Here is a 131,150-nt window from a genome sequence, read left to right as displayed (position 1 = left end):
AGGTAAAGGTTTAATGATCCTCCCCACCTTCCTTTGATGAGGGAAGGTTAACAGGTCTGATAATTTGACTGTCTCATTCGGGTTGCCATAGTCTTTCTGATTATTGTGGTAATGGCTAGGTTGAGAGGATAGTGTTCCACAATATCTCGCCCCTTATTCCATCTCGTATATTCTTTCCACTTCCTGTACTGTTGTGTTTCTCGAGCCTCAGAGGAGGATATATATATATATATATATATAAAATATATATATCTATATATATATTTATATATTTATAAATTTATATATTTATTATAAATATATTTATATATATAAAATATATATATATATATATATATATATTTTATTCCATTTGCGGATGGGTATTAGGCCCCCATGCCCATACAGTAACTGTCTCTTTATTCTCAGCAGCCTGATCAATTCCATCTCTGCAGGAACCACTACCTACTATAAAAAGAAAGTTTCTCTGGTTAAGACCCAAAATAGCAATGACATATGGGTATAAACCTAAACGTTGAGAAAGTGGTTTGGCAGGAATCTATTCGTTTAACCACAGTAGTATCTTTCCCACTAGGCCCATGACCTTCTCTATCACAAGTTTTTGCGTTATGGTACCAAATGTGGATTCCTTCCTGTGAAGCATTTGGTTGTGCCCATAACAGTTTTTCCACTGTTGTCCCAGTAAAGCGCAGCTTTCGGGAGCGTGTTTGCAGCATGGCGAACCCAAGCAGGAATGTCAGAGACAGTTCCTTCAGCTACCTGTATGGTGTCTTCCAGCACTAGGAATGCTTCAGCAGGGAAGTCTCTAGTTTAGTTCCAGCTTGAGTCTCTGTATCTTGCAACCAGAGCCTGTAGAGTATTCAGCAATAGGGTCTTACTGTGCAGTTCAAGCATGGAGCTGGCAACAGTGGCAATAACCTATATCGAAGGGGGTGGGTGCTTCAGACAACTCTTAGAAAATCAGCCTATGGGGATTTAGCATAGGGATTTCTGTTCCATAACTTGCTTTAGTTGCTTTTCCTTTGCTGTGATAACTACGTTTTTTTTTTGTTTTTTTTTTTTTTTTGGATTTTCGAGACAGGGTTTCTCTGTAGCTTTTGGTTCCTGTCCTGGAACTAGCTCTTGTAGTCCAGGCTGGCCTCGAACTCACAGAGATCCTCCTGCCTCTGCCTCCCGAGTGCTGGGATTAAAGGTGTGCGCCACCACCGCCTGGCTGCTGTGATAACTACTATGACCCAAAGCAACTTAAGGAAGAAAGGGTTTTAGAGGGATACGAGTCCATTTTGGTGGGAAAGCTAAGCAACAAGCAGCAGACGTGGTAGCAGAAGCAGGAAGCTGAGCGATCACATCCTCAATTGTGAACACGAGCCAGAGAGAGTGAACCGAGAGCAGGACAAGGCTATGAAGTCTCAAACCCCACCTCTCATGATGTACCTCCTCCAGCAAGGCTGCAAGCATGGCCTCTCCAAACACGACCCTGAGCTTCAAATACCTGAGCCAGTGGGGGAGGCATTTCTCATTCAAACCACCACAATAATCATGTTTTCTGGGAATGTCTTTTTCTACCCATGCAGAATACCTACACTCAAACTCTTTAACCATTGTTTTTCATTTATTTATTATTTTTAACTTTATTTTAAAAACTATCTTTTCTCATTTTACATACCAAGTCCATTTCCCACTCCCTCCCCTCCTCCTTCTTCCTCCACCTTCCCCCCATCCACTCCTCAGAGAGGGTAAGGCTTCTCATAGGAAGTCAACAAAGTCTAGCTAGCACATTGCTTTTGAGGCAGGACCAAGGCCCTCCCCACTATATCTAGGCTAAGCAAGGTATCCGTACAGGGAGAATGGATTAAAAAAACCCAGAATAAGCAGTAAGGATAAATCCTGGTCTCACTGCCAGTGGCCCCACAGTCTGCCTCAGCCATACAACTGTCACCCACATTCAGAGGGCCTAGTTTGCACCTATGCTGATTCCCTCGCTGTCAGACTGGAGTTGGAAGGCTTCTATTAGCTCAGGTAAGCTCTTTCAGTGGGTGTCCTCATCATGGTCTTGACCTCTGCTCATATTCTCACTTCTCTCTTTGACTGGACTTTGGGAGCTCAGTCCAATGCTCTGCTGTGGTTCTCTGCATCTGCTTCCATCAGTTGCTGGATGTATGTTCTATGATGACATTTAAGAGAGCTATCAGTCTGACTACTGGGCTAGGCCAGTTCAGGCACCCTCTTCTCTATTGCTTAGGGTCTTAGCTGGGGTCATCCTTGTGGATTCCTGGGAATTTCTCTAGTGCTAGGTTTCTTCCTAGCCCCATGATGGCTCCCTCAATCAAGATATCTCTTTCCTTGTTCTCCTTCTCTGTCCTTCCCCCATCTTGACCATCCTGTTCCCTCTAGTTATTCTTCCCCTCCCCTCAATGTTGAAAGGCAAAGACTATTTTAGAATTTAAAAAGAATGAACCTTGTATCAGTTGCCCCCACAAAAGAAAAATATTAGCTATGGTGGTATGGATTGGAGGCACTACTGTATTTAAATTTCTACAATCCACAGTCCTCTGTAATCTGCCCTGACTTCTCATCCTTGGGTACTGCCATGGGGTTGACATGCACATTCCCACACTGGATGGCCCCAGGGGAGCCAGGTGACTTTTCTCTGTTCATCCTAGGGCTAAGAGCTATCAGAGCCATATTTTCCACTCTTGCACCTGCTGCATGGCTCTACCTGGTTCCTTGTGTCTGATAGACTCTTGGCCACCTCTATAATGGGACACTTCCTCTTCACTGACCACACCTAACTGCGGAAAGAGCCCCTGGCTGGTTGAATCATCTCTGGCCTCATAGTAGAGACGAATGTACACTGTGTACATTTGTCCACTCCTGGGGAAGCTCGAACCATTTACCAGCAAAGCTCAATTTTCATATCCATCCATTGATGCCCTTTGTCCCTGATGCTCCTGGAGGGCCACCAGAAACCAAGACACAGTTGGCTCCAGCACCTACTCCAAACCAAGTATGCTGTATGTTAAGAGGGGGCCAAGTAATTTACAATTCAGGAGATGTCTCTGGTTGCTCTGAATGATCCTCACCTGCAGACAACTGTGGCTACCCCATGAGGGAAGCTGCTAAGGTGGTTCCTCCTTCACAAAAATCTTCTACAGTTACTGGTATCTCCCTGTTGCCTACTCCTTTGGTGAACTGTTACGCAGGTATCAAGGCATTCTAGAGCTCAGAAGCTCATCATTTGGTATTCTATAAATTATTTTCCTACAAACCTGACTTGACACAGATATTGCTACATTTGCTGTCAAGTGACCTAGGCCAGCCCCATTGTTTGCCTTCTCTTCTCTCTTTTTGAATGATTTAGTACATTATGCACCAAATTTACATACTGGGTTAAGCCACTCAAATCTCCTAGACCCTCCCCTACCTCAAAAATAACCATGATCCGCAATGAAGCTTCTCGAAGCCACAGAAGACCCATACCAACCCTGAAGTCCCTTCTGAGTTGAGCTTCTTTCTGCCCCCTCCTGTGAGCACAGCCCTCACTAGCCAGGGACCATGGCATCACATGCCACCTCTTTTGTGCCTAGTTCCCTCACTATTATTTCTACTGTATTTTCCCCCTCTTCATTATTCCACTGTTCTCTTGAGTTGGTAGTTACTGTACCCCGGGAGGGGCTATGTAGCATAAATCTAATTTGTACTCTGTTCCATATGACTCCCCATCCAGAGAGAAGAAATAGCAAGCCAGTACCGCTGTCTCATCCTCTCCTTCAACCAATTTACCTAACAAGTCAGAAAATAGCATTCAGAATACCACTGGCATGCCTTTTATGTGTAATTCTTGCCTGCTGTGCACACTCTTTCTGGGCAGTCAGCTGAACTTCAATCTTACCACTCTCAGCAGTGGCAATACAGCTTCTGCCACAATTTCTTTACAATCATGTTCTGTATGTACTTATCTTAGGCAGTGTTCTACTGCTGTGAAGAAACTCAATAACTATGGTAACTCTTAGAATGAAAGCATTTAGTTGGGGCTGGCTTACAGTTTCGGAGGTTTAGTCCATTATCATGGTGAGGAGCATGGCAGCATGCAGGCAGACATGGTGCTGGAGAAGTAGCTGAGAGTCCCACATCTGGCAGCAGGAAGAGATCATGACACTGGGTCTGGCTTGAGCACTTGAAACCTCAAAGGCCACTCTCAGTGGCACGCTTTGTCCAACAAGGCCACAGCTCCTACTCGTTTCAAATAATCCCACCCCGTAAGCATTTGAATCTATGAGTCTATGGGGACCATTCTTACTCTAACCACTCCAGTGCTACTAGAAGGCATTGCAGCATATTCTGTGACACGTCTGCCAACTTCAGGATGTCCCCATGTCATTTGACAAATCATATTCATCAAGGAAGTATATCCCCATAAAAAAGAAAAATGATATATAAGAAGATGGTTTCACTGGGGTTTCTCTTACGATTTTCTATTTTGGATTTCCCTCTGGGCAGACAAGTTGATCTTAGCTGTAACAATGATCAGGGCCCTGCTTGTTGTTGGTTTTTTTTTTCCCTTCTGGTACCCCACAGCCAGCAAGCCCCAAAGAAAACCACACAGAGATCTCTAAAGTTATAAAGCTGATTGGCCCATTAGCTCTAGCCTCTCACTGGCTAACTCTCACATCTTGATTAACCCATTTTTCTGATCTATGTTAGCCATGTGGCTCAGTACCTTTTTTCAGTAGGGCAGATCACATCCTGCTGCTTTGGTGATCAGGGCAGGAGTGGGAGGAATCAACTTCCTCCTTCCCAGAATTCTCCTGTTCTCATTACATCATTTCTACTTCCTGCCTGGTTTTTCCGCCTATACTTCCTGCCTGGCCAATCAGCATTTATTTAAAATATGATTGACAGAATACAGACAATTCTCCCGCACCACTTATCGGCATGCCTTCACCCACTGTAGGAACAATACACCTACTGTAGCAAAGAGACATACCCTTCCAATACTACAGGGAGAAGGGCAGGCATATCATTCCAATATGACAGGGAGGACAGACATATTGGGATTGCCTCCATGGTTTACTTCCAGTTGCACATCTTCTCACCACCAGCAGAAATGGTGCAACTTCCTCCAAACTCAGCTTTGGTTTTGCTTTGTTCCTATTTGGAAACTGAATGTTGCATGACTTTTCCTGGGGATAGGTGAAAAGCTCTCAAGAATGATATACCAGAAGTTTTCTGCCTCACCCCCTAAATTGAGGGGTTTCCAGGTATTCTAACCTGAAAGTTATCCTTTGTGTTGGTTTAAGGGCTAATTGGACCCAAATAGAAAGTTAGCAGCTGTGTGTACAACTCTGAGGCCAAGTTTCCTCTCTGGAGAGTGAGACTATTACATGTAATCATAGGGTTGGTAGGACCAAAAGCAGGAATGCATTTCTTATGCCAAGATCAGTTACTTGTTTGAAGATGGTATCAAATTATATGCATTGTTTTATAACTTACTATTTGGGCAAAAATCAGTTTTGTACATCTAATCTTAGATAACTGGTCCTTTATATTCTCTAACATAGATTCATTCCCCTTTTCACTTACAAAGTTGAGCATCTTTCCCCATTTATATTGTCTTAGTTAGGATTTCTGTTGCTGTGAAGAGACAGCATGAGCACAGCAACTCTTTTTTTTTTTTTTTTGGTTTTTTGAGACAGGGTTTCTCTGTGGCTTTGGAGCCTGTCCTGGAACTAGCTCTTGTAGACCAGGCTGGTCTCGAACTCACAGAGATCCGCCTGCCTCTGCCTCCCAAGTGCTGGGATTAAAGGCATGTGCCACCACTGCCCGGCCACAGCAACTCTTATAAAGGAAAACATTTAATTGTGGTGCCTGGCTTACAGTTCAGAGGTTTAGTCCATTATCATCATGGCAGGAAACAAGGCAGCTTGCAGGTATACTCTGTGCTAGAGAAGGAGCTGAGAGCTCTTACATCTTTACTCACAGGCAGCAGGAAGTGGTCTGTCTCACTGGGCGTGGCTTGAACATATGTGAGACCTCAAAGTCCACCTCCACAGTGGCACACTTCCTCTAACAAGGTCATACCTACTCCAACAAGGCCACACCTTGCATTAGTGCCATGCCCTTTGGAGGCCATTTTCTTTCAAAGTACCACATCTACTAATTCATATGTCTTCTTTGTGAGTTGCTTTCCCTTTTTCTAATCTTTTGAGTCTTTGTTTTTTTTTTTTTAATAAATTTGTTAGTTTTGATCACGAGGAGTGACCATTATCGGGTTCAGATGGGTTCAAATTCTCTTTTGGGGGAGTGCGAGTGTTTTTAGATTGGATTATAATGTGTTTGAGTGTGTCCCCTAGGTGTTCATGTGTAAGATGTATGGTTAGTTGGTGATATGCAAGGTGGTAGAATCTTTAAGAGGCAGGGCTTGGTGGGAGGTTCTTTCCTGATTTTATTTGTGTCGTATTTAATTATGAGGATGTACATGGGTCTCTGTGGGGATATGTGCATATGTGTGCAAGTGCCCATGGAAGTCAGTGGCATTGGATTACCCTGGTACTGGAGTCACACACAGTTGCAGCCTGCTCATTGGGTGCTCGGAAATGAAGTCAGGTTTCCTGGCAAAGCAGAAAGTCCTCTTAACCACTGGGCCATTTGTCCATCTCCCTTGTAGGAGGTTATTGGATCAAGGTCGTTCTTTCGAGACCCTGAGTTAGTTGTAACTGTAGGCATGTTATATAAGCAGTAAGCCTGATCCCATCCAGGTCCCTGGTTTCCTGTTTAAAGATGTGGTCTCCTCCATACATGTACACTCCTCTCATTGTGATATGGTTCTTTGTTAGGTCCTTGCTAGGTTTCAAATCAATCGTGCTGTCTACTTTTGGACATTTAGCCTCCAAATCCTTTTGAGCTACAAAATACACTTTTTGTCACAAGAAGCCTGCCTCATTACAGTGCAGAATCAACCAACACGTCGGGATAGTTCTCTGATGCTGAAAAGGCATGAATAATCTTTTGGAGTTTTACAGCTTAAAAAAAAACTTTATGGGATGTAAGTAAGTTATATCCCAGGGAACCCCCAAATATAAAACAGCAGCAACAACAAAAACAAACAAATAAAACTCTTGTAAAGTGATTCTTGATGTCTGCATAAAATTCCCTTTTGCGGACTGTCATATTTTATGGAATCCTCCCAATTGTTTCTAATTATTACCATTTTTTTTCTCTTTGAAAAACAGAACAAATAGGGCCTCGGGATATAGCTCAGTGGCTTCGAGCACTGGCTGCTCTTCCAGGGGTGCCAGGTTTGATTCCCAGCAACCACATGGCAGCTCACAACTGTCTGTAACTCCTGTTCCAGGGATCTGATTCCCTCTTGTGGCTTCTGTGGACACCAGGTACACATGTCTATCGACATACATCAGGCAATACACATTTAGACATAAAAAATAATAGTAAATAACTATTTCCCGGGTGGTAGTGGCACATGCTTTTAATCATGGCTCAGGGAGGCAGAGGCAGATGGATCTGTGAGCTTGAGGCCAGCCTGGTCTACAGAGTGAGTTCCAGGACAGCCAGGGCTATATAGAGAGTCCCCGTGTCAAAAAAAGTGACAAATAGTTTGGCCATGATTTTCTGCCTTTTTAGAGGAAGATTTCTTACGCTGAAAATGACTGAAAAATACCGAGCATTTTATAGTTAGGTGGTATAATAGCTAATAAAAATATGAAGATAGTTGACAGAGATTCCACATCAATCTGAATATTTGGGGACTTTTATGTTTAGTTCAGAATATCACGCTTAGCACTGAAAAACTCTTTCTGACCTGCTCCTTCTGCCTCTGATGACATCAAGTGCCACCATAGGTGATGGCAGAGACCACTTTTTGGTATCATCACAGAGACACACAAAGTGCTTTCTCTTTGTCACCAACTGTTTAATGGTTACCTACTGATTGCTAGAAAAACAAGACGAGAACTTAAATTGCTTTCGCTGACTCAAATCCTTGGGGAACAGGGCTAATTTTAGTGCAGTTTTTTTTTTTTTTTGTCAAAAGCAGGAAGCAGTGCCTATATGGTTCCATCTGCTACAATTTGTGACACCTTCCCTTCTTGCTAACATATGCTAGAATAGTACAATTATAAAGGTGATGCTAAGGACATGCACTATTGACTGCCAACCTGAAGTCCTTCTAAGGATAGAAAGGAACCTATCTTCTTGGTTAATTGTGCTAAAATCTAAGAAATAAATGTAGAGGAAAGAGTTCATGTTTCCTAGCTGACATCTAGACTCACTTTCAAGCCAAGGCCACATCCCGTTCTCAGGTGTAGCTGGGTAAATTGATTGATGGATGTTGATTGACTGATCTCCAGGACACCAGTAGCACTTGAGAGCAGAGGCTCTGTAATTGTGTATATGTGTGCGTGTGTATGTGTTTGTGTGTGTGATTGGCTTTAGACATGTGTGGTGGCTCTTGTCTATACTCTCAGCATTCTGGGGGTCCAAGGCAGAAGAATTGCTATGAATTCTAGGCCAATCAACCTAGGCTATGGAGTGGGGGCCCTTTTCAAAACAACAAGGACAAAAGGAGAAGAAAGCTTTCATGCAAGTCTTAAAGGGGCTCTTAGAAGTCAGCTAGAGGTGAGGAACCAATTGAGCTAGGGCATACGACCTATACAATTTGTGCAAGCTATAAAACAGATGAATGGCAGAGGCAGAGGTAAGTCCCAGGATTATTTATTTTTGTTTATGTTTTCCAGGATTATTTATATTTTTTTGTGGAAGGGTCTCATTAACTAGTTCAGACTGGCCTTGAACTCCTGATTCTCCTGCTTACACCTTCCAAATGCTAGATTACAGTTATGTGCCACCAACCCTGGCTCAGGCTATTATGGTTCTAGAGACTCTAGAATACGTCCATTAGTGAGTAGAGTATGGAATACTTTGAAATTGAGATCAGAGGAGAGAAGCTGAGTGGTGTCAGAGATATATTATGAGTTCAGATATTTGAATATTTTAAATTACATTCTTAAGATCAACACAAGCACATACATTTGAGCTTGCATAGCTTTTTCATTTACTGTAAATCACAGAACCCTACCTAGTGGATTTTGTGGTGTGTAGAGTATGCCTTGATAAAACCATTAAAATATACACCTGGCTATTAGCCTGTCTCCAAATACTCATGATTTGACTATATAAAATTATGTGCATTGAGAATCTGATGATGTATACTCATACATTAAGGTGAGAACAAATACACATGTTCATCTCGGGAGCTTTGTTGGCTCAGAGAAGCCACTGGACTCTGGGGAGATTGATGGAGCTAAAATGTCATTGTCACAAGGGAGGCAACTATTGATTTCACTGACAAACCCTGTAATTATGGGAACACAATGCCTAGTTACATTAATTAGAAGGGAGTGAGAGTGGAGCTGGATGCTCTGCTGCCAGGGAGAGAGAGAAAGAAGAGCTTGATCTTCTGGAAGGTGTGGCAGGGGCTTGCAGGGAGTGGGGAGGCAGAGTGAGTCAAAAAGGAGATTGGAGGTTGGAAGGAGTTTGATGATCTCCTTAAAAAATGGCATAAGATGTACCAGCTTGGGTTGCATGTATGTTTCATAAATGCTTATGTGGCGTGCATCTTCTAAAGACTGCCAAGCGCTCTGCAACTGAAATATTGTAGCAGAAAATACCGGCACATTGAAATTCAGAGGCTGTCAAGAAGTGATGAGAAAGAGTAGTTGGCGGAAAGTAACTCTCCTTCTCACCTTTGCCATCCACTTGTCCACAGAAGCATCCACTATTTCAGTGTTTTGTGTATCCCCCCCCCGACACACTCCACTACCCTATGCAATACAAACATTAATGCAATTGTGCATATATGTGTGCTTTTCACGAATGATAGATACTGCTCACAGTGCTCCTCAAATCTCTATTTGCATTTTGGTTGTTGTTGTTTTTCAAGACAGGGTTTCTCTGTGGTTTTGGAGCCTGTCCTGGAACTAGCTCTTGTAGACCAGGCTGGCCTCGAACTCACAGAGATCCGCCTGCCTCTGCCTCCCTAGTGCTGGGATTAAAGGCGTGTGCCACCATCGCCTGGCTTCTATTTGTGTTTTTTTAACAATATTGCTTAGAAGATGTTCATCAGCATGTATTGAGCTGCTTCGTGTCTTTAAAAATGAACACATATTTTGTTTACTAGTACTGCAATTTATTTAAGCAATCCTTTTTGAAGCGCATTTAATTTGTTTCCATGGTATCTAGTTTATCTTTTTAGAGGTCAGCAAACAGGAAACTCATCAGTCAAAACAGTGCTACTGTAAAGATCGCAGATATGATATTTTCTTTCCATGAGCATGCTAGTTTCTTTTCATTTTTATCCTAGTGAGCATGCTTGGCTTTGTATTTTTTCCCAGACATTTTTTTTAAAGACTGGATTTTGGTGACACAATAAAGAGCTGTATGGAAATATAAGTGCAAACCACTCTTAAAGAGCTGGCTAGGTCTGGACAAAGATAGCCTGCCAGGCAGACTTGGACAGAGGTTTCTCCGCATTACCCTAAGGGACAGAAACAAAAGGCCAGAGTGCTCAGAGCAGAGCGGCAGGTGGAGTAAACACACTCTCAAGCACAGATTGTAACTTGCAAACTAGATGACGGGCTGAGAAACAGCGAGCTCCTTCTAGGTCAGGTTCTTAGTGATCCAGACTGCCACACAGGGCACGAGAACTCTTTTTTGAAAAGAATTCCTGTAGTTGCACAATTAAAACATTCATCACAAACTCTTTGATAGCACATTGATGATGGGCGTTGCTGAACAAATACCCCCTTTCCCTTTTAATAAAAATATTTATTTTTGTTTATTTTATTTAATGTGCATTGGTATTTTGCCTGCATGTATGTCTGTGTGAGGATGCTGGATATCCTGGAACTGGATTTACAGACAGTTGTGAGCTACCATATAGATGTTGGGAATTGAACCTGGGTCATCTGGAAGAACAGCCAGTGCTCTTAACTGCTGAGCTATCTCTCCAGTCCTGCCCCTTTCCTTTCTATACTGCTCTATATTACAATTTCCAGACCAAGAATATAAACTCTATAACTATCAGTGAATATGTAAGATATTTGCATTTTAAGGGAGGGAATGTTCCTTATTTAGATATATTAATAAAGCTCAGAAAGTATGTTTTAGAAAGGTATGACATTTCCTTTGGAATAGACCTAGGAACAATACGAGAAAGGAAAACCCATCAGTTCCCTAGAGAGAAGACAATGGGAGGGTCAGAGTCACTAGTGTTAACAGCTGTTAAGGTCCTCAGAGAGTCTTATATATCACACATATCAAATCTCAAAGCACACACACCCTGCCAATGCCCCATTCTTTCTTGGGCAATTCAGTCCTAAAGCCATTGTGTGAGGGGAGAGCAAGTAAGCTATCTGCAGTGGACGGTGGTGGGAGCAGGGAGAGGCAGCTGGATTAGAATGTCAGAGACCAAGCAGAGAGAAGGGGGTTTCTGCCAGGAGGAGTTAGAGTCAAGCTGGTGGACGAAGGCATCCCTGTGCAGTGACTGTCTAGTGAGGAGACTGGCAAAGACAGCCCATGGCCTGGGTTCTCAGAGCCGAAGGTGGGATGGGGAGGGCATTCATATGTGGGAGTGGTGATGTTGGGGGTTAAAGTCCGAGTAGGCTGCGGAGGGAAACCATGTAGAGGAGCCGTTGTTATATAGAATCGGAGACTTCAAGCAGGATGAAGTGGTAATGGAGATGGAAGATTGGCTGCTGGACTAGTTATTTATACCTCAAAATTTGGCATCTTTAAACAAGACATTACCTCACGTGTGTGTGTGTGTGTGTGCGCGCGCGCGCGCGCGCGCACGCACTCAGGCATGCACTTGTTTGCTTGCTTGCTTGCTTATGTGTGTGAAGAACCCGTGTACAGTTTGTCAAAGGGTCTCATGAAGTTACAGTCTGAAAGTTCAACTGAGGGAGGGAGACTTTTTTTGGGGGGGGGGAGACTCTTTTTTTAAAGTGTCTTTCTACAGAAAGTAAGATTTAAAGATTAAATAGAAAAGAGCTATTGTTGGAAGTCCTCAGTTCCTCAGTGGCTATTGGCTAGAACCCTAATGCAGATCTTTACATATGGGTAGCGAAGGGGGTGAGGAAGTGAGGGAATCTAGAGAGGGAAGAAGAGGAAGAAAGAGTAGGAAGAGTAGAGGAAGGAGAAAGACCAACAGTCTTCCAACCTAGTTTTGAAAGGAATGGCCCACATGATTTTCCTGCGTTCTATGACTGAAATTGGGTCCATAGATTCTGCTCGCACTTAGAAGGAGGTGTGACAAGTGGACAAATAGTAGGAACCAGAGATCACGGCGGCCATCTTTTCAAAATTAGTTCTTCATGAGTTTTGTACTATGTATTTTGATATTTTTATGTTCACCTCTTCCCCACCTCTTCCCATATAAATCTCTTCCCTATCTATAGAACTTTGTGTTCCTTAAAAAAAATCTTTCCACATCAATTAATTTTCTTGGATGTATAATTTTCCACTGGAGCATTGTTGATTTACCAGGGGCTATACGCTTAGAGAAATCTGTTTCTCTCTTGAGCAGCTAAGAACTGTTAATAGCTCCACAGCTAGGGATGGGTTGTATACCCAGCTTCCCCTCTTTATGCTGGAATTTGGTCTGGTTTGGGCTTGTAAAGGTTTTGTACGTGCTCTTGCAAATGCTGTAAGATCATATGTGCAACTGCCGTAGCTGTGTCCAGGAGACACTGTTTCCTTGGTCATCCACCACCTCTGGCTCTTACACTCTTTCTGCCTCTCTTCCACAAGGATTCCTGAACCTTGGTGTGTGGGGTATTGTATACATAGTTTTTTTAGGGCTGAACATTCTGCAATCTCTTTTTTATACTCTGCACCTTGGTTAGTTACAGGTCTTTGTGATCATCCTTATCTACTGCAAATAGAAACTTCTCTGATGAGGGTTGAGAGATGATAAGTTATTAGAAGTCAGTTTAATATTATGTTAATTTAGCAGCATAATAGTGGTAGATTCTCCCCACTTATCACTTGTTTAGCCATAATTACTTGGCCCAATAATGGTGCTAGCTGTGTATTTTATCTTGTGGAGTAGGACTTAAACCCAATTAGAAATTGGATTTATAGTGGTTGGTTTCTTCCATGGTGCTCATGCCATTATTGCACCAGTGGGCATGCATTGCCAGGCTATCCTTTAGTGTATTTGAAGGGCTCACAGCTGGATATAACTGATAATTACTTTTCTCCTGCAGTTGCTTGCATAGCACCTATAGCATTATAAAAGCTCACCAGTAAGAATGAAGCTTCCAGGTCTGTACCGCCTTGGTTTCTGCATGTTCTATGACTCAGGTATGTGATGCCTTCAGCAATAGGGTCTTACTGTCATGTTCTGGAGTGTAACCAGAAGCAGTGGCAATAGTCGTGATGTTTGGGGACCACTCTACTTCATTTCCCTAAATACAAATACACATTTACTTAGTATTTTAAATAAAGATATATCAATATAAACATGATATATGTGTGTGTTCTGATTATTAAAACATGCCCATTACTTTTTTGTTTTACTTATCTGCTTATTAGTGACCAGGATTTTTTGGTTTTGCTCAGGCTGGCCTTCAATCCCTCTCCTCACTTGATTCTCCCATCTCAGCTTCTTGAGTAACTGGAACCACAGGTGCTCACCACTAGTTTCCATTAAAGTATTTCAAATACTAAAGTGAAAGGGGGAAGTCTAATACCTAGACACTAGCACTGTTGACATTTTGGTCTATAGTTATTGCATTTTTGGTATATTGTATTTTTAGCTTCCTTTAAATTGCATATTTTTTTTCTACCCAATATAATGTAATTTTCTTAAAAAACTACCTTTCCAGTCCTCTAAATAGTCATAGTGTTCTGTGGCTGGTAGTGAGGATCTCTGACCCATTTTAGGGAAGAGACATATTAATGATATTCCTGGAAAACAAAAGCACAGCAAAGATGGATGGGAATGAGGAAGTGTGGACCTGCAATGATAGGCAGTGTCTTCTATTTACTTGATGATGAACGTAAGTCTAGACGCCATGTTTTCCCTTCTCTTCGTATCTTCACGACACTGTGTTCTGTTCTCTGTAATTTTTGAGGGATGGGGATGAGAATAGTGTTAGTATCTTCTTGAGACTCATCCTTGCTGTGTAGCTCAAACTGGAATCAAACACTTGATCCTCTTGTCTCAGCCTCCTGAGTGTTACCACCACACCCAACTTGTCCTTTGTACTCGGTTCTCAATTTGACAGTTTTGCTGAGGTCAGTATGTTCAACTGACTGTGTCTAGAGATGACACAAGACATTTTGGAAAAATTTTCAGGAATCCCAGTTTGGGGTACTAGAAAAGATTCTTGCAGTTTTCAGCTGCTGAAAAGTATATGATGGTGGTGAGTTCCAGAGTATTAGAATGCTAGGCTCAAAAATAAAGACCCAATTCTCCCGCATTTTAAAATTGGAGAAACCAAGCCCAGAGAAGTTAAATGAATCACTGTAGGTCACACAGTTCTGTTGGCAGAACCTGGCTAAAACTTGAGTCTCTAGGTTTCTAAGGCTATTGTCATAGAAGACTTGTAAAACCTTTAATATTAATTAAGCAATTCTTATAAAAACTCAGTGAAGTAGGTTAGTGTTATTTGTTCTGACTTTAGAGCCACTTACTGCAAAGTGATTAAATGTGTATAAGCCAGAACTGATTCCACTATAATTAAACATGTTTTTAATCACTCTCAAAAGAACAGACTAGTAAGTAGGGTTATTATTTTAGGAATTAGCTTTCAGTTTCTGGTCCAACCAGTTTGAAAATCACTTCTCACCTGGTATCATGGATTTCTTTTATATTCAGCAGAAAGCCTGTATTTTCTTAGTAAGATTAAGCAGATATGTTGTGTTTATGTAGTTGCATCTTAAGGCTCCTACAACCTTCTTAGTAAATGAACGAATGTGGAGGAGGAAGTGCCTATCACCTGGCCACTTACATAAAATGACATTGACCTGCTGATATTCCTTCCAAATGAAGACTTTAGGGCACAGTGTCATTTTTTTAAAAAAACTTTTTCTTGTGTGTGTGTGTGTGTGTGTGTGTGTGTGTGCACGCAAGTCAAATGACAACTTGTGGAAGTCAGTTCTGTCCTTCCACCCTTCCACCCTTCCTGTAATGGGACTCGGGTATTCAGGCTTGAGGCCACAGACATCTTTACCCACTGAGCCATCTCACCAGCCCCTTAGACTTTGATTTCTTATCCGTCCTCATTGCTACACAGAATAAGCAGGGGATGCTCAATAGATAGCTAAATATAATTTATTTTGATTTCTATTGTCTGGAGAGGATCAGAGAGTTTGCCAAAGCACTCTTTAACTCAATTTTGTTTAGAAGCTTCTTAGGCCAGTACAGCAAAGGAGTTGTATTTTTGGATCAGATCTGAGGTGGGACAGGTGGGTTTTGAGTTCAGAGCTTCTTGTCTGAGATCCCTATTTCTCTCCTTCTGGTTTTCAATGCTTCTGTGATGTTTGTATTGGCATTCTACCAGTGCATGTCCTGTCTAGAAGTACCGCTGATACCAGAATAACTTCCTGTCCCATTGAAGTGTCTAATCATCCCCACGTGACACTGTCTCTAGCTTAGTAAGTGGGAGGGAACAGATTATAGACAAACCTGAAATGATTCTTGGAGAGGCATTGAATCCTAGAATAGCATGGTCACGTTTCCCAAGGTTAATGGCAGAACAATAGTTCAAATACCCTAAATAATGGTAGCCTTTCCCCCTGTGAAATGAAAAGCAAGATATTTATCTAGGTTATTATGTAGATAAAATATGCTAAAAGAAGTGAAAACACCTTGAAAGCTGTGATTCAGTACAAGTACCTTGAAAAATTTCCCATAAAGTCTTGTTCCTTTCTGTATGCAAATGTTAATAATTAGCTAATGTTACTATGTGATTCTTATAAGTGGCATTTGAATTTGGGAAATAGACATTCCGACCTATGAAGAAGAAAAGAATGGACAGAAGAATGTAGATGGATGCTATAAAGGGGGTCAAGTATAAAAAATAGAATTACAACCTGCATAAACATTATCAAGTAAGAAACATATGCTAAAAGTTTTAATAATTATCCTATCCTAAGGAGTTTAAGTCTTGTATTAGAAATGGCTTAGCTAAGTCATGAGAGGAATGTAAATATGACTATCTAGTCTTCAACCCCATCGAAGACCTGAGAATGGAAGTAATGTTACTTGAGTAAACAGGAAGTGCAATCAAGCAACTTCTAAAATATGCAATAAATAGTAGAGACAACTGGTTACCTGGGCAATCACCCGATTCTCATTTGCAATGTTGGGGGAACCAACTTTGGCTAAGGCCTAGAGTAACTGACAGACCATTTTCAGAGGCAGAAAAAATTTTCAAAACCATCTTACCCTGTCTTGGCAAGGTTTGGCAGGCTTTCTTCTTGTATCCTGCTTGTCCTGTCAGGACACCATGCATTTTGTCAGTGGTCGAGGCATGGGCAGTTCTTTGCCTAAAGGCCAGTTTTGCCAAGATGAAAACAAGCTCTAAGTGGAGTGTCTTTAGTGCCCAACATTGTTTAGGGAATAGATCAGTGCTGCTAGGAGCAACCGTGTCTCACATCAACAGATCCATAAGTTATTTAAATGCCATATTTTATAGTTCTTTGAAGTGATTGAAGATTATCTATCTATGCGGAATACAATCTCTATGTATCTAAAGAACCTGATTAGTCTAACATCTGAACTGTAAGCCACCCAATTAAATGTTTTCCTTTATAAGAAAAAAATAAGACCGCATATTAGACTATTAAACAATCTTTAAACAACTGTGCAACAAATGAGGACAACGACCTCAAAATGTAAACAATGTATAAGTATCTTGATCAGAGGTAGAAATGTATAGCACAATATGATAAATATATTCTAAAATTATATCAATATATAAAATGTCTTAAGCAGAGGTAGAAGCATGCATCTATATAATATGACAAAATATCTTTGCATAGGTGTACAAATATTGTAAACAGAAATAGGAGCATATTCAATATAACAAATATAATTTGAATTTGTATCAATACACAAGAATCTATACCATGTAAATTGTCTATAAATAATAGCTCACAAGTATTCACTCTATTATTCACTATTAGTATTAGTGTGAGTAAGCTCATACTAATTTACCTATTATCCCTTCCAATTTTCCTTTTTATTCAAAGAGATCCCTGAGCCTACATATTTTCCACCCCAATCCCCAACCCTATACCAGTTATAATTAACCCCTAATTGATGTCCCTAACCCTGAGGACAAACTTTGTTGGGAGAGGAGACGTCATCTTCTAGAATTACTTCCAGCTGTCATGAGGGCAATGTTCTTTCTATGAGATCCTGTAAAACTAAAATGATGGTTAGATTTCAAGATTATTGTCTGCTATAATTGCAAATTGTCTCTGAGTAGCCTATAGGGTTTTTCTGAAGTTCTTATTTGAAGTACTGGCCAGAGCATTGTAAGAAGGTGCACCATTTCCAGCTAAACAAGTTGGAATAATTTTGAGCAGCTGGTACCCAAAACCAATCTTAAAGTAGCGCTATCAACATCATGATGTCATATCAACCAGGTGGAATCATTGTTGTGGAGCCCCTTCTTCTTCCTGGAAACTTAAAAGATTACTGCAGTAAAATTTATTGATCATTGTGGAAAACTTAAACATTATTCATATAGACATATATTCAATGAAAGGTACGATAGAGACAACAAAAAAGGTATGGAGAGAAGTAAAATTTTTCCTAAATTCTTTCTTCTTTCTGTGCCATACCAGATGGCTCCTGATAGGAGACATAAGCACTGAATTTTTCTAGTAACAACATACTTAGATTTAGAGAAGAATAGCCATTGTCCAAGTCCAAAGCCAGCTTTAATTTTTAAGTGGAGATATACACATGTTCAGGTAATGAAATGTTTACCCTGAAGATGACCTGTCCTCATAAGTCAGATTTCTGTTTGCTTGGTGATTCTTTCTGGATCTTTTTTCCTTTAGGCATCTAGATACCACGGTCTCTCGATATTTTGAAGATGAGTATTTTCCTGCAAAGACAAGAACAGAACCCTGCCCAACCCTTATGAGGTTTCCTTACCACCTGTATGATTGTCATCTCTGTGGATGAGCTGTCATTTCTGTCTCAAGAGGTTCCTCCTTTTCAAACTTAATCTTTATTAATTTTGATGGTATCCATAGCATCTGGGGCAATCCACAAACTACCCCAGATGTCGTAAACTCAGCTGTGTAGACTCTATTTGTTTTAACAGTAACAATAAAGCATGCTTTTAGAGGCCAAAGAACTAAGAACTTTGTAAGGAAAATGAAAATCTACCACACAGTGGTAGTTCAAGCACCTGAGTTTTGATAAAATTAATGTTAAAATCCTATTTAATAGCAAAGCTCTGTAATTTCAAGATTGCAATGGTTCATTTTGTCAACATACACTCCTGTTCATGTGCTTCTTATTTGGACTATTAACAGCTACAGCATGCTATCAATTTCTTATTTGATATGATACACAAAAAGAGGAAAAAAGCAACACACAGCCTTTTAATAAGTTGAGTTTTAAAATTTAAACTGAGAGAGAGAGAACCTTCATCTGGTGATGGATGGAGATAGAGACAGAGACCCACATCGGAGCATTGGGCTGAGCTCCCAAGGTCCAGTTGAAGAGCAGAAGGAGGGAGAATATGAGCAAGGAAGTCAGGACTGCGAGGGGTTAGTCCACCCCCTGAGACACTGTGCCTGAAGTAATGGAAGCTCACCAAATCCAGCTGGACTGGGACTGAATGAGCATGGGATCAAACTGGACCCTCAGAATGTGGCTGACAATTGGGACAGACTGAGAAGCCAATGATAATGGCACTGGGATTTGTCTGTACTGCATGTACTGACTTTTTGGAATCCTATTCTCTTTGGATGCAAACTTTCCCAAGCCTGGATGAAGGGGGGAGGGCCTTGGACTTCCCACAGGGCAGGTTACCCTGCCCTCTCTCAGGACAGGGAGGGAAGAGGGTGAGTGGGGAGCAGGAGGGAAATGGGAGGAGGAGAGGAAGTGGAAATTTTGATTGGTATTATTTATAAAGTAATAAAAATAATAAAACAGCGATATCAAACAGAAAAAAAATAAAATTTAAACTGATTATAAAAGAAAAAGGCCATAATCTCTATCTAACCTTCAAATTGCCAAACTTAGTGAGTTGAGTTTAAATATCATTCAGTGGCATTCAACAAGGGAGACAGAAAAGCTGTTTCGTTTTACTCATCCTTTCATCCATTTGGGCACATCTGAAGTTCAAAGGAACTGGCTGTGTGTGTGTGTGTGTGTGTGTGTGTGTGTGTGTGTGTGTGTGTGTGTGTGTGTTGCTGTGTGGTTAGCAGACATATTGAAGTCCTGAGTTTAATTTCCAGCCCCCAACAACCAAAGCTAATCAGCAGCCTTGATGTCTGCTTGCCAATGCTAAGGAAGCAGGGTTATTACTCCCAGCCTACTCAGTAGCTCCCGGTGGAAGTCTCCACTCCTACACATTTGTATTTGTATAAGAAAAGCTATGCACACAATGTAATACATGCCTAACACATGGGGATAGTCAACTCTAAATCTTACGTGTTATTTTAATCTTACACATTTTATACCCCTGAGTATTTGACACATGGTGAGTGTGCATGGCATATTTGTACAGTGAATAAAACATTAGATCCATGAGTTGTAGGTCAGGCAGAGGAGGATGGGGATCAAGTTCGTCTAGATTTCGTATAAAAGACACAACAGGAATTTCGGTTTAGCCGAAGTATACAGTGTTCTGAGATGGCAGTAGAATGGGTAGGGATGAAGTTTGGGCACGTGAGCCCAGGTTACCCAGGCTTTTACTTGCAGCGCAGTGGGTTGGCACCTCAGAGAGTGGGGGCAAGAGGGGAGTGGGGAAACATTAGCAACTGTGGTGGGCTGTAATGATATTTTGGTTTGTTTGTTCGTTTGTTTGTTTTAATTTTTTGAGAGACAGGGTTTCTCTCTGTAGTTTTGGAGCCTGTCCTAGAACTCACTCTGTAGATCAGGCTGGCCTTGAACACACAGTGATCTGCTAGCCTCTTCCTCCCAGAGAGCTGGGATTAAGGGGTGCGCCACCACTGCCCAGCCTGATATTTTGTTTATAATTTAACAAATAAAGCTTACATGAAGATCAGAGTGCAGAGATAAGCCACTAGTTAGCCACAGAGGCCAAGCTATGGTGGCACACACCTTTAATCCCAGCAATCAGTAGACAGGCAGACGGATCTCTGTGAATTCAGTGCCACCCTGGGCTACACAAGATTGAATCTGTCTAAAAGAGAAACAGTTCACACAAAGGTGATCCCAGAATTTAGGATTACATCCTTTTAATCCCAGCACTAGGGAGGTGAAGACAGGAGGGATATGGCTGGGCAGAGAGAGAGGAATATAAGGTAGGAGGAGACAGGAGCTGAGATGCAGTCTGAGGATTCAGTCTGAGCATGCAGTCTGAGGTTTTGTAAAGACAGCATTCAGTCTGAGGCTTCATAGAGACAGGATTGTCCCTTCGGTCTGAGCATTGGAAGAGGTATAAACTCTTTAGTGGCTGGCTGCTTCTCTGACCCTTCAGCTTTCACCTCCTGATAGCTGACTCTGAGTTTTTATTATTAAGACCAATTAGAAATCACACAACATTAGGATTGCCTTCCATCTGAGTGATTAGGATTACATTACAGTGGGCCTTTAAGTTGGGATGCAGTGGGGGACCCTATTATATTTTAGAATCATAGGTGTGGCATCTTCTGTGAAACAGACAAGGAAAAGGAGGTGTTGGGAGCCTTCCCAGCTGAAAGCATACAAGTTTAGAGGCAAATCGGCTAGTTCAGGGGCTCTGTGGTAATTGTGCAGAGAGGAAGGGGGTCTGAACATCAAGCAGAGGTGAAGATTTATTTAGGACAGAATGAGCATCAGGGGTCTTGACAGAAGACAGTAAAATTAACATCACCCCACCCCCCCCCAAACCAGATAATCAAGCAGAAAACTGTCCGGTAACAGCTGCGGCAGCGAGAACCTCCCCTAGGGAAGGAGCTGACAGGAAATCTACTAAGTGTCAGCTTTGTGACTTGTCACTCGCGAAAGTGAATGTCAACTTGGAGAACTCGAAGAAAGGCCCTCTAGGCAAGGGTTGTGACCACCCTGGCCTTCTCTGGGTATGGAGCTAAGGAGGGAGGGCACATCAGCTCTTGGTGTCTACTTTCCAAAGATTTACAGCAATTGGCTTATGTTCAGAGAAGACCCTTAATTTGTGCCTTTGAGCAACAGAGCCTGGAATTGTGGGCCAGGAGAGCAGTCTTCAAATTGTTAGATCACCGTGGAGAAGGACAGGCAAGGCCGCCATTGTTTGTCCTTAAGCCAGAAGGCCAGAGACCCAACTGGCCATCACAGAGCCACAGACCGAGTCTTGGTGACTGGTCCTTGAAAAGTTTCCCAGCGTATAAGGGCTGAACTCCTGTACTAGGACAGTGGGCAACAAGAGGAAGATAAACACACAACCAGTATGTGTTCTTTCAGGTCCTTGCTGACTTGGATGGGGACGATCTGGTCAAGTGAGTGGCTGATTCTCGGTTATGATGTTGGGTAACACTCTCTTCAGCCCTCCCTCCCTCCCTCCCTCCCTCCCTCCCTCCCTCCCCTCCCTCCCTCCCTCCCTCCCCTCCCTCTCCTCTCTCTCTCTCTCTCTCTCTCTCTCTCTCTCTCTCTCTCTCTCTCTCTCTCTCTCTCTCTCTCTCTCATTGTGTGTACGTGTGCAAGTGTGTGGAGGCCAGAGGTCAGTGTTGGTGTCTTCCTCATTGCTTTGCACCTTATTTTGTGAGCCAAGGTCTCTGGCTGAACCTGAAAGTCACCAATTGGCTACACTGGCTGGCCAGCAAGGTCCGGGAAGCCACCTATCTCCACCTCCTGCCCTATGCCTATTTCCCTGGCTTTCCCTGGCGAAGGGCTCACGGGTTCACCTTGCCACATCCCAGCTTTTACAACTGTGCCAGGGATCTGAGGTGGTGGTGGTTACAGTCTCTAAATCCCGTCATGGAGGGAGGTGAGTAAACCTGGACAAAACTTTGGGCTGGTCAGACCCTCGCAAAGGTATTAACTTTGGTCCCAGCTTTGCTGCCCCGGAGGGGCGGGGTTACTAGAATGTTTGCTTAGGAGAAGGCGATTGGCCCTGGGGAAATCCAAGGGGCGGATCTAGTCTGTGGTTGCTATTGGTTCTGCCGGCAAGTTGAGGGATGGCAGCGAAGGGGGCGGAGCTCACGAGGAGAGGTTCAGCACAAGAGCCCACCGAGGGGAGCGAGCTTGCAGGCTTGTGAGCCCGCATCCCGGCAGCCCCCCGCTAGGATCCAGGAAGCATCCACCAGGAAGCTCCCGGGGCTTGCAGCGGGGCGTTGGCACGGGCACGCGCACTTGCTTCGCCTGCTCGGATGCGGCGAGGACGCCTTGGTGTCCCGCCCTGAGCCATTCAACAGCTGGCCTCGTCCGCAGCAGTCCCAGAGAGCGACCAGGAGCGTTGATGGTTGACACTGCGGCGGCTGGAGGGAGGCGGCGACAGGAGCTGTGGCGGCTCCGCTATCCCAGCGGAGCCAAGCGTGGAGGTAGAGCGGCTGCCCAGGCGCCCGGTAAATGCCCCCAGTTCTGCTTACCGACTAGGCGGCCGCGTCCTTCTGCGTCCCGGTTGGCCGGCCGCCCTGGCCTACAAGAGTCGTGGGTGCCTGGCGGGCTGGCTCCGCGCGGGACTCTGAATGAGCACTGGGGAGGGGCTTCTGAGAGGACCGGGTAGCCAGGCCAGCGCTAGCTGGAGTCTGGTTTTCTAGGGACACCCCTAGGCTTTCCCCCTTGGATTCGTCAAGCTGCTCTCTTGGGGCTCGGTGTCGCACTAGGGGGCGCTGTGGCCGTTGCTGCAGCCGAGGTCACTGGAAGCTTTCCCATAGGGTGCACTAGATTGCTTAAGGAAAGCCAAAGGATGTCCTCCCTTAATGGACGCCTGAGCCAAGTGCTCCGGTTCCTCAACCTGTTCCCCTGACATTCATCATTTAGTTAACCACTAGCAAGGGTCCGTTGCCTCTGCCCTCTGTTGACGACTAGGACCTTGACTTCGGGGACTTGAATCTAAGCTTGAGGTTCCTAGTGTGGGTGGAATTAAACTACTTCTAATTTGATCAAGAAAGCAGGGTCACCCTCAAAAGCCTTTGGAGTGCAGTCTTGAGCTTGGGTCGAAGGGCAGGAGGGTCAGGGGTCACTCATACTGTGGGTACTGGTATGCCTGAGCGTGTTGGTCACTGGGACTGGTGCCTTCTTTACGTTTATCAGCTGCTTGTTGAGATTTTAGTTGAAGCCAATTACTCCCTGAGTACTTTTTGAATGTCACTAACTCTAAGGGGTGACTTGTGTTGATTGGAACCCTGGAATCCAGCATGGGGGCCACCGGGGCCTTATTATTTGCCACAGGGTCTCAAAGATGGTACCCATTTTGCCCGGGGTTCCTCCTGCCTCAGCCCTGATTTTGAAACCTCATACTGTTGAAAGAATGTAAGGTTGTGCAGTATAATTGGTAGGGATGACTTTTTCATTTGCGAAAATGTAGTTGTGGTCTCTCAGATTCGGTACTTTTAAAAGAAGAAATTTTAAGCATGTGAGATACTAGTAGCCACATTTTTCTGTGCTCTGTTTTTTGTATTCCTGTGTGTGGAATGTGTCCTCTCAAAAGGATGGAGTAACTTGAAGCATCCGGTAACTCACATGAAAGTATTTCTTACTTCAGTTCTTGTGCAGCACACAGAACAGTGGAATAAGCCTCCAGGCACCGGTGCCCAGGGAATGCCAGCTGCTACCCGCAGGAGAGGATGCTTGGGGCTGACTTGACGAGGAATCATAAGGTAGAGGATAGGGCATGCAGAGACCCTCTTCTGCAGTAGGTGGACCCCAGGATCACACCTGGAGTGTGCCCCTTTTGTCTAGTTTTTGCTATCACACATTCAGGTAAAGTGTAGCCTTTTACTGGCTTCGTGTGTCATCTCCAGTATTAGAAAAATGGCGAGGCTTGGAGCTTAGGAAATGTGGATTTGAAGATCAGGCAATACAAAATGGTGGTGTTGGGGGAGAGAGAGAGAGAGAGAGAGAGAGAGAGAGAGAGAGAGAGAGAGAGAGAGAGAGAGAGAGAGAGAGAGAGATTGAAGCACTGTGCTGCTAAGACTAGCTATGCATTTGTTTTCCCAGTAAGTACCCCTGCTTTTGCCAGAAAAAAAGGAACTTTTGTTTTTCAGGATGGAAAAACAATCTTACTTTAAGTATAATTATAGAATTCTTTAAAATAAACAACATTTTTGTTAATCCTTTGGGAATTTCATACATACACGCAAAGTGTTTTAATCTTATTTACCCCTGTTCTTCCCCTAATTCTTCTCAGATCTTCCCAATATCAAGTCCTTTAAACAAACACCCCATACAGTGTTGCCTGTATATTCATGGTGGGGAATCATCCACTGGAGCAGGGTAGGCCTGTAAAGAAAACGACACTTCTTCCCCCCCGAAGCCGTGAACTGTCAGCAGCGGAGAGAAGAGTCTTTGCTGACTTTTTTCCGAGGTAGTAGTCTAAGAATTCTGATTCACTGTCCATTCAGGTCGACAGAAGTTTTTTGTTGTGGCTTCCAGCATACTCATGGCCTTTCAAGAAGCTTTGAAGCTCACTTGCAGATGGAGGCAGCCTAATACCTGGGCCCCAGTGGGAGCCATCATGGACTGTGTGAAATCCAGGGGCTTATTTTTCAGAAGAGGCAGTGTAAGAACTGGGGAATATAAAGAAAGAAAGCCAGTGACTTATTGAGTCGCTGTAATAATAATAAGGCTCATATTAATCGAGTGCTTGGGGTTAAGTACCTGATTTGCATCATTTCGTGTGATTCTTCAAAACTCATATATACGCATGCGTGTGTGTACGTATGTGTGTATATGAGGAAAGAGTGGGCATGGCAGCTTATTATTCTAGCACTCAGAAGGTGGAAACAGAAGAATTAAGGTCATCCTTAGCTAGATAGAGAGTTGGAGGCTACCCTGAGGCACATGACAGCCTGCCTTATACACATGTAAAAGATAAAAAGAAGGAAAATCCTTGTAAGGTAAGCGCTAGTCACTATTAGGGATTTGAGTAACTTGAATCCAAAACTCGGAAATTTCAAACGTTCCAAAATCTGTAACTTTTTGCATATTGTCATGATGCCACAAGTGGAAAAGTCCACGTATGCTGTCATATGATAGGGCGGCTGTAAAGCAAAGCTTCAGTAAATAAAATGACCTGGAGGCTACACAGCAAACCTGCACGGTAAGCATAAATGAGCTCTGTGTGTCCACCCTCAAGATGTCTCCTTATATATAGATCCTTGCGATCGCCACCATTCTGGATAAGGGATACTCCACAGGGATCTTCTACAGTTCACAGAATTTAGGTAACAAACCCAAGAAAACCGCCTAGCTTTTTGGCGCCAGAGGTGGGATTTAAAACCAGGACTACTTGCTTTTGAAGGTAGTTTTGGCTGCTGTTTTGTTTTTGTTTTTGTTTTTTTTTTTTCTATCATAGTTTTGTGAAGAGGACTTTGAAGGCTGGGGAAAATTTGTATTGGGAGGGGATAACTGGTGAGAAGCTCTGCATCTTTTAAAGACCTCAAGGAAGACTGGCTCATCTAAAATGGGCCAGTGCACCTAGGGGTAGGATGCAGGCTAGGGGTGCTGAGGTGGGGAGGGTCTTGTTTTTAGTGTCTTGAGGGGAGTTTGCGATTTGATACAGTAATAAATCGAGGATGCTGAGAAATTCTTTATGTTGTGTGTGAGCATGTGTGCACGTCACAGAAAAAGTGTAAAGCTCAGAAGGCAGCCCCAGTTACCCTCCCTTACGTCTGCTTTGTTTTAGAGTGTTTTTTGTTGTTCAGACCTGGGCATGGCAGGCTAGCTATCCTGGGAGCTTCCAGGGATTGGCTCACTACAGGGACACTGGCACTACCGACATGTCGGCCACGCCTATCTTTAGTAGGTTCTGGAGATCTGAACACAGGCCCTCCACTCTTGCACGATAAATGTTTTGCCCACTCACTGAGCCATCTCTCCTCAGCCTGGCATGTTGAGACTGTTTGAACAAGGAAGACTGTGACAAAAGTAGTCCCAGTTATCTGGTGTGACCTACCTGGGTCCCTGAACCTATTTCTCTCTCCTTTTTTTTGAGAGTCTTGTTCAGGTGTGAGTATATTTAATAATTGTCTTTGTTATTCCTAAATTCTTAGGGAGTACCAAATGTATACAGTTGAGCAGATTCTTGCCTTAATGTATAGGCTCTAATCTATACTACTTGATTTTTGTTTTGTTTCATTTTTGATACAGGGCATTAACTTGTAGTCCAGGCTGGACTTGAACTCACGGATATCCACCTGCCTCTGCCTTCTAAGTGCTGGGATTAAGGGTGCATGTGAGCCACCATGCTCAATAGCCTATACTGCTTGAAAAAACAATTAAATCTGGGGATGGCCCACATTGAAAAGCTGCAGATCTCAGTAGAAATCAAGATCTTTAGCTTATCTTGAAATTCTAGAAGGTCTGGGTTGTTTCACCCAGAAAAGTCAGAGCTTTCCAGATTGGACTCCTGTAGCTGGGGGGAGCTGAGTGATGTCCTGTCCTGTCTCTGCATTTCATTTCTGGTAGCCCTGTAGTCCCTGGACTTCTGCCCAAGGGAAAGAAGCCCCACCTAGAAAGATTCCGATTGAAGATTATCTTCTTGCCTTACCATGTAATCAGGAAATTGTCAGCCGACCTCCCACAGCACTGTCTATGTGAAGTGAACATAATCGTAGCATGCAGGGATGATGCAGGCATCGTTGATAGAAACTGAGCATCATCCGTGGGCAGCTTCTTTTCCTCAGGCCCGGTTATATTATGATACTTTCCGCTGAATCTTTATTTTCTATTCTTTTCTTAGACTCCGGTTTTCTTTCTATTGCATACTGAATGAATATAGGATCTGGGTCAAAATGTTATATATAAAAAAAAAACAGTTCAGGGTAAAAACAGAAGAAAAACAATTAAAAATAGCATGCTAGTTTGGAGGGAGGAAAGGGAAGGGGGAACGATGTAGTTATATTATTACCTCAAAAATCAAGAAGTGTTTGAAAGAATAGCATGCTAAATTTATTCATCTCGATCTCTGAAAGATTTAAATCTTCTGTGTAGATATTTGTAGGATGTATGTGTTTGTTCATGGGTGAGAGGAGAGTACATGCATGCTGCGACATGCGTGGCCGCCAAAAGGCAACCTTGGATATCAGTCCTTAATTTCTACCTTGTTTTTAAGACAGAGTCTCATGCTGTTTCCTATTTCCTTTGTCAGCCTAGCTGCTCCTTGAGCTTCTGAGGAGTCTCTTGCCTCTATCTCCCATCTTACCAGAGCAACATCGGGGTTACAGACACATGGTACTTGTCCAGATATGCAGGAATTATGGGCATCTGAACGCACATCCTCACACTTGTGTGGTCGCTGCTTGTATACTTTACCCACTCAACTATTTTGCCAGCCCTGAAAGTACTCTATGTTCTAGAAAGGGATAAGCCATTTTGTGTTGGCACTAGACAACATTATGCCAGTCTGCCCAGGAACTGCAGGGCATTTAGCATTAGTGGCCCCTCTGCTTACCAAATAGTGAAGATGCACCTTCCTGGGACAATTGTTATGACAACTAAAATTGTTCTTTTTTTAAAAAAATTATTAGATTTTTAAAAAAATGTTTTTTAAGAGCCATGCATAGTGGTGCACCTATTACTTTTTGTTTGTTTGTTTGTTTGTTTTTTTTTTTTTTTTTTTTTTGGTTTCTCGAGACAGGGTTTTTTTTGTGTAGCAGTCCTAACTGTCCTGGAACTAGCTCTTGTAGACCACGCTGGCCTTGAACTTACAGTGATCCACCTGCATCTGCCTCCTGCGTGCTGGGATTAAAGGTGTGCGCCACCACCACTGGCAATCTAAAATTGTTCTCATGCACATATCATTCCTCTTGAAGGGAGCAATTGTGGCACATTTAAAACCTACAAAGCACATTCTAGAGTCTGACATTCATTTCTTTTTTTAAAAACTTTATTTATTTATTAAAGATTTCTGTCTCTTCCCCGCCACTGCCTCCCATTTCCCTCCCCCTCCCCCAATCAAGTCCCCCTCCCTCGTCAGCCCAAAGAGCTATCAGGGTTCCCTGCCCTGTGGGAAGTCCAAGGACCACTCACCTCCATCCAGGTCTAGTAAGGTGAGCATCCAAACTGCCTAGGCTCCCACAAAGCCAGTGCGTGCAGTAGGATCAAAAACCCATTGCCATTGTTCTTGACTACTCAGTCCTCATTGTCCGCTATGTTCAGCGAGTCCGGTTTTATCCTAGGCTTTTTCAGACCCAGGCCAGCTGGCCTTGGTGAGTTCCCGATAGAACATCCCCATTGTCTCAGTGTGTGGTCCTGAGTTCCTTGCTTGTGCTCTCTCTCCTTCTGCTCCTAATTTGGACCTTGAGATTGACATTCATTTCTTATGAACAAATGTTAATAGTATCCTTGCTGTTCTGTGGCACGAAGTGTTCTAGTCCTCTTCTGGCATTTTGTGCATCAGATTCCAGTCATCTGTCCTAATCTCTCTCTCTTTTTAGACTCAGGTCTTTGAGAGTGAACTCAATACGACTCATCACTACAGCTCCCAATGTGTCTGAGTAGGTGATTGGTAGGTACACCTCAGTTACTCTCAGTGTCCATTAGTGTTAACAGCTCTAGTCTAAAAGGGCATGCTAGCCTGCATTACCATTGCACCCTTGGCTTTGAGATACTGGTATCCGCATTCTAAATACAGAAGTAATACCTTTGAAAAGGAGCTGTCGGGCAAAGTTTCTGTTTAACTCAGCTTTAGCCTTATTGAGTTTCTCCTCTCTTCTAATTGTCCCAGGCTCTGAGGTGATATTAGGGAAGCAGACATGTGATTCTTGCTCTCACGAAACTTACAGTTGAGGGAAGGAAGGAAAGGAGATGCAAACCCAAACACATTATGATCGGGTAGCACTGATGTTGTGAGATCAGTGCTCTTTTGGTTGTCCAGGGATAGCATCTCTGAGGAGACTAGACTTTTGAGTCAAATCCTTCTCCCCCCAAAAAGGAATCGGGCATGAACAGATCTCGGTTGGGGCAAACATGTTCCATAGAAGAGACACAGTGCGAAAGCCTTAAGTGTTATAGCTAATGAATTTGTGTCCAGTAAAGATGCCAATAGAACTAAGATGGAGAATTCGGGAGGGGACAAGGAGGTGAAATGAGTAGAAGGAAGGAGGCTGAGGCCATATTTCAAAGGCGAGAAATTGAGATTTCCTTTAAAGCCACTGGAGGGTTTCGAGCAGATGTCTGACATGGTTTGGCTTAGGGTGTTTAAAGTCAGGCATGGTGGCACACACACAAGACACATTACTGTGAGCAGGAGGATTGCTGTGAGGTCAGCCTGGGTTACATTTTGAACTTTAGGCCAGTCTGGGCTACAGAGGGCATGCCTGTCTCCAAAATTATGCAAAAGTTTTGATTTTAAATCATGTCGGCTCTTATCTAGGGATGGAAGCAGAAAGGCTAGTTAGGAAGTTGCCAACATGATTTGGGTTAGGGCAACGAGGCATTAGACCTAGGAGGTAGCAGCAATGGGGAAATGGGTTTGGAACATGTGTTGGTGGTGAAGGGATTGAAGTGGAGAGGAAGGGAGGGTAACTCCCGGGTTTTCAGCCCGATCCTCTGGGTGGAGGTGCCTATACTCAGGAAAGTGCTAATTACTGGGTGGGAGGGAGCTAGTGGGAAGTGGAGGGCAGGTTTGGGGCTGGGAATTAAGAGTTCGGGTGCACTTGTTTGGCTGAGATACCAAGGAAAAATTCCACTGGAGACAATGAATAGGCAGTTGAATATGAATCTCAGGTTGGCAGAGCTTCAGCCCACATAAAATTAAATGCAAATTAAAGGTGCTTCGGGGTGCCAAAATATACTAGCCTAGGCCTCATACCTAAAATGATAATGATCCAGTGTGAGCAGGGCTGGAAAGGAATCAGGCTCAGTGATTCTGCTGATGGCCTGATTCTTTGGCTTGATGTTCCAGGAGAGCAATTTGACAATAGGTGATGTAGTTGTGTACGATTATTCCTGACCTTTGTCATAGTGTATTTTGAAGAAACAATTTAAAAAAGCTTTGTACAGAGCTTTTTATGCTAAGTGTTCATTCTTATAATAATAGTCTAGAGTAATGCTCTTTCAGGGGAATTTAAAAAAAGGAGCCAGGCATGATGACTCCGGCCTGTAATTCTAATAGTAAGAGGGCAAGGCAGGAAGATGGTGAGCTCAAAGCCGGCCTGGGCTGCACAGTTAATTCCAGGCTAACCAGGGCTACATCGGGAAACTCTCTCAGGGGAAAAGAAAAACATAGATCCCTAAATGGGAAGGGAGAGCTAACTGTTCTGGTTTCATTCTGTGACTGTGATAAGACACTATGACAGAAAGCAATTTTGGGGAGGAAGGGGCTTATTTGGCTTCCTGCCGAGTCCCAATCTATTCTTGAGAGAAGTTAAGGTAGGATCCCCAGACCGGAATCGGAAGCAGAGACCATGGAGGAGGATAGCTTGCTAGCTCACTCACAAGCCCATGCTCAGCTAGCTTTCTTCCAGAACCCAAGACCCATTGCCTAGGGGTGGTGTTGCCTGCAGTGGGCTGGACCCTCCTACCTTCATTACTAAGCAAAACAAGCCCCCACAGACATACCCCATAGGTCATTCTGATCTAGGAAACTCCTCAACTGAGGGTTTCCTCTCAGGCGACTGTAGATTATAACAAGTAGGCAGTCAAAGCTAAGCGGGGCACTAACTAAAGCCCTAGTCACCCCATATAGAATCTCTCTGTATGTAATGTTTGCATAGCAATCTCTGGAATTGTTAGTCAAGCGGGCGCAAAGCTCAGAGAGTGGCAGTGTGTGGGGGCAACAGCATAAACCTCACAAGCTGTCCGTGGTGAGCATGATAAACAGTTGGGTTACTTAAATTTGTGAATTACTTTATTCACTTTTGACTTTGTACCTGTTTCTCTCTGACAGTGTCCCCGCCTTAGGATGCCACAGCACGGTGCTCGTCATGAAGAGTTCCCATGAAGCGTGGCCTTTGTGATATTCCCTTCTTTGACACATTTCCCACAGAAGGTATTGGGTAATATATCCTATTTCATGGGACTTGGATTCAAAGAATTTCACCTTGGGGTTTTAGAAAGGTTGGGAGCCATGCGCTCAGAAACCCGAGTACACTCTGGTGTAAAGGTTGCTTTCGCCCCCTAGGTGGCGACTGATAGGCAGGAATTTTGCTGGTAATTTCAGACTGACGCTCGAAGCTGCAAAACACTGGCAGTGTCGTGATAAGCATTTCCCACAAATAATACTCAGATTATTCAAGGAGTGAAGCAGGAGCCAGGCAGATACTTAGCCACATTTCTTTCAGTCCCCTCTGGCCTCCTTTTTTTTTTTTTTTCCGTGTGAATAAGAGAAAGCAGTAAGTCTTCAGGCAGCGTCGTGGTAAATTAATCCAGGTGCAGGTGAAAAGCAGCTTGCTTGGCTGGAGGCGTTTGGGAAAAGGTGTTTCCCAATAAAGAAGGGGAAAGGACGAAAGGACTTGTCAGACAGGTCTGCTAGCTGCCTTGTGCATATAGTTTTTAACTAGCTTCCTCCTTTGCTATCGTGGGCTCACTCATAACACAGCAGGACACAGGATCATGTAAATACAGAATTTATGTTTTCTTTGCTTGCTTATTTATTTACATATTTGTTGGTTGGTTTTTGAGACACGGTGTCGTGTATCCCAGGCTGGCCTCAAATGACCTCAGAGTCCCTACATATTCAAGGAGGTCCTTGAACTTCTGGACCCTCCTGTCTCTATCTCCCGAGTGCGGATTACAGGTTTATGGCCATGATGCCTGGTATATGTGATGCTGGGAATGGGGCCCACGGCTTTGCACATCAGGAAATTAATTTGCACTGAAACAAATTAACGAGTCTGATTTTCTCCTTTTCTGGGTTCCCTCCCTTCTCCTTCACATCCCCTCCTTTGGTTTGGGTTTTTGTTCTGAGACAGAATCTTATATATCCTAGGCTGGTCTTGAACTAGAGATCCTTCTGTGTCTACCTCCAGATCACTGAGATGACAAGGCCTGTACCACCATGCCTGGCCCGTTTTCTTTGTTCAAAGATTCTAGTGCTGGGCGGTGGTGGCGCACGCCTTTAATCCCAGCACTCGGGAGGCAGAGGCAGGTGGATCTCTGTGAGTTTGAGGCCAGCCTGGTCTACAGAGCTAGTTCCAGGGCAGGAACCAAAAAAAAAGCTACGGAGAAACCCTGTCTCGAAAATCCAAAAAAAAAAAAAAAAAAGATTCTAATTCCCCACAATAAACTCTGCCTTGTAGCTGGATGTGAGTCGTGGTAGAAGAGAAACAATTCTTAGAATTTCACTGTTGCAAATCTGTCATTCCTGAATGCTACAGGTCTCAAAAATCCCCTTCTTTTTTTCCCAGAAAGTCCCATTGTCTTATATGAGTTCTTTGAAGCCACCAGAGTCTGGGAATTCCACAGAAGGACATAAATTTGCTATGATTCCAGTACTGAGTGCTGCTCAGTTTAATGATGTGATCTTGACATTGTTCAAAGATCAGAGCACATGGTCAGTCTCAGTGTTTGAAATGATGTTTAGGTTAATGATGTGTCTGGATATGGGAGCGTCTTGACTAAAGAGCTGTGGGATATTTGTATTTGATCAAGGTTTTCTGGGGATTTTGTATTTGCCAGAAGAGTGGAGATGGAGTTAGGCTGCCTTGACCCAAATAAATGTTGGGTATCCTGCTGATTTCCATAATGCGTTTGTAGAATTTTGCATGTCTTAGATGCTTTCAAAATGACATCCTTAAGGTTCAAATGCCTGAAGAATAAAGGGAACAAAGAACTACTTTGAGAGAGAATTTGAGTTGTGTACATTGTCCCTTTTTTTCCCTGCTGCTACTTTTTGCATGTCCTTTATTCAAATGGCCTTGCTGATATTCTGACTGCAAATGACGGAGAATGGGGAAAAAAAAAACAAGGAGTGGCTTTTGACGTATATTTTTCCTATGACACAAATGCTTTCAATCAAAGCCAATTTCACTAAAAATTATATATAAATATATATTTATACATGAAATTATATATATAATTTATACATATATAATTATAATATGTATATATGTATATATCCAATGAAGTATCAGATAAATTGCTCTAGTCTGTCCTGAAATGAAAGTGCTGGAGGGGCTTTGGATGCTGACTCCAGAATTTGTGGAGTTGGCCTTGTGCTGTGAGCATCTCTAGTCTTGTACGCTCATCCCTAAACTCACAGTCGGCTGTTACCTAGCCAGCTTTGCTACTATAAAGAAGCAGGGAAGAGCAGATGGTGGAGGATCAGATGGCTTGATGAGTCGAGAAAGCAGTCGTGTTTCCTGGGACTCTCCCAGAAATGTTCTGTTTTTGGAAGCATGCGTGTGAAATATTCTAATAAAGCTCTGGATGCAAGATAATACTGGTAAAACTGGGCGGTGGTGGCACATGCCTTTAATGCCAGCACTCAGGAGGCAGAGGCAGGCGCATCTCTGTGATTTATGAGGCCAGCCTGGTCTACAGAGCGAGTTCCAGGATAGCCAAGGACACACAGAGAAACCCTGTCTTGAAAAGCCAAAAACAGGGGGCTGGATAGATGTCTCAGTGGTTAAGAGCATTGCCTGCTCTTCCAAAGGTCCTGAGTTCAATTCCCGGCAACCACATGGTGGCTCACAACCATCTGTAATGGGGTCTGGTGCCCTCTTCTGGCCTGCAGGCATACACATGGACAGAATATTGTATACATAATAAATAAATATTTTTTGAAAAAAGCCCAGACAAACAAATAACAACAAAAAGATACTGGTGTAAGCATTGTTGCACAGCTGGAACGTTTTTATTTTAATAAATGAAGTCACTACATTTTAATTAGCTCACAGTTTCTGCCCCGACTTTGCTCAATGATGGATCGTGACCTGGAAGTGGAAGCTGGAAGGAGAGCCGTTCCTCCACAAGTTGGTTTTAGTTTTTGGTCAGTGTTTCACGACAGCAAGAGAAATACAAGCTAGACCATATGTTGCCACCAGGAGTGGTGTTGCAGCTATTACGGACCTGACCGTACGGCTTTTTTTATGCCTTTTGACTATTTTGTTGGAGGATTGCGGAGGATTTTGGCACTTTAAACTGAAAAAACAAAAAACCATTGAGTGCTCAGAGCTTAATGGACTTGGTCTAGTGGGAGCTCGGAAGATAAGGCCACGAGAGACGTTTAGACAATGGAGGCTTGCATTGTGAGGTTTCAGAAGGAGGCAAAGACTATTGAGGCCATTTGTGTGATATTTTGGATAAAGAATCTGGGATTGCTGGTCGGCTGAGGCTGAGGAATCAGTTGTGATTAACAAGAGACCGGCATCACTAAGGTGAAACCTGTTGCACAGAGACAATGGACGCTAGTCAGCTGGGGTTGAGACTCAGTCATGATTAATACGAGATCAGCGTAACTGACGTGCAGTCTTCTGGCAAGTATTTTCTCACAGTCAGAACACAAAAGCTGTGATTCAGGGGATCCAAGTTGGCATCGCAGGGTGACAGCTGAACTTGTCAGAGTGCAAGAGTCGCCTGTATGGTACTGGTTTGAAGGCATGAATGGGGCCTGTCGAGCAGCTGAGGCTCGGTGCCTTCTGGCAGGTTTGGAGTTACTCCAGGAAGGCTCTGAGAGGCGGCTGGTGAAGGTTAAGCCGCAGATGCAGGGGAGACCCCAGAATGTTAACGATTCCAGGGTTCTGGACAGGCTACCAAGGGCAGTAGAAAGTGTGAAGTGGAACCTGGCTAAGCCTACCGGACAAGGTGTGCGTTCTACAGAGAGCAGAGATTAAGAGGGTTTTGACCCAAGCCCTTTGAAGCTCAGGAGATCGTAAGTGAGTTTCAGATGTCAGACTTTGAACTCTGCTGTGGATTTTGGTCTTGCTTAAGTATGATTGCTCCTATGCTCTGGTTCTTCCTTTTCAGAATAAGTTGTCAAACTTGTTTTTGATTTTATAAGAGCCCACTGAAAAGTGACCTTGAATTTTTAAAGCATTGAAAACTTTAGAGACTAGAGGATTTTTTAAAGTTCTACGGTGTTTTCTGTTATGATATTAACATGAGATCTTGGAGACAAGAAAGAAAATGTTATGATGTAACAGGGATGTGTTCATGTGCCAAGTTGATAAGGACTAGAGTGTCCTGGGTAATTATGATTGCCAAATCAACCCCAACCTAGAGTCACCCAGGAAGACGGAACAGCCATTAAGGAATTGGCTTGATCAGACTGGCTGTGGACATGTATTTGGGGCATTGTCTTGATGAATGTAGGAGGGCCCGGCCATCTGTGCACCATCCCAATCCCCAGGCAGGTAGTCCTGAGCTTTGTAGAAAAACAAAACTCCTGGCTGGGTGTGAGCAATGAGCAAACCAGTGAGCAGCATTATTCCGTGGTTTCTGCTTGAGTTTCTCCTACAGTTTCGGCCCCGACTTAACTCAGTGATGGACTATGACGTGGAAGTGAGGCCCAAACAAACTCTTCCCACCTGGTCATCGTATCTTATCCTAACAGAAAAACACATTAGAACCATGAGAATAGTTTAATTTTTTTTAAAAAAATTTCAACCTTTGAGAATTCATGGAGATGCTAATCATGACATTGTGTGCGTGAGGATGTGGTTTATACTAGACTGTTAAACCTCTTATGAGTAACTGGTCTATGAGTATCTACAGCGACTGAGGAAACGGATGAGAAAGAGTTCATTAATTCTACTGTTACTGTCAATTGAAGTAAGGCTTCTTTTCTGTTCAAAAAATTTGTTTTTAAATTTCATTTTTATGTCTTAAAAAAAACAAATCATCAAATTCACCCCATTCCTTCCCCCACCAATACTCCTTCCCAACTGAGTCTGCTTAGAGCTGTCAGTATGTGCGTGGACCATCTACTGGAGCATGCGTAGCCTCTCAGGGGCCACACCCCTTAAGGAAATGGACTCGCCATCTCCCAGCAGCTCTCAGTTGCTTTTAGCTCCTCAGCTAAGGGAGCTAACGATGGCTTACTGACTGCCTGCCTCTGCACTCCAAAGTGGGATTTTTGTCTGGCTTGATCTTATGCAGATTTTGTGTGTGTTGTCACAGTGGCTGTGACTTCATGTATGCAATAGAGCTGTCATGTTCAGAACATAATTTCATTGCAGATAGCCATGATGTCTAGCTCTTACAATCTCTCCACTCCTTTTCTATGATGGTCTCTGAGTCGTGGGAGAAGAGGGCATAATACAGATATACCCTTTAGAGCTGAGCACACCATTCTCTTCCCTGCATGTCAACTACTTGTAGGTCTCTGCAGTAATGCCCATCTACTGCAATAAGAAGCTTCTCTGCTGAAGGCTGAGAAGTGAATTCATCTATGGGCATAAAGATAAGAACTTAGGAGGCAGTTTATTGTTATTGACTTAGCAACAGTAGTAAGTTCTCCCCCAGCTACAGTTTCTTGCCCCAGTTAACAGTACCAAGCATGGATTTAATCTTACTGAGCCGACTTAAATGCAATTGGGAAGTGGTGGGTTAATCCTATAATATTCAAAATCACAAGCTTCTTTAAACAGAAAACTGGAACGCAAACTTTCCTTTTGGAGTCAGTTTTAAGTATTATAAAGTTTTAAGTATTGTAAGTAGCCTAAAACTTGATTAAAGACATTCCACTTGTTTTGGTATCTGTTTTTGATTAATATATAACCAACTCTCTGTGTACATATATATGTGTGTGTATTTATAATGCTTAGATATGTGTATTTGATTTAAACAGGGTTAAAAATAAAGAACATTAAGATGGACGCTTGCTGACATTTGATCTCAGCACTCAGGAGGCAAACACAGGCAGATCTCTGAGTTCAAGGCCAGCCTAGTCTACAGGGTGAGTTCTAGGATAGCCAGGGCTGCACAGAGAAACCCTGTCCACACACACACACACACACACACACACACACACACACACACACACACAACTAGAGATCATTAAAAAGACAGAGTATGTGGGGAGAAAATTAAAAATATTTTTAGACCAGTTTTCAAGAACCAAGTAGGATTCTCTAACAGATTTGATTAAATAAGGGTTAGCACATTGGCCTCAGAACTGAGAAAGTACTCTGATTTAGAGAAAAGCACCTGCTAGCGTCTTAATATAAAAGTATTTTAAAAGAAATATCTATTTTTGTTATTTTACAAATTAAATAGGTTGTGGACTAAATGCTTTGCAGGTAGATGAATGATTGCCAAAGACAGAAGGAGGGTTACTAAAAGGCACGAGAAAAAAATTGTGAAAATAATGGTTGTTTCCACTATCTTGATCATGGTGATAGTTTTTCTGCAGGTGTGTATACATGTGTCAAAACTTATTAAAATGTGCACTGTTGACGTTTGTTCAGTTTATGTTAAAAATGGGTTGTTACAGATCAATCATGTCTCAATGAAGCAGTCTTTATGTGTTCGTGGTACTGGGGATGGAACCCAGGGCTGCCTGCAGGCCAGGCAAGCTTTGTCCCACTGTGCCACATTCCTAGCCCAAAGCAATAAAGCAGTTTTCAAAAAATGACCTCTGAAACCTATGATAAGCTAGCACCACAGTTGCTGAGCGATCCTTTTTTGATTCGAATCCTACCCTAATCTCCTGGGCTTCATTCATGACTCATATAACCTTCGGTGATGGAGTCAGATGCTAGTAACAGCACAATAGAGGACTGCATCGGTATGGGAGGGGACTTTATTGTATTAATTTCTTGGGGCCCTTTCCTAGGCAGAATATCTTTTCAGGCTTTCTGTATGTGTATGTTTGTTGGCATACTTACCTTTTTGCATTATTTTATGTTTATTATATTGCTTTTATGAGAATCCCATGAGTTATTCTGCAGCATTTTTTCCTCTAAAAGCTATCACTGGTACTCCATCTTACCAGCAAGTATTCCTCTCTCCCTTCTTTCTCCCTTACTTCTTTTTTATTCCATCTGCCCCTTGTTCTCTTCCCCTCCCTCTTTATTCTTACTTATTTTTAATTAAAAATTCTTCCCTGCAATATATTTTGATTTTGTTTGCCCTCCCCTAACTCCTCCAAGATCCTCCCCTTGTCCCTGCAACCCAGCTTTTTGATCTCTCTCTGTGTGTGTGTTCTTCTGTGTCTCTTTCTGTCTCTCTGCCTCTGTTTCTCTTTGTGTGTCTCTGCCTCTTTCTCCCTCTCTTTTTCCCCCGTCCCTTAAGGAACAGGTGCCACACTGGACTTGATTGTTTGCAGCTGTGTGCCAGGTGCTACACTAATTGCCCAAGGCGTTGCTATAGCACTGCAACTATGATATATGCAAATATCTGACTGCAATTGAAAATTAGCCCTCTCATTCTGGAAAGTAGTTTAAGATAAAATGTCCACGTGCATTTTATTTTAGTATCGAAAGAACTATATATCTAAACTAACTGGAGAAGGTATAGGAACAGCTGTTTTTGTTATAGCTGTCACAGGAAAATTGGAATTTGAGAATCTGAGTTGTGACAGTTTGAAAGGGGGCCATTTAAAAGTTAAAAATTTTAATTGTCACATAGTTTTAATACTCAAAACTAATTATATATATTCACGGGACATACATTGACATTGCAGTATATGTATGCAATGCATAGTGATCACATCAGAGTATTGATGATATCTCCACCTCCTCAACATGCATCGTGTCTTTGGGTGGATAATTTTTAAAGCCTGACCTACTGGGTATTTTGAAATACACAATTATTTTTCTGATCTCCAGTTACCCTCCTGTTTTGTCGGAGAGTAGCAATTGCCTTGGCTAGCCAACTGTTCTGTATGCACACTAACCGGACTCTCCAGTCCCTTTTCCTCCATTCTTCTTACCTTGTACTAACTACTATCCTCCTCTCAATTTCTATGAAAGCCAAGTATTTAGCTTCCTTGTGTAAGGCACTGTAATATTTGCCACTGCATTCCTGGCTTAGTTAGCAAAATATTTCCTAGCTCTAGGATGTTGTGGAAATGACAGGATTTCGTTCTTTTTAGGGGTTGGTAATATTCCATTGTGCTGCTAATACTACATTTTCTTTATCCATCCACTCAAGTTGCTTCCATACCTTGACTATTGTGAATAAGACTGCAGTAAGCATGGGGGCATTGATGCATTTTTTTTTTTACATACTGACTTCATTTCCTTTGGACATATGCCCAGTTAGGAGGCTTCTGGGTCACATTCTAGTTCTGGTTCTGTTTCTGGTGTTTTGAGGAGCTTCCATGCTGTTTTGCCTAAGCCAGTACCCGGAAGTACTTTCCCCTATGATTTTCCAAGTAGTTTCATGCCTTACATGTAAGTCTTTGGTCTATTTAAAGTTGAGTTTTGTATGTGGTTTAGTTTCATATATAATAGATAAGGTACAGAGAAACCCTGTCTCGAAAAACCAAAAAAAAAAATAGATAAGGTAATGTTAATATATCATACAATGTGTGTGTGTGTAGTTCTCCAAGGATCATTTATTGGAGATACTTCGCCAAATGTATATTCTTGGTGCCTTTTAAAGAAATTAGTTATTTCTGGGTTCTTTATTCCATCGTGTTGGTCAAGCTGTCTGATTTCATGCTAGCACTGTGATGTTTTGGCCACAGCAGTTTCACATGGCATCTTTTGAAGTCAGATATTATTATGCCCCCAGCTTTGTTGTGTTAGCTTTTGCTCGGAATTACTTTGGCAGTCCAGGCTTTTTTGCAGTCCATGTAAGTTCTTTTAAGAGTGTTTTCTTTTGTTTCTGTGATGATGTCTCTAGTATTTTGAATGATGTTGCATTGAATTGATAGATTACATTGAATAGTATATGTCACAGTATGGATTCTTCCATCCCAGGATCATGAGGCATCATTCCAGGCTGCTGTTGTCTGCCCCCGTGTCTTCTGTCCCCACCCACTGTGTGTGTGTTTCAATTTCTTTTTATCAGTGCTTTATAGATTTTGTTGTAGGGTTCTTTAACCTCTGTGGTCAAATGGATTTCTAGGTATCTCTACAGGCATTCCAAATGGCATCATCCTCTTGATTTCTTTTTCGTTGTATAGAAATGTAAGCTAGATGGATTGTTACACATCTTCAATCCCAGAACTCAGGAGGCAGGGGCAGGTGGATTTCGCTGAGGTCAAGGAATTCAAGGCCAGTCTGGTCCGCATACTGAGTTCTAGGCCAGTCTGACCTACATAGTGAGCCCTTATCTCAAAAATTCTAAAGAAAAAAGATTTATTTATTTATTTTTATTTTATGTGTGCAAATGTTTTGCATGCATGTCTGTCTGGGCACCATGTGCATGACTGGTGTCTATGGAGACCAGAAAATGCGCAGGAACCCCTGTTTCTGGAGTTGCAGATGGTTGTGAGCTTCCATGTCGAGTGCTGAGAACCAAACTCCTGGTCCTCTACAAGAGCAGCCAGTGTGCTGAATTGCTGAGCCATCTCTCCAGCCCCCAGTACTAACTTTTGTATACGATTTTGTATTTTGTAACTTGTATATCAGTTCTAACATATTTTTGGTAGAGTCTTGTAGAATCTTTAGGCGTTTCTTTTTTTTTTTTTTTTTTTTTTTTTTTTTTGGTTTTTCGAGACAGGGTTTCTCTGTGGCTTTGGAGCCTGTCCTGGAACTCGCTCTGTAGACCAGGCTGGTCTCGAACTCACAGAGATCCGCCTGCCTCTGCCTCCCGAGTGCTGGGATTAAAGGCGTCTTTAGGCGTTTCTATGTGTAAAGTAGTGTTATCTGTAAATGGGAGATTTGACTTCCTCCTTTCCTACTGGATATTTATCTCTTTCTCTTGATTAAATTGTTTTAACTGAGAGTTTTAGAGGCCATATAAGAAATGATCGCCAGCCGGGCGGTGGTGGCGCACGCCTTTAATCCCAGCACTTGGGAGGCAGAGGCACGCGGATCTCTGTGAGTTCGAGACCAGCCTGGTCTACAGAGCTAGTTCCAGGACAGGAACCAAAACCACAGAGAAACCCTGTCTCGAAAAACCAAAAAAAAGGAAAAGAAGTGATCGGAGTGGGAGCTCACGGACTCTGGGGCTGACAGCTGGGAATCCTGCATGGAACCAAACTAAGCCCTCTGAATGTGGGTGGCAGTTATGTGGCTTGATCTGTTGAGGGACCCCTGGCAGTGGAACCAGGACATACCCTGGGTACATGAGCTGACTTTTGGAGCCTATTCCCTATGGTAGGATACTTTGCTTAGCCTTAATACAGAGGGGAGAGGCTTAGTCCTGCTTCAACTTGGTGTACCAGACTCCCCGGGAGGCCTCACTTCCTCTGAGGAGTGGATGGGGGATGGGATAGGGAAAGGTGGGAAATGGGATTAGGGGAGGGAGGGGGAACTGGGGCTAATATGTAAAATTTTAAAAATTTTAAATAAAAAAAAGTGATTGGCAGAGCTGGAGAAATGATTCCAATGAAGAGGATTGGCTGCACATAAAGTAATAAAATACAATTTAAAATATTCCTTGTCAATAGCTCTTCTTGGGAAGCTTCGGTTCTACTTCATAGTCATTCATTTCTTCCCAAAGCATTCTGGATTCGATTAAATCATGTTACTGATTTCTGAATATCGAAGTCAGGGGCTGGGATGTAGTTCAGTGGTAGAGTACTAGTCTAGCATATGTAAGGAACTGGGTTAATTTCCCAGCACCCCAGAAATGATCTCTACTAAAAGAATTTAGAAATTAATTTCCTTTAATGCTATTTAGAAAAATATAACCTAGACTTTGAAATTAATCTACGAGAGTCACTCTGTAAAATTCTTTTTGTCATCAGTATAATTTTGGGAGAGATGTCTGTTAAGGTATTTTGTCTATTTTTCTGTTGGTGTTGAGATCAAACTTAGGGCCATAAACATGGTAGGAAAATGCTCTATCTCTCAGCTACATCCCCAAACCTGTTCGGCTGGCCCATTTAAAATTTTTTGTTATTATATATATACATGTATGGGGATACCTATACAGGAGTCCAGTTGCCTGTGGAGGCCAGAGAGGGTGTCATATCCCCTGGAGTTGGAGTTACAGGCCATTTGTAGCCAACTGAACTGGGTGCTGGAAACCAAACCTGGGTCCTCTGCAAGAGCAGTGTGTACTCTTAACATCTGAACCCTCTTTCCAGCCCATTTTGGCACATACTTACAGTGTTTGAATGTCTGGTGTTCCAGCACTATTCATTGAAAAGATTAGTTCTTCCTATATCCATAGACCTTGTCAATTTATTTCTGAGTTTTCTGTCCTGTTCCCTAAATATATTTATCTTTCGTTTGAGTGCCATTTTATCCTAATGGCTGTGGCATTATATAACTTTTGAAGTAAGTTATAGTAGGTCATTGCCCTACTATTCTTCAATACTGAGTTAGTTATTTTAGGTTCTTGTACTTCCATATAAACTTTAGAAATTTATTGAAATTTTTGAGGTAGGGTCTCGTTATGCAGCTCTAGCTGGCCTAGAACTCTTTGTGTGAGCCAGGCTGTCATTGAACTCACAGAGATCTGTCTGCCTTTGCCTCTAAGTGCTAGGATTAGCACACTACCATGTGCTGGCCTTAGAATTCATATTTAATCTAGAAAATAACTTGTTGAGCTTTCTATTGGGATTATGTTTAATATACAGATCTAGTTGGACACCCATGTTGTTTTGTTGTTGTTGCTGTTGTTTGTTTTTCTGAGACAGGGTTTCTCTGTGGCTTTGGAGCCTGGCCGTGGAACTAACTCTGTAGACCAGGCTGGCCTCGAACTCACAGTTATCCGCCTGCCTCTGCCTCTCCAGTGTGTGCCACCATTGCCCTATAGATCTAGTTGGAAAGAACAGGCATATTGAGCCTTCTTACTGGCTTACTGGACATTCTTAGTTCTTAGTTCTTTTTCATCCGACATTTGTAGTTTCTTTTGTAAGATCTTATGCATATTTTTGTTAGATTGCTACCTATGAATTTCCAGGATTTGATGCTAACGTAAAGACATCATGGCTTTTGTTGTTGCCGTTGTTGGGGGAAGGGGGTAGGTAGTTAAGACAGGGTCTCATTCTGTAGTTCAGGCTGATCTGGAATTATCTAGGTCAAGGTGGTGCCTCTGTTTGCTGAGTACTGGGGTTGCAGTTGTGAGCCACCATACTTGGATTGGCATCATGTTTTACATCTCGAATTCAGCCTGTTTGTTGCTGCCCTATAGGCATGCTTATTGCCTGTTTTGGTTAACCTTCCATCCTCCAGCCCTACTGTAATGGCTTATTAGATTCAAGGGCTATAAGATACTATTTCAATTCTACTCATAGTCTATTTCCCTCTGTCAGTTGGCTATAAGTCTAAGAATACTAACACCGTTTCACAGTCCAAATCTGTTTCACTCCATCTATATTAAATTTCTCTCTTTTGTCCTCTAAGGTGGTGTGAGGACACCATGACAGTCACAGTGGTTTATGATAACTCTGAGGCAACAGAGCTCTGTGCTGCTCAGCACCTCTACCTCAAGCCTATAGCAAAATTAATGATCAACGTATTGCTCCCAGAATGTATAGAATCCGTGAGGCCCTTCTCTAATTGGGAAGTTCTTGACCAACTGAAAAGTTTGATTTGCCCTGACCAGTTCACCACAGTGCGACTCTCCAAGAGTACAAAAGACTTCATCCGATTTGAGGGTGAGGCTGAAACCCGAAGTTTGGTTCAGATCCTGAAAGCCAAGTTACATGGGAAGATCATCAAGCTAAATGGTTTGAAAACGGACTTGAAAGTAGTGGCTACAGATGCCCAGGGAGAGTGGGAACACTTCCCCAAAGAGAAAGAGGCCTCGGTGACTGCGGGAGCTGAAGAACAAGAGCATGCCAAGAGTCCAGATTCCATCTATTTTGAAGGCTTGCCCTGTAAGTGGTTCGCACCTAAGGGCTCCAGTGGAGAGAAGCCCTGTGAAGAGATCCTTCGCGTAGTCTTTGAGAGTTTTGGGAAGATCAAGAATGTGGATATCCCCATGCTCGACCCCTATAGAGAAGTCATGACAGGTGGGAGCTTTGGGGGTTTTAACTTTGGCTTGCAAACATTTGAGGCCTTTATCCAGTACCAGGAGTCAACTGACTTTATAAAAGCCATGGAATCCCTTCGAGGCATGAAGCTCATGCTTAAAGGAGACGACGGCAAGGCTCTGGCATGCAACATTAAGGTAAGAAGGATCCAGACCTCAGTTTCCATTGTTCAAGTGATCCTGAGCCTGAGCTGGGAAGAAGCATCTAAGTTACATGTCTTTAGATTCCACTAGGGTCTGAACAATCATTGCTGCACAGATGCATGCTCTCATTTATACATGTCTGTTTAGGAAGAAAACCAATCTTAATGTGAAGACCCAACTTGTGAAAGCAGGTAGCTCACCTGCTGGGGTTTTACAGTGATGGTTCTTATCACCTGGGTCTCTGCTCAAGCTTTGGGAGGGCAGTAAAAGATTGGTCGTGCCTCCCTCAGAACTGTTGCATATGAGTATTGTACTTGACCATTTGCTGTGAGAGGGAGTCCTGAAGTCTGAAAGCGCAAGGAGAGCGGTTCTCTCCCTCATTCCATTGAATCAAACTCCTGAAGGTCTGTGTGCTTTGCTTTGAAAACCAGCCTGTGTGTCTAGGCATGTCACTTCATTGATGTCTGGAATTGCTTTGGTCATCTTCCTATTTTATTTGCATTCATCAAGAATTATTTCAAGGCCTGAAAACATTTTGACCTATCAAAATGGAACTGCTATAATTTTTTATAATATATAAGCACGACATAAAAGCTTTAAAATATGCACAATTAGCTAACACCTAAATAATATACTATTTTTTTAGAAAGCAATGACTATTTAGCAAAATATAATGTGCCAAAAATATAAAAGCTGGAGCTGGAGAGCTGCCTCCCCATAATTAAAAGCACTGGATGCTCTTGCAGAGGATCCAGGACCCAGGTTTGGTCCCCAGGACCCACATGGTGGTTCACAAGCGTCTGTAATATAGTTCCAGGGGATCTGAAGCTCTCTTCTGGCCTCTATGATTACCAGGAATACAGGTGGTGCACAGAAATAGAGCAAGCAAAATAGTCACGCACATAAAATAACAAGTGTGACACCCTAAATGACAACATCGTTAGGAACAAACATAAAGCTGCTTTATCCATTCTGGGTTGACTTTTCAATTGTCACACAAAGCCACTAATAACCGAGCCTTCTTTTAGATAAGGGATTTATAGCACTAAACACTTTATTTTCAGCTAGATATGGAAGCCTGTGGCTTTTATCTCAGCACTTATGATATGGAAATAGAGGATCAGGAATTCAAAGGCAGCTTGGAGTCTGTGAGACTCAAGTCTCCAAGAAAACAGTAGCTGGTGCTGGGGATAGGAGTGGGCTGCTGGATGCTTACCTAGCATTCACAAGCCCTAGGTTCCGTGGAGAAATTTGGGTTCATTGCTAAACTTTTTGATGTGTGAACTTATGATAATGTAGTTTATTGCTTTTTCCACTTCTTTTGTATTTAAAATATGTAGATACAAAACCAAACATGTACTATATATATATATATATATATATATCCATAGTCAAAGTTTATTTTGTGTTTATGTATATATTATGTATATAAATGCACCAAGATTTCTCCATGACTTCATTCTTGTTCTCTGAGTTGTAATGTTCTTCTACAGATTTTATAAATGCTTACTTTCATCAATAATTATATTTTATTTGTGCATCTTAGAAGTGATTTATAATGTGGTATTTTTTAAAATTACCTTCTATATACTTCACTCTCTACCCTTCCATCTGTTGCTGAAATGAACTAGAATATAGGGAACTATCTGATGTGGCTCCTAAATATCCCAGGATTTCTGCCTATTTGTATAGCCAAAGAACCCAATTGGCTAAATGTTAATAGTTAGTAGGAGCAAAAACACAAGGTATTTTATAGCTCAACTTTATATCTCAAGCTGCAGAAAACTATCTAGTCTAGTATTAATTTATATTGGGAATATACAACTAGGATAGTTTAGGGATGCTGGAACATATAATCATATTAAAATAACTTTCTAATTGTTTCAGGGTTTAATTGGTTATTAATATTTCAAGGGGAGAAAGAACTAATTTGCATTAATGAACTGGCACACATAAATGGATGGCTGTTTTCGCTTATGCATTTATTTAATTTGTTTTGGGACGAGCAGGCCTGAAATTCACACTGGTACAGCTCAAGTCTAGCTTCAAGCTTGCAGCCCTCCTGCTGCAGTCTCCTGAATGCGGAGCTTTCAAGCACGCATCACCACACCTGGCCTGTGTGCTCACTTAAATCCTACAGACCCACAGAGTGCAGTGCAGGCCCACACTTAGTCACGATTCATACTGTGATAGAACAGAACAGTATAGACGTATTCTCTTCAATGTACAATTGCAGGCTATTCCTAATGGGAAAAACTGACAATCTTTTCAAACTAGAAAGAACCAAAGAGAAGAGCGGTATTGAAGGAAAAGAATATCTACCGTTTTGAAAAGGAGAAAGATGTATTACAAAATACAAAACAAGATCTGCAGAACAGAAAGACACCTGCCTTTGGCAAACAAACAAAACCCTCTGAGACAGGGAATCTAGGCCACTTGGAATTGAGGACGCACCACCCAGACACGGAGACAGTACAGTGAACTGCCCTCGCAAGAGAAATCACTAAAACAAAACCCACAAAAGTCCTCTTGCCTGTAGTTATGTACCAATGCACAAGATAGCAAAACTTCCAGTCTTGGTTTTCCTTCTTAGGCTTAGAGTGAATTATCAAGCACCTGTTGATGTATTTACTTTCCCAGCTCCCTCGGTTTCGCAGCGTATGCTATACAAGTACATCCATCCTGGTATTTCACCGTCATAATTTTGGTTCTTGTCTCAAATCATTGACTCGCTTTTTGTAAACATCATCTTTTTTTTCATTTTAATGCACTTACTGTATTTCTAGTGATTCATTTTAATCAACTTACTGCATTAAAAGCTTCTTAATTTGAAATGAGATTTTTGTACTGTAGTAGGATGCGTTAGACCAAGCAACTGAAGCCCAGTAGAGTAACTACATCCTATTGTTTAATTTGCAGCTAGAGGAAAATGCTTGCCTTTAAAAATACTATCAAGATGAGCCTACATAGTTTATCAACAGCGAAATACTAGGAAGCAGTGCATGAAGAAATAAGGTCATTTTTCATTCATGGCCATTCATGATTTTATTTTTAGAAACCTGGAAGAAATGTTCATCTTTGAGTTGTAAATATTCTGGTAAATCTAGTCATTTAGTTGTTTCTTCAATCTCAAAGTTCTTTTCTGGGCTGAGGTAGGCAACAGTGGATTGCCTCCTAAAAGTCCTCTTTGAAGGGATGCCCAATATGTGTTTCTAATGGACTTTGTCACGTTCTTGCGCTATGGGTTCCAGTTTTGTATTCACAACCATCTTATGGGCATTTCCACTTCCCACATCAGAGAAACAATAATAAGTGTCAGTCTACCAGATAAACTGGAAATTGGTTCTGGAAAAATTAGCTGTGGCAACATCCAGCTGCTTGGAGCTGCAGCAGAAGCCTGGCAGCACTTGGCCTAGGCAGAAGTATAGCGTCTTTTAGGCATTCAGCAGGTTTCCAGCGGGTTTATTGTGAACCATTCGCTGGGAGCAAGGACTGTGGCCTGATCCATACATCCCATGGAAGCAATAAACTCAAACAAGAACTCTGCATTTCCAGGTTGGTTGTATACTAGCCGGATTGCACCAGTAGCACAGGCATGAGCCCATGCTGACCCGAATAGCTATCCGTAAGAGGCCCGTCGATTATCACCCTGAAGTCCTAACCCAGCAATGGAAAAGACGCAGCTAGATTCTTCTCGAAACCAGTCTTTGGCATGAATTTGCACTTTCAGTTTCTAGTGCCTGTGTGTATGTCATTTGTATGTGTGTGTGTGTGTGTGTGTAGTCGCTTGTGTTAGGAGGAATCATGGCTATGAATATATTGTTTTCATGTATATTTGTTTATTTTTTGCAATAGTGGGCATACAACCCAGGATTTTGCTAAGGCGAAGCAAGTACTCTATCACTGGGCTACATCTCCAGTCCCTTTGTGTGCGTTACAATGACTAGCTCTCCTTCTCTCTCTCTCTCTCTCTCTCTCTCTCTCTCTCTCTCTCTCTCTCTCTCTCTTTTTTATTATTTGTGGTGGACATCAAACTAGAGGCCTCCTAAATATTGATGAGCTAACACAGCATCTGCTTCTGTGCTAGTCTATAAGCATATCTATATATCCCACTCATTATATTTCAAGCTATGAAATATAGGTTGATAATCTGATCTCATTAGGTTAGTTTTCTTGTCTCTTTCCTGCCTACCCCATTCCTTGCCATGCTCATTTTTATTTCTACTGACTTAAAATCAACCACAACAAATCGATCCAGTTGGTGTTTTGGGTTTACTAGAGGTAATAGATTTCTGACCTGTCCCTAGACTGCCCTGTGACACTGCCCGTGGTCATCTGTGAAGTAAGTTGCTACCTAAAAAATTTAAGACAGGAAAGTAGGAGGGGGCTAGTTGGGAAGGAGGTGGTATTTGTTGAAGTGGAAGGGTAATAAGAGAGGGCAAGGAGGTGACAATGTTCACAATACAGTACAACTATGTATGACATTGTCAGACATTAAATTAAAAAGTAACCAAAAATATTGCTATAGAGTTAAGTTTAATCGAATAAAATTATGATGGTAATTTGATACACTCTTTTAAAGAACATCCCAGTGCCTCCAAGTACTACTCTTCAGATCTTGGCCCATGAGCAGCTGTACACCATGGCTGGGCTTCAAAGGGGCATATTGAATTCTTTGGTTTTGAATTGCTGTGTGCCATCTTAGCTTCCTCTCTCTCGTCTGGGCTCCATCCAGTCCAGTGGCAAGACTTTCTAAGAAATCTTTCATCTGTTTTTGGAGCAGGTTATGTTTGATACAACCCAGCATTTCAGTGAAGGAGCTATCCAGAGGAGAAATCAGGAAAGGCTAAAATTGCAAGAGCTTGAGGAAGAGAGGAAAAAAGAAAAGAAGAGAGAAGAGGAAGTAGCTGAAAGGTAAGTAGACTGGTTTTTAACAATGAAGAGGTTTTTCCTTAGGAGTTTTTGGATTCATTCATTTGGGCGAATAGATTTGTTAGATAGCATGGAGGTGAGGGCAGACTTTGGCCCAAGTGGAAAACTCCATCACAGACAGTCTTAGAAAGTGCAGGTGATAGAGTAGATGAAAACAAGAAACCAGAAAGGCATTCCTGGAAGCAAGAACAAGTAATGAGGGAGACTAGCTAGATTAAGAAGTTGGGGGAAAGAGATTTTAAGAGAGAATGGGGAACTTCAGCATTGGGGTTTGAACCCAGGGCCTTGCACTTTGCTAGGCAAGCATCCCGCCTGTGGACTTGTGGGCTATAGTCAGGATCTGAAAGTTTGTAGTGACAATCCTAAACTTATTGAGTTAGAAATTTTATTACTTTACCAGTATTATCTAACCTACCAATTTAAAATAAAAAAAAAAAAAACAACACAGTTCTTGGAAAGCTTTCTTTCTCTAAAATGATCAAGAATCAAAGTAACCCAGAATAATGAATTTGTTGGAACCATGTTTCTCGTTGACCAGAATTCTTACTGTGAATTTGAGGCACTTCCGTTTTCTTTCTTCAATCTTAGCATTAGTTACCCATCTTAGAGCTCAAGACTAGCTGAATATTTGCCTAGCTAGACCATTGCCAAACTCTGCTAAGGAAAGACAGATACCAGCTTTATGGGGCTATGATAACCCATTTCTTAACCTTCTGGCCCCTTCTGTTTTATGTCAATCATACCATTTTTAAAAATATCAGGGACACCATTCTACATGTCTCTCATGTTTTTGATTGTCACATCCAGGGAATTTGGCCAGAGCTTCAGTCGCTTCAAGATACTTATTTCTCAAATTCCAGGCCACAGATCCCCTTAGATAAAAAAATCCTTTATTCTTTGGCTAAATCCTGATGCGGGTAATTGCTCTTGGTTTCTTCCCACAGTTTCACGAGTCTCACTTTAATTTTAGGGTTCCTTTAGTCCCTGTATCCTCTCTAGCGTCTGTTATTTGTTTTCTGTACAACATCATTCTGACAGAGATGAAATAGCATCTTAGTGTAGTTTTAAGATGCATTTAATTTTTTTATGTGTGTGTGTTTGATGTATATATATATATATATATATATATATATACATATACTATGTGTGTGCATAGTACCTGTGGAGGCCAAAAAGGATGTCAGGACCTCTTGAGCTACAGTTACAGACCCTTGTGAGCTGCCACGTGGGTGTGGGGAACTGAACCTGGATCTGTTGCTAGAGCAGCCAGTGCTCTTATCTGTTGAGCTATCTCTTTATCCCCTTCTTAGTGTGGTTTTAATTTGCATGATGATGGCTATTAGATGTTGTTTCATATGTCTGTTTTCCATTTATCCTCCTTTTGAGAATTGTCTATTCATTCATTTGTTCACGTATTAACTGGATAATTTGATTTTTGATGGTTAATTTTTAAAGTTCTTCAAATATTCTGTATGTTAACTCCTTTGGATACATGCCTGGAAGAGCTTTTCTTCTATAGGCTCTCTTTTCTTTGAGAAGAAATATATATGTAAAATATTAGAGTAAAAATGAGGAGACTGGAGAGATGGCTCAGTGGGTTAGAGCACTGGCTGCTGTTCTAGATGTTCTGGGTTTAATTCCCAGGACCCATGCATTAGCTCCTAACTGTCTGTAACTCCAGTCCCAGGGACAATTACACCCTCTTCTGGCCTTCAGGGGCACCAGGCACACACATAGCATGCCGCCAAAACATCCATCCATACACACTAAATGAATGAATAAATAATGGTGACCTATTGGAGTAGCTTCTTTCTGGGTGCTCTTATATCAAAGCTGAAGTCTCCTACCTTCATACTGTACAAACAGGGGTTGAATCCAAATCTGTCAAGGCCAGTTGTTAATTGGATCTACATTCACTTTAGGGGTTTTCCCTTTTTGCATTGCTACAAAGGGTAGGGCCCACCCACGGCTATGTTCTTCCCAGTCTGAGCCTTGTCCTGCGTGAACCTCTCAGCATGGCATATTAATCGCAAATGGTAGGCCTCCACTCACAATGACACCTGGCTATAGCCTTCCAAGGTAGGAGCTCTCAGGAGGAATCCTTGTCACACTTAATCCTCCACCTGGACTTCAGGCTCGTGAGAACTGTCACCTTCTCTTGTGGTTGGGCTTGTTGCATAAGAGCGGCTCCCTGGCTAGTTTACACCTGAAATAACAACACACAAATTGTATTCATTTAAACACTGCCTGGCCCATTAGTTCTAGCCTCTTACTGGCTAACTCTCACATCTTGATTAACCCATTTCTAATAAATCTGTGTCGCCACTTGACTGTGGCTTACCAGGATGAGTCTAACCGGTGTTGGTTTTGGGAAGGGGAATCATGGCGTCTGCCCAACTCTACTTTCTTCCTCCCAGCATTCTGTTCTGTCTTCCCTGCCTACCTATGTTCTGACCTATCAGGCCAAGCAGTTTTCTTTATTAATTAACCAATGAAAGCAACAGATAGATAGAAGATCCTCCTACATCAAGGGCTTACTGTATTTGAGAATCCAGGTTCCCCTCCCATTCCATTTTCTGCTGTCCTAGTTTTGTGGTTTCAGACCATATCCCCCTTTTCTGCCTTCAGAATAGAACCTGCTGTTCATTTTTTTTTTTGCCTGTTATCCTTCATGGCATCACATAAAAGTGCCAAAGCTCTTTTTCCTTTACTTTCTTTCCTCCCTCCTTCCCTCCCTCTCTGCCCGCCTCCCTCCCCACTTCCTTCCTTCCCTATCCAAAAGATATCTTTTATACATTTGTATTTTGCCAAAATTATTGTATTTTTCCCTTGATGTTTTGTGGATTTTAGGGGGCAAGTGTTTTATTTCTTTTGTATATATGTGCTTGTACAGAAGCATGTATGCAACATGTGCATGTATGTGTGTGCGCGCGCACGCGCATGTGTGCATGTGTGTGTAGGCTAGAGGACCTCAGGTGTCATTCCTCTGATGCTGTCCACCTGTTTCTTTGAGAAAGGATTTTTGCTGACTTGTAACTTGCCAAATATGTTAGACTATCTGGTCAGTGCATCCAAGGGATCTACTTGTCTGTACCTCCCCGGCTCTGGGATTAAAGGTGTACCCACTGTGCTAACTCAGGTTGTTGTATATACAAGGCAATCACATTACTGATTGAGCTATCTCCCCAGCCTCTGGCTGTTATCATTTTACCATGAACTGTCAATTCTTGGTTCTGAGGTTACCAGTCATAGGTTTCTGGAAGCCTAAATGATTAGTTCTTCTTGGTGCGGGGGGGGGGGAATGGAAGTGAGACCCAGTGGCTAATAATTATTGCTCAAATGATGAATTTTAATTGTCATCCAGAAAAAGAAAAGATGAAGTAAGGAAAGCCCAAGAGAAGAGAAAGAAGGCCAGGGACAGGAGGCGATCTCTGAAGGAAAGAGACAGACACCGGCCAAGGAAGGAGAAGGTGAAAGCCAAGGCTGAGACTCGTCAGGAGCTGGACTCTTCAGAGGAGTGGGAGGAGAGGAAGTACTTGCTGGCTCAGCGGCGGGTTGAGGCCCTTCGATTGCTCCGGGTACTCCTGAAGAAAATTGCGGTAAGGCTGTTTCCCAATTATTCTCTTCAGTGTTGATAGGTACTGGACTTTCTTTGACTTTAAGTACTGTCCCACTAAAATGAACTGTGTGGCAGACTTGTGGCATTCATAGGGGTTTCCTCGAAATCAATGACTCTCACGTAAGCTCAACCATGGATTTCCAAAACCAGTCTCTCAACCAGTTTTGTCTTAGCTCTGCCCTCACTTCGTGTTTCTCAACTTCAGGATGGTATTCCGAACACTTAAGCTACTTCATCTTCTTTTCCAAGTTCCTAGTGGATCTGACGGGGCAATGCCAGGGGAAGCAAAGGGTGGGTGTGGCGTGGGCGTTAGATCCGTGGGCTTCTATTAACTTTATCCGTCCATCCATCTGTAACAGGTTTGGATGAAAAGGGAGAAGATGCTTGAGCCTTGTCAGGCTCATATTAGCCTTGTCCTGAACTATCTGGTAAGGAATTTTTTAACTCACAGGTTAGTTATCTTCTTCACAGATTTTCGCCTCTCTAAGATCTTTCTCTCCCTTTATGGGCTCGCAGGGCTAGCCAGAATCACAGATATCTTGGACTGGAAGCCAGCGATGTTTTGGAAGTATCCATGTAGCAGTCCACATGCAGTGCTTTTAAATCGGAAGGATGACAGCTGCTCCTGTGCTTTCGAGTGAACTTCATGTCGTATTTGCCATGTTGATCTCTGCCTTGTTATTATAGATAGCTTGACTTGGTGAAAGCAGGATCAGTAAAAAGTAATCTCGCGCTTGGATTATTGATAGCAGGCCCAGCTAGATTGGATTTTAGTTTACCTTAATGATGTCCAAGTGGGACTCTTTTTGTAGAATCCACTTCTTTAAATGGGCATGGAACCTAATTCTGGAACCTGTTAATACTTACACTGATTACAAATTGAGAGTGGGGCGCTGGGCCCTGATGTGTGACAGACATCAGGGGGACCATGCAGCAAACCTTCCTGGGGATGGGGTTGCAGGCATCTTTGTTCCCCTACTCCTCAGCTCTGCGGAACAGATATCATCGGACTTGACCACAGGCAAATCGGTGGGCACAGCTATATTGTCTACTTGGTGCTTGGCTCTTTTTTTCTTTGTAAGGTGCAAGTGTTACACCACTGAGCTGTGTCTCTGCCCCCCATCTTCCATCTTTGTGAGGCAGGCCGGGTGACTCAACTCTGAGACATCCTCAATTTACAATCCACGGGCAAAAGTTTGCAGTACAAAACAGAGAGACTTTCATTAGTTCAGTTGACCTTGTTGGACATGTTTCACCCATGTGTCATTTCCTGTGCTAGGGTTTTCTGTGAGGGCAACAGAGCGTTCCTTATTTCTCTTTGTAAAACAGTAGACTGGTCGATTTTTGAACAAATAAAAAGAGCAAGGTACTTTAAATGCCATGTCATAAGAATGGTCACAGGTTTAGTAAAAACATTTCATATTAGATCAAGACATTTAATGTACTACTGTCTCCTCAGTACAATAGTGTTCCTAATTTGGACCTACTCTGGGTTTCTTCAGAGCAACACCAGCTCAGTTTTTGGAAGATTTCAATCTCTTTGTGTTTTGTTTATGTTTATTTACTTATTTTGTGTGTGACTGGGGAGGGGCAGCATGCCACAGTGTATGTGTATGGAGGTCGGAGGACGACACCAGAGAGTTCTCTCCCCTCTCACGTGTGGGTTCCTGGGTTGGAACTCAGGTCTTCAGCCTTAGTAACAGGCACCTTTACCTGCTGAGCCATCTTGCTGGTCCTCTTTGGGTTTTGATGAGAGATCATTAAATCTTTTTTTTCTTTAAAGGGATCCACGCAGTGTAACCCTCAGGAGGTTGATGTTCCAAAGCCTGAAGTGCAACACGCCCCAGGGACTGCATTGAAACCTCCAGAGGAAGAAGAATTAAGCATTCTGCAGGAAGAAATGCCGAGTTCTCAAGTTCCCAAGTCTGACAATAAACAAAAACAAAAAGTGAAGAAAAGAACTAAAGCCCAGTTACAGAAATCTTCACATAGCCCTGGAGTGAAACAAGTAAGAGACTCAACCAGAAAGGAGTTACCTGATGAGTACCATTACAGTTTGGTCTCTGACCAGAATTCCTTGCAGAGTACAGCAAATCCAGACCAGTCCCTTGAAAAAGAAGACTGCAACGACAGAAGTTCTAATGAGTCATATTCTTCTAGACAAGTTGTGATAAACCATGGCAGGAAACAGAAGATCTATGAAACAGATGAATTTATTGACTATCTATTAAACTATTATCAGACTCCAGAATATGCCCGATTCTGCCTCGACGCGAGTCACCTAACAAGTACATGTCAGTGGCAGAGAGACGTCTACGCTAAGGGGGATGGATTTCAGGTCAGTCTGAGAAAGCATAGCTGCCACTCGACCAGTCTGAGTGAAGAGGAGAGCCTGGAAGGGAAAGACCAGGATCAAGACGGGGGCTGGCCAAAGGAGTATATGAAGGATCTCGAGACCGAGCCAGAAAACACAGGGAAGACCAATTATACCAAAGAATTTTCTAAGAAATTAAAAAACCATTGCAATGACATGGCAAGTGAAACTGAAGATCACCTGTCCCCAAATGATGGAGAAAGCTATCCTGTGGAAAAGATTCACAACCACAGAGTCAAAGATTCTCACTACGCAAGAAAAAGTCCAGTTTCTTCATCATTAAGGTCAGCAGACGTAGGTTTGTCATTGGCAGACTTCTTGGAGGAAATCAGTAGTGATTCTGAGTGCTTCACTGAAACCCTTAGCGTGAACGAAGAGGAGGAAGAAAGATCCATGGCTGTCTATGATAGCTCCCCTGAACGAAGGCCTCTCGACACTGACAAAATCATTACTTGCCGGCAGAAAACTAGGTCAAGTCAGCAGGCCTTGAATTCAGCGTGGAAACCCGACAGTGAGGAAAAGCGCTTTAGGCACAGAGTCAGGGCACCAGGTAAAAGGTCCAAGTATGAACTGCGATATTCGTGGCTTGAGGGTGAATGGGATTCCATTCGAGTTCACAAGAACACAGGCAAAACTAGAGAAAAAATAGACCCCAGCCCTGTGTTTGATGAAGGCTACTACCACGAATCCAGTTCCAGTGAGGAATTAGAGAGCATCTCAAGAAAGAGGAGGAGAGTTACTGGTAGTATGTTTGGCCAGAATGTGAAATACAGACCCCTTTATATGCCATTAATGCCACCAAAGCGTGCTAGAGCTTTATATTTGGGATACTTCTCCAGAAAAAGGCAGAACTCTTGGAAGTCAGAATATAACCAGGCTGTAAGAAGGTTTAAAAGATATGGCATGCTTGATGCTGGTCATTATTATGTCGGTCATGATGACAACCAGGACCACATTGAGTATGGAGGCTACTTAGGAGACAGCTACTCTGGCTCTTTGTATTTGAAAATGTTTTGATGGCCACTCTGATCAGGAACACCCTTATTTACAAGAAACAACTGACGCAAACAAAAACTTCAGACCAAATAGAGCTATGTTGTTAGCAACCACAGAACAAGAACTAGAAGAGGGTCAAGTGCACATACTTGTTCCTCTTGCCAAAGTTTCAAGTGGGAATCGAAATGCCGCAAGCTTTGGGAATGGGGAACCTGTAGGTTCTGAAGCTTGGTGAAGCAAAGTCATTGCAAAACTTCATGATCCAAGGACAGATTTTATTTGAAGCTTTAATTTGGTGCCAGGAAAGGAGCAGACTAGCATTAAGAAGGCTCTTTTGCTGTCAGAATGGCATCATCATCTGTCTTCAAAGAGCATAGTGGTGGACAAAGAGGCGTCCTTTCATGTGTTCTAGATTTGGTAAGAAGCAGTATGTATGGTAACAAATGTTCCTGAATTTTACTTCACAGTAGTTCTAGATAAAGGAGAGATCCAGAGGCTAGAACTTATAATAGATTTCATGGCTTTAGAGTTTCGTGGATACCCACCAGAAGGAAATGAATATATTCACAGCTCTCAAAGAAGAAGAAGAATCTAAAAGGGGCTGATTGCCCTTTGGTGGTTAAATAGATGGGACTGTTAGAATTTTTCTTGTTTGTTTTATGAACCCCATAGCTTTCTATACAAAAGCAAAGCACCAGGATTGAATTTATAAAATTAGGGGGATTTGCAAAAGGAAATATCAAAAAATCCTGGAGCATCAATAATGGTACTTGGGAAGAAAAATTGTGACAGTATTCTATTTCAGGCTATGTAATCCTTTCACTCAGGGTTGGGTGACATCAGTTTGTAAAAAGTCACTGAATATCCCCCAAACTGACTTTTATAAAAACAGTAGCAAGTGCCTCCTCTGCCCTTAACAATGCCATGGAGTTAGGAAGGATTAAAAGAGAAGTCCATAGTTTTCTAGCTGTGGAAGAGTTGTAAGAGTGCAGAATTTGTAAACCATGTGAAATAAGCGATTGATCTTTTTTGCCGACTCATTTTGGAATTCTTAAATATGTTTTTAAATTGAGATATTTGTAGATTCCCCTTAGTGCAGTGCGTGTTCTGTAGACAGCCTGGCCAACTCTTTCTGCCTTACATTGGTTCAGGACCTTCATTTTCCCAACAAAGCTCTACCTGACCTGGCAATTGCCCAGTGAATTAGAGATTGCTTGCAACAGGAATAGTTGTTTGGAATCCACAGAACCAGTGAAGGGCAGCAATTCATTTCAGTCTCAAGTGGACATTCAGCAGGAAGGCATCTGCTAGCGGAGGCGGGTAGAGTACCAGTGGATGGGGTTACTATCGTGTCTCACATTGTGTGCCCATCCACTGCCTCTTGAGCAACCCGGTGTCTGAAGTGGTTACAAAATTGTATGATTTGCCTGAAGTAAAAGCCGCAGGTTGTTTGATTGATCGAGCTGCGTATTCCTATTTGAAGAGAGATCTGTTCAGGCGCCTAAAAGCTGAGAAAGGAATGTAACAGATCCCCGTGTGTTACTAACATAAAACCAGGTGAATAGTGTGCTGTCTCTCATGTTCAGTCTCACTTGCAAGCCAATGCTTGGTTTTACTGTTAAAGCTAGGTTTGACTTGTCCCGTCCAAAAGATTGCTCACGGGTTGAGAGTGCCTTTTTTTGTTGTTGTTTCGTTTTGTTTTTGAGGACTAGCAATGGCTCTTCATGACTATTCGTGGTCAAAGTACTGTTGCCCAAAGTAGCCTTCGAAATTACCAACAACTTAAATTTTGTCAGACAGTTTTCTGGCAACATATTATTCTCCTCCAAGAAAAATTGGCCAACACCCCCCCCCCAACACATTTTATTCCATTGTATTTATGGGCTTGTATTAGAAAACAGCTGACCGTTTTCAAACAAACAAAACCCACTCAATTTCTTCTCTCGTTTGCTATATTTTCTTGAGAGATTTTAGGCATCTTTGCTTGGTAGCAAAGATAAGAATCAGATTGCAGAGTTGAGCAGCATGTGCAGTTTGTTCTGTCCTAGGTGTGGCGCTAAGTCATTTTGATGTGGCCCTCTTCTGTTTGATTTGTTTGTTGAATGCTCTCCTGGGGCCTACAAGTAAAAATGCCGCTTTTGCTGCCCCCTGTGAGTTCTGTATCTATCTGTGGGAATGCATTGTAGATTTGTGTCAACCCCTTTTTGGTATAGGCCTTACAAGAAACGTAATAGCTTACTTTGTGCTTGTCACTCCGTGACTTAGGAAAGAATGTAATGGAACAAACTGTTACGACTACTTTTCTTCTTGTTATTTAAGTTGGAAAAGTATTTTCTCGTATCTTTTTTTTTTTTTTTTTTTTTTGTCTTTTCAAACAGGGGCCTGAGTTTTTTGAGTTAAATAGGGGTTTTCGTATGCTTTCCTTGTATGTGCTGCTTATCTGGTAAGGGAAAGTCTATAAATGTACTCTGTTCATTTGTATGAATTTCTCAGGTAGAAAGCCATGTAACCTAGGTAATTTGAAAACACAACCAAATCCATGTGCTTTTGTTGGAAAACTGTTTAACGTGTTGATTTTAAAATAAATGGTAATTGATTCCACTTTAGGGGGAACTTTCTATCTGTAGTATGATATGTTGCACTAATGTTGCTCTTTTTGCTTATTTGCATTGTTAGAGAAATGATGCTTATTTCATTTTAATATATTCAAAAATAAAATTGTTAAGAGTGACAATGGTGACTATTGACTGATCATTGGGCTGCCTAGATTGATACTCACCCTAACATTTGCAGACCATTCCAGTATTTTTATTCTACTCCTTTTTGATAGGAGCTGGCTCTGCCAGAGTTGCTAGGACTAAAAGCCAGTTTGTTTTTCATTTTGGATGAACTTAAGCCATACTTAGACTCGAAATTACCCTCCTCTAGGTACATCTAAGCTTAGTTTTGAAAATGTCATACAGGTATACAATGAACTATGTTCTAATGTAAACTCCCCACTTTTCTCTTCCATCTCCCCTAGTTTTCTTCCCTAATATATTCCTTGCCAATTTAATGCTTTATTTATTTTGATAACCCACTACGTCTAGTTAGTGCTGTGCATATGTGCATGGGCCATCCACTGGAGCATGGGAAACTTACCAGAGGCCATACCCTCAAAGAATGAGTCCCCTCCCCAAGCAACTGGCCCCTGCTAAGAGATCCTCAGTACAGGGTGGGGCCTGGAGATCATATATACCATCTATACTGGGATTTTGACTGTCTTGACCTTGGCCAGGTAACCACAGCTGCTTGAGTGCATGGGAGAGTGCTAGTCATGTCATGTCCAGAAGGTAGCATGTCACAGTGTTCTTCTATGTCCTCTGACTCTTATCTTCTTTCTGCCTCCTAAGTGATGACCCCAGAACCTTAGTAGTGATGGTGGATGTGGTTAGTAGAAATCTCCTGTTTTAAGATAAACACACAATACATCTTTTCAAGACAGGGTCTCACTTGTAGCCCAGGCTAGTTTTGAACTTCTGATCCTTCTGCTTCAGCCTCCCAAGTGCTGGGATTATATAGGTGTGTGCCACCATGTTTGGCACAGTATGTTTTATCACGGCTGTTAAATGGTAGCAAAATTGACTCTATGGAATTTAATTTCATCTCATTCCCTCAGTTGTGTGTGAAACTTAAAATTTATGAATGCCCCAAAATAAATGGATGTGGAATGGGGAGTTTAGTCCAAGAAGCTTAGGCCCATAATTTGTCTTTGATCATTCAAGAGTTAACTGTATTTGTACATAAAATAGCAAACTGCTTCAAAGTATTATATAATGAAGATATAGACTGTACCTTTAACTCTGGGCACTTTAGGGCTGTTAATGTTCCTTGCTGGGTTTCATAAGCTCTTTCTAAAACATTAAGAACTGTATGGATGCTTGTTCTGAATAATAAACAGGCAACCCATGTCCCCAGGCAGGCTGACGACAGGCTAGTTAATGGCTTCTCTCCTATGGGCAGCATAAATTGAACTTGTTTATGAAAAAAGAGGCCATATTGTAGGGAAGGGATCAGAGTGAGTCTGGGAGGGTTAGGGGTAAAGTGGGGCTGTGTGTGGATATGATCAAAGCGCAGGGCATGTATGGAATTCTCAAATAATAAAAATATCTAGGAAAATAAAAGCCAAATACTCCTGCCACAAACCCCCAAACTTCCTTAACACTTGGTAACCCCAGTGCCTTCCATAGTAATAGTTCTTAATAACATTGTTCTGAACTTCAGTTTAGAAAGCTGACCCAGAGGCAGAATTTGACAAGTCTCAATATTGTTCAGTCTTCCTGCCTCAGTTTCCTGGTGCTGGGATTACACGGCTCTTAGTACACATAGAAGTCTAACACCCAAAAGTTAAACTCAATTTTAAGTTAAAGTCAAATGACTATATCTGCTGTAACTATTAAAATTTATCTTCTTGAGAATTTTACACATGATTACAATGTGTTATGACCGTATCTGAACTTCAACTCTCCTGGACCCTCCCAAACATGTCCCTTAGTCTTTAAACAAATACTCTACTACATCTAAATTGGTGCTGCCCGTACGTGTGTGAGTACCAGGCGCTGGAGAATGAATACTCTACTAGTGGCCACACCTTCAAAGGAAATTGACTCTTCCCGCCTTATTTGTCATCAACTACAATAGCCCCTCAGATGGGGTGGGATTATGAGCCCCTCAGATGGGGTAGGATTATGAGCCCCTCAGATGGGGTGGGATTATGAGCCCCTCAGATGGGGTGGGATTATGAGCCCCTCAGATGGGGTGGGATTATGAGCCCCTCAGATGGGGTGGGATTATGAGTTCCTCAGATGGGGTGGGACTATGAACCCCTCAGATGGGGTGGGATTATGAGCTCCTCAGATGGGGTGGGATTATGAGCTCCTCAGATGGGGTGGGATTATGAGCTCCTCAGATGGGGTGGGATTATGAGCCCCTCAGATGGGGTGGGACTATGAGCTCCTCAGATGGGGTGGGATTATGAACCCCTCAGATGGGGTGGGATTATGAACCCCTCAGATGGGGTGGGATTATGAACCCCTCAGATGGGGTAGGATTATGAGCTCCTCAGATGGGGTGGGATTATGAACCCCTCAGATGGGGTGGGATTATGAGCCCCTCAGATGGGGTGGGATTATGAGCCCCTCAGATGGGGTGGGATTATGAGCCCCAGATGGGGTGGGATTATGAACCCCTCAGATGGGGCGGGATTATGAGCCCCTCAGATGGGGTGGGACTATGAGCTCCTCAGATGGGGCGGGATTATGAACCCCTCAGATGGGGTAGGATTATGAGCTCCTCAGATGGGGTGGGATTATGAACCCCTCAGATGGGGTGGGATTATGAACCCCTCAGATGGGGTGGGACTATGAACCCCTCAGATGGGGTGGGATTATGAGCTCCTCAGATGGGGTGGGATTATGAACCCCTCAGATGGGGTAGGATTATGAACCCCTCAGATGGGGCGGGATTATGAGCTCCTCTTCAGTTGGTGCTTGAATTTTGGCTGGTGAGCAGGTAACCACAGATGCTGAGAATTCTTGGGTGCAACAGCCATGTCATGCCCAGAAGACAGCCACTGCATAGCACTACCCCACCCCCCAGTTTAGAGTTAAAAATATTAAAACAAGCAAGCCACACTATACTGGGTAAAACCTTTTTATTAACTGACCCAAACACTTCATTTTGTTTCTGATTTGAGGTAAAACCATTAAACACAGCTCACAAGAAAATACACTGACTATTTAACTACAATTACAAGAGTCTGAACCCTCACTAGTTGTTCATATAATACTTTTACAAATGTATACAACTGTAGAGTCTACTTAAGCTAGGTTTCGTATTAACCAAAGAGTATTATCCAAGACCTAGACACTTGACTACTACTTTCAAAGTGACTACGATTTTGTAACAACAAGGATTTAACTGTTACCTTAGGAATGTATTTTCCTTTACTAATCACTCAGTTAATGCCATGTAGTGTTTTCTCATTCTTCAGAGATGACGCTGAAGGCTTTTTGAAAAGCACACACCTGTTCCTGCCCTCTATGTTCCACTCAAATTTCACATTTGGTCAAACAACTACATAACCATTGCCTGCTGCAAGCAACAAGACTGGGAAGCCAGACCTATGATCTTCATGTGTTTAGGGTTTTTTTTTTCCCCAAAGTTCTACTTTGAATGTCAGGTGCTGCTTTAGCCCCGACTGTCAATTACTGTGAGAGAGAGTTACTGTCTATGTTGAGAGTGTCCACATGCGGACAAGGACAGCTAAATCAGTCCAGAAACACAGGACATGTATTTGTGCCAACTAAGCCCAACATCGAATTTTCATTTTGTTCCTGAACTTCTCTTAAATCAATACCATAGCCTTTGGAACACTGCAGATTTGCTTTAGAGGTAGACGAAACAGAAATCATGCAGTTAAGTCAATTGAATAAGATAGGCTTGTTTTCAGAGAACAGTGACTAGAAGTTGATCCTTCTTCATTCCCAATACACTTACCACTGTGACCGATTTGTGAAAACACCCAAGTCTTTGCTCTCTCTCAGAAGAATCAAATTGCATTTCCGCTTGTTCTAACTACTGCTAGAAGAAAAACAGCATTAACATTTGCATGACAGCACCGCAGCTCACTTTCTGGATGTGTGACACAAATATCATGCATTCTAAGACAATTTTGTCAGTGTCACTAGTGATGGTAATTAAAAAAAATTTACAGCGAGTTCAAAACTTTTCTAAATACTGAAATCACCATGTTTTAAAGACAGACTGGAATGTTACAAATGATTTTGCAAAATACAAAAATAGATATGCTTCCAGTGAATGCTTCAGTCATTCTTCGAAGCATTCTCATCTTTCGGTTCTTCATCATCTGAGTACACAGTAGGCTCCTCCCCTTCCTTCAGCAATTTGCCCACATGATGATATTTGACTGGAGGGGCAGAGAAGAAAAAAATAAATGACCATTCTCATGCTTCACAAAAAAAAAAAAAAAACCCCACTACATTTAATTTTAAATGAGAGGTCCAAACAATACACTCAGCAACGTGTGAGGTTTCTTGAAGGATATAAAAGGATTATATCATACTCCTTGCCAAAAAATGAAATTAAGACTTTTGTTCAAATCAGAGAACTATAAAGCAATAAGCAATGCCAGTGAACTGAGCACTCTGTAGGGAGTGTGGATAGTAAGACCTCACTATGGATTAGGGGGCTGTAGAACACTTCATGGAAGAAAGATATGATTTGGAAAATGGATGGATGGACTATGAGTGAGAGTTATTTCCCGAAAAATGCAAACACATTCAAAGGTACACAGACAAGACTGAGCGTATCTGGAAAGCCAGTAAAAACATGTTGTCAGGAGTAGAAGTGGCATTTGGAAATAGGAGGAGCTAAGTCTGGCTGATCAGCATGTGGGCTATTACGAAAGACCTGAAAAGCCAGCCCGAGAAACCTGAACTTCACCTATTCGTGGCAAAGGTACTGAAAGTTTATAAGAAAAAGAATGACACAGCAAAATAGTACTCTGGCAATGTTATCACCAAGATATGAAGGGCGGATTTCAGTAAGAGCAGTTGAACAGGGTGACCAGGAGGCTGGTATGCAGAGGCAGATGGGAAGGAACCAGGGCAAGAAGTAAGATCCTTAGGAATTAAAGGGAAGAGTATGAGAAAGCATTAAAAAAAAATCCTTGCAAACATCTATTAGACAGCTTATGAACAAATGCCTGGGAGTTAGGTGTGAAGTCAGAATCAGCAAGCTCCATTATAACCAAGTGAATCCAGGGTTAATGCAAATTTCCTTTCTGAAACGGGGAGGGATGAGAGGAGTAAACAACCCGCCTAAACAGGTAACTAAAGCTGCTTCTGTGCCATTGGGAACAACTCAAACTTCCCTCTTCGAAGGCAGCATAAGGGGTTGGTGGTGGCGGCACCTGGAAACCTGCTTAAGGGGAATCCACAATGACGTTGGGTGTAGCTGAGGTGTCACAACAGGGGGGGTTAGTGCTAAGTGAAAGGGGTGGTGGGCAAAAGAAAAATATCACCCGTTTCCCACTGATGCTAGATGGCTCTAGAACAGAGCTTTGTGGATTCTAAATTATAACTCATTAGTTTCATGATGACAAAGGCACCTGAGCTGCAAATGTTAGTGACGATGTTAGGCAGCTGGGCTGTTTTCAAAGTCCAAAGATTTGCGTCCTGCCTTGAAGGCTATACTAGGTCTGTTTGAGATCCAAACTCAAAAGGCAGTGTCACCTCTGGCTAATTATTAACCAAGAACTCTCTCAGCTTATTCTGAAAAATATGCTCGGACAGGGCTAAAAGAGCATGGACTAGTTAACTGATGGTGGAGCTAAGTAAATAAAAAGCTTCCCCTCCATGGAAAATCCTCTTCCTCCAACAGTGGCTGTCATGGTCTTCACATACATTCCATAAAATCTGACAAAAATTAGTATAGTTCAAATCTGTGGCAGTGAAGTAATCTTAAAGTGATCATTTAACCCTTGGAGTTTAGGTTAGACTGAAGCAAATCCCTGCATTCTCATGATTTGAATTTAACCCCTTATTTTCACCTTAATTCTAAAGACTTTACCCCCTCCTATACACAGCATTAAGCCTGAAATAAATGCTTCCCTTTTCTTTAACAACAATGCAGGCACCATTGTTGCTGGGTAGATTATAAGCAGCATTTACAGATGAGGCCTCATTTACACTTTAGGCTAAATTAGATTCAATGAGAAGCTGTTTGGAAGAATACAAGTCTCCCATTCTTACACAGAGCTGTGGGCTGCCTTTAAACAGTTAAGGGCTACAAGAGAGGGCTTGTGAAAATATCTCTTCCGGAGGCAAGCGGGCCATTGTCCTTTCCGCTACACACTCTGTATGGAATCTTAATACCTTTAGGCAAAAACTTACACATCAAAATTAGAAGCCCAAGCTTCTGTAGAGGACAGGCCAAAAATTGGTATGTCATCATAGCAAATGACTCAGCACTGCCACCATTACTCCATGCCACAAACTTGATCAATCCGAAAATTTAGGAGCCTATCAAAATGCACTCAAGTCAGGATGCTTAGTGATAACTATTGTTTGATCATGATCTGCATTACTCGTAGAAATTTGATCCAGGCACAATATAAATAAATGCTTACAAGTGAACTGAGATTCCCAGTCACTCAGGGTCTCCTGCTGGGAAGCAGTGAGGTCAGAAAGATCATCATACTCATCCTTCAGTGCTTCTTTATCCAGGCAAAAGGTGGCAAGGCCCCTGGATGCATCTCTTCCGGCAAAGACCCCATATGGTCCCTCTTTAAAAACAAAACAAAACCAAAGATAGATTCTTTACAAGATAATACATTTCTGGGTGGCTCAAATACAGAAGATGGGATTATTGTTCTTTGTATTGAATGATTCCTTTGAATTTTCCAATTCCATTCTTAAGCTCCATGTACACTTTGATCATTATATAAGGGACACTGAAAGATTTACTGTCACTTCATAAGGAAAATTAAATAAAAATGTGTAGCATTTGAAATCTCCTATGACCTGCACATAGCTAATATGAAAACAAGGGATTCTTTTGAGGGTGGCCTTGGAATGAGCATACAATCAATGAGTCAGCATTCAGCTTGAGGACTCCAAAGCTACAGGTTGGCTCTATTCTAGGGGTTTGAGCCAAGAGAAAGTTTCTTAACCACTACAGTGTAAAGAACACATTTCCTTGTCAATCTACTCTGATATATTTTAAATGACGTTTGATTGCAAGACTCAAACCCTGAGGAATCTGCAGGAGAAATAGTTTTACAAATATCAGTGGTTCAAAAATTTATCCACATGTTATATAAGCTTCACTGTCAAAAATAAGAACTAAAAACAAAGGAGACCAGTTTGAGTATTGTTTTTAAGTATATACAAGGTTGTGAAAACACTAAATTTTCATTGAAAAAAAAAAGGCCGCCATCAGTGTCTCCAAATAATCCCAAATGCTCTTATGCATAACATCATACCAAGCTTTTGTCTGAAAGCAGTGGATCATTTTGTTTTTACCTAAAGTGGTTGTTTAGACTCATTTAAATATTGCACAAGCAAAGGAAAAGAATTCAGTCTACTTTAAACAATGCCTTTTTTTTCCCCCAAAAGTAGGCTGGATACTAGGTAACTCTGAGAGCAAAATCTTTATACCAAGTAGGAGAATTAATTGTATTTCATTACAGTGTGGTCATCTGAACCCTTAACTGACCCAATGTTTTTCTGACATATTAGATAAATTTTATGATCTGTTTTTTTGGGTAGGATGGATTAGGGCTTTGCATATTCGAGGCAAGCACTCTACTGCTGAGATACACCTCAAGCCCTTATGGCCAACTTGTAAAACATGGGCTGGTTTAGTCACCATCACATGCTGCCACTAGAGAAGGTTAACAAAATTAACTTCCCATGTGTGTCGCAAATGTGTACTGTTAATGGAAATAGTAGCACCTAGTGCTTGAAAACAAATTATTTTGGTTTGGACGCCACCATTTTAGGAATTATGGTCCCTGAACTGGTAATGCACACTTAACCAAGATCTGAGGCAAATATTAAGTCTTTGAAGGATACATTTTGTTCACCATAAAGCACATTAAGTAGATGCTTGGTGGACAGAAATGTGTGGTGATTGCTAGCACCTACAACAGTGCTGTGCCCATAGTACCAGGCACTCATATGAATAATTTTTATTTCCACTATGATACAGCTCATCACTCTTCCTGAACCCTGTCAATAATTGAGAGCAGGGACTGGGAAACCCCACGCTGGGTTGTGCTTGCTTTTTTTCCCCCCTAAGGAAAACAGGCCCTGAGACAATGCATTGTACCAGGTCACGGAGCTGGTCGGTGACATTCTAAATGGAGAATGCAGGTGGACTCCTAGTTGTCGTTATTCCTGTGCACACATCGAAGTTCCTCACGATGACTCTGCAAACTCCAACCTACCTGCTTTAGGATGGAGGCTGCTTGACTCCCAGCTGTGCTCTCTGAGAGAGCCGAGGCTCCTGGTGATGACTTGGCAAACTACAACCACAGGCCCATGCCCCATGCGTTTGTTCTGACTACTTTATGGTTTAGCTCAATAATTACAGGTATTTACACGATTGTTTAGTGATAAGGTACTACCGTAGTGACAAATAGGATGTAGTGTTGATATCATTTTGCAGTTACATGCCTACAGGAAATACATTTTCTAAAATGTCTGAAAGCAAAAATGAAGGGTGAGGGTTCGTGCCCATGTGATTTTGCATGGCTGGACTCTGGAGACTAAGGAGTGGGTATGTCTGGTTTGGATTAGTGCTGGCTATTCTTCTCTTTCTCAGACCAATGAACATGTGAACACACCCCCTGAGTTCCCAGTGCTTAGAGGACTCCATATTGGAGTCTTCTTCCTCTTCAAAGGTTCTAGAAAGCAGGGCTTTTCTAACCTGGCTGATTCCCAATTTTGCTTACAGGGCAGTATTAAAATGGAGATTTTTGGCACCCCTTCCCCCAGAGGTAAGTGTGGCCATGGCTGGTCAGGTCAGGGATCTGTATTTTTCACCAGCATCAGGTGATTCTGACAGGCAATCCGGTTTGGAGAAACCTCATCTCTAGGATCCTTTGCAACACTTCAGCAGCCGTCCAGCCCTTGTTTTCCCTCTGGTCGGCTCTTCCTGACATCCCCCCACCCATCGGGCTTCACAGCCTTACCCTATTGTTTCTCAGTACCCTCCCACTTCTCCCTCCCAACCCTGGTTTCATTTATTTTTATTTAAAGAAAGATTTTTTTTTTGCCTCCCAGTCCCCCCGCCCCACTATACACTAAATATGGTGTTTCTGATCAGCTCTTCACTTTCCTAAGGCCCACCACCTTCTGCTCTTAATGCATTCTTAACTATTCTCCTCCTCTCCATCAAGCTGGTTTGCTTGTTCATCTTCCAGCACCTCAGTCCACCCAACACAGCACGCGCACACACATACCAAGTACATGTTACATTCCAAAGCGCCCCCCCACCAGACAAACGGTGCACACCAAACACTCACCGCACATGCACACAGTACACACACACACACACACACACACCCATTCTCCGCCAGGAACAATGCTTCTACCTGACACTAATCCCCTTCTCCACTTTCTCTCTCTCTCCACACCCTTACATTCCACCAAGGCTCCTCCGGCGTCATGGGCTCCACGTCTTCTCAAGAGTCTGGGCCTCTCTGGAGACACCTTCATTTCCTTTTCTCAAGTCCGAAGCCTCCTCCTCTTTTCAGGACCCCCCCCCCCACACACACACACCCGCCAAAGCCCGATACCTTCGATCCTTTTCTCAAGTCCGAAGCCTCCTTCTCTTTTCAGGACCCCCACCCCCACCACCCGCCAAAGCCCGCTACCTTCGAAAACTTCCTCAACATCCCGGGCCTTCGAGCCTCACTGTCCCTCCCACCCGCGGCTTCCAAGCGTCAGCCTCCTAGGGCAACACCCCCTCCCTCCGTATGCACGCCCCCCCCCCCCCCCAGCGCCTCGAGGCCTTGGTCCGCTCGGGAGCCGCCCGCCTTCCCTCCAGGGTGTCCCACCTCCCTTCACCTCTCCACTGCCCCGCTCCCTGCTCGGGTCCCCTCTTTTGTCTCGCCCCCCCCCCACCCCGGCCCTGTCTCCTTACCCGGCCCGTAGAATTTGCGGCCTTTGGTCACGTCGAACACCTTGCCATTGATGGCCATAAGAATGCGCGGGTCCTGGACGCCATCGAAACGCCTCAGCTCGGCAGGGGTGAAGTCGCGCCGCTTCAGGCGGGGCAGCGGGGGCGGCTCGTCGTCGTCGTTGTCGCCACCGGCTCCAGGCTGGTCCCCGCGTACGATCTTGTAGAGCAGGAAGATGCAGAGGCCGAGCAGCAGCAGGTTGAGCGGAGACGTGAAGATCTCGTGCAGCAGCCCGCCCTCCAGCTCGCTCGGGTCGGCGCCAGTCGCCACCGCTTCCTTGGCAGCCATGATCTCTGGAGCAAAGGTTGGGCCCGGCTAGGCAGAGCTCCGAAACACTACCGTTTCTCCTCCCTCTCCGCCGAACAGTGGCGTCTGGCGTTCTGTGGCGGCGGAAGAAAGCCTCGCGGAGGGGCGGGGCCGTTAGGGGCGGAGCCTCAAGCCACGCCCTTCCCAACCACCTAAGCACCCCGCCCTCCCCCTCCACCCCGCCCTGCACTGGTAGGCTTGGACGCGGCTTAGGTCTCCTAAGTAGCCTCCGTCTTGGCTTCTCCCCTCCCCCTTGCTCCCTCCACTCCAAGGCCAGGCCACAAAGCCCAGCCCACCTCTTGGTTGTACCTGCTGGGTCCCTGCCTCAGTTTCAAGGCTCCCTCGGAGCGTAGTACAGCTCACCGCCAAACAGCTCAGTCGCCTAGGTAGTGGGTAGCTTCCAGCAGACCCTCTGGATGAGCCTTGCCTCTATGGCTTCTAAGGCCCGCTTCTTGCAAATGACGTCGGTTAGAATGGGGCCGCGTTTCTCTTGCTTCTTATTTCTCTCTCATTTTAAAGTCCCTCATAACCCTCCCCTGGCAGTACCCTCAGGACCAGGAAGCTGTCTTAGCTGTCCGAAAAATCATGCCTTCAACTCCTTGTCCACCTTACACACCTCTCGTTTTCACTTGAGACTATCCATTTGGGGATGGTCCTCCAGTTCTTGCCTAAAAGCTGCAGGGCTGACATCCAAAGGTCACAGGCCTGTCAACTCTTCAAAATCTGGGACTAAGATCGCCAGATTTTGCATTTGTTTTTACCTCCCCCCCTTTTGCAGCCATCAATTGTGCTTAGTCACACGGCATCAGCAAATGGCATTCTCTTGATGAGCCTTTTTTCCTTATAAAAATACCAGAATAACGTTCAAAGTTTCATTGCTTGGCAGCATTCTTCTATTTGAAGTCTGTCAGAGCTACCCTGGGCAGCCATAGTAACCCTGAACATAACCCCTGACAAATGCCAGGTACCTAGATACCTAGGCCTCTGATGTGCTAACAGGATGCATAGGAGCAGGCCTCTGTGGAACAAGGGTTGTCCCTACTCATTAGAGAACTAATCTGACTGCCCTTTATATTGTTACTGGGAAATGGTAACAGAAGAAAAAGAGGAGAAGATAATTAAAACCAAGCCATGCACACATCTGCAGGCCAGGGCAGTACTTTTCCATAGAGTCTTGTTTGCTTGTACGTAGTTACCGCCACCGCCACCACCATGCAAGAGATTTGTGCAGAGAATTGGCTAAATTCTGAATAGTTTTGGCAAAGACTGCTTTAATCCCTTCTGCACCCCACCCCATCTTCTCAAAGTGTAATGAAGGAAACAATCTTTATATCCAGCCCGCACATTTTTTTTTTTCCCTCAGAGCTAAATTTAGGATTAGCTGAACCGGCCCCTCCAGATCTTTTGTCAAAACTCTTCAACTTAATCATCATGAAATAAGCTCAAACCGCAAGCACTCAGCTGCGGTTAGAATCCACTTACCCCTTTTTAGAAAGAACTATGAGCATCAAAGACATAAAAAAAACCTAAACCTGTGAAAAATATTTTTATTTGAAACTAATATGGCAAAAAATTCCATCTTTAACTGCTCGTTTTAATTGATAAAATCTTTAAGGGACTGAGGAAATGACATAGTGGGTAAAACACTTGGCATGCAAGTGTGAGGACTCAGCACACATATAAGAGCCAGGATGGGAGGTTTGGTAACTGGCCTTCAGTGCCAGGGCTGGGGAACAGGAACCAGGTTAGCCAGACCGTCCTTTGTCTCAATATTTAAGGTGGGGAGTAACTGAGGAAGACACTACACTTCAACCTGTGGCATCCATACAAATGCACCCCCGCATACATACACACTTGTCCACATACCACACGTGCATACATATGGCATGCAGAGAAAAGAACATGCTTAGTCAAATTCTCTAGGCAAAATGCAAGCATGTCAGTGGCGAAGGAGGACATGAAATTTTTCGGGATTGCTAGTAATTAAAACAAACATGGAGATAACACTGTTACCTACCACCTTTTTATAGAAGGGGTGTACAGAGCAGAAAAGGATAACATTTTAGTAAGAAAGTGGGGATACTCCCATACAACAATGACAGAGTAGACCTTGGCATAAACTTTTGTTAGCCATAAGTGTTTTCTATTAGTGAAATCTACTTCTGGAAATACATTTTTTGTCCTCGTAATCCCATTTTCAGGAACCCACTCTGTTCAGAATGAGAGCAAAGCCTTCGTTAGGAAGATGCTCAGCCCACATTCATTTTTGATATTGAAACTCTGGAAACAAACCAAATGTCCAAGTTCAAATAAAGTGGCCAATTAATTCACTTTGTATTGTGATAAAATCATAGTTGTACCATGCAAACATCACCACATCATGGGAAAATATTCATGTTTCAGTCTTAGGAGAGAAAATAGCTTACAAAACTATAAATGCATAAAGGGGATCTTGAAGACAAACGTAATGGTAGTCTTAATTTTTCACACGCTGCACCTGTCACCTTCCGCCCTCCCTCCCTCCCTCCCTTCCATTCCTAACTTCTAGAGATTTTCCCTAGGGACATGTTCAGAAATCTAGACACAGATTGATGTGGGAAAATCACAGGGCATGATATATGATACAGAAAACATGGAAACTGCCTAAACATCCCTAAATGTTTCTTCATCTCATAGAAAGAAGTCCTAGCAGTATCCAGCCATGCCCAGGAGAAGCTCCTCTACCCCACCACTGTTACCTGTAGAGCTTTAGGCCCTCACTTACCACCGCCTCCCCTGATGCTTGTGCACCAGCCATAGCGACCTTCCCCATACCCATTAAACAACTAGACGTAGTTGAAGTCAGAGATCCTACTTACGATTCCTATGGCCAGGAATGCTTTTCTCCAGAGTCCATCACAGGTCACACTCTCACTTTCCACTCTTGAAATATTCCCTTCCTGTCTTCATCTCTTTTCTCTATTCACTCACTCACTCATTCGTTTGGGATGGAGTTCCAAAGCTTTCTATGTAGTCAAGGCTGGCCTGGAATTAATTATGCAACCCAGAATGATCTTGTACTCTTTATCCGTCTGCCACAGCCTGAGTGCTGGAATCAGATAGCTCCTCCATTAGCCCTGGCTTCCATTTTACTTTACCTCATCATGTTTACTGCTTACTGCTAATATAAGTATCACTTCTTATTTTTGTTCATTTCTTTGACTTTAATATATGTTAAACAAGAACAACTATTATTACTGCTGTCTCTCTTGTATTTAGAGCAGTACTTGCGGACAGAAGAGATGGCTCAGTGGTTAAGACCACTGGTCACTATTCCAGACAACCCAGGTTGGATTCCCAGAGCACACGTGATGGCTCACAACCAGGGTATCCTATGCCTTCATCTGACCTCCTCCAGCACCGTGATACAAGTGGCACGCAGACATACGGGTAGGCAATACACCCGTATGCATAACATAAAATTATTAAAATTTAAAAACTAGAACAGTACCAGAAATATAGAAGGTACTCAGGAAATATTTGTGGAATTGAATTTATCTGACTGTGGAACTGTATTATGTCAAATATACACACAGAAGGGGAAAAGCTGAAACACCTAAAAGCTAATAGTAGTTGTCTTGGAGCATGAGATTATGATAATTTTTGCTTTATTCTTTGCGAGTGGGTATAAATTATTTTTATCGTTGTAAAAAAAAGCAGAAGAAACATTTAAAATGTAAAGAACAGAAAACAAAATGGTGCAGCTTCCAAGTAGGTATTGATTCTTTAGATAGGAGCAGTAATTGCTGTTTCTATAATGGAGACCCCAAAAGATCTGCACAGCTCTTTCCACTTGGCTTGTCTCCGTTCAGTTCCAGCCCCTTGGGAGACTGTGTCCTGGCTAGGGATGCAAAGTCTTTATCTTTCAAAGAAAGAACTCATGGCAGAGACATGTTAGAGACATAGTAAGGGGGAGGTGGACATGTAGTTGGGAAAAGTGTGGCCTATGGAGATTTTATATAGAAAAATGCATTTGGGTAGACAATTTTTATCAGGTGGATAAAGATGGAGTCTTTAGGGAACTGGTGTTTCAAACTTTAGTGAGGATCAACTGAATCTTCAGAAATGGAGACGTATTAAAATACCTATTCCCTCCAAAGTTCGGGTCCAATAGATATTGTATAAAGCTTCTTTGCTGGTTAGGGATGTATGTGTATGTATGTATGTATGTGTATTTGTTTAAACAGCCACCTGAGAGGAAAGAACCTCAATTGAGGAAATATCTTCATCAAATTGACCTGTAGGGAAGTTTGTGGTACAGTTTCTAGACTAGTGATTGATGTGGGTGGGTGATGGTGCCCCTGGGCAGGTGGTCCCGGATTGTGTAAGAAAGCAGGCTGAATAAGCTATGCAGAACAAGCAAGAAAGCATTGTTCCTCCATGGCCTCAACTTCGGTTCCTGCTGCCAGGCTCATGCTTTGAGTTCTCGCCCTGACTTTCCATTGGGAAGTTGTAAGATGAAATAAACCCTTTCCTCAAGTTGATTTGAAAAGTGTTTTATCGCAGCCACAGAAAGACAAACTATGACGACCTGGGAATTGTGCATACTAAATAATAGCTAACATTGTCCGATCATAAATTATGTGCCATTTAATATTCTAAGTACAGTGTGGATTGGCCCCTGTACTATGCACAAAGCACCATATGGATTTGGTTATATTATTCCCATTTCACAACCAAGGAAAACTTGGGTCAAGAGAAAGGGGACCACTTCCCTAATGCCACTCAGCTAGTAAGTCAGAGCTCAAGATGCAATCTACTTGGATCCAAATGGTAACTGTTTACCTCTTGTGTCTCCATTCTAACACCTGCACAGACACCCCCACATGATTCCAAATCATCTCCAAAGAAATTAGGTAGAAGAAGTTATTTGGGCGAAGGCATAGAGATATGACATATTTTGCCCCATTCTGAAAAACCAAACCAAACCAAACCTTGTAATTCCTCCCTGTTGACAGGGAAAGTAAGTCCAAAGTCTGAAGCAAGGTTTACCTAACTGGTGCACTATTGGGATTTCACCTTCAAACTCCAGCCAGGATCTAAGCACTCTGTCTCTGCTTGCTCAACTGCTCCAAGTGTTGGCAGCTGGAGGTTTGGAAGCTGATCCTCTGAGATTGCGTTGGCTTGAAGAGACTTTCCTACCCGCGACGCCTCCTTTTCAGTGCAGCCCATAAGGGAATGGATGGTTAGCCTAGGGATATGAAGCCTTCTTCTCTGGCCCCACTCCCTGAGAGATGGAAGCACTCCGTGGAAGCACGGCAGGCTAGCTTCTTCACCTGCCTAGTGTGCTCATTCCTTCCCCGTCAGGTATAGACGCCTAGAGCACTCATCAGCAAGCTTCCATCATTTCCCCAGGAAACTCAGGCTTTCCTGATCGGTCTGTTCACTTCTCTCTTCTACTTCCTCTTGACACTCAACACTCCAACCATACTGCAGCCAGCAATGACCCAGCATCCAGAGAATGCGTAACTATTGAGTGCTATGAACACCATTTCTCTAACCCCCTCTCACGAGTTAGGGTACATTACCATCTTGTTTTTTTATAAGTGAGAAAATCATACATGGAGGACTTTCTTGCCCCAAATCATACAGTTAGTGGGAGGTAGAAGTATAATTTAATTTTCTCTGTGAGATCATGTACCCTTTTTGGAACTATCATGCTGGCAGGAGCTAAGGCTGCAATCAGAGAGGTGGATACCGGACAATGGCATTAGTGAGAAGCCTTAGCACAGGAAGAAATGAGGGCTCACATCCAGGTTGTGAGAGTGAGGGTCTGTATTTCAAAATAGCTAAGGCATAGGCCACAGAGGTGGGCAGACAGGACTTAGAAAGTACCTGAGGGGAAGAGCAAAACTGCAGAAAAGACTTTGCAATTAAATGGAGCTGTATCTCAAAGCTTGGTTCCTGGGTGACCAATGGCATTGGCTTTATTTGGGAACTCACTAGAGATGCAAGACCGCAGTGTAGTAAATCTACCATACTGAATCAGAAGGATCATTCTAATCAGGCCTTGAGATGGATCACTTAGGAACCTGTGCTGTGCAAGCACAGACAGCAGGCACAGCCTGGGGGAGGTATCCCATAACATTCCCAGACAGGTATTTGGGTTGTGTCTCAGACACAGGTCTGGTTTGGAGAAACAAAGATAGGTGATAGGAGCCTGTGTAGGGGTAGCTGAAATCAGTGGTGTTGAACTGGAGGAACTAAGAGAACACAGGGCAGAGGTCTCTCCAAGGCTCCAAGGCTCATTGCACTCTGTGCTAAGTCAAGGGTGAAAACTGTTGGCCTTGGTGGCTAGGGCTGAATCAACAAGTGTTTATTTGCCTTTGAAGTCCTTTGAATTTAAAAAAAAGATTCCATTTTAAAAGCAGGGGACAGAAAGATCCTCTAGTTCCTTTCTTAGTTCTTTTATGGGCCTTTTTAAAGCTATATCTAGAAAAAACTAATTAATATAATAACTGATTAAAAAGGAAAAAGTATAAAACTTTTATCTTTAAATTTTTAGACTTATTTTATTTTTTTATGTTTGTGTATTGTGTGTGTGTGTGTGTGTGTGTGAGAGAGAGAGAGAGAGAGAGAGAGAGAGAAAGAAAGAGAGAGACTCCCATGTGTATGAAGGTGACCATAGGGACTAGAAGAGGGAGCCAATCCTCAGGTGCCAGTGGTTATGATTTGCCCAGTGTGGGTCCTGGGAACTGAACTCGGGTTCTCTGGAAAAGCAGTAAGCACTCTTAATCTCCAAGCCACCTGTCCTGCCCAATATGGCTCTCTCTCTTTGATAGTGTTTCTCTGTGTAATAGCCCTAACTGTCCTGGAACTAGCTCTTGTAGACCAAGCTGTCCTCGAACTCACAGAGATCTGCCTGCTTCTGCCTCCCGAGTGCTGTGATTAAAGATGTGTGCCACCACTGCCCGGCCCTATTTTTAAGATTATATTTTAACTATATTTCTTTCTTTCCTTTCCTCCCTCCAAACCCTGTCTTATATCTACCCTCTACTTCAAATTCATCGGCTGTTTAGTCACTAATTGTTATTGAATGTGTTTTATAGACATATATCTTCCTATGTACACATACATATTCCTATATATAAGCTGCTCACTCCACTTGTATGTACATTGTTACTTGTGTGTTTGTTTTTAGGGCTGACAGTTTAGCATTGGACAACTAATTGATGTGCTTTTCCCTGGGGAGGACCACTTCTCTTGTTCCCAGTTATACTCCCTTGCCTATGGTTCTCTGTGTTGGGTTGAGGCCTTATGGGCTTTTCCCCATCCAGTGTGGCATGTTCATTGGTGCCATTTTTGTCTAGCTCACATTGAGGTTCATGTCAGAAAGACTTTATGTATGTGGCTTCTGGTGTTGCTAGGAGATACACTCTCAGCAGAGGACCCACCCGATCCTCTGACTCTTGCAATTTTTCTGCCTCCTCTTCTGAAATGTTCCCTGCAGGAGTGTTTTATAGGTGCATCCTTTGGGATTGGGATCTATAACTCTGCATTTTGATTGACTGTGGTAAAGAGAAGTTTCCTTGATGAGGGGAGATGACTGTGCTTATCTGTGGATAAAAGGATAAGTGCGTAGACTGTAGTTAAGGATTGTGATGTTTAGTAAATTAGTTGTAGATTCTCCTCTGCTCACCACTATTTCATTAACACTGAGCAGTTAGCTAGGTTTCCAATATCAGGCATGGTCTCCTTCTTGTTGAGTGCATCTTAAGTCCAATTAGAGAGTTATGGTCACTGCCAAGGTGTGTGTGCCACTGCTGCACCCTCAGCGTTATCCTGGCACGCTGCTCATTAAAGCGCTTCATAAGCATTGTAGTGGGGTAGGACAATTGGTTGCCCCCCTCCTTTGGGAGCTTGCATGATGCTTTTTGGTACCACGAAAGGTAGTCCTCAGGGAGGGACCATTCAGGTCAGTTCTTGCTCAGGGAATTGTACATGAGAACCATCATGAGCATGATACCCAAAGACTGTATTTTCACACCAAAAAGACTAAATGGAATAAACGGGTGACAGAATGGCAGGACAAATGGATCTCTGGGCTAGGACAATAAATTCTAGAGTTGTTGCTGCAGATAGATGGGACATGAAAGATAAGGGTTACTTAAAAAAAATCATTCTGAATTACTGTAGCCCCAGGGACCAGTCTCTTATGATTAAGGCTATTTTCTAGCCATTATATGGGAAGGACATCATTCTGCAAAGATTTGGTTTCGGTCTTTTTTTGCTTTTAAACATTATTTTATTTATATTTATGGGTATTTTGCCTGCATTTCTGTCCATGCATGGCTTGCATGTGTGGTGCCTGCAGCAGAAGACAGTGTCAGATTCCCGGAAGTGAGTTTACAAGCTGTTGTTAGTCACCATGTGGGGGCTAGAACTTGAACTAGGGACCTCTGGAAGAGCAGCTAGCGCTCTTAACTACTAAGCAATCTCTTGAGCCCCCTGCTTTTGGTTTTCTGAGACAGAGTTTTATTCTAGCCTAATGTGGCCTTGAACTCTGTATGCAGACCAAATTGATTTTGAACTTGCTGCCATCCTCTTGCCTCTACCTTCCGAGTGCTGGGATCACTGGTGTGTGCCACCATGTACAACATCCTCAAAGAGTGCTTACAGCTTGCAAAATGAAGGTAAGCATGTGGTCAAAAGACCTTTTCTGAACTTGCAGAACTTTCCTCTTCAAATATGACGCCGGTGTTGCATTTTGGGGGGTAGCATATCTTTACATAAACATGTAAAGTGGATCTTTCCAGAAAACCCGTGTTTCTAACATGTCTTAAACATGGAGCTGGGCCACACCTATAACTTCAGCCTTTGGGAAGCTGAGGCCAAAGGATTATTTAGGGCTAGCCTGGGCTATAACCCAGCAGAATCCTGTCTCAGCGAAATAAAATGACGGTGGGGATGGAGGACCTGCTGTTACGTTAATGTATGACAAAGATGAGGAGATTAGCAGTTGCTTCCTTTCTCAGGCACACCTACGGGATCTCACTTATCCCTAGTGTCTTTTCTTGCATTTAGTTTGTTTGGTTAATTGTATAGTGAAGTAGCTACTCAAATGTTTTTTGTCTTGTTTTTTTTTTGTTTGTTTTTGTTTTTGTTTTTTTGTTTTTTTGTACCCAGGACTGTTAATAATGGAAAACGAAAGAGAACAAGATTAGCGTCTCAAAGAGACAGGTTTGTTTCTTTGTGAATTGCAGCATATGCTGTATCATAATTGCATTAGTTATCCACATTATCAGGCGTTTCTAGGTTGCTAGCATGGCATCTTGTTTGAAGGATTTATTTATTTGTTTGTTTTATTTTATGTGTATAGATGTTTAGCCTGCATGTTTGTCTGTGTATGTGTATTTTCAGTGTCTAAGGAGGTTAGAAGAGGGTGTCGGATCCTTACATGGGAGTCAGCACATAGGTACTAGAGCTCAAATGCAGGGCTTCTGCAAGAGCCGTCTCCAGGATATGTGGTTTAACAGAAAAAAGAGGGAGAGGCTCGTGGGGGTGTGTAAATGAAGCAAGAAAGATGACCCTGAAGAGGTTGTTCTAGGTGCTAAAGAAGCCCAGGTTACTTGTGGCAGAGTCAAGTTTTCATGACCAGGGAAGGACAAAAGCTGAGGGACCTCAGGAGTGAGTGAAATCTGAGAGTCGAGCTCTGCATCTGAGGCGTCTGGTGGGGAAGTCTGATACTATCATTTTTTTTTAAAGAAAGAATCTTGCTATCATTACACATTCTTTGGCAATTTCCCACAGAAATATGATGCCTTCAGACCATTCTCATTCTCTCCCACTCCTTCCCGAACCCCCCACATCTTCCTTAGAACATCCCGTCCTCTAATGCTTTCAAAAATAGCCCCCTGAGTCCAATTAGGACTCCATGGATGTGAGTGAATGGCTGCAGGGTTTTCTGCCAGAGCACTGGCCATCTGCTTTTGGCCACCCCACTGGAAAAAAAACCAGAAACAAAACAAAAACCACTGACTTGCCTTCCCTCAGAAGCCCCTGCTTGCTAACAAACTCCTTAGTTCAGCATGGAGTCTTTGTGACAAGCTCCTGTTATCTGTGCTGGAGTACTGATTGGCTTGACATGGAAGGAAGCCACAGAAGCTGGGAGTTCATGACTGTGACTGCCCTGCCATGTCCAGAAGATTCTGTTTCATGAGACGTTGGTTTGAATGTGTGCTCCAAACTGAATCCCTAATGTAATGATGATGGGAGGTGGGGTTTAGCGAGAAGTAACTAGGCTGTATGGGTGCCGCTCTCACTAATGGGCGAATGCTACCACACAAATGGTTTCCTTGTCAAAAGAGTCTCCAAGATGCCCTTCTGCAGCGGGATGACTCAGGCCTTTTCTGTTTTGGATTTCTCAGCCTCCAGAATTTCAGTCATTTATACACCATCCTGTCTGTGGTTTTCTGCTATAGCAGCATAAATGAACTTAAATACTTGACTGAAGGAGATGCAGTGGGCGGAGCTGAGAGGGAAGATATATTTTGTGGCTTGATTTTTGTTTTTCTGAAAGCTGTAATAGATTTGGGCTACAGAGACGTGGCTTCTAGAAGCTTGGGGATGGAATTCACAGGGAAAGGGGCGAGGTAATGTTCAGCTCTGTGGTGTAAGATGTGACAGGAGAGAATGGAATCAAAAGCTGAAACAAAGGATTATAGACCATCCTCTAATGAAGGAGAGACCCCTATGGTTTACAGAATTCACACTTCGCTGCCTCAACATTTTCCATGCAGTAGGAGACAAAGGTCAAGTGCGGGAGGAGGGGGAAGGGAAGAGCGAGCGCTTGAGTGGTGGCCAATGTTAATATTTTCACCATTCCCTCCATAGGGAATGAACAAGAACAAACAGGAGAAATGCAGCCATTTTGTTGCCTAGGAAACACAGCGGTTTGCTAAAGCAATACTGGGCCTTTTTGAATCATGTTAACCCATTCATAGCCGTTACCATCCAAAATAGAATGGGTAAGGAGTGAAGCAAGTAGAGAGATTTCTGCTCCACAGGGCACGGTGGGCATCTTCTGTAGTCTAGAGGAAAAAGCCGGGTACTGATTGCCCAGGAATAGCTGACTTAAATAAAATGAGAGGGAGCATCAAAGAAATAGCAGGCAGTATGGTGTTGAAGACAAATTTCTCAGTTCCTAGTGCTTCTGTGAATTTCCACATGCACACATGCACACAGGCACACACACGCACACGCACACACAGAAAAGAGAAAGAGAGAGAGAGAGAGAGAGAGAGAGAGAGAGAGAGAGACTGTGCCTCTGTAACATATACATATAAACGATGCCACAATATCACTGCTATGTATTGTAAACCATTTCAGTATCTCCTAAGGGTTGATTTGTTGACATTTAATTCCCATTTTAATGTAGTAAGAGGATAGAAACTTAATTTGCCCATCATGTTTAGAAAAAAATTAAGTTAAGGTCATTGAGTTGGGGCTCAGATAATTGAAAGCTGACGGCTCCATGAGAAGAGGAAGAGACTACACACACACACACACACACACACACACACACACACACACACACACACACTCCTGGCATCATGTGATGCAGCCAAGAGGGTCCTCATCAGAATGGAGTGAATGCCTAATTCAAGCTCTGAACCTTTGATCAAACATCTTTTCTTTTTAATATGCCCTTTTTAGGTATTTGTTATAATACCAAAAGAATGCTGACTACTAACCGGAGTTAAGAGAGAAGAAATATTCCATCCTTGGTTTTTTTTTTTTGTGGCAGGATCACCAAAGCAACCAGTTCACGCTCCACCATTTTTCTCTGCTGTAGAGCTGCTGCTAGGTGGAGCTCCCCAGGAGTGACCAGGAGCTTTCAGCAATATGGTTGCCAGAGCAAGATTGACATAAAGACAATACCCGTGACATGCCAACACGGTTGGGGGAGATTCAACACAACTCTTTATAGAAATTGAAAAAAGTCCTTAAATATTTTGTGGAAACACAAAAGATCTAGGATAGCCAAAGCAGTCCTGAACAGCACCAAAAAGAACCAAAACTGGGAGGAATTTTCATCCTAGATTTCAAATTCGACACCCTGATCAGTTGAATAGAATTGAGTACCCGCATACAAGTCCACACTCCTATAGCCACCTGATTTTTTTTACTAAGAGACCCACAATACACTTTGGAGAAAAGACAACGTGTTCAATAAATGGTCAGACTGGATAGCTACCGAAGAAGATAGAATAAAGCAAGTAGAGAGGTCTCTGCTCCATAGGGCACACAGTGAGCATCTTCTGTAGTCAAGGGGAAAGAGCCAGGTAGAAATAGCTCAGGAATAGGTGACTTAATAAAATGCTTATTGCTTCCTTTATTGCTGATTGCTTACCCTGCACAAATGAACAAAGGATCTCAACAAAAGGTCTAATACCTGAATCTGATAAAGGAGGACTCATTGCTACAGAAAATGACTTTCTGGAACAGGACTCTCTCTAACAGCACAGGAATTAAAACCAACAATTAATAAGTGTGATCTCAGGTAACTAATCCACTACTCTCCAACAAAGGACGCCAGTGCCAGTGCAAGCCCACGGACAGTGAAAATGCGAACCAGCTGTACAGCTGAAAGAGCGTTAGGATCTAGCATGTACAAAATAAAACGCTAAACACCAAGAAAACAGTCAGCTCAATTAAAAATTCGAGGGAGTGAGAGTTGGCATGGGAGGGGTTGGAAAAATGGAAATAGGGAAAGGATGTAAATACAGTACACATGTATGACTGTGTTTGTTTATTTTTCTCACTATGTAGCTCTGGCTGGCCTAGAACTCACTCATTCTGTAGACCAGGCTGGCCTAATACTCAAAGATCCGCCTGCCTCTCTGCTTCCTGAGTGCTGGGATTAAAGGTGTGCAGCACGACCACCTGGGTTACATATATGAGCTTTTAAGCACAATTTTAATTTAATGTTTTAAAATGCTGTCTGGAACGACACAGTTCACAAAAGACAAAATGCAAATAGCTGAGGAACATTTTTTTTTTTTAAGTTCAACATCCTGAGTTATCAGGGAACTGCAAATTAAAATGACTTAGGATTTCACTGTATCACACTCAGGGTGTGTTAACATAAAAACAAACAAAAGCAAACACTGATGATATATGCTGGTACGGATGCGGAGCAAGGGGAACATTCACTCCTAGTGGGGATGTGCAAACCGGTGCAGCCACTGTGGAAATCAGTGTGGAGGGTCCTCAAAAAGCTAGAAATAATTTTCCTTAAGAGTATGACCCCCTCAGGCCAGCCTACTCTACAAAGCGAGTTCCAGGACAACCAGGGTTGTTACACAGAGAAACCCGGTCTCAAAAAACAAAACAAAATAAAAAGAGCCTGACCCCCTTGCCAGGCAGTGGTGGTGGCACACACATTTAATGCCAGTGCTCCGGAAGCAGAGGCAGGTGGATTTCTGTGAGTTCAAGGCCAGTCTGGTCTACAGAGCTAGTTCCAGGACAGCCAGGACAGTTACACAGAGAAACACTGTCTTGAAAAATGAAAAAATAAAAAAAATAAAAAATGTGACACCCCCCACCCCAGTAAGTTGATTCTGCTCCAGTGGAAGGTCACACATCCAAGAATATACAGGTGACACAATTTTGTACTTGATGGGTTTAGATTAATAATAATAATTATAAATACATAAAGTTGAGTATATATTGAAGGGGGACGGACCTGGAAGCAGCTGGGAATGGAGCTAATATTATGATCAAATTGCATATGATATTCTCAAAGAATTAATTTAAAAAATTGAAGAAAGGGGCTGAAGCCATGTCTCAGCAGTTAAGGGCACTGATTGCTCTTCCAGATGGCCAGGGTCAATTTCCAGCACCCACATGGCAGCTCACAATCATCTGTTACTCCAGTCCCAAAGGATCGAATGCCCTTTCTGGCCTTCATGGGCACCAGGGATACACGTGGTACATAGAAATACATGTAGGCAAAACATTCATACATATAAAAATAAATTTTAAAGAGGGAGAAGAAAAATTTAGATGAAAAGATCCTAAATGCAACAAATCTTATAACCATTTAAAACAAGGAAATAGTAAAACATACACAAAAGGCCCTAAATGCAATAACTCTGAAAACTATCATAATAAAACCCTTAAAACAAAATTGGAAAGGAAAGAAAAGAAAACTTTATTAACAAATAGCATGACCACATATGTATACAATCCAGTGAATTTGTATAAACAAGCTACGTTACATAAATACTGATGAGTGTATTATCAATGCAAAATTGATATGAGCATCAATTCTCTTTATATGTATTAACAATGAATAATGAAAATTAAATTAGAAATATAGCATCAAAATAGAAAACATTTTGGGATAATATACATATTATTTACAGTAGAAATTTCTATGATATAGATCAGCAACTACCCAGGCAGATCAGCCACAACCCAGGGATAAGGAATGAGAGAGGGGCTCTGTGGTAGTTTGAATGTAATCTCATAATCTCATAGGGAGTGGCACTATTAGGAGGTGTTGTTTTGTTGGAGTAGGTATGGCCATGTTGGATTAAGTGTGTCCCTGAGGAGGTGGGCTTTGAACATTTCCTATGCTCAGGATAATGAATGCCCAGTGTCTGAGTCAACTTCCTGTTGCCCGCAAGATGTAGGACTCTCAGCTATTCCTCCACCACCACGTCTGCCTGCGTGTCACCATGTCCCACCATGATGATAATGGACTGATCCTCTGAGACTGTAAACAAGCCACCCCAATTAAGCATTCTCCTTAATAAGAGTTGCCATAGTCATGGTGTCTCTTCACAGCAATAGAAATCCTAACTAAGACAGGCTCACTAGAAAATATTTGACTGTAATTCAAAAGTGGATTCTGCTGTCTAATAGTTTATGGTTGCAGTTCATTCTCTCATCCTCATTCTGCAGGAAGACTCTATTGCCTCTCCACCATTCTTCTTTATGTTTCAATCGCCTGGACATTATTTTAACTTTGTCTTTCAAGATCATTTGGCAAGATCTGAGCATGCCACCTTGAGGTACTATCCTTCCTTGATTACTGGTACCTACATTCTGATATCGTTCTCTCTTTTCTCCCTGGCTATTCCTCCTTGACCATGTTCAGTGTCCACTTCTTTTTCTAGCCTGTGAAATGTTGGAGTGGCCCAGGTACATCTCATGGGACAACATCTGTTCTGGTTGTGACCTCAGGCAATTTCATCTGTCTCGGTGGCTTAGCATATTATTCATATATGTATGAGTCAGTTATTTGAACTTTTTACCCCGTTCTTACAACTGGGATCCATATCTTAAATACATTCACTTACACTTAAGACCTACAAGCATCAAGATTTTACATACAGCAAACAGAATGTTTTGTTTCATCCCTGTTATTGAAACTGCAGACAACAGGTTCACATTTTGGTGAGTGCAAAGCTCAAACCAGCATAGTCATGAACTCAAAGGGTAGAGAAATATTTATTACCTACAGTGGGTAAGGAGAACATGGAGTCATTTCTGTAATATTTTCTCTGAACAAATGAAAATTGGGTTTTTATTTGGGGAGTCTTGACATTAAAATATAGGAAAATGTTTCAGGGGTGGGTACATTCCTGAGGAAAGATAGCAGATGAGGATGGGGTATGCTTCTTCAATGACATGGACCACATGTTGTTCACATAGGAATACCTGTGGGTATGCTCAACTTGTATTATCAAATTTTAACTGAAAACTAAAAGAAAGAACCATGAATTTGAGTCAATGGAGAAGGTTGCTCCTAAAGGTGTCTGCCTTGCTTGGAGGTTAACATTGTCATTTAGTCCTTAGTGGTAAGAAACAAACTGGTTATTTCAAGGAGAAAAGGATGTAGCATAGAGACTTAACTTTGTACAAAAAACTAGTGCCATGTGCAAGGACCTGAGTTCTATGCCCTGTACTGTAAGAAATCAATCATTAAATAGAAATAAATATCAGTGGTAGGACTGGAAAAATAGTTATGGCCTCTGGATGCAGGAATGATCCTTAGGACTCTGTCACTAAACGGTCCCACAGTCGCTTCTGTCCCCAATCAGGAAGGTGAGCAATGTTGTCCAGAGCAGGATACCAGAGCTGCGCTTCAGAGAAGTTGATCCCCCACTGTGGTCATAGACTGCCTCCTAAGAGCCCTGGCATCAGTGATGAGGTGTGGTGACACTGAGGTAGACTACCGCCATTTCTTTCCCTCTTTCTCTCTAGTGCACAACATGCACTCGCAGGAGCACACACACACACACACACACACACACACACACACACACACACACAGGCATGTGTGCACACACTCTCCAATTGATATATGTAATACACACATGCACATGCCAATGTGATGTGTATATGGCACTATTGCAAGTTCCAATATTAAATTATCTTTACTGTTACACCATCCTGCAAATGAGTAAACCAAGGTAGAGAGTTGTGCAAGTAGCCCAAGATTACACTAGTAAGTTATACATGTAATTATCTATCCTGCCTTTTAGCTTTGAACATTTCTTTGATAGCATTTTCTGGGTAACTAAAATTATTCATAAACATAATTTTAATGACTTCAGAAGATAGCATTATATGTGTCTACTTTGATTTATTCTTTATAATTAGGTTTATTATATGAATAATAACTCTGTAATGAAGCCTATGCATACTAAATATTTATTATAGTGTATTTTTGGGAGAATGACAAGAACAAAATCTGTGCATGTTTAATACCTATACATGTTTTTAGTAGGTTTATTGAAGCCACACTCTTGGCTTTGCTGAAAAATGTATTTCAGTAGCTTACAGAGCCATAAACAATCAGAGCTTGGGGTTGGAGAGATAGAACAGTCAAAATGCTTGACAGAAGCATCAGCAATTAGGTTCAGATGCCTGGAACTCACATAAAAAGTCAGGTGTGCCTAATGTCCTATTACTGGGAGGCTGAGCTAGGAAGATCCGGGGATTTGGTGACCATCAAGATTAACTATCTCAGTGAATTCCAGGTTCAATGAGAGACTGTCTCAAAAATTAAGATAATGAGAGATGGAGGGAGATATTCTGACACTGACCCCTATCCTCCATATACACAATGCACATCTATCTGCACATGCAGGAACACATACCACACACACACACACACACACACACACACACACACACACACACACACAGTGCTCCTCTCCTCAGAGCCATAGACTGTGTAACAAAAATCCCAATGCTAGGCTTGGGAAACTTTTTGAGTTGTTGGTCATGTGAGCCTAAGTAACTCTGAAAACCATATAGGCTATTGCCATTGCCCTTGGTTGCTATGGGATAATACTCTTTTACACTGTAAATATTTGTCACTCATATTGGTTAATTTGGTTTAATAAAATGCTGATTGACCAGTAGCCAAGCAGGAAATATAGGTGGGGTGACCAGACTAAGAGAATTCTGGAAAGAGGAAAGGCAGAGACACAGTGACCAGCCAGACACAGAGGAGGCAAGCTGCGAATGCCTAAATGAGAAAAGGTACCAAGCTACGTGACTAAACATAGATAAGAATTATGGGTTAGTTTAAGTTGTAAGAGGTAGTTAGTAATAAGCCTGAGAAATAGCTCAGTTTATAATTACTCTAAGCCTTTGTGTGTTTCTTTGGGACTGAATGGCTATGGGACTGGGTGAGACAGAAACTTCCATCTACACTTGGTTGCCTCCCAGAAATTGAAGGTAACACCCTATTACTAAAGACCACATATTTTGGATACAGAACGTGGAGGTAATCATGGTGAAACTGGCCAGGATGCCTTCTCCCTAAGGACTAGCTTTCATAGTACCAGAAGGAGCTATATAAGCTGCCAAAGGAGAAAAGCAATCAGAAGTTCTACTCAACAGTAAAACCTACAAACCACAACAATGACCAGAATAGCAAGATAAACTAAAATGTGCAATAGTGTGCTTATATCCTGGGGGTAACCAACAGCAGTCTAATTGGCCATAATGCCCATTCAAGAGGAGAGAATTCATGCTTGCTGTGTACTGCAAACCTAGCCAACTACCTGTGACTGATAAGGCCATGGGCCCTAGAGGAGAAAATACTATGTTTAAAAGAATGTTTCCCCTTCATAAGATCCTCCTCCTCCTCCTTCTTCTTCCCATCCATGGTGTCTTTCTAGTGTTCATCTAAAGATTTGACACTAAGCCACATATGAGTGAGAACATGTAACATTTGTCTTTCTGAGTTACGTTGACACTTCCATCCATTCACCTGAAAATGTCGTAATTTCCCTTTCCTTTACAGCTGAATAGAATTCCATTATGTATATGCACCACATCTTCATTATCCATCCACCAGTCGATGGACATCTAGGTTGTTTCCATTTCCTGACTATTGTGAATAGAGCAAAATGAACATGGATGAGCAGATATATCTATGGTAGGATGTACTGTTCATTGGGTATATGCCCAGGAGTGGTACTTATGTATCATGTAGTAGATCTATTTCTAGCTTTTTGATGAGCCTCCACACTGATTTCCATGGTAACTCTACCAGTATGTACTCCAGCCAACAGTGAAGAAGCATTCCCCTTTCCCCATATCCATAGGAGCATTGGTTTTCGTTTGTTGTTCTGATCTTATCCATTCTGATTCGGGTAAAATGATCTCAACACAGTTTGAATTTGCATTTCTAGGGGCTAAGAATGGTGAACACTTTTCAAAATATTTGTTAGCTATTTGTATTTCTTATTTTGAGAATTTGGTGTTTGGGGATGCATAGCAAGACCTTTATTAAAAACCAAGCAAGTAGAAAACAAACAGACAACAAAAATAAACAAAAGAACGAATGAACAAAGCAAGTAAGTAAAAATGAAAGGCAACTAAATAAAGATTTACCATCGAGAAATCTGGCTGTGGCAATTGTGCTTCCCTCAACTATGATACAGCTTTCATTTACTGATTACCTACTGTGATCGTGACTCAGGGCCAGGCATTTTGAAGAATGAGGTCATTATTGCCATCTTTCATCTGAGGAAAGTGAAGATCAGAGTGGTTAAGCAATTAGTCACTTTCACAGAGACAAAATTGAAAGCATATTCAAAATATAATTTTATGATGTTAATGTCAAAAAGTAGATAAAAATAATGATATCATCTGCTTTGGAGATGAGGAAAAATAGACATGGAACATGGTTGGTATGGTAAATGATACCTTTCAATTTCATTTTGTCAGACAACACGCCAAAAATAGTTTTCCTCTTTATCTACTCTTTACAAGCTAATAATGGTGTGAAGGCACAGGAAATTGGTTTACTATGAAGCCAGGAGTTCTTTATAAAGAAGTTTTCTTTTGAGACTGGAGAGATGACTCAGCGGCTAAGAGAACTGACTGATCTTCCAGAAGACCCAGGTTCAGTTCCTAGCAGTCATATGACCAACACAAATGCCAGTTCCAGAAGATCTGATTTCCTCTTCTGGTCTCTTTGGGGAAGCAGGCATACCATGGTGCATAGACATACATCCAGGCAAAACACCCATACACATAAAATAAAAAAATTTAAAACAAGCTTATCTCAGGATTCAATTTGGGGAATTATCCCCCAAAAGTGAAGCTTGAATGAGGTTCCGCGAGAAGATAGCTACCTAACAAGAGAATTATGCTAGTTGTCTGGAAAAACAAATTGACAAATAACTAAGAAAAAGCTGGAAGAGAAAAGTCTTACCATTGAAATGTACTGTGAAACAACTTGAAAAGACTTTTGAACAGTGCTGCAGACTAATGGAAGAGAACAGGTAGCCTAGAAGTAAACATGACCGTGATCGTGAACACAGCAAGAAAGCATACAGTACAAGGAAGATGGCAAAGCTATGAGAGGGATTACTCAATAAATACTGCTAGAATGATTTTCAGTTAAGAAAGCATTCATACCGTCCATAGAAATAAAGTTTACATGCATAAAAGATTATGCATGTAAAGGAAGATTATCCACCTGATTTTTGCCTCGGAAAGTGTTTCAAAGAAACCATGAATAAAGACATTGATTGGCATACCTACATAAAACTTAAGCCTTTTGGACATCACTAAGTAACAAACAGTATTGAAGGGGGAAATCACTTCCTGAACTCAGTGCAGCAAATGGTAAAGACAAATTGGATGTGGTAGTGCATGACCATAGTTCCAGCGCTCAGGCGGACGAGGAAGGTAAAACAAATGCTACCAAAGTGATAAAAGAAATCATAGAAAACCTAAATAAATCTACAAAGAAATGTAAACAGTGATGCAAAAAAAACCCTCCCTTACCACACCATCCATACTTACAGCATGTCCTTTCATAAAGAAGATACATTCTACAACGATGCCAGCTCTAAATAGTTTGGAGCTCAGGTTCAGGAACACCCGAGATGAGTAAGACTTATCATCATCTTCTCCTTGACATACTTTTAATGATCTCAAGGGCACTATTTTCTCTTATTAGCAGCTCATTGGAATGGTCCCTTTCCCTTTTTGCAGAATTTTCTGTAAGGCAAACAGCAATCAATTTACACTCCATTGTTCTTGAATACTAATATGTACATTTCTAGGACTGCTTGCACATTATTAATAATAGTAGAAACGTAGGTTACAACAAGCAGGATGGGTTCTTAAATGGCCTGTTATTCAAGGGCATTCATTGCCTGCCTCTACCAGCCTTCTCGGCACTCTCCTGAAAGATGAGCTCAGAGAATCGCTTGCTCTTCTCACCAAGTGTATCTACTTGTTGGCCACTATCTTCCCTCTCCAACCTGCCACTAAGTGTCTTGTGGGTACTAGAGTTACCCAGGGTTTCTCTTATTCAGAAACTTTTTGGTCTACTTCCTCAATCAACACGTTGTGGGCTATCATTTTTTTAGATTGCACTCTGTAACCCCAAGGTGGCATTGAACTCATGGCTTTTCTGCCTCAAACGCCCTCCTAAGTGGCTGGGACTAAAGGCTTGTGCTTTACTGGCTTCCTAGTCCATTTTTGAATATCCTCCAAGGCCACCCAAATCATGTACCCTTCTTTTTGAATTTTCTCTCACTCATTTGTTAATTGACTGTTTTTGAGCCCCTCCTCCCTGGCGCCGGTCCGGGTTGGGGAGTGTGACAAAAGCGGGCATAGTTTCTTACCTTCTCTGCCACTATGAAAAACAGCAATCTCAAGGCAGCTGATGGAAGAGAGAGTTGATATGACCTTCCTGTTCCAGAGAGTTGGAGTTCACGATGGAGGGAACACATGGCAGCTCCCGCAGGTGTGGCAGCTGGGGCAGCAAGGTAACTCTCATCTTGAGCTGCAAGCAGGAAGCAGAGAGAAAGCAATCAGCAAAGAGGGTAAGAGCTCCAGCTCGCAAAGCCTACACCCGGTGACATAATTTCTCCAGCAAGACCATACTTCCTAACCCTCCCCAAACAGCACAACCAACTGGAAATCAAGACTATGGGGGACACTTCTCATGCAAACCACCACGCTTGGAGAACTTAGTTCATTGGGAAACACCCATACCAAAAGAATCGACAATATATGTAAAAATTACATGGTGTGAACCATATCCTAAAAGAAAAAAAAATAGGATGCAATGAGAGGCTGTGATGAGATCAAGGGCAACATCTTCTTTGACTAACCTAGCTGGTCCTGACTTCCTAGTAACTTGAGCCCCTAAGGCCTTACTGGGTTTAAATGCTTGCTGGGGTCCAGTCTCAACTACATGTACATTCCAGGGTAGGGGTGTGAGGATTAGGAATATTAGATAAGAGAACAGAACTTCTAAAGATATGCAGAGACAGAGGATAGTACCGGGAGGGCAATCCAGTGAATACTGAATGTGCCCACATTTATTTCTTAAGATCTTTAAGTACCCCAATACAGAAAAAGGGGAGAAAGCAAAAGACTTTTTTTTTTAAATTATGATACAAGGAACAAACAAAGTGATTACTATCTTAATACTCAAAACACCGTGAAACCACACACTAGGTCAAGATATCCTGTTAGTAGCCACATGTTAAGTTAAATCTGCTGTCAATAGCTTTGAAGGAGCAAGACTAGGCCCGAACTCTCTGACCTTCAGTCAAAGTGGAATGAATCCACTTCCGTGGGCTCCCACAAATGCTCATTCAAAAGCGAATTACCCATGTGCCGTATGCCAGACTCTGGGCAATAATATAAGGTATCATATGACAGACAATGAGGGCTGCTGAGAAGCCAAGGACAATGGCACTGGGTTTTGATCCTACTTCATGTTCTGGCTTTGTGGGAGCCTAGCCAGTTTGGATGTTCACCTTCCTAGACCAGGATGGAGGGGGGAGGACTTGGACTTTCCACAGGGCAGGGAACCCTGACTGCTCTTCAGACTGGAGAGGGAGGGGGAGAGGAGTGGGAGGAGGGGGAGGGAAATGGGAGGCTGGGAGGAGGCGGAAATTTTTTTTTCAATAAAAAAAAAGAAAAAAGGAAAAAAAGGTATCACTGATGTATTGAGCATTTGCTGTGAGCTCGGCATTCTCACCTCATTTCTGAAACGGGCCTTTGAGATGAGTGTTATTGTCTCCATTTTACAGAGATGACTGAGTAGCAGTTTTCATGCTGTCCAAAGGCCCTGTTGATTCGGTTGGTGACACAACTGGAACTGGAAACCAGACTGTCTGCATCCTGACTTCATCTCCCTAACCACAACACTCTATTATGCTTGTGAGATGTCTTCACACAGGATGTAAATGTGTGTTGCATAGTCGAAGAGATAAGGCTAGCCAGAGATCTGCCACATGTCCATTGACTACGTTGCGCTATACCATACTGTTGCCCTTGGTACCAAGGGAAAAATGAAAGAAACCCATTCTGCTGGCCACCCTGTGTTTGCTGAATGTTCATAAGACATAGTGACAGAATGTAATTCGGATCTTGGCAGAACTGGGCTTATCTGATGGAGGCAGGGGAGACAATGGGAAGCAATGAGAACAGTCCCTGTGAAGGCACAGTAACAGAAAGAACATGCTGTGCTTGAAGGCTGGGCAGTCTGCTGTGGCCGGGTTTGGGGTTAGGGCTACAGGGGAAGAGGGAGCAGGTTGGATCACACTGACTTCTTTCTTCCGTGTGTGTGTGTGTGCTCTCTAGAGAAGTTGCCCATTTCTTTACAGTGGCAAAGCCTGGCACTGAAGAGGCTTGGACACAGAAATCTGCATGCTCTCCCTCTGCTTTCGGGGAGAAGAAAGATGGTCTTTGTGGGAAGCATGGCAAAAGCATTAAAGGTGCTTTCAATGTCCTCCACAAACTGTGAGAGACAACTCCTTCCTTTGTTATGGAACGGCTTACAAAAGGAAAATTTCAGTCACATGTGGCACAAATATGTAGTCTTGGCTACTTAAGATGTTGAAGCAATAGGGTTTCTTGCGTCCAGGAGATTGAGGTCAGTCTAGGCATTTACAAGCAGGATTTGTTTTTGTTGACCCTTCTTGGCTTCTTCTGCACCCTTCCTCGGCTTCCTTGTGCCCCTTTTCTAGTTTCATGCGACAGCTATTCCATTACCTTCCCACCTCTTCTTCAGCACCTCTTTTCTCCCTTGTGTGCCTCCTTTTCATGTTTGGCTCCTTTTTAAAACAATTTGTTTATGGAGCTGGAGAGATGGCTCAGTGCCTAAGAGCACTGGCTGCTCTTCCAGAGAGCCTGGCTTTAAGGCCCAGCACCCATTTTGTAGCGAACAAGTGTCTGTAACTCCTGTCCTAGGGAATCTGAGGCTTTCTTCTGGTTCCTCTGAGCAGTATATACACATGGTGCATAGCCATTCATGCAGGCAAAACACCACATGCACAAAGTAAAAATATAAATCTTTTTTTTTATTATTTTTTTAAAAATATTTATTTATTTATTATGTATACAATATTCTGTCTGTATGCCTGAAGGCCAGATGAGGGCGCCAGACGTCTTTACAGATGGTTGTGAGCCACCATGTGGTTGCTGGGAATTGAACTCAGGACCTTTGGAAGAGCAGTCAATGCTCTTAACCACTGAGCCATCTCTCCAGCCCCCAATATAAATCTTTTAAAACTCATTTCATTCATTAAAAATTACGTGTGCATGTACACACATGGACGCTACAGGTCAGCCTTTAGAACAAACCCCCTTATTTTTAACTGACCTGGAACTGACTGTCCAGTGAGGCCCCTGGGACCCTTTTGTCTCTGCCTAACATATGTATCAATGTCCAGCTTTGTCCATGGGGACTAGGAATAAACTCCTCGTGTTTGTGCGGCAAGCACTTTGCCAACCTGTCTCTCTAGTCCCTTGGTTTCCTTCTTAACTGGGAAAACATAAACATTCCCCAAATTACAAATCACTGGCATCTTTCGAAAAGTCAGCCTATATAAGCTTCACGTTGAATTGCTCGTGACTTCTCAGCAGCCCTCCCTTCTTTGCCCCTGGCAGTATCCTACTGACTGATTCTCAGCCTGGCTCTCCACATTAACCTTTCCTCCTCCCAGGTCCATTCTTCCAAGTTAGGTACACTCCTATCAACTCAAAGATGGCCAATCTGGAAAACACTTTAGATAAGAACAGGATCACACTCGTTACTTTAGTTTGCATAAGACGATGTTTCAGAAAGGGAGGGGCACAGGTTGATGTAGTCAAAGCTTCAGGCCGACTCTGTGATAGGGCCATGCGGAGGACTCAGCGGCTTTGTGGATACAGCCCTGTGTTAGTTCTCTCAGTCCATGGGGCAGACAGGCTCTGATGTGGACAGAGCACGCAGTAAGTGCAGATGGAAAATGTCATGGAGCTTGGAAACCATGACAAGGAATTGCATCACTAAGATTGTCAAGGCCTCTCAGTGTGACTCAGCAGCAGAGCTAACCCAGGGCAGAAGGGAAGCTGCATTTGGACAATGCTCAGCATACGTTTTCCTTTTCCTGGAGTATTTCGGCACCCAATAAAACCCTACTCCTAGGAGCAATCTCACAATGAGGGAGAGAAGACTGCCTGAGAAACTGTCTTGTTCTTTTAGGGTGACTGTGTGTGGTGGGCACATGACGAACAGTTATTATTACCAAGTTTTATACATCTGTGAAGGGAACTGATTCACCGAAGCGTGGGAGAAGATGTGTCCTGGGCCATGCATTGTGAATACCCTTGACAGCTCATTCAAAATGGGAAGATAAATTGAATGTCTGGCAAATGTTGAGCAAAAAAAAAAAAAAATGCCCACGCTCAGAATCTGCGAGAAATGGCATGAGCACAGTTTCTTCTAATGCCAAGGCTCCCCAGCAGTATGCTAAAACTTTGGGTTATCTGAACTAGGTGCACTGGCCTCTTTCATGGGGTGCTTTCAGCGCTTACATTTTGTTTTAGTAGGTTTTTCCACCTTGTAGTTCAATTATCTGAAAAAAATTGCGTGGACACACACACATACACACACACACACACGTTCCTTTGCCTTATTTCCAATGTGTTTTGCTCTTAGCAAACGAAGATTTAGAAGACTGGAAAACTATTGGGGTAGAATGTGAGGCAATTCCTCGGTGAAAACACAGCCCCTGCAGTGTTTCCTTCTGTGTATGTGTGCGTGTGTGCATGCTTCAGAGGACGCATGGATGAAGAAATATGCTCGACCGTTTCTTAAAATGATGGCTTCGTTGAGATGCAATTCGCATCTCATAACGTTCCCACCTTTTTAGTCTATTCACAGAGCTAGTCATCCATCAGCACTGTAATTTTGGACCATTTCCTCACTCCCAAAGAAAATTGTGCCCATTAGCAATCACCCTCCATTTCTGCCCCTTCCTGGCAAGCACTAATCTGCCTTCTCTCCGTGTGTGCTTGCCTGCAGTTTGGGTCAGTGGAATCCTATATGTGGTCTCTTTGATCTCTAAATGATGCCTCTGTAATGTGTCCAGCTATTTGAGCACTTTTGCCTACATTACCTTGTGGAGAACAAGGACAAGAGAAGAGGCCATTATAACAGAGAAGCTGGGAACAGACCAGAATAGTGAGAGCATGAAAATCCATAGATTAAGGCTATCACTTTCTCCCCAGACCCAGGCTTCAGGGCTATAGGAATCATGGTGCAGACCCTGGGACTACTGCTTACCAGGCAGTATGGTGCAGCTGAAGCCTCCCAGATCTATGTCCTCAACCATCAGCCTGTTTTCCCACCCCATTTAGACTATTAAGTAAACAGAAGTGCCCTGAACTTTTGTTACAAGGCAGTATAAAGGGGGAGCCCTCAAAGGTATGGCTGATGGTAATGGCATTTGTTCCTTGCGATGGTCACCACTGGCATCCAATTCTTTTTTTTAAATATTTACTTATTTATTATGTATACAATATTCTGTCTGTGTGTATGCCTGCAGGCCAGCAGAGGGCACCAGACCCCATTACAGATGGTTGTGAGCCACCATGTAGTTGCTGGGAATTGAACTCAGGACCTTTGGAAGAGCAGGCAATGCTCTTAACCTCTGAGTCATCTCTCCAGCCCCCTGGCATCCAATTCTTGATAGAAAGTAATTATCTTTGCATAACAGAGGCTCTGGGAACTAAAGAGAATTGATCAAGGGACCGAGTTTGCATTGAAGCCAAGATCTACTCTGATACCAAAGACATTGAACCACCAGCTACGTGAAAAGCAACTGTATTGAGATCAAACTCTCCCCCCTGACTCTGAAAGCATTTCCATAAACCAGTCTCTCAAATTCTCAGTGCGCCACAGCTGCTGCCATCATCTGTTTGAGATGGGTCAGAAGTGTTGTTGCTTTCCTAACTAACAAAGAAGTTGCCTCGGGGCTGCGACAAGAGGCTCTCATCCAGGACCCCAAGTGGAAAGCATTAGTTCCCACGAGGTACAATCAGAGTGCTTTTTGAAACATGCTAAGAACTCGCCAAGCCTTGCAGAACAGGGCTTTGGAGGGGTAAGACCTATTCTGCAACCCCCTTGATCCAAGGGAAGAACAAACACTTCTGTGTTTGCAGGAGGAGATCACAAACACTGCAAACATCCCAATCCAAACTTTGAGAGGGAGGTAATAAAACAGAAAATGAAATAGAATATCCAGAGGGGAGAACAGATGGGTGGGAACAGACAAGGGAGTGAGGTCTATCCCTGAGTGTCTTATTGTATCTTTTGAGTTGGGACTCTGGCAAGATCCTAACAACTGACAAAATAAATGATTTTTTTTTTTCATTGAAGAAGAGAAACTGCATAATTGACTGAGGTACAGGTGGGCGTGGTTTGCTTCTTATTGCTGTTTTTCTCCTCAAAAGGTTTCATTTACTGTACTTTAGGAAACAGATTATTGTGTCTCTTCCTCTGGTTCTAGGGTCTGAAACCGGAACCTGAAGGAGCAGAGCATATGTCTCGGTCATTCCAAGGTGTCACAGGAATAAGCTGTCTCCCCCAAGGTGGCCAAAGTCATTCAGAAGCGTTCGAGCACGGAAGCCCACATGTGATGGAACTGTCCAGGCAGGAGTCTGACCCGGTATCTAATGTGTCTTCAGGAAAATGGATTCTTCTATGATCTTCAGAGGTATCTTGTAGACCCAGGAAGCAGAATGATTTGTCTACAACTGTTTGGAGGCTGGGCTTTAGCAACAGCCTCATGTCTGGGTTAACAGTTGCTGAGTTCTCTTGGATACAGTCATGTCAAGAGAGGACTGTAAACTTGGCTCAGTATCGCTTGTTATCCAGCTCTAGGGAAGTGGAGATGTATGTTCTCCCGGGGTTCACTAAAGAATTCCAGAGCAGAGAGAAACCCTATCTCAAAAAAAGTAATATGTCTGAGGAATGATGCTAAATACCTTCATGTGCACACACTCTGTACACACACACACACACACACACACACACACACACACACACACACACACTCTCTCTCTCTCTCTCTCTCACACACACACACACACATAAACTCACACACACACATACGCACTCTCTCTCACACACATATACTCACATACTCACTCTCTCTCTCTCTCAATACTCTCACACACACACACACATACACACACACACACACACACACACACACACACACACACACTTTACCAGAATAACTGACTGGATGGAACAGGAGGGCCAAGTAAAATATATATTTGGCTTTTTGAGACAGGGTTCTCTGTGTAGCCCTGACTGTCCTGGAACTCACCCTGTAAACCAGGGTGGCCTTGAACTCACAGAGATCCGCCCGCCTCTGCCTCCCGAGTGCTGGGATTAAAGGCATGCGCCACCACCTAAATTTTATTTTGCATAAAACTGCAATCACACAGGATACCCATACATTACACTCTGTTTCTAGACATGATTATACTCATAAAAGGTAATGATTTTTATGCCCTTAAAATAAATCTGAATTGCTAGGGACTTAGCAAATAAATCAAGACGATCCAATGTGGGGTAATAAATACAAAGACAAAAAGCTAAGAGCTAATCAAGTGCTAAGCAAATCTGAATAGATCTAGCAAGCATCTTGACCTAACTGCATGGCTATTTTTTTTTCTTGCAAAAGGCAATTGCCTGTAATTCAACACTGGGAGGACTGAGGGGGAAACATGGAGAGGTCTATGCAAGACTGGCTACAGAGTGAGACCCTTTCTGAAAAAACAACAAGGAAAACAAAACCAAAAGCAAACTATAAAGCAAACAGGGGGGATGCTTTGCATGGGTTGTCACTTCTAATCGAGATGATCTTAAAATGGGGCTCAAGGAGTGCTCCTTTGAAGGTTTCAAACACCCCTAAAACTGAAGGAAAAACTACAAGCCTGTCTTAAGGGAATTTTTTAAATTATTTTTTTTTTCTGGGAAGGATGACCAAAACCATTCTATCAAATGCCTAAAATTGGTGATAAAGAACCACCACCTTGGGCCGCTTTCCATTTTGCTCATCTCCCCTTCCCAGCCTACTTGGGAGTAGCTGTGCTCCAGCTGTCGTGAAGGGAAGGGAGAGGAGGAATGGGAGGATGTGGTTCAAGAGACCTGGGGTTCTCATGTGTCCCCTCACAATTCCTCCCATCTTTGCTCCGACCTGATCTTTTAGAGGGAACATTTGAGGCGGACGAGCGGCTTAAGAGAGGCCTTGTGAAGGGCAGGTAGAAGGTGAAAGCAATGTGCTTCTTGGGCTTAGAACAAATCAGTAAATGCCTGCAGGAAAGTGCAGTTCATGGAGCCCAGGGAATAAAAGATGCTCTCTGATGATCCTTGTGGCTGTCTGCCTCGAAGGAAACGGCCAGTTTATCTCAACAGTGCACTCTATAAGAGCAAAAGAATCAACTAGATTTTCTTTGAGGTGGCTCTTCCTAGTGAACATGAATTTGGGTGACTAAAACCCCCCAAGTTTTGCACCTGTGTATGAGAAAGACTTGGGGTTAGGAACACCTTTCATAACTGGTGTCTCTGAAGCTCAATATTCATCAGCTCTTGCTCAGTGCCCAAAGCAAAGGATAGCAAGTAAAGGCTACATTGCATTTCCACGAATCTGCCTCACAACATTTCCCCGAATCTGGTTCAAAAGGCAAACCCAGCAAGGATTATAGATGAGAACAGTGTCATCAACCAAGCAGAACTAAAGCTCATTTAGAGGACAGTCTACCCACCACAGTGACAGCCCTTTCAAGTACACCTGGATATTGGCTAGAGTAGCCAGATTCTGAGTCATAAAACTAGTCTCTCCAAACTGAAAAGAACTGAAATCACAGTGTGTTCTCTGAGTATGAGGAGATGGAGCTGGAGATCAGGAACAGGAAGGCACATGAAAGCCGCCAGCACTGTGCTTTGGAAGCAAGCAGGGCCTTGTTCAGTAGGTGATGTGTCAAAGAGGAAGGTGCCAAAGAAATGAGGAGATATTTTCGATGGTGGGGGCAATATCGTTTAGATGCTTGGGGGCAGCAGTGAAAGCAATTCAGAGATGTACATTTGCACCATTGGATGCTTCTAGAAGAGAAAGGCTTTGAACCAACAAGCTAAGCTTCTACTCCAAGAAGCCATAAAAAAGACGAACCCACACCAAGAGGCAAGAGGAGACTAAAGAGCAAAAAGCAATGAAATTAAAAACAGAAAGCAAAAGGGGAAAAACTAACAAAACAAACAAACAAAAGCGAGTTTTTTTTTTTTTTTAAAAAAAGAACCTTGAAAATCATAAGTCCCTCTCAAGCTCTTACGTTAAACAGAGAAAAAAAAATAAAACAGCCTATGTCTGTATGGACACTGTATTTACCACAGGGACAGTAAGTAAGGGGTTAATTCTAATTGCTCTACACATATATTTGACCATACATGAATGAAGAAAGGAGTCAGGCCAATTCCTTAAAACTACAAGCTGCTCCAATGTATCTAACATGAATTTGGTGTTCGGAGTAGGCCCATAGTCCTGAGCAGAGGGCCATGGCACCAGGTAGACACGCGGAGGCTTCTACTTGCTTTGCAGCTGGGACTTTGACTTAATGGCACAGAAAAGAATCTAGGACAAGTCAGTCTGAAGCAAATTTAGGGTTTATTAATGAAAGGCGAAGAGACACTCAAGGAAGGAGAGTGTGGGAATGAATAAACACACATGCTCAACTGTTCTTCTGTGGACATAATTTGAAAGATTAAGAATAAATGAGCTGGTTTATTTTCCTCTATTTTAAGGAAATTCTTTATAAATGAGTTTGTAAATTGGTTTATGAGGTACATTGAACAGAATGATGGATGATAAAATTGTACTGACAATATAAACAATCAAAGCTCACACAAGGGCTTAAAGATATATATATTTTGGCCTTAAGTCATCATTCATGAGTTGCTTTAATGTTATATTGACATATATTAAGTATACATAATAATGGGTTTTTAATGAAACCTTTATACGTGTACATAGCTATTTTCAAGCTTACTTGAAATAATTCTCCAAAATATAGCTATTTTATAGGGTGTCTTTTTAATTGTATCAAAAGTCTCGACTTTCAGCCAGTGAGGGATGTAAGTCAGAGCAAAGAGATGGAAGGGCTTTTAAGGGTTTTTTCCTCCTCATGTCTCTTTAATTTTCTCTGTTTTAAAAAGTTCTGCCTCACTACTGTTATTAAGGAAATTGATTTGGTAGTTTAAATCATTGAATGAAGCATCCAGAACCGAATGACTTCACTGGTGGAGAAGGAAATATCAGTTCTACCTAATTTCCTTCATAAAAAAGGAATGTTGACACTTTTCAACTCATTTATGAGGCCAACAATCACTGGATACCAAAAGCAGACAACCCTAAATGTCACCAAATCCGTGAGACTACAAGGACGAATGCCTTCTGAATGGAGGGTCAAAACTCACTGATAATAAACTATGACCCAGTGGAGTTTATGTGGCAATATCAGGCACATTATGGGAGTGTTGCATGATTCACTGCCCTTCAAGATAAACAATGCCATCTTTATGGCCCCACATGCCTATCAGCAGCACCAGCTGAATCTAGTCCTTGAAACAAGTAGAATACATAAAACTGGGAGGGAGATATGGTGGTGGGGAGCTGGGAGGAAGTCCGAGTTGCAGTTGGAGGAGGGAGACTGGGGGGGGGGGGGTTGACCAAAACACTTTCTCTCTCTCTCTCTCTCTCTCTCTCTCTCTCTCTCTCTCTCTCTCTCTCTCTCTCTCTCTCTCTCTCTCTCTGTGCGAAATTCTCAAAGAACAAATAAAAAATGCTTTTAGAAAAGAATGCTATCTTCAGTTTTTCATGAGCAAGGCTCCATCTACTGCTCCGCTTGCTTGACTTGCTGTCCCAATCTGAAGCCAAGGAAAGGCCTGGCAACTAGGAATTGTTGCCTCCTGCCACACATGGGCCATGGTGCCTCCTCCAGCTGTTCTAGACCCTCACCTCCCTGGTTCTAGCACCACCCAGCCCAGGGCAGCCTCTGCCTGGACAATTCTCATTTTTCTTTCTTAATTTGGCTCTACTTCCGTACCCTCTGGGGTGCCTCTCCTCACCTCCCAGCCAGGGTCAGGTGTTCTTGGGACTTCCACCACCTCCTGGGTTTTTCCTCCCTCAGATGGCTGGCCTGACTATGTTCTTGTTGTCACTTACCTTCCTCAGGAACCGGTGCTGGAGATCCCTGGTGACATGAAATAGGCAGCTGGTCTCCCCGCCTCTCAAGTAGATAATACCCCTCCTAAAAGAGTAGGAAGTCTGATTATAAGCTTCTTTACAATAAGTCATTTCCAAGTAAAATGCTAAGCTTACACAAATTCCTAACAGGTTATAGCTAAGTAGAGGTTTCCTTGACCTTTGTTAATGAGTAGATAAGACAGAGTAATTAGCACACAATTAGAAAGCCAATGCTATTTGAAACTAAACAAGCTGCCTCACTGCCAGTTTTACTCAGATAATTAGTTTTCTACTCTGCTCATTTTATTTTTTGTCGTTAGAAAAAAGGGAAACGCCAACTACCTGTAAGAGTATTCATTGCTTATGGTACAGTGTGTGTGTGTGTGTGTTTCAATTTATGAGACATCACTGCCATTCAGAGGTCCAACCAAGGCTCCATTGTTTATGTCAAGGGACAAATTTGAAACCAAGCCTAGATCAAGTAGAGAAACCTTGTTTCTGGTCTCCCCCTCCTCCTCTCCAGCGGCATCCATGGTCATTTCAAGAAAAGGCTGATTGGAAGCACAGGTGTTGTCTGGGGTTTGGGGAGGGTTTAAGTAATTGCTCTAGCCAGGCGGTGGTGGCGCACACCTTTAATCCCAGCACTCGGGAGGCAGAGGCAGGCGGATCTCGGTGAGTTCGAGGCCAGCCTGGTCTACAACTAGAACCAGTGTGACAAGGCATTTTGAGAAAATTTAGAATGAGAACAATCTTAAAGTTCTAATTGGCAGTGAAGAAGCAGCAGTCACTCATATTAGCCAGCAGGGGGCGACGCTTAGCCATTTCTGCGGTTTGAACACAGTTCACCGTCTCTTTTCTATAGTCTCACAGTTCAGAACCAACAACACGCAGTTATCTCCCTTCTAGTCATGTTTCAGTGCCTGGCTTCATTTATTGGTTTTCTCTGTATGCAGATCTAAAACTTGTTTGGTTATCTTAAGAGACTGATTTTCCGTCTTGGAACCTTTCACAGAAGCAGCATATTCCGTGTGTCCCTCGTCTGAGAATAGGCTCTCTCCCTTGAAGCTTGCCCATCTCTTTTCTGCCCCACATCCATTCATGGTTTCTACCCAAATGGGATACACTTGTGCTTCACTATGGAAAGCACTGTAGCTTGTAAGCTGTCCTGGAAAGATTTGGACTTGGCGCTTTAAGAGGACACTGGGCACAAGAGGCGGAAAGCTAAGGGAAGGCTGTGAGATCGATTCTAAATTTTATATGAAGAGAAAGACATAAAACAGTCAGCTTCCTATTTAAGAACATGGGCACAGTATAACAGCTGACAGTATCTGATTTCAAGACACAATGCAAAGCTATAATAATCAAGACACTGCGGTATCCGTGAAAGAATAGAAGAATGTGTGAACGGGGTTGAATAGACTAGAAAGCCTAGAAACAGAGCCGCCTTTATCAAAGCAATAAACATAGCACAATACAGAAAGAGAATAGTCTTTTTTTAAAAAGTAGGGCTAGAAAAGCTGGATATTTCTATGTAAAGAAAATGTAGACACAAACCTTATACCTTTTCACATAAAAAAACTCAAAGTATATCATAGGCCTCAATGTAAGATGCAAAACAGTCCACTTCCCAGAGAAGAACAGAAAGGAAAAAGCGCTACTGTCTTGGCTATGGTAGTAAGTTTTGGGGTACAGCAGCAAGGGTGGCCTCCATGAGAGAAAGAATTGGTAACTTGGACTTAATTACAGTGTAATTTTTCTTTTCTGTAAAAGACTAAGAGAATGCGAAGACAAGGCACAGACCGGGTGAAAATATTTTCAGAGATATGTCTGATAAAACACTGTTTTCTGAAATCTACATGACTCCTTAAAACAGCAAGCCGGGAATGATAATTCAACAGAAGAAGGTCGGTCTAAAGAGCTTCGTGTACCAGACAGAAATCTCAAGGTCCAAATCAGGAGCAGAAGGAGAGAGAGCACGAGCAAGGAACTCAGGACCTCGAGGGGTGCACCCATACACTGAGACAATGGGGATGTTCTATCGGGAACTCACCAAGGCCAGCTGGCCTGGGTCTGAAAAAGCCTGGGATAAAACCGGACTCTCTGAACATAGCGGACAATGAGGAATACTGAGAACTCAAGAACAATGGCAATGGGTTTTTGATCCTACTGCACGTACTGGCTTTGTGGGAGCCTAGGCAGTTTGGATGCTCACCTTACTAGACCTGGATGGAGGTGGGGTTCCTTGGACCCCCCACAGGGCAGGAAACCCTGATTGCTCTTAGGGCTGACGAGGGAGGAGGACTTGATTGGGGGAGGGGGAGGGAAATGGGAGGCGGTGGCGGGGAAGAGACAGAAATCTTTAATAAATAAATAAATTAAAAAAAATAAATTTTAAGAAAAGAGCTTCATGTACACGCACCAGAGGTGAGTCACAGGTGAAGAATGCAGTATCAGCTGTCCTCGGGGAGCTGCAAATGAACAGAAGAAGCAACTAGGTCAGTGGTGGAGTGTGGCCGAGCGTGTATGAGACCCTGAGTTTAATTCCCAGAATTGCAAGAAACAAACAAACAAACAAACAAATTTTAAAATATCGAAGAGGTAACGCCATATCCTCATCAGAAAGGCCAAAATCTAAACCCTGGCTCTCAGTGCCTTCTGTCACTAAAACAATGATCAATAACCAGAATAATATAGTATGTAGCTTTTGGAAGTGGGCTTTTTCTTACATATAATAATACCCTTGACATTCATCTAAATCTTTACCAAGCCCTTGCTTTTAAAGACTTTCTCTCCTATGTCTTCTCAGAAATATGACAGAGGATGAGAACTAACTTTCTGCCCATGCCCCAAGTTCTACAGCAATCCATCTCAGTGTTCCATTGATTCCCCTTCTGAAGAGGCTGGATTCTGCCTTCACTGCTCTCCACTTTAGCCACACCACAGCAGCCAAAGCTTCGGTAGCATCCCAACAACCTCTCCATTTCCAGTACATCCTCTGACAAAAGTAAAAACCTTGTCTAGAATTCCCACCCGAATGTTTTTTGGGGGCCCCTGATATTTTTAAAACACACCCACAGCTTGTGCCTTACCAGTGTGGTCCCTCTCTGCCTATTTTTCATGACTCATTTTGAGGCTGTCTGGTTGCATCTTACCGAATTCTAACCCTTGTATGTTTGCTGTTCCCTAAGAGGCAGAGTGCGATGGCTCAGCGCAGGTAAATGCGTGCAAGTCTGGTGGCCTGGATTTTAGTCCCAGAACCCACAGTGAAAGGAGAGAACTGATCACCGAATGTTGTCTTCTGACCTCCATATGTGCACTAGGGTATAAGCAGGCACACACTAATAAATACAAATTTAAAAACTGGAGAGGGAGGGGGAGAGGAGTGGGGGGAGCGGGAGAAGGCTGGGAGGAGGGGGAGGGAAATGGGAGGCTGGGAGGAGGCGGAAACTTTTTTTTCTTTTTTTTTCCTTTTCTCAGTAAAAAAAGAATTACAACTAAAAAAAAACAAAAAAAATATTTTTAAGAGGGCTGGAGAGATGGCTCAGTGGTTAAGAGCATTGCCTGCTCTTCCAAAGGTCCTGAGTTCAATTCCCAGCAACCACATGGTGGCTCACAACCATCTGTAATGAGGTCTGATGCCCTCTTCTGGCCTGCAGGCATACACACAGACAGAATATTGTATACATAATAAATAAATATTAAAAATATATTTTTAAAGTAGGAAGTTTAAATTAATTTCATATTCTCACTAGCAGCGAGTAAGGGTTTATGCTAGCTTTTGTTGGTTTGGGTTTTCTGACTGGGGTGAGATGGATTCTTCATGGAGCTTTGATTAGCATTCCCATGATTGCTAATGAAGTCGAACATTCTGCTCATGTATTCTCTGTCCAGTTTGCAATAGCATCTGTTTGTTTACCCTGCCCATTGGCTAATTGAATATTTTGCTTTCTTTGTCATTTCATCTTTTGAGTTCTTCATATTTTTCTGGATATTACTTCTCTGTTGGTTGAATATTTAGCAAATAGTTTCTTCCGTTCTACAAGATGTCTCCACGCTGTTGATGGTCCCTTTGGCTGCGTCAGAGCCTTTTAATTTTATGCAGTCTCAGTTATCAACCATTTCTCTCTCATTCATTTATTTTATTTTATTTTAATTTATTTTTTAAATTTCCTTTTACATTTCATCTGCAGTTCCCCCCACCCCTTCTCCTGCTCCCCCTCCCACCTCCCCTCAGCACCTCCTATCCACTCCTCCCAAAGAGTAAGGGCTCCCATGGGAAATCAACAGAGTCTGGCACATTAAATTGAGGCAGGACCAAGCCCCTCTCCCCTGCATTAAGGCTGACATGGCCTCCCACCATAGGAAATGAGCTAATGAGCTAGCTCATGCACCAGGGATAGATCCTGGTCCTGCTGTCAGGGCCCCCTCAGATAGTCCAGGCTTCACCACTGTCTCCCACATATGGAGGGCCTAGTTCGGTCCCATGGAGACTCCACAGCTGTCGGTCTAGAGTTCCTGAGTTTCCACAGGCTTGGTTCAGCTGTCTCTGTACACTTCCCCATCATGATCTTGATCTTGCTTGTCCATGTATCCCTAGATGTTTTTCTCTTTCGTCTTGTAATTCTTTTCATTTAATCTTTTTTAATTTTTAAAAATTTACTTATTTGCAAGAATCAAGTTCTGGAATCAGTATGATGCTTATCCAAGTAGAATGAAAATGGGTGGAACTGGAGCGCATCTTGTTAAATAAAATAAGGCAGACTCAGAAAGATGCTGCGTGTTTTTTCTCATACGTAGAAACTAGGGGTAAAAAGGACATGAAGGTAAAAGGGGGCCTACTAGGGATGTTCAGGAGGAAGACGAAGAGCGAGAAGAGGGTGAGAGCGAATGTGTACAAGAGAGTTGAATTTGATCAAAGTACATTCCACGCACATTCCACGCTCGTATGGTTGGCAGGGGATGCTTTATTTTGTACAACTGATACATGCTGATTACAAGGGGAAAGCATGTAAGAGCTGGTCTCAGCTTGTTTTCCATTGCTGTGATAAAGGCCAGGACCAAAAGCAACTTGGGGAAGAAAGGATTTATTTGGTCTTACAAGATACGGTCCATTATCAAGAAACGCCAAGACAGAAACTTAAGGGAGGAGCTGATGCAGAGGCCGTGGAGGGTGCTGCTTACTGGCTTGTTCTCCGTGACTTGCTCAGCCTGCTTTCTTATAGAACCCAGGAGCTCCAGCCCAGTCACAGCAGCACCCCCAGTGAGCTGTACCCATCATTAAGTACAAAATGCCCACAGACTTGCCTGCAGACCCAGATAGTGGAGAGAGTCTCTCAATTCGATGTCTCTCTTTCCCAGATAACTCTACCTTGAGTCAACTTGACAGCAAGGTCTAACCAGGGCAGTCCTGGAGAATGGTGACATTTGCGGTAAAATGCTGTGCTCCGGACATGACGCATCAACTCACCGCATGAGACCCTACCTAAGAGCTAGCCAGCGCTGTCAATATCCCAGCAAACAAGACTAATCGCTCCTAGCTGGGCTACCACGTAAATGCATACAGAAATAAGTAGGACATGAGATTGGGAGGGGGACATGTTGGGGAATTTCTGAGAGGAGTTGGGGGTGTGTATTACCCAAATACACTGTGCACATGTATAACATTGTTAGTAAATAACTAAAAGATGTTTAAAAAATAAAAATATAATTTAAAAAAAGAAAGAAGGAAGTATCACATTGTGTGGCCCAGGAACATATACATGCTGTTTCTCTGCATGACTGTCTTTCCTGATATCTGAACTGGTTGACTCCTGATTAGAGTTGCTTTGTTTGGTCTTTCTGTGATTTTTTTTTCTTTCTTATTTTTTCCTCCGGTGCTGGGTCTGACTGAACTCAGGCCCTTGCACTTACTACATAAGCATCAAGTTAAATAAGTTTTAAAGTCTCAGTTCTATCAATGTCATCTCCTCAGGGAAGTAGTCCTTGGCACTTCCACACAGCGATATCTTCCTTATTGTATGGTCTCGTTCAAATTAATTAGTGTGATCATAATTAATTAACTATTCATGCAACTGTTAATTGTCACCTCTTTAATTGACTAGACCGTACCTCGCTGGGAGGCCATGGCTGTGGAGTTCACTTTTAAATCCTCCAGCCCCCGTAAAACTGCCAGTGTTTTGCGGCTGCTCAGATATTTCTGGAGTGAGTATTTGCATGAAGAAAAGCAGATGTGAGCAGTTCTAAGTACTGTGCCTTTAAGACAGGGAGGGAATTTATGGGGCTATAGGGAATAAGGGATTAGGGAATGTGTGCAGAAATAGATGGCTAGCCAAGAGACCTCTTTGCAGCCCCTTTTCTCCTTCCCTAGTCAAACCCTCTTGCCTGCTGCTGAGAGGCCTCGAAAAAGGGAAAAGGTTTTAGAAGGTGCTAGGGACCCGTTTTTCTGAGGCTTGTACTGCTGAATGCTGGCAGTTTCTCGGGGCGGCTGTTGCACTTTCGGTTTGGCAACACTACTGGAAAGCATCTGTGGACCGTTAAGAAGTAACCCTTACAGTGTGACATCACGGTAATGAGAGACCTTTCTTAAACCTCCACCACAAGGAGGACCCCCGCCCCCCCCACCCCTTCCCTTGTTTTCTTCCCTGCTAGGCTGTGAGCCAGTACAACAGCACTGCATCTCTGGGGCTCAGTACAAGAGAGCCCAACAAGTACTTACTAAGTGAAGGAATGGCTTAATAAGCAACAGTGAATGAGCACAGACAATCCGAGAGTTGATTGAGAGCATCCCCCTCCCCCATCCCTACTCCTGATCAAATAGTTTTGCCTCATGCTTTCACTGGGAGCACTCTACCCACTTTTTGACAAAAAGCAACCAAATATGAGGCTTTCTGGAACATCACAGGGGGCTAGACACAGAGAGAGTATTCTTTAAGGGACAGCCCAGGGACCTCCTGACTATGAAGGCTCGATGTTTAAGAGTTTCAATACAACCCCAACCCTTATCCAGACCTTCACGGCCTGAGAGCTCTGCTCTGTTTTCCACGCTGGCAGCCAGCAAAGGACGAACTAAGGCAAGCAAAGGGCTGCGGCTGCCCCGAGTCCTCTTCCAAGCGCTGTTTTCATTTCCAAGGCCCAGTTTTCACAAGCGTTCTGGTGGGGGCACCGGTGGAGAGACAGAGAGAGCCTCCAGAGCCTGGTGGGAGCTAGCAGGGGTCGGGGTGGGACCCAGGGGTCTGGTACCTCTTGAAGCTTCCTTTCTTAGGGAGGCCCCAATTTGGCTTTCTTCAGTCTGGGGTGGGGAGCTTTCAGGGGATGTGAGAAAAGCTGCCTCCCTCCTCCCCCCACCTCCCCATTCCTGCTATGATAAAGAGAGGTTCAAAGAGAGTGCCTGAGAAAACTCTGGACGGAGAGCTCCTCCTCCCCACGAGAGACACTGCTTGCTCAGGAGATACTCAAACCCCAAACTGCTTTCTCTGCCTTTAAATAAGTCTCCGAGCCTTCAGAGCTGGGAGGGTGGGAGGCTGTCTCAAGCAGCACCCCAAACCTGCCAGGCCATTTTTGGCAGCAGCTCCCTCATTTAGGGAGTAAGAGAGCAGGGAATGACAGGGAAACAGCTGGCTAGCCAAGAGCCCTCCCTGCAGCTGCCTCTCTCCTTCCCTAGGCAAACCCTCTTCCCTGCTGCTGAGAGGCCTCAAAAAGGGAAAAGCTTTTAGAAGGTGCTAGGGACCCGTTTTCTGAGGCTTCTAGGCTATTACATTTGCCTGTAGAAAGAACTAGGGAGGCCCAGCTACAACTCCCTGGAAAGAGGCTCCAAGCCAGCAAAGCTACATTTTCCAAGTCTTAGCTTCTTCCTGTGGGCACTATGTGATGTGGGAAATGCCTGGGCCCAGCAGGGCATGAGCTTATTCACTGTGTGAACACGTCTGGCTTCAAGGATTGCAAATGGGTACTGATGGGCCCTGCTCTGCTGGTGTGGTCAGGAGCAAGGGACACAATAGAAAGGATAGCTCTCAGTCAAGGTGAGAAGTCTTTCTTTCCTTCCAGGCCTCACAGGGTGTTTCTGAGGGAAGTTATGCTCTTAGGCTGCAAACCCTGAACAAGGGCTAACTGAGGTGCCTATTTAGCATATCAAAGTGGACCTGGTCCCTAGGTTCTCCCAGCATCCCCCAGTACCTACCTGTTACAGGGACCGGACTGCTATTCCTCCAGCTGCCCTTCCATATAGAATACAGCTTATCTTGGTTACTCAGCCTTTTGTCCCCGCCTTTTACTCCCCCTCTCCTCTCGCCCCTCTCCTCACATGGTCTGGCTCAGTCTAGTAGTGACCACTCTGGGCTCTCTCAGATGTTCCAGCTGTTGGTTATGTTCTCCCTTTCATCTACAATGAACTTTCTCCTCCACCATACCTAGGAGCAGTCATGTCTTTTTTTCCCAGTCAATGCCCACAGGAAGCTGTTTACATGGGACGTTGTGAAAGTGCCTTGAACATTTCAGTAAGCAAAGAGCTCCCCTAACCAGGGAGCTGAACTTCCCTTCTCCTATATTAGCTTTAAACAGTCTGCCATTAGGAAACATTGAGGGCACCCACTAAGTGCTTTCTGGGGCAGGTACTTGTGCTAAGCGTATAAAGTATAGGAATGCCTAAGACATGGTTGGCTTCTTTAGCTGAATTAATGAAGACAGCAAAAGGAGAAGGTAGGAAAGAAATCTTCCTTCAGTGTACTGGCTTATAATTTACGAAGTGAAAATATCATTAGTGCCTCTCTCTCTCTTTCTCTCTCTCTCTTTACACACACACACACACACACGCACGCACAGCAAATCTTTCTCTGTATCACCAGTCAGATCCCAAAGAATCACATGGAGACTTCTTATGAATTATGAAAACTTGGCCGATAGCTCAGGCTTATTTCTAACTAGCTCTTACATTTTTAATTAACCCACTTTCTTAATTTCCATACTGCCACATGGCTCCTGACTTGTTACCTTGTTATCTCCTGCACGTCATACATCCTCTGTGTCTCCTTGGGACTCCTGCTTCTTCTTCCCAGCGTCCTCTGTGCCTGGAAATCCTGCCTAGTTATTGGCCATTCAGCTCGTTATTAAACCAATCAGAGTGACATATTTTTATACACTGTAATCAAATATTCTGCAACACACACACGCACACACACACACACACACACACACACACACACACACAGAGGTTTTATGTTTAAAACACCCACTTTCCAGACTCTAGAAATGAATTATCCCCTACCTTTTTGTCCAATAGTATATCATAAGATTCTATACACAGACCTTTGGGGGAACATTCTAGATCCACACTATAGCAATCCTTCTTATTCAAAAAGGGTCCTGCTCAATGCCCTGGAGAAAGGATTGCTGTACAGAGAGAGCAAAAATCAACCTCAACTTTTCTATTAACAACCATGCACAGGCAATGAAACCTCTATAAAAACTCAGGTAGCTGAACCCACAGAAGTTCCTGGAGGGTGGTGTTGCTCAGAGGAGAAGGAAACTTCCCCCTTCCCCCACATCCCACACTGTGTGTCTCTTCACACTGACCGTTTTCAATATCATTTAATATAAAACAGGAAGCAGAACTGTTTTCCTGAGTTCTTTGAGCTGCTGGAACAAGATAATGAAAGCCAGGAGGAGGTTGTGGGGACCTGTGAAGCCAGTTAATTAGAAACACTGATACAATCAACTTGTCTGTGGGATCCAATACTTGCAAGTGTCAGAACTGAATTCCAATGGAGGACATCCAGCTATAGTTGGTCCACTACAGAATTGCTTGCCTGTGTGTTGGTAGAAAGAAACGCCCAGACCTTTTGACATAATCTGTATTGTAAGTGTGCAGTGGGGGAAACTGAGAATTTGGGGGTTGCTTTTCTAATGCACAAATCTTTCCACTTAACCCCTTCAAGGTTTTTCTTTTCTCCCCCCTCTCCATACCACATCAAACATACCAGCCAAGTGGTCCACCATTGAGCCATATCCCCCACTTCCTTTAAATGTTTTTCTGTGGGTGATGAAATGTAGTGTCAGAGAGAATAAGCCCCTTTCCCAAGGTTGCAAAGCATATTAAGACTAGGCTTCAAAGTACCACAATTTAAAGTCAAGGCAGGCTTTTTCCCTATAAAATATTGCCCATCTTTGATCTCCAAGATATCCTCACTAAGATATAAATGAGAATTGGGATAGCGGCTGTGCCTTCATTACCCACTAGAAAAGATTGCCATGAAGAGGCCTGAAAGAAAGACATAAACAGATGAACTAGAAGGGCCCTTTCAGGCTCCAATTAAACATTTTATTTATTCTTTGTCATCAATATAGTAAATATTTTATGTCTTATTCACATATATCGTAAGAAACCTTGCAAAAAGGCCTCAGGTACCCTTTACTCGTCAGTTGGCAGTGGTGACATCTCTGCACTTCACAATTAGGACAGTAGCATTAGCACAGTCAGCATTCAGAGCATCCATCACTACCAGGATGCTCTCATGCTGTCGATTTGTAGCTTCGTGAACTTGCCTTTCACCCAGCCCCTTCTGTAACCCTTGGAAACAACTACTTTTCCATTTCTATAACTCGATCTTTCAAGAATGCTATCGAGTGCAATCATGTAACACATGACCCTTTAGGATTGACTTGTTTTTTTTTTGTCTACTCCACACAATTTCCTAAAGATTTGTCCTAGTGACTGTATGCATTGATACTTAGTTCTCTATTGTTGAATATTATTGCATAGTACAGACTTGTCAATTTACTTAACCATTCAGCTGTTGAAGAAAATATGGCCTGATTTTAGCTTTTGGCTGTAATGGATACGGATCCATACCTATAAGTAGGTGTGTGTGTGTGTGTACATTTGCATACATGCATGTTTTCACTTTCCTGGGACAGAGATGTAAAAATGTAATTACTGGATCATATTTTTGTTGAATACTTAAGTATTTTTTCCTTTCTATAAGAAGTCATCTAACCATTTTTTCCAGAGTGGTTGTATCATAACATTTTATATATCCACCAACAACATATGAATGTTCCACATTCTCCAAGACCTCCTCAATATTTTATATTGTTACTATTTATTTATATTTTAATCTTTCTGATAAGTATCTCATTGTAATTTTGATTTTTCATTTCTCTAATGCTTAGTAGCATTGAATATATACTTTTATGTACTTACTTTCTATTTATATATCTTTTTTTGGTGAAAAGTCAGTTCCTGTCACTTGGCCATTTTAGACTGATTGTATATTAGTCAGTTCTCCATCATTATAACAAGAATATGAAATAGGCAACTTTTTTTTGACTGAGTGTTTGGGGTTTCCGTCCATAACCAGTTGCTCTGTTAGCTTGGGCCCATACTACAAATTATATAGCAAAACCACTCACCACATCTAACTGATCCAGGAAGAAAAAGAGAGAAAGAAAGAAGAAAAGGATTCCTTGGTTCTTTCAAGACACTCCTCCAATAACCTAAAAATCTCTGATGAGGTCCACTTCTTGAAGATTCTAGAATATCTCAGTAGCTTGATGGGAACCAAGTTTTTAGTACATGGATTATACCAAAGATTCAAATTTTAGCATTTTTATTTAGCAAAAACTAGATATTTAACTTTGGGACTCTTACATCTCTCCACCACTGACCTGCAGCCTCAAGCCCCTAGTGAAATTTGAACATTATATATTAAAAATACTAGACCTTTGTTGACTATGTGGTTTGCAAATATCTCTCATCTAATCTGTAGCTTACAATTCCTTAACAAGGTCTCTCTTAGATCAAACATCTTTATTTTAATCATGTACTGTTTAGCAATTTTCCTTTTATGAATTGTGCTTTTGACTCTTTGCATACTCTAACATCCTGAAGATTTTTCTCCTTTTTTGTTTTTTTTGTAACTAAATTATTTTATTAACATTTTAATCCACTGGCCAGCTTTTTCAATGCAAAATTTTATAAAGCAAATATTATGTTTATACATATATTGATTGACATAATTGATAACTTTTTTCTATTGATTTTATTGAACTATACATTTTTCTCCGCTCCCCTCCCTTCATCTCCCTACCCCTTCAACCCTCTCCCATAGGTCTCCATCCTATTTAGATTAGATCCATGTATGTCTCTCTTAGGGTCCTCATTGTTGTCTAGGTTCTCTGGGATTGTGAACTGTAGGCTGGTTTTCTTTGCTTTATGTCTAAAAACCACTTATGAGTGAGTACAAATGATATTTGTCTTTCTGTGTCTGGGTTACCTCACTCAATATGATGCTTTCTAGCTCTATCCATTTGCCTGCAAATTTCAAGATGTTGTTATTTTTCTTCTGTGTAGTACTCCACTGTGCAAATGTGCCACATTTTCCTTATCTGCTCTTCTGTCGAGGGGTATTTATGTTGTTTCCAGGTTCTGGATATGACAAACAATGCTGCTATGAATATAGTTGACCACATGTCCTGGTGGCATGATTGAGCATCCTTTGGATATATATACCCCAAAGTGGTATTACTGGGTCTTGAGGAAGGTTGTTTCCTAATATTCTGAGAAATCACCACACTGACTTCCAAAGGGGATGTATCAGCTTACACTCCCACCAGCAATGCAGAAGTGTTCCCTTTTCCCCACAACCTCTCTAGCATAAGTTGTCATCAATGGTTTTGATCTTGGCCATTCTTACAGGTATAAGATGGAATCTCAGAGTTGTTTTGATTTGCATTTATCTGATAACTAAGGATGTTGAGCATTTTCTTAAGTGTCTTTCAGCCATTTTAGATTCCTCTGTTGAGAGTTCTCTGTTTAGGTCTGTACTCCAATTTTTTTTGGTTTTTGATTTTTCTTTTTTTATTGATTTTTATTGAGCTTTACATTTTTTTCTCTGCTCTCTCCCCTGCCTCTCCCCTCCCCTTCAACCCTCTACCAAGGTCCCCATGCTCCCAATTTACTCAGAAGATCTTGTCTTTTTCTACTTTCTACTTCCCATGTAGATTATATCTATGTAAGTCTCTTAGGGTCCTCATTGATGTCTAGGTTCTCTGGGATTGTGATTTGTAGGCTGGTTTTCTTTGCTTTATGTCTAAAAACCACCTATGAGTGAGTACATGTGATAATTGTCTTTCTGGGTCTGGGTTACCTCACTCAAAATGATGTTTTCTAGCTCCATCCATTTGCCTGCAAAATTCAAGATGTCGTTATTTTTTCTGCTGTGTAGTACTCCACTGTGTAAATGTACCACATTTTCCTTATCCATTCGTCGGTCGAAGACATTTAGGTTGTTTCCAGTTTCTGGCTATGGCAAACAAAGCTGCTATGAACATAGTTGAGCACATGTCCTTGTGTCACGATTGGACATCCTTTGGATATATACCTAAAAGTGGTATTACTGGGTCTTGAGGGAGGTTGTTTCCTAATTTTCTGAGAAATAGCCACACTGACATCCAAAGGGGCTGTACCAGCTTGCATTTCCACTAGCAATGTAGAAGTGTTCCCTTTCCCCCACAATCTCTCCTGCATAAATTGTCATCAGTGTTTTTGATCTTGGTCATTCTTAAAGGTGTAAGGTGGAATCTCAATTGTTTTGATTTGCATTTCTCTGATGACTGAGGATGTTGAGCGTTTCCTTAAGTGTCTTCCAGCCATTTTAGATTCCTTTGTTGAGAGTTCTCTGTTTAAGTCTGTACTCAAGTTTTTTTTTATTGGATTATTTGTTATTTTGATGACCAATTTCTTGAGTTCTTTGTATATTTTGGAGATCAGATCTCTGTCTGATGTGGGGTTTGTGAAGATCTTTTCCCATTCCGTAGGCTGTCGTTTTGTCTTGTTGACCCTGTCCTTTGCTTTATATAGGAGCTTTTCAGTTTCAGGAGGTCTCATTTATTAATTGTTTCTCTCAATGTCTATGCTACTTGGGTTATATTTAAAAAGAGTTCTCCTGTGCCAGTGTGATCAAGTGTTCTTCCCACTTTCTCTTCTATGAGATTCAGTGTGGCTGGCTTTATGTTGAGGTCTTTGATCCATTTGGACTTGAGTTTTGTGCATAGTGATAGATATGGATATATTTTCATTCTTCTACATGTTGATAACCAATTATGGCAGCATCATTTGTTAAATATGCTTTCTTTTTTTCATTTGATATTTTTTGCTTCTTTGTCAAAAATGTTTGAAGATGTGTGGATTGATATCTGGGTCTTCTATTTGGTTCCATTGGTCCTCCTGTCTGTTCTTATGCCAGGCTGTTTTCAGTACTGTAGCTCTGTAGTAGAGTTTGAAGTTAGGGATTTTGATGCTTCCAGAAGTTCTTTTATTGTACAGGATTGTTTTGCCTATACTAGGTATTTTGCTTTTCCATATGAAGTTGAGTACCGTTCTCTCAAGGTTTAAGGAATTTTTTTGATGTCTTCCAAAAGACAAGAATGTTTGTCTTTTCCCCCATTTCTTTGAGGAAATTTTTTATTTCCTCTTTAAGGGCCTCAAACATTCTCCTAAAGTTATTTTTAGGTCATTTTTTTTTCCTGCTTCATCTATATTTGGTTGTTCAAGTCTTTCTGTTGTAGGGCCTCTAGTTTTTATTGGTATCGTGTTGCTCTTTGTGGTGTTGCATGTGCTCTTACCTTGTCTACCCATATTTTCCTCTGATTGGTGTAGTTGGGGCTGTCTGTGTCTCTGGTGCTCAGTCTTCCAGGTGCCAGTGGATCCAAGGCTTAGATGGTTGTTCCTCATGGTGCAGTCAAGACCACAGTTCCAGTCACTCTGTTGGTTATTCCATGTTCCTGGAGGTTGCTCAGTTCTCCTGGGGGTTGCTCCACAAAACCAGGGGCCTTTTGGGCCTGCTCCCACAGAAATTGCTTGCTTAGGGCTGTTGCTGCTAATGTTGCTGCCTTGGGCCTACTTCAGCAGAGGTTGCTGGCTCAAGCCTATTCTGGGGGATGTTGCTGGCTCAGGCCTGCTATATAAGACATCACTGATTCAAGCCTGGTCAGGCAGAGGTCTCTGGTTTTGGCCTGCTCCTCCAGGGGTAGCTCCCTTGTACCTGCTCCTGTGGAGGTCCTCAGGCCTGCTCTGGCCGAGGTGGCTGGCTCGGGCTTGTTCCCACAAATGTCCATGACTTGGGCCTGCTCCTAAGGAGTTCCCTGGCTTCAGCCTGCTCCAGCAGAGGACTCGGGACTCGGGCCTGGACCCACAGAGTTCTCTGGCTGTGGCCTACTTCTTTAGTGGTAGCTCTCTTGTACCTACTCCTGTGGATTTCGCTGCCTCAGGCCTGCACCAGTGTAGGTCACTGTTTCAGGCCTGTTTCTGTAGATGTCCCTGGCCTGGGCCCACTCCCATGGAGGTCCCTGGCTTGGGCCTAGTCCTGCAGAGGTCTCTGGCCCGGGCTTACTCCCTCAAAAATCCCAGATTAGTGCCTGGACCCACAGAGGTCTCTGGCACAGGCTTACTCCCTCAGTAGCTGCTCTCCTGTACCTGTTCCTGTAGATTTTGCTGCCTCAGGCCTGCTCCTACAGAGGTCACTGTTTCAGGCCTGTTTCTGTAGATGTCCCTGGCCTGGGCCCACTCCCATGGAGGTCCCTGGCTTGGGCCTAGTCCTGCAGAGGTCTCTGGCTCTGGCCTACTCCCTCAAGGGTGGTGCTCCCTTGACCTTCCAGTGGAGGTCACTGGCTCAGACCTGTTTCTGCAGATGTCCCTCTTTTTGTTTTTCTAAATGTCTTCTAGATTTACATATAACTATGTCACCTATTTTGAGTTATTTTTTCTTTGGGGCCTATAGCTACTCCCTTATCCTAGGCCCATTTACTTTAAAAATGTTCTTTCACTGAATTGCTTTTGCACCATCAATTGCCAACAATAGGCATATTTGTGTGGGTCTAGTTTTACAATCTCTATTTTATTTGTTAATCTATGTTGATCTCTTTGCTAATGTCATACTGTCTTGATTTTGGTAGGTATGTGATAAGTTTGAAATCAGATAGATAGATTCCTCCAACTTTGCTCCCTTTCAAAATTATTTTCTGTATTTCAGTTCTTCCTTTCCATATAAATTAGATTATACTTTTGCATTAAACTGGCACATAATTTCAGAACAGTTGACATTTTTATGTGCAAATATTTTTATTCCATGAACATACATATGTCTATTTATTTAGATTCTTTTATTAGTGTACCAAATAAGTTCTATACATATTTTTGGATTCATATTTAAATATCTTCAGTTTTATAATTGGTATTGTATTTTTAATCTTTGTGTCCATGAATTTGTTGCAAATATGAAAGAATAAATGGACTTTTCTGTATGGATGTCCTACTCTGTATATTCTGAGTATCCTATCTTCTGTATTATATTCTGATGTTTTGTTGAATTCATCTAAGGTTTTTTGTTTGTTTGTTAGTTACTGAGTAAGATTTCCCTTTGCTTCATGTTGTATGGAAAAGTTTATTGCTACTACTCATTACTTCCTATATGCTCAAAGTTATGCTCCTAATGACCTCAGGTAAGAGGGCACTTAAGCAGGATGTATCTTTTGGCATGAGGAGTGAAGGGCAAATTCTGATAAAAAATAAAGTCTGCAACAACATAAACAATGACAAAAGTTACATTACTTGTAGGCATGTGACAATTAAGCCTCAATGTGAAAGGAAAATTTTATTTTATTTTATTTTATTTTTTTTTTTTTACTGATAGGAACTTTTTTTTTTATTGAGAAAAGGAGAAAAAAAAAACAAGTTTCCACCTCCTCCCAGCCTCCCATTTCCCTCCGCCTCCTCCCCCCCTACGCCCCCTCCTCCCACCCTTCTCCCCCTCCCCCCACTCCTTTCCCCCTCCCTCTCCAGTCCAAAGAGCAGTCAGGGTTTTCTGCCCTGTGGTAAGACCTAGGACCTCCCACCTCCGTCCATATCTAGGAAGGTGAACATCCAAACTGGCTGGGCTCCCACAAAGCCATCACATTACATAGGATCAAACCCCCGTGCCATTGTCCTTTGCGTCTCATCAGCCCTCATAGTTCGCCATGTTCAGAGAGTCCAGTTTTATCCCATGCTTTTTCAGTCACAGTCCAGCTGGTCTTGGTGAGCTCTCAATAGATCAGCTCCACTGTCTCAGTGGGTGGGTGCATCCCTCGTGGTCCCGACTTCTTTGCTCATGTTCTCCCTCCTTCTGCTCCTCATTGGGACTTTGGGAGCTCAGTCCAGTGCTCCAGTGTGGGTCTCTGTCTCTATCTCCATCCATCACCAGATGAAGGTTCTATGATGATATGCAAGATATTCGTCAGTATTGCTCAAGGATAGGGTCATTTCAGGTTCCCTATTCTCAACTGCCCGAGGAACTAACTGGGGACCTCAGCTTGGGCACCTGGGAGCCACTCTAGGGTCAGGTCTCTTGCCCACCCTAAAGTGGTTCCCTTAACTAAGAATTGTGGTTCCGTGCTCCCCTGTCCAACCTTCCTTTATCACAATCCTCCTGCTTTCCCAAGGCCCGACCTCCTTCCCTTCTAACTTTTCTCTCCCCATCTCCCCTTACCCCCAACCCACCCCACCCCAAGATCCCAATTTTCTCCCCGGCAATTTTGTCTACTTCCCTTAGCCAAGAGGATAACTATATGTTTTTCCTTGGGTTCCCCTTCTTACTTAGCTTCTTTAGATTCACCTATTGTAGACTCCGTGACCCTTATTTATGGCTAGAAAACAATTATGAGTGAGTACATCCCATGTTCATCTTTTTGGGTCTGGGATACCTCACTCAGGATAGTGTTTTCTATTTCCATCCATTTGTATGCAAAATTCGAGAAGTCATTGTTTTTTACCGCTGAGTAGTACTCTAATGTGTAGATATTCCATACTTTCTTCATCCATTCTTCCATTGAAGGGCATCTAGGTTGTTTCCAGGTTCTGGCTATTACAAATAATACTGCTATGAACATAGTTGAACAAATGCTTTTGTCATATGATAGGGCATTTCTTGGGTATATTCCCAAGAGTGGTATTGCTGGGTCCAGGGGTAGGTTGATCCCGAATTTCCTGAGAAACCGAAACACTGACTTCCATAGTGGTTGCACAAGATTGCATTCCCACCAGCAATGGATGAGGGTACCCCTTCCTCCACAACCTCTCCAGCAAAGGTTATCGTTGGTGTTTTTGACTTTAGCCATTCTCACAGGTGTAAGATGATATCTCAAAGTTGTTTTGATTTGCATTTCCCTGATTGCTAAGGAAGTTGAGCATGACCTTAAGTGTCTTTTGGCCATTTGAACTTCTTCTGTTGAGAATTCTCTGTTCAGATCAGTGCCCCATTTTTTAATTGGGTTAATTAGCATTTTAAAGTCTAGTTTCTTGAGTTCTCTATATATTTTGGAGATCAGACCTTTGTCTGTTGCGGGGTTGGTGAAGATCTTCTCCCAGTCAGTAGGTTGCCTTTGTGTCTTAGTGACAGTGTCCTTTGCTTTGCAGAAGCTTCTCAGTTTTAGTAGGTCCCATTTATTCAATGTTGCCCTTAATGTCTGTGCTTCTGGGGTTATACATAGGAAGCGATCTCCTGTGCCCATCTGTTGTAGGGTATTTCCCACTTTCTCTTCTATCCTTTTCAGTGTGTTCGGGCTGATATTGAGGTCTTTAATCCATTTGGACTTGAGTTTTGTGCACGGTGATAGATATGTGTCTATTTTCATTCTTCTACAGGTTGACATCTAGTTGTGCCAGCACCATTTGTTGAAGATGCTTTCTTTCTTCCATTGTATACTTTTAGCTCCTTTATCAAAAATGAGGTGTTCATAGGTTTGTGGGTTAAAATCCGGGTCTTCTATACGATTCCATTGGTCGACTTCTCTGTTTTTATGCCAGTACCACACTGTTTTCATTACTGTAGCTCTGTAATAGAGTTTGAAGTCAGGGATGGTAATGCCTCCAGAAGATCCTTTATTGTATAGGATTGTTTTGGCTATCCTGGGTTTTTTGTTTTTCCATATAAAGTTGATTATTGTCCTCTCCAGATCTGTGAAGAATTTTGATGGGATCTTGATGGGGATTGCATTGAATCTATAAATTGCCTTAGGTAGAATTGCCATTTTTACTATGTTGATCCTCCCAATCCAAGAGCAAGGTAGATCCATCCATTTTTTGGTATCCTCTTCAATTTCTTTCTTCAATGCCTTAAAGTTCTTGTCAAATAGATCTTTCACTTCCTTGGTTAGATTTACCCCAAGATATTTAATGCTGTTTGTGGCTATCGTGAATGGTGAGGCTTCTCTGATTTCCCTCTCTGCTTCCCTATCCTTTGTGTATAAGAGGGCGACTGATTTTTTGGAGTTGATCTTGTATCCTGCCACATTACTAAAGCTGTTTATCAGCTGTAAAAGTTCTTTGCTGGAGTTTTGGGGGTCGCTTAAGTACACTATCATATCATCTGCGAATAACGAAAGTTTAACTTCTTCCTTTCCAATTCGAATCCCCTTGATCCCATTATGTTGTCTTATTGCTATTGCTAGAACTTCAAGTACTATATTGAAGAGGTATGGAGAGAGTGGACATCCTTGTCGTGTTCCTGAGTTAAGCGGGATGGCTTTGAGTTTCTCTCCGTTTAATTTGATGTTAGCTGTCGGCTTGCTGTATATAGCTTTTATTATATTTAGGTATGACCCTTGTATCCCTAATCTCTCCAAGACTTTTAACATAAATGGATGTTGAATTTTGTCGAATGCTTTTTCAGCATCTAATGAAATGATCATATGGTTATTTTGCTTCAGTTTATTTATATGCTGGATTACATTGATAGATTTTCGTATGTTGAACCAGCCCTGCATCTCAGGAATGAAGCCTACTTGATCATAATGGATAATTTTCCTAATGTGTTCTTGGATTCGGTTTGCCAGTATTTTGTTGAGGATTTTTGTGTCGATGTTCATGAGTGAGATTGGCCTGTAATTCTCTTTCCTGGTTGAGTCTTTGTGTGGTTTTGGTATCAGAGTAACTGTAGCTTCATAAAAGGAATTAGGTAATGACCCTTCTGTTTCTATATTGTGGAATACATTAAGGAGTATGGGTATTAGCTCTTCTTGGAAGTTTTGGTAGAATTCCGCATTGAAACCATCTGGTCCTGGGCTTTTTTTGGTAGGGAGGTTTTTGATAACAGCTTCTAATTCTTCACGACCAACAGGTCTGTTTAGATTGTTCACCTGGTCCTGGTGTAACTTTGGTATATGGTATTTATCTAAAAAAGTGTCCATTTCTTTTACATTTTCCAGTTTTGTGTTATACAGGCTTTTGTAATATGATCTGATGATTCTCTGAATTTCCTCTGTGTCTGTGGTGATGTCCCCCTTTTCATTTCTGATCTTATTAATTTGCGTATTCTCTCTCTGCCGTTTGATTAGTTTGGATCGGGGTTTATCAATCTTGTTGATTTTCTCCAGGAACCAGCTTTTTGTTTCATTGATTCTTTGGATTGTTTTCTGTGTTTCTATTTTGTTGATTTCAGCCCTCAGTTTGATTATTTCCAATCTTCTACTCCTCCTAGGTGAGTCTGCTTCTTTTTTTTCTAGAGCTTTCAGGTGGGCTGTTAAGTCTTCAATATGTGCTTTCTCTGTTTTTTTTTAAGTGGGCACTTAGTGCGATGAACTTTCCTCTTAGCACTGCTTTCATAGTGTCCCATAAGTTCGAGTATGTTGTTTCTTTATTTTCATTGAATTCAAGGAAGACTTTAATTTCTTTCTTTATTTCTTCCTTAATCCAGGTATGGTTCAGAAGTTGACTGTTCAGTTTCCATGAGTTTGTAGGCTTTCTGGGGGTAGCATTGTTGTTGAATTCTAACTTTAATCCATGGTGATCTGATAAGACACAGGTGGTTACTAATATTTTTTTGTAACTGTGTAAGTTAGCTTTGTTACCGAGTATGTGGTCAATTTTCGAGAAGGTTCCATGAGCTGCAGAGAAGAAGGTATATTCTTTCCTCTTCGGGTGGAATAATCTATAGATGTCTGTTAAGTCCATTTGCTTCATTACCTCCATTAATTCTCTAATTTCTCTGTTAGGTTTCTGTTTGATTGACCTGTCCATTGGTGAGAGAGGAGTGTTGAAGTCTCCTACTATTAGTGTGTGTGGTTTGATGGCTGCCTTGAGTTTTAGTAATGTTTCTTTTACATACGTGGGCGCTTTTATATTCGGGGCATAGATATTCAGGATTGAGACTTCATCCTGATGAATTGTTCCTGTTATGAGTATAAAATGTCCCTCTCCAGCCGGGCGATGGTGGCGCACGCCTTTAATCCCAGCACTCGGGAGGCAGAGGCAGGCGGATCTCTGTGAGTTCGAGACCAGCCTGGTCTACAGAGCTAGTTCCAGGACAGGCTCCAAAGCCACAGAGAAACCCTGTCTCGAAAAACCAAAAAAAAAAAAAAAAAAAAAAAATGTCCCTCTCCATCTCTTCTGATTGATTTAAGTTTGAAGTCAACTTTGTTAGAAATTAGTATGGCCACACCTGCTTGTTTCTTAGGACCATTTGCTTGATAAGCCTTTTCCCAGCCCTTTACTCTGAGTAGGTGCCTGTCTTTGTGGTTGAGGTGTGTTTCTTGTAGACAGCAGAACGTTGGATCCTGTTTTCGTATCCAATCCCTTAGCCTGTGCCTTTTTATAGGTGAGTTGAGCCCATTGACATTAAGTGATATTAATGACCAGTGGTTGTTAACTCCGGTCACTTTTTTAGTAGTAGGGTTTGTGTGTTTCCCTTCTTTGAGTTGCGCTGGTGAAAGGTCTCTAGATGACTGAGTTATTGTGGGCATTGTTGGGCTCCTTGGTTAGTGATTTTCCTTCTATAATTTTCTGTAAGGCTGGATTTGTGGCTACGTATTGTTTGAATTTGTTTTTATCCTGGAAAATTTTGTTTTCTCCATTTATAGTGAACGAAAGCTTGGCTGGATATAGTAGTCTGGGCTTGCATCCATGATCTCTTAGTTTTTGCAGTACATCTATCCAGGACCTTCTGGCTTTCATGGTTTCCATAGAGAAGTCAGGTGTAAGTCTGATAGGTTTACCTTTATAAGTAACTTGGCCTTTTTCCTTTGCGGCTCTTAATATTCTTTCTTTATTCTGTGTATTTTGTGTTTTGATTATTATATGGCGAGGGGATGTTTTTTTTTTTTGATCCAGCCTATTTGGTGTTCTGTATGCTTCTTGAACCTTCATAGGTACCTCTTTCTTCAGGTTGGGAAAGTTTTCTTCTATAATTTTATTAAGTATATTTTCTGTACCGTTGAGCTGCACTTCTTCTCCTTCTTCTACTCCAATTATTCTTAGGTTTGGTCTTTTTATTGTGTCCCAGATTTCCTGAATGTTTTGTGATGAGAATTTGTTGGTTTTGCTGTTTTCTTTGATCAGTGTGTTTATTTTTTCTATGGTATCTTCAGTGTCTGATATTCTCTCTTCTATCTCTTGTAATCTGTTGTTAGTACTGTTTCTGTCATTCCCGTTCGTTTACCCAGATTTTCCATCTCCATTCTTCCCTCGGTTTGTGCTTTCTTCATTGCTTCCATTTCATTCTTCATGTCTTGAACCGCTTCCCTAACCTGTTTGATTGCTTTTTCTTGTTTCTCTTGGTTTTCTTGCATGTCTTTGAGCGATTTATTCATTTCCTCTACCTTTTTGTTTGTAATCTCTAATTGTTTATGGCAGTTTTTCACCTCCTGTTTAAGGTCCTCTATTATTTTCATATAGTTCACTTTTGAGTCGATTTCTTCTATTTCTTCAGGAGTAGGGTGTACAATTCTTCTTATTTCGGGATCCCTGGTTTCTGGTGGTGTCATGTTGCCTTTCAGATTGTTGGAGGAATTCTTGTATTGGCGCCTTCCCATCTCTTCCTTCAAATGGAGCCAGGAGAGGCCTGGTCTCTTGGTCCAGACTTTGCTGTGATTGACTCTCAGGGTATATCTCTTCAGTGTAGAAGCAGGAACCGTTCCCGTCCAGATGGGATTCCTCCGCAACCGTCCTGATGGGATTCCTCAGCAACTAAACAGGGCCGCCGGTAGCCCAATGATCCAGGGCCAACAGGATGAATGGAGCAAGTAGGGGGGGGGGGGTGGTATCCAGGAGCGCGCAGGAAGCCTGGCGCCGGAGCTGGAGGTGCCCGGCTCCCTTACAGGGGACCCTGAGGCCTGCCCGGCTGGCAGGCACTCACCGCTCTGGGTGGGTCGCCTTAGTTTAGGAGCTTAAGACTGTAGTTGAGCACTGGTCCTAGCATACAGAGGGGCAGGTTTGGGGAGGGGTGCTGGGGGTGCTGGGTCGTGCAAAAGAAAGACAGCCCTGCAGAAGGAGCTGGGGGAGGGGGTTTGTGCTCTCTTCCGGGACAGTCCGCCCCTGGGTAGCACACACTCACCCGTCCTGATGGGATTCCTCAGCAACTAAACAGGGCCGCCGGTAGCCCAATGATCCAGGGCCAACCTGAAAGGAAAATTTTAGTAAAATTATCAAGTTGATCTAATAAATGTTTATTATGTGGATATCCTCTTAATATTTGAAAACAATAACGATTGTTAATTTATAACTTTTAAAGCCAATTAAGAACCTGTTTCCCAAGGAAATACGAATTAAAACTGCTCCAATCAGAATGGCTATCTTCATGAAAAATTACAACTAATGCTGACAAGGATATGGGGAAAGAGGAGTTCTTGTTCACTATTGGCAGGGAGATGAGGGAAGAGGAGTGGATTGTGAGGAAAAGATCATCCCAAACTAAGTGTGTGTGAAAATGTCATGAAAAAAAACCTGTTGAATTTTATACTAATTTAAAAAATTAAAAAGAAGCTTGAAAAAAATCAAAACAAAAATATATACAGACATATTATTTCAAAAAGTACACATCAAAAAGTAAATAGGAATTGGTCATAATGGCGCATACCTTTAACCCCATCACTCTGAAGGCAGAGGCAAGCAGAATTCTGGGATTTTGGGGTCAGCCTGGTCTACACCCTGAGTTTCAGGCCAGTCAGGCCTACATAGTGAGGCCCTGTCCCCCCAAATCTTTTTAAAAATAAATAGGAAGCTGGAGATATAGTTCACTGGTTAAGAGTGCTTCGTGCTTTTCCAGAGGATTTGGCACCTGCATCAGGTGGCTCACAAGTTCCTGCAGCTCAGCTCCAGGAGATCTGATGCCTTTGTCTGAAGTCCCAGGACAGCCCCAGGACAGCAGCATGCGCATGGCATATACTCACTGAGACAGACAGATGCACGTGCATTCACCCATACACACACACACACTCAAATTATAAAGTGAGGAATTGTAAATACACTGAAGACATTATTTCATTTGAGCAGAGGGTACATGTATATGAAGGAGAAGAACCTATTACATGAGTCCAATAGGAAAGACCCACAACTCTCAAAAGCTCATCTTGATGAACTATTAGACATACTTATTTTAAAATGACCTTAAATTATTATTGATGCCATTAGAAAAATATCAGATAAAGATACTTGTGGCCACCCATTAATTCAACTTGGTTCAAAATACAAGTAGAGAAAAACTTGACTGGCCTAACTATAAAAGACATTATTAAAGTCATTCACCTGGGAGAAATATTATTTTCATCATAATATTTATTTTCAAGAATGAAATTAGAAGGGCACAGCCCACAGATCTGCTTAAAGAATCAACCATTGATAATATATTTGTAACTTTTGGAGCATTTAATTCAGCTTGAACATTCCTTACAAATTGCACCATGTTCTCCTATTACAGACGACGCAGTTTTGCTCCATACGGCTTTTGAAACTACTGTTTACTGTCAAGTTTAGCTTTCACGTTTAGAAGATTTTATTAAGAGTATATTTGCATGTGTCTTCTAACCAAAATTTCTCACTATGCTGTGTTCGGGAGTATTTGGGAGTTAAACTGAGAGGACTAGAGCTGTCCCACACATTTTATTTGGATAAAGATGGCCTTTATTATGTCATCAGGTTTGCAAAAAAAAAAAATCGGTGCTAGTAGGGCCTCCTCATGCTCTGTATTTAGAGATTCTCTAAGTATGGGAAGTCTTAAAGAAAAACTGGTAAAAGGTGGTTAAAAACGAGAAAAAAAAACAACGAAGCACAAAGAAAAAACTAAAGATGAAAGGCTTATGTGACTGATGTAAATGGGGATAAGGTCAGGTAGACTTGGGACGCCCGTCCTTTTCTTTTGCTGATGTTGAGCCTGCCTTGCACAAGTCCAGGAGGCCTCCTGGTGGCTCCGGTTTAATAGCTTCCTTTTGTGTGTGTGTGTGTGTGTGTGTGTGTACTAGCGGCCTCTGGTGGCCACACTTAGTTTTTCAGCCTGTGTTCTGGGCAGGTTCTCCCATTCCTCAGACTGCATGCCTTGAGCTAAGTTCCTAGCAGTTAGGTTCCAGCAGCTCGCAGCGTTTCTTAACCTGGGGATCGAGTGACCCTTTCACAGGGGTCACCTAAGATCATCAGGAAACAAAGATATTTACATTACAAATCGGAACAGCAGCAAAATTGCAGTTATGAAGTAGCAACGAAAATGATGTCATGGTTGGGGGTCACCACGACATGAGGGACTGTATTAAGGGGTTGCAGCATTAGGAGGGTTGGGAACCACTGCTAACTGGAGGGTTGGGGGGGGGGGGATGAGCCATGCAGTTGCTGCTGGCTGCTTCTCTGCTTTCTCGAAGGATGGCCTAGCTCATATATACTGCAGTAACCCAAAGGAGGCAGCCTTAATAAGAACCGCCTGTATTTCCTGAGTGGATCTGTTTCCAGGCCTTTCGGGGGTCCTTACCTGAACAATCTTCCTAACCCTCACACCAGAGCTGGAGCCATCTCAGTGTTAGAATGTGCCTGGTTCAATTTCCAGTGCCGCAAATGAGGAAGCAAAGCCCCGCCCCCCAGGAACCCTCCGAGGCTTGCTATTTCTTTTTCACAAAAATTACAGTGGTAGAGAGACATATGCCGTGTGTGTGTGTGTGTGTGTGTGTGTGTGTGCGCGCGGTGTGTGTGCCCGCGCGCGCGCAAGAGCGCATGTGTGAAAACCCAAGCTGGCCTTAAATTCACCATCTTCTTGCCTTGTCTTCTTCAGCATGTGCCTTCCTGGGATGTGAGGAAAGAAATGGAACAAAGAAAGGAACTCATGAGATGCAAAAGGGGAGGGGGACTATTGAGAGCAGAAAGGTGCGGTGAGGTTGGGAGAAAGAGAGAAGGAGCCAGGGGTGGGTATTGCGTCTGAAATGAACATGGATGTGTGTCTTGTCATTATTTCAGTTCCGTGTCCTATTTTATAACTGTCTTCTCTGTTTCCTTGGTGTTTAGTTTTCTGAATTCTCTGTATCTTCTAGAAACTAATCCTCCAGCAGATGTGTATAGGGGTGACAAAGATTTTTCTCCCATTTTGTAGACTTCCTCTTCGGTCAGTCAGTGGTTCCCTTTGCAGTAGTCCAAAAGGATGTGGAGTAGTAAACTGTGTAGTCAAGGTTGACCTTGCGTCCCTGACCCTACTGCCTCTGACACCCAACTATTAGGATTATAGGTGTGTGTTACAACGTCTGGTACAACAGCTGTGATTCCCAACTGAGTGACATCACTGAACTTTGTTACTCTTCAGATGATACATGGTACCCAACCTCATGAGGCCACCAAGACTTTACAACTTCTGAGTGCCTCCAAACCCCTCAGTTTGGTATGTAGTGTGGTTTCCTGTGTACCTCCTCTTCAGGTCTCTCTGTCTATAGGTCTCAAGTGGGGCCTGGAAATCTGCTTGTCTTTCCCAAAGTCTGATCTTGAGAAAAGGGATGCAGGGATTAAGAGACTGGGGTTTGGAGTTCAACAGATCTAGGTTTAAAGCTTGATTCTGTCTCATTATTAGCCATGTAACCTTGGACAAGTCACTGGGGTTTTCTGTGATGTGGGCTTCCTTGGAGAGCCTCTGGGCCAGTGGTGCGCTAAGAAATAGGTTAAGTAGCGTGTGCATAGTGCCACACATCCAAAATCTCCAAACCTCTTACTCTCTACTTCAAAATCAAATCAAATCTCAGTCGGATGGTAATTATTATTCTCGTTTAAAACAGCCCAGAATGACAGGCCATGGAAGGACTCTATCTCTTCTCCGTCCAAGGATGAAGTTTATAAGGAGTTTTTGTTTCTCTTCTCGAATTGTAGAGGGAAAGAATCAACAGGGATGTGGTGGGACCCATCTGGGATGCCAGCCCTTAGGAAGCAGAGGCAGGAGAATGAGGAGTTCGAGGTTGCCATGAGCTACATACCAAGCTTGAGGCTAACCTGAAGTACAAGTGATTCCCCCCCCCCCCAAAAAAAAAACCACCAACCAACCAAACAACAACAACAACAACAAAACAGTCTCAGAAAGATGACTGCATTGGAACATGTCTGGAATCCTTGCACTGAAAAAGTCAAGGCAAGAGGATCAATAGTGCCAGGCCAGTTTGACTCCACAGCAAGGACCTTTGTGAAAGAAGTGTAAGAAAGTCACTTTAAAGCATGGACGCTCAGGATTTCATTGCCTTCTGCTGGCAAGACTGTTATTATCAAACTGCCCAGGCCAGGCTGGATCTGAAACGTTTCATTCTCTAAGAGGCGCCTTTGTGAGTTGGCGGCCACGTTATCGCTATTGATTGAAACTCAGCGTATCAGGCAGGAAGCCTGTGATAGCAAAGCCAGCCCCAATTTGGCAAGTATGTTCCATTAGCCACAGTGAAGATTTGATGAAAGAATGTGCCCAAGTCTGGGTCCCTCTGTCTCACCACGCAGGAAAACAATCGAAAACTCACGTCCAGCTCTGAGGAAGCGGCAACAGCGATGTGTTCTGTATAGCACAGCCCCACTTAATGCCAATAACCTTTATTAGCTTCAACATTTGGGGGACCCAGGGTTCTAAAACACTTGTGGTAGCTTTGAATTACCTCCCTGCCAAGAGGGGGGAAAAAATCTCTGCTTAATTTCAGAGTCCCTGAGGACAAAGTTCTGGAAAGAGGCTGGACCAGAAAGCCTCTAACATCTACCCAAGGCTGATCCTGGACCTGGACTTTTAACCCAGTAATGCTGCCCATGAACCCCTGAGGCGTGTGGCTTTTCTGCAACTCCTTGTACCTACACCATGCTGCCTCCAAAGTAACTGGATTTTCTCACAGTTCCCTTACCATTCCTTCCTCACCTTATCCCCATCTGACACACACCTATTTTGAGAGAGTGCTGGCCAGTTAGCTTAACTGGCCCTGCTAAGAACAGTCTTTGCATGGGTGCTGGGGATTTGAGCTCAGATTCTCTTGCTTTTGCAGCAAGCGTGCCTACCCACTGAGCAAACGCGAACTTCCATCTGGCTTTGATCTCTTCTCTCCTGTCTCTATGTTTGCACTAGCCTTCAGAAATTAAGAAGCAACACTGGGCTTCTGGCTTCCTACAATACAACTTGGACTTTCTTGGGATGCAGCAGGGGGTGCTTTGGGCAACCGTTCTGCCTGAGTACATGTAGCCCTGGTCGTTACACTTAGGCAAGCATTCCGATTGCCTCTACCCTCAGAAGGGGGAGAAGACAAGCTGCAAATGCAAAGGATTATAAATGGGCTCTGAGAGCACACTAGCTGTGCAGAACCTCACAACTGACATGGCACAAGTCAATGAGCAAGTCCTTCTGTCCTCTAACCAGGGTCCCTGCCTATCCTGTAAGTCACCTGTCCTTCTGTCCTCTAACCAGGGTCCCTGCCTATCCTGTAAGTCACCTGTCCTTCTGTCCTCTAACCAGGGTCCCTGCCTATCCTGCAAGTCACCTGTCCTTCTGTCCTCTAACCAGGGTCCCTGCCTATCCTACAAGTCACCTGTCCTGTCCTCTAACCAGAGTCCCTGCCTATCCTCCTGTGCTGAAGGAATCATAGACCAAGTAGTGGCCGGCCAGTAACAGAAGGATGTTGAGGGCCACGCTGGGGTCATGACTAGCAAGTGTGTGGCTTCTTTTCTTTCAAGAGACCTCTGACTACAATAGAGGCAATAGAGACTTGCTTGATAGCTCTGAATTTTTCAGCAAAGGAGAAACTTACCTGCTCAAAATCTTGTGGAAGGAGCTTGGTGGTGATTTCGGAGAAACTAAGGTGGAAGCAGAGAGCTCATTTTGTCACCCTACTTGTTAGAAGGTAACCAAATATCTGAAGCTACCATTCTGCCCTGAACAAGTCAGTCTGATAACCATAAGGACTGTGTGTGTGTGTGTGTGTGTGTGTGTGTGTGTGTGTGTTACACCAACGTGTGTAAATGTGCTTGGAAGTGGATTTGCCTGTGTGGGAATGTTGTGTGGAAGCCAGAGGTTGAGGTTGGGATGTCTTTCTCAAGGGTTTCTCCATTCTATTTCTAGAGATAGGGTCTCTCACTGAACCAGAAGTTCATTATTCTGCTAGTCTTGATGGCCAGCAAGCTCCAGTAACTCCACCTACCTCATAATAATGGGTTTATAGGCATGTACACCCATGCAGAGATTTCATGTAGGTGTTGGGAATTGGAACTTAGGTCCTCATGCTTGCACTAAAAATATTTTACCCACTGATCCATATTCCCATCCCTGTTAGTAAACTCTAGGAAATGTCAAGTCCTCCTAGTTATTTGGGATTCCTGCCCAGGCTGAGCATAGACACCAATGAGCCTAAGATTG

At 42.7% G+C, this 131,150-nt stretch overlaps 2 protein-coding genes, 1 long non-coding RNA gene and 1 pseudogene across 4 annotated transcripts; 1 reads left to right on the top strand and 3 right to left on the bottom strand.

The window, feature by feature from the left end:
• The first annotated feature begins 22,503 nt into the window (after window positions 1-22,503).
• On the top strand, window positions 22,504-59,126 carry LOC121441646 (A-kinase anchor protein 17B-like). 2 transcript variants are annotated; one of them, XM_041642855.1, is made up of 7 exons: window positions 22,504-22,758; window positions 31,248-31,349; window positions 43,711-44,479; window positions 49,269-49,399; window positions 52,782-53,016; window positions 53,396-53,464; window positions 54,820-59,126. In XM_041642855.1, the coding sequence occupies exons 3-7, from the start codon at window positions 43,727-43,729 to the stop codon at window positions 56,425-56,427; spliced, it is 2,796 nt and encodes a 931-aa protein (XP_041498789.1). In that variant the 5' UTR covers window positions 22,504-22,758; window positions 31,248-31,349; window positions 43,711-43,726; the 3' UTR covers window positions 56,428-59,126. The 2 variants fall into 2 exon arrangements, with proteins under 2 accessions (XP_041498789.1, XP_041498790.1); XM_041642856.1 differs by lacking the exon at window positions 53,396-53,464.
• On the bottom strand, window positions 47,509-48,692 carry LOC121441634 (annotated as a pseudogene).
• On the bottom strand, window positions 52,746-55,141 carry LOC121441650. The gene is made up of 2 exons (XR_005973487.1): window positions 55,073-55,141; window positions 52,746-54,961 (listed from the first exon to the last, which is right to left on the bottom strand). It is a non-coding gene; the product is annotated as an uncharacterized LOC121441650 (long non-coding RNA).
• Window positions 59,127-62,081: 2,955 nt separating the features above from the next.
• Window positions 62,082-69,541, bottom strand: LOC121441698 (membrane-associated progesterone receptor component 1). Its single transcript, XM_041642930.1, has 3 exons — window positions 69,118-69,541; window positions 65,597-65,752; window positions 62,082-63,373 (listed from the first exon to the last, which is right to left on the bottom strand). The coding sequence occupies exons 1-3, from the start codon at window positions 69,440-69,442 to the stop codon at window positions 63,270-63,272; spliced, it is 585 nt and encodes a 194-aa protein (XP_041498864.1). The 5' UTR covers window positions 69,443-69,541; the 3' UTR covers window positions 62,082-63,269.
• Window positions 69,542-131,150: the final 61,609 nt, after the last annotated feature.

This window comes from Microtus oregoni, unplaced genomic scaffold (genome assembly GCF_018167655.1).
Source record: "Microtus oregoni isolate MIOR12 unplaced genomic scaffold, Mior012 000080F_ref0000499, whole genome shotgun sequence".
Lineage (NCBI taxonomy): Eukaryota > Metazoa > Chordata > Mammalia > Rodentia > Cricetidae > Microtus > Microtus oregoni.
Note: the sequence above shows the minus strand (reverse complement) of the source record. Positions and strands in the feature narration are given on the sequence as shown.

Excerpts from the sequence above, each read along its gene's own strand:
- LOC121441698 (XM_041642930.1), bottom strand. The coding sequence starts at position 69,442 with ATGGCTGCCAAGGAAGCGGTGGCGACTGGCGCCGACCCGAGCGAGCTG. Across the intron at positions 65,753-69,117 it reads CCGCAAATTCTACGGGCCGG|AGGGACCATATGGGGTCTTT; the intron begins GTAAGGAGACAG and ends TTGTTTTTAAAG. Across the intron at positions 63,374-65,596 it reads CTGGGAATCTCAGTTCACTT|TCAAATATCATCATGTGGGC; the intron begins GTAAGCATTTAT and ends CTGCCCCTCCAG.
- LOC121441646 (XM_041642855.1), top strand. The coding sequence starts at position 43,727 with ATGACAGTCACAGTGGTTTATGATAACTCTGAGGCAACAGAGCTCTGT. Across the intron at positions 53,017-53,395 it reads TACTCCTGAAGAAAATTGCG|GTTTGGATGAAAAGGGAGAA; the intron begins GTAAGGCTGTTT and ends CATCTGTAACAG. Across the intron at positions 53,465-54,819 it reads GCCTTGTCCTGAACTATCTG|GGATCCACGCAGTGTAACCC; the intron begins GTAAGGAATTTT and ends TTTTCTTTAAAG.